The 111,856-nt window shown below is 59.8% G+C and overlaps 3 protein-coding genes and 1 pseudogene across 10 annotated transcripts; 2 read left to right on the top strand and 2 right to left on the bottom strand.

Moving 5' to 3' along the window:
* The first annotated feature begins 25,659 nt into the window (after positions 1-25,659).
* LOC101964236 (large ribosomal subunit protein eL30 pseudogene) lies at positions 25,660-26,009 on the top strand (annotated as a pseudogene).
* Positions 26,010-46,916: 20,907 nt separating this feature from the next.
* Lrpap1 (LDL receptor related protein associated protein 1) lies at positions 46,917-63,108 on the top strand. Its single transcript, XM_005318996.5, has 8 exons — positions 46,917-47,179; positions 53,037-53,181; positions 56,168-56,292; positions 57,394-57,514; positions 58,176-58,334; positions 60,044-60,126; positions 61,297-61,473; positions 62,724-63,108. The coding sequence occupies exons 1-8, from the start codon at positions 46,964-46,966 to the stop codon at positions 62,784-62,786; spliced, it is 1,089 nt and encodes a 362-aa protein (XP_005319053.1). The 5' UTR covers positions 46,917-46,963; the 3' UTR covers positions 62,787-63,108.
* On the bottom strand, positions 58,718-98,598 carry Dok7 (docking protein 7). Of its 6 annotated transcripts, XM_078020930.1 has the most exons (11): positions 98,185-98,584; positions 98,068-98,113; positions 90,627-90,857; positions 88,760-88,960; positions 81,363-81,482; positions 79,175-79,303; positions 76,721-77,448; positions 73,470-73,512; positions 70,764-70,916; positions 70,266-70,440; positions 58,718-66,257 (listed from the first exon to the last, which is right to left on the bottom strand). In XM_078020930.1, exons 1-10 carry the CDS (start codon positions 98,236-98,238, stop codon positions 70,304-70,306), a joined length of 1,842 nt encoding a protein of 613 aa, XP_077877056.1. In that variant the 5' UTR covers positions 98,239-98,584; the 3' UTR covers positions 58,718-66,257; positions 70,266-70,303. The 6 variants fall into 6 exon arrangements, with proteins under 6 accessions (XP_077877056.1, XP_077877057.1, XP_077877054.1 ...); XM_078020928.1 differs by lacking the exons at positions 58,718-66,257; positions 70,266-70,440 and having other exon boundaries at positions 70,507-70,916; positions 90,633-90,857; positions 98,185-98,594; XM_078020929.1 differs by lacking the exons at positions 58,718-66,257; positions 70,266-70,440 and having other exon boundaries at positions 70,507-70,916; positions 98,209-98,591.
* A 3,182-nt stretch (positions 98,599-101,780) lies between these two features.
* On the bottom strand, positions 101,781-111,504 carry Hgfac (HGF activator). 3 transcript variants are annotated; one of them, XM_040292741.2, is made up of 14 exons: positions 111,189-111,504; positions 110,460-110,652; positions 110,253-110,349; positions 110,039-110,118; positions 109,276-109,398; positions 108,932-109,063; positions 108,633-108,743; positions 108,336-108,510; positions 108,002-108,087; positions 107,397-107,652; positions 106,132-106,271; positions 105,765-105,905; positions 105,528-105,676; positions 101,781-101,951 (listed from the first exon to the last, which is right to left on the bottom strand). In XM_040292741.2, exons 1-14 carry the CDS (start codon positions 111,378-111,380, stop codon positions 101,856-101,858), a joined length of 1,971 nt encoding a protein of 656 aa, XP_040148675.2. In that variant the 5' UTR covers positions 111,381-111,504; the 3' UTR covers positions 101,781-101,855. The 3 variants fall into 3 exon arrangements, with proteins under 3 accessions (XP_040148675.2, XP_005319055.3, XP_040148674.2); XM_005318998.5 differs by lacking the exon at positions 101,781-101,951 and adding an exon at positions 104,338-104,584 and having other exon boundaries at positions 111,189-111,494; XM_040292740.2 differs by lacking the exon at positions 101,781-101,951 and adding an exon at positions 104,338-104,584 and having other exon boundaries at positions 110,520-110,652; positions 111,189-111,494.
* Positions 111,505-111,856: the final 352 nt, after the last annotated feature.

Raw genomic sequence — 111,856 nt, 5'->3', positions numbered from 1 at the left:
CTCATTCACTCACTCACTCATTCACTCACTCACTCACTCATTCACTCATCTCTACTCACTCATTCACTCACTCACTCATTCACTCACTCACTCACTCATTCACTCACTCACTCATTCACTCACTCATTCACTCACTCATCTCTACTCACTCATTCACTCACTCACTCATTCACTCACTCACTCACTCACTCATTCACTCACTCACTCATTCACTAATTCATTCACTAATTCATTCATTCATTCACTCACTCATCTCTACTCACTCATTCACCCACTCACTCACTCACTCACTCACTCATTCACTCACTCACTCACTCATTCACTCATTCACTCACTCACTCACTCACTCACTCACTCACTCACTCATTCACTCACTCACTCATTCACTCACTCACTCATTCACTCACTCACTCATTCACTCACTCATTCATTCACTCACTCATTCACTCACTAATTAATTTACTAATTCACTCATTCATTCACTCACTCATCTCTACTCATTCATTCACTCACTCACTCATTCACTCACTCACTCACTCACTCATTCACTCATTCATTCATTCACTCACTAATTCATTCACTAATTTATTCACTCCCTCCCTCATTCACTCATTCACTCGCTCGCTCATTCACTCACTCACCCGTTCACTCACTCCCTCACCACTCCCTTGTTCGCTCACTCCCAGCCTTTCAGTACATCCAGCCTAGCTGCCCGCCCTCCTTGGCCTGGCAGAATGGAGGGCATCACTGCTGTGTCCAGCTGGAGAAATCAGACAAGGACAACTGAAAGGGACACCCAGGGACGGTAGAGCTCACAGGAGGCCTCTGCCCTGGGGCGGGGGTCAAAGGGCTTCCTCTTGCAGGTGTGGGAGCACCCCTCACCTTCAGGGCCACATCTCCATTCCTGGGCTCCAGGGGCACTGGAACCTGACCCTGTAGCCCCCCTGCTCCGTGTCCCTGGCTGCAGAGCCAGGTCATGGACACGCCCCCCACAGCCCCGTCTGGTAGCCAGCTAGATGCTCGGTCGACTGCTGAGCCCGAGAGGCCGGCAGACGGGCCCAGGGCAGCGTCCCGCCGAGCCTGGCAGGCCGTGGGCAGATGGACACAAGCAGGGGCTGGTCAGCCAGACCTCAGGCAGGGCCTGGAGCTGGGCCTCAAGACAAATTGGGACAAGGAAGGAGCCACCTGTCCTGGCCTCAGTCCAACAGCGAGAATGAGGCTGCCAAGAGGGGCCGGACCCATGTTCACTGAGAGGCGGGCACCAGGAGCTGGCGTCAAGAGGAGCCCACAGCCATGCAGGACAGCCCAGAGAGGTGCAGAGAGGTGGGGTCCTGTGTGGCCCTCGCTCCCTATGAGTGGGCTGGTGGTGGCACCAGGGAGCTGTTACATGTCACGTCCTCACAGCGCTCCGGTCCTCAGCTCGCTCTCTCTGGCCTCCTGGCAACCTGTTCACATGCCTTGGGAGGCTCGGAGGGCCCAGGATGCCCAAGAGAGGAGCTCTGAGCACTGCACAGCCTGACTAGGCCATTCAAGATGGCTGGGACTGGGACACGGGCGCCACTCACCAGGGACAATGGGCATCCTGGGCCCCAGATCTGGTTGGAAGGCCAGGCTGGGCCCAGAAGCCCTTGGCCCCCAGGCTGGATGTGCCTGGGCCCTGGAGGCCAGCCCAGGAGCTGATGGGGCTCCAGGCCTTCCCTGCCCCATGACCACCTCAGCTCAGGTCTCACCAGACTCAGGCCCTCTGACCACGTAGAGACGCCAGGCCCCGTTCCTACCGCCCACAGCCCAGCCTCTGGCCCCAGGGTCCCAGCAAGCCCTTCATCTCCTCCCTCTAAAGACTTCCCAGGACCGGCCACAGGCGAGGGCCAGCGGAGACCAGTGAGGCTTCCAACCCGCCACACCAGTGGGGACCAGTACGGAGTGACTGGAGCCCTGGCCCGCCGTGGGTGCCCTCAGCCAGCAATGCCAACGCACCCACTTTTCACTCTGTTGCTGGGGTTCCTGGGTGGCAACCGAGAAAGGCCCTTGACTCCAGAGCCTGGTCCTGAGCACGTACCTGCCCGTGTCCCTCGGGTCACCACCAAAGGGCCACTTCAGAGCTTCCTGCATGTGGCCAGGACTGGCCAGGGAGAAGGTCAGATGCAGGCCCAGTCCTGCTCCGTGAGTCCAGATGTCCCCTGGAGCTGAGACACGCGCTGCAGGTAGGCAGGCCATCCTCTGGGGGACAGTGACAGGAGGGCCAGTCGCCAGGGTGCAGCTGCTTCCGCAGACCCCTGCCCACAAAGCAGAGCCACTCCAAAGCCCAGCCTGAAGGTGCTGGACCCCAGGTCAGAGTGAGGGGCCAGGGTGCACCCCAACCCACACGCCCTCAGACTGGGCCAGCGCACTGCTCCCAGGAGCCCTGAGGCTGGTTCTGGCCTCGTTGAAAAACGTGACCCCTGACCCAAGTGCCTCTTCCTTCCTGCTCAGAGCCTCCTGCCAGGCCACCTCTGCCTGGGGTCCCTGATCAAAGAGATCAGAGACAAAAGTGGCAGAGACAAAGCAACAGGGTTGGTGTGCCTGTTCTGCTTCTGTGCACCCTCGAGATGGTGACTCGGCCTGTCTGACAGCCTCCCTGTTTCCTGGGGTTTGAGATCACAGCTCATCTGTGAGCAGGAAGCAGAACCCGCCCAGAGGCTTCCCCGGCCTTGCGAGGTACACTGACTCCCAGCCCAGAGGCTCTGCAGGCCTGCGATCAGCACCACCCCGCGCCGGGGGCCTCAGCCTGCACCTGGCTCCAGCTTCACCCCCCTCCCTGGAGTCGCGGGCCTCCCTGTGCTAAGGACTTGGCCTCAAATGTGCTTTTGTACTGTGTTCTGTCTATGAGGAGTGCACGCCCCAGGGGTGTGCAGGGTCTGAACCCGGGGCTCAGGCTGTGAGCAACGCTCCAGCCCACTGCACGGGTCCCTGGGCACACTGCTGGCTTCTCCACGGCGTCCCCTCTGCTTGAAGTGCCTTTCACACTGCAGCACTGCTGGCCACCTCCCCCAGGAAGACCTCTCTGATCACCCACCCGCCAGGCTGCTTTGCAGGTGTCCCCCGTCCAAGGACAGCCCTGTGGGTTTGTCAGGCACACTCTGTGCAGGGACCCTGTGAGACCCAGGGGCCTCCCCTCCGTCCTTGGCACACCGTGGGCTGGTGCTCTGCCTGCTACCTTGTCCCCGGGAGTCATGAGGAGGTCTCGGGAGCCTTCCGCCAGCATCTTTTCATCAGCTCGTTTCTTGGGCTGGTTTTGCCCTTTTAAAGTAAAAATGGTTTATTTTTAACATATTGATGCTGCTGTTTTCTTTTTAAGAAGGTGCAAAAATAAAAAGCACAGCCGTTTCCTTTCTTGGCCGCGCATGTCTACGATCGCCCTCTCACCAGAGCGACCCCAGCACCCACGGCTGGAGGGGCGCTCAGAGAGGAGGGGCCGGACGGGGTGGGAGAGCCGTGCTGCAGGGGGAAGGAGGCGTGGAATAGTGTCTAGGACCTACCTCGGGTCCCCTCCAGGGACCCCGCGAGGCCTGTTTGGGTGGAACCGTGCCCTTTGGAGCTGCCAAGACACTGCCACCTCACAGCACTCTGGGCAGCTCCTCCCTGCCAACCCAGCTGGGCACCAGAGTCCAGGGCCAGGAAGCCCTGGGGACACTCACAGGGCAGAGGGGTGGCCAAAAGTGTAGGGGACTGGATCCTCCGCCCTCTGCTTCTTTCTCTCTCTAAGGACAACTGCCCAGATGCTCTGTCCCTCCCCGGCCACAGTCTGCACAGGCACATGAGGATCAGTAAGGCCCTAGAAGGTTCTAGCTTCTCCCAGACTAGGAAGGAAAATGGGCACGGAAAGAGACAGGGACAGTCCCTGTGGCTCTCAGTCCTCTGGCACCTCCGTGTCCTCCTTGTCACTTCAACAAGGACCTGGGGGAGGGTAGAAGAACGGCCCTTGCTCACACGGAGAAGGGGCCCCAGGGTCCAGAACACAGAAGAAAGAAGGTGCCGTGCCGCGCACTGCAGCCAGCACACAGGTCCTGCGAGGACGGGTAGCAGAGTCCACCTCAGCCAGGGGCCCAGCCTGCACTCTGAGCCGTGTCCCTGAACATGCAGGGGATGCAGTGACGAGAGGCATGAAGGCACCCGAGAGAGGGGAGCTGGCTCCTTCCCTGGGCCTGCAGGACAGCCTGGGGCCCTCCAGAGGGGCCAGCGGCTCCCAGGTCCAGCCAGACGGTTCTGGAAGCTTCTCTGCTCTGGCTCCTCCAGGCCTAGGGCAGGCACAGAGCAGGGCTTCCCCCACCCCCACTGGCTCCCCTCGCCCTGCCCCCGCTGGGGAACGATTCTTCAGCAGGTGCCACCATTGCCCACTTCCGACTCCATGGTCTCTCCTGCCAGGACTCAAGGGCCCTGGAGCAACTAGAAGGGATAGGAGCCAGAGAGCACAAGTCCTAGCCTCTGCCTCAGAGGTCCCTCAAACAGGGAGGGCACTGGGAGGAGCTCCATGCTGGGCCACACCTGGGGACACCCGAGGGAGACGGCTCCGCACCAGAAGCCCCCAGAGAGCAGGTGTGATTCGGGGACGGTGCGGAGCCAGGCAGGGAGCTGGGCTCCTGGGAACTTGTTTGAAGGAGCAGCAACCTGCCCTAGCGGGGTCCACGCCTCCAACCAAACAGACGCCCTTTAGCTGCGGTCTCCCTCGTGCCCTGCCCGTGCTGACTCTGACTCTGGGCCTCAGGCCCACACTCCCCAGCTGCCCGCAGGGCTGGGTGCACGTCCTCTGAGTCCTCCTGAAGCAGCCGTGCAGGGTGGCATTTATGGACTCCCGACTGCACACCAAGCCCTGAGCTAAAAGAAAGCAGGGGTGACATGTGAAGGGCAGCTGGTGGCCAAGCTGGACCTGAGCGGCCCTGAGCAGGGAGGAGCTATGCCTTGGATCTAGGTCCCGGGAGCTGTCACTGCTGAGTGGCCTCCCGGGCTGGAGGGGAGTCCTTTTCTCAAGACTTCACATCAACTGCCCTCCTGCCTCCAGAACCTGGCCGTGGGAGAAGCCCAGAGTGGCCTGGGATCCTGCGAACACACAGGAGAGACGTCCCCACACGTGCACACCCACATACGCGTGCCTACGCACACATGTGGGCACACACCTGCCCGCTGGGCTCCCTGGCTCACAGGCTGGTGGAGAGTGACAGGAGCCAGTGCATCTCTGGCCGGTTTCCTTGGTCACTTCCTGCTCACATCCTGATGGCTCCAGGAGAGGTGGCACTTTCCACGTCGCAGCCCCTCAAAGGGACATCAAGGTAGACGCGCACATCTTGGGAGGGGTTTCCAGCACAGCACGAGGCCATGACCTCTGCTGTGTGGGTGCTGGCCCCATGAGGGGACCGGCTGCAAACTCCTGCCTGGAACTGTGCGGACAGACCCCAGGACACTGTGGGCCCCAGAGGACGTGGCCTCCCAGACCGCAGCCTCTGGAGGGCCTGGCTGGGCCAGGCTGAGGTCAACCCTGCACAGGTGGTTGTCAGCCTTTCCCATGACTGGGGCTGTGGCTGGGTCCCTGTGGCCAAGATGGGCAAGTTTGGGCTGGGCCAGGGGAATGCACCGCTCCCTGCGTCTCCATGGGCAGAGCACCACGCAGAGGCGGCCCAGGAGACCATCTTGCAACCTCTGCTACTGCTGGGGAAGGGGGACAGAGGTGGCCCTGCCCCATCAGAGTATGTGACCAAGTGACCCTGGGTGCAGCGGAGCCTCAGTGGTGCTGGCCACCCCACACCTCAGGGGCTCATGGCTCTGGGAACAGGCGTCACTCACTCATCCAAGTGTGGTTGGGACCACTGTCCCCTGCCCAGGCCCCTGCCATGGCCCTGAGCCCCTCCCCCACGGAGATCCACAGCCCTAGCTCCCCCCTGAACCCTGCCCTGGCCCGGCCCATCCTGCTACAGAGAAGCCCCCCACCTCCTGCCGCCTGAGCAGAGGCCTGCACTGTGAGCACTTCTGAATGGCCAGAACCTCTGCACAGGGGCTGGCCCTGCGTGGGACCACAGTCCACCTGGCCCTTTGGCCTCCTAGTGTCTCCAGAGGAAGTCCAAGGAGCTCCCAGGCAGGGACCTCAACTCAGGACAGGTGAGGTTGACAAATGTCACAGGAATGGATCTAAGCACGGGTCACTCAGAGGCACAGATTCACTCAGAACAGCAGAGACCCCGTCCAGGGAGCCTGTGGGCCATCTTGAGCGAGAGACACCAGGGTCCTCGGACTCTCCCTCCAGAAGACACTTGGTGGGGGTGGGGGTGGGGGTGGGAAGGTGGGGTGGCCTCAGTCTGGTGATCACGAGGTGACCCCGGGGGTCTGGTGGTCCAGCCCCTTGTCTGGTCAGTAGCTGATGTTGGAAAGGGCTCTAGATCATAGGCTTCCTACAGTGTCCTTCCCTTTGCTCTGTCTATCATGCAGGTGATTAATGGTGGATGGGCCACATGTGTCCGGGGCCAGCATGGGGACCTGTGGGAATAAGGATGTGAGTGGGATCCTGGAGGGGATGGTGCTGCCCCAACACAGGGTTCCCCCAGGTGTTCCAGGTGAGCAGTGGCCCTGGGGGCTCCTGTTGTTAGTGAGCTGGGGTGTGCACCCACCCCGAGCTGGGGTAGGGCTGTTCCAGGAACAGCCCAGGAACGTCCCACTCCCACGTGAAGTCCAGTGCCCATCCCTCCCCACGCACCCAAACTTCCGATGCCCCAGGTGACTGAGTCAGGGTGGCCTGTCATTCGCCGTGGGATGGTGTGCAGCTCAGGAACCGGCCCCACTCGGAGGCCCATGCGGCAGGCACAGAGGAGAGGCTACTGGGGGAAGGGCAGCTGCCCCTTGCTGCTGAGGACGGAGACACAGAAGACAGCTGGAACAGCTACCTGCTGAGGGCAGAGTCCACGCACAGGTCCAGGGGCCTGAGAGGCTCCTAGGGGTCAAGGAGGACCCTCACCCAGACTGGAGGGGAGGCGGAAGCGGGGGAGGGAGGGGAAGCCAGCAGGGGGACTTCGGAGGACCTGAAGGTCAGTCTGTAGACACGGCAGCAGGGCCCTGGCTTCGAGTCCACAAAGAAAGAGCAGGAGCACCTCCATCCTTACAAGGCCGATTCTGGGGACCCCAGAGCATCAGTGAGACACCATGAGAACCAGCAGGAAAAGTCCCGGGAGGAGGCAGGCCAGCAACTCAGGGCCTGGGGCTCCAGAGCCTGGACCAGAGAGAGGAAGTTTGTCTGTCTTCAACCATGCCTGTGCCCTCCAGCCTGGAGATGAGAGATGGGGAGAGAGAGAGAGGGAGGGAGGGGGAGGGGGAGGGAGAGAGAGGGAGGGAGGGAGGGGGAGGGGGGGAGAGAGAGGGAGAGGGAGAGGGAGGGAGGGAAGGGGAGAGAGAGGGGGAGGGAGAGAGAGGGAAGAAGAGAGAGGGGGAGGGAGAGAGAGGGGGAGGGAGAGAGAGGGGGAGGGAGAGGGAGGGAGGGAGGGGGAGAGAGAGGGGGAGGGAGAGAGAGAGGGAGGGAGAGAGAGGGGGAGGGAGAGGGAGGGAGGGAGGGGGAGAGAGAGGGGGAGGGAGAGAGAGAGGGAGGGAGAGAGAGGGGGAGGGAGGGGGAGGGGGTGGGAGAGAGAGGGAGGGAGGGAGAGAGAGGGGGAGGGAGGGGGAGGGGGGTGGGAGAGAGAGGGAGGGAGGGAGAGAGAGGGGGAGGGAGGGGGAGTGGGGTGGGAGAGAGAGGGAGGGAGGGAGAGAGAGGGGGAGGGAGGGGGAGGGGGGTGGGAGAGAGAGGGAGGGAGGGAGAGAGAGGGGGAGGGAGAGAGAGAGGGAGAGAGGGGGAGAGAGAGAGGGAGAGAGAGAGAGGGAGGGAGAGAGAGAGGGAGAGGGGGGAGAGAGAGAGGGAGAGAGAGAGGGAGGGAGAGAGGAAGGGAGGGAGAGAGAGGGACAGAGAGAGAGGGAGAGAGGGGGAGGGAGGGAGACAGGGAGGGAGGGAGAGAGAGAGGGAGAGAGAGGGAGAGGGAGAGAGAGAGGGAGAGAGAGGGAGGGAGAAAGGGAGAGGGAGGGAAGGAGAGAGAGGGAGGGGGAGAGAGGGAGGAAGGGAGAGAGAGGAGAGAGACAGGGAGACAGAGAGAGAGAGAGAGAGGGAGAGAGAGAGACACAGAGAGAGAGGGAGGGAGGGAGGCCTACTTTTCATCACCAGGTATGACTTCAGTTACCCCAACTAGTGTCCTGCCTCAGAGATGTCCCTGTCCTCACCTCTGATGGACATCTTTGCCCCTGGGTGTCCCAGAGCCCCAGGATCCATCACGCCTGCTGTAGGTCCCACAGGAGAACTAATAAAAAGACCCACAGGGGGTCGAGTGCTGGCAGTGGTAAAAGTGACCCATGGTCCCTGTGTCACCCCAGTCGACAAAGGCTATCCGCAGGCTTCTGCCCGACCCTCCCCTCCGCCCCTGGGGAAGCCAGATGAGCCGCCTGGGGTGAAGTGCAGGCCGCTCAGTGGGGAGGCAGAGCAGTGCCCTGGCTGCCGCACAAGGGGCTGAGAAATAAAGGAGGAGACAGGCGAGGGCCAGGAGATCTGGGGGTCCCTGTAAACCACATCCCCCAAGGACCAGCTCGTGGGAGGAGGGTGACAGGGGGCCGTTAGATAGATGGGAAAAGAAAGCCGTGACATGGGTGAGGGAGGGACCTGGCTCTCCAGGCAGGGACTCGGCTGGCCTTTGAAAACAGCAGTGGGCCGGGGATGGTGGGGGAAAGGGTTGCCTGCCATCCCCCATCACCTGGTAACCCGCAAGCTCTGGGTTCACCTGTGGGTGCTGGTTTACTGCAGGCTGGTTTCTTTCTGGGTTGGGACCTCCATGCTGATGACACGTGAGGATGCTCAAGACACTGGACGGCCAGCCCTCTGTGTGTCCCAGATGAGCTCCTAGAGGTCCGTCCGACCCAGGAGCGGGGAGCATTATTTGAGTACTTCCCTGAGGATGCTGCACATCCCAAGTGTCCCCTGACACCTCCACTGAGTTGGGTGGAAGGGAACGGTGCCTCTTACCTCTGGGGTCTTTATGTCAGAGGCTCATTGTCTCCCCAAGCTAGGGAAGGAATCCTGAGTCAGGCAGGAGCAGAGAAAGGAAGAGAGAAGGTGAGCCAGGGCCTGCTCACCTTGGGACTTCAGCCTCCAGCCAGACCCCAGGATGATGCCAGCTGTCGCCCCCGGGAACTGGAATCCTTCACCTAAGGAGCTAGCCTTCTATACCACCCTCCAAGGAGGGCACGGGCCTGGCAGGTGGCTTGAGACTGTGTTCAGCAGACCAGGAGAGAGAAGAGGGCAGGGCGAAGGGGCGGGCAGCTGAGTTGCAGTTTCTTAAGAGTGTGGGAAACAGGCGGTCGCTCCCTCTCCAGGGTGTGCCCCTTTCCTGACCTCCTGGCTGGGTGGGGCTGCCTCAGGGAGAGAGGACGCCTCTACTCAGACCTTCCAGGTTCTGAACATGCCACAGAAAAGAGTTTCAGGACACGGTATGAGACAAGCGAGAGATCTATGACAAAAGGGCAAGCCCCACGGAGAATGGGGGGGGGGGGGCTTGCATTCATGGAGGGCGGTGGCTGGGGGCTAGGAGTGGGTCTGCGCCTGGTGACATAATTTCACGCATGTTCTGATCCTGCCACTTCCTGCAGTCTGTCTCGGTGGCACCCTAGGTCCCCAGTCAGGGGTGCACATCTTAGGATTCTATAATGAGGTCGGGGTCATCTCTCGGCCACCAACGTCTTTAACGTGCACAGTCCCTAAAGGGACAGCTCCCCAGATGCCTGTGGTCACCTTGCAGCTCAGGAGCTCAAGCCATGGGCCAGGCTGCAGGCACAAGGAGGTGGGGCGGGAGTTGTTTGTTCTTCTTTCCCACAGTTCATGGGCATTTCTCCGCTCAGACTCGGCCTTCTTTCTGTACCCTAATTCCTCACTCGGTCATTCAGTTTGATGAGGTGGCTCTTGATAGAAGTGACTCCATGCTGGTTTGGTCTGGTCTCCTGGGGCCTCCTGCAGGGCTCAGCCCAAAACTGTAGCCTCAGATAAACTTTGTTCAACAGAAGAAAGCTTTTAAGAATTTTAAAGATGAAGGAGGAAGTCAGGTGGGTGGAGCACACCTGAACCCCAGCAGCTCAGGAGGCTGAGGCAGGAGGATCGTGAGTTCGAAGCCCTAAGCAACTCAGTGAGATCCTGTCTCAAAAAAAAAAATAGAAAGGGGGCTGGGATGTGGCTCGGTGTTTATGTACCACTGGGGCCAATCCTAATACAAAAAATTTTAAAAAGAGATGAACAGGGGGCTGGGGATGTGGCTCAAGCCGTAGCGCGCTCGCCTGGCATGCGTGTGGCCTGGGTTCGATCCTCAGCACCACATACAAACAAAGATGTTGTGTCCGCCGAGAACTAAAAAATAAATATTAAAATTCTCTCTCTCTCTCTCTCTCTCTCTCTCTCTCTCTCTCTCTCTCTCTCTCTATCTCTATCTCTCTCTCTCTCTCACTATCTCTTAAAAAAAAAAAAAAAGAGAGAGAGAGAGATGAACAGGTGAGCAAGGGAGCTCTGAACAAGTAAAGGAGTGTCTAGTCCTGGCGTGAACAGAGGACAGACTCTCCCAAGTCAGTACGTGCATTTAGCATGATTCAATTAAAATGGAAACAAACACGTGTGCGACCGAGTGGTGTGATAGACTGTGTGCACCACCAGAGACATTGTGCTCCGCGTGTGTAAAGAACCGTCACGCGTTCTGCTGTCAGGTATAACAGGCCAGAATAGAAATACATTAAAAACAAATAAATAAAATAGGAACACCACCTTTTTTCTAGACAAGTGTGCAGCTCGTCTGTAAAGCCAAGGAAGTGGCCAAACACCTGCCGCACAGCACACGGCAGCCGTGCCAGGAGCCGTGCCACAGGGAGACCTGGAGTGGACACCGTGGTGCTGCCCACCTGGTGGGACTTGGAGCAGAGGCTTCCCAAGGCCAGCTGTCCCCAGGGGGCTGCCTCAGGTGGGGTGGGCCCCAGCTCAGGGCCAGCAGGATGGAGAAAACCCCCCACACACACACAGTGTGGTCTGCAGGCTCCTTGCTCTGAGGGTCAGGGGAAGCAGCCTGGGGCAACGGGGTTAGGTGGAGGGTCTGTGTGTGGCCTTGTCCCAAGGGACCAGGGGACCTTGGGGTGGGTTCTAAGTCCCACCAGGGGAGGGTTGGCAGGGAGCAGATTCCAGAACACAAAGGTGGGCTTTCCAGAGGCCCAGGCTCAGGTCAGGTTGTCAGAACCCTCAGATCAACACTCAGAAGAGAAAAGTGGGTCCGAGTCTCAGGGCACGTCCCAGAACAGACTCCAGAAGGATCAGAGATGGAAATGAGAAAGTGAAACTGCGGGTCGCCTGAAGGGGTTCAGGGAGCGTCCTCTGCGGACTTACACAGGAAAACCTCCCAGGAGCGAGGACAGGAAGCAGAGTCCAGGCCCAGCAGGGGGCGGATTCTGCAGTTCATCCCACAAGGCTGTGCCCCCTGCCGCAGGTGGCCTTGGGGTAAAATGGGGGGGAAGAGAGCAACAGGCCACAGAAGAGGACGCAGAAGCGCATACGCCTCAGCATCGGGTGGCGGAGCCCCGTAAATTCAGAGAAATTCTCACTCAGGCCCCTGGGAGGAAGCCCTCCTCCGCCATCAGGCCAGCACTGCCCAGAGGGGCCACTCTCTCCATGCAGAGGAGCCCATTGCAAGGTTGGGGGGTGGGCGTGGAGCACAGAGGCTCCGTGGAGACAGCCGGAAGGTGCCACCAAGTGGCCTTGGGCCCCAACACCTCGGTCTCCCTGGAGGTGTGTCTGCACAAACGTGGGTGCCACACCCTTGGCACCAGCAAGGGCTGCCTGCACTGTCCTTAGCGGGCACCTGGTTGAGTAAACCACAGAGCAGCCACGCGACAGGGCCTGGGCAGCGGAGAGGGGAGGGGGCAGCTCTGTTGGCAGCCGCGCACTAGCAGCGCACCAGGCAGTTGTTCAGTGGGAAGCGTGAGGAAAAGGACGAGGAGTGCAGAGCACCAGGGTGGGGGGCAATGCACACTCAACCCTGGTTCTGCCTCGGCCAGAAAGGGGCCCCGCCCCGGCACACAACCCCGACACCAGGGACGAGATGAAGCTGTCTGTGGACAGCCGGGGACAGACAGCAGGACTGTGCTCCAAGGAAGGAGGCCGCCCAGGGGCCCCGCACCACCCAGACTTCTGCCTGGGCCACCTTCTGGACCACTGGGCAGCAAGTGTGTCCCAGCAGAGTACTGGGTTCCCACTGTGCTCCCCCGGGTTTGGGGAGACTGAGCACTGGAACCCGCGGGACAGAGGGTGGGAGAGGAGGGTGCCACACAGAGTGGCCTCTCAGACTGAGCGCGAGGAGCCGAGGCCTTCCAAACACCCAGTCCCTGCCCTGGAGCAGGGTGTCGTGGACCCGCAGAGAGCAGCGCCCTGGTGGCTCCCCGTGCTGAGGGCCGGACACTGCTGGGCACCTGGGCACCAGCCAGAAGGCCAGGCCCAAGGAGCAGATCTCTGGCCCCAGAGGGTGGCCCCAGAGCCCAGCAGAGCCTAAGAACGTGCCTCAGAAGGACCACGCTGACCACCGGGGAAAGGAGTGCTGGTCAGGGCGCGCCCACCAAGCCCAGGCGCTCCGGCCGCACCCTAGCGTCCAGCTCAGGACAAGAGCAGAGGTGAACAATCTGGGAAATGTGGCCCATGGCACGAAGGGGACCCACAGTCCACGGAAACACACCTGAGACATGGGCAGAGACGCAGCGTCACGGCCACGCTCAAGAACCAGGTACCAACATCGGTTCACAGCACAAAAACGTTTGTCCGAGAACTTAGCAAGGCAGGTGGCCACAATGAGTGGGCCGGAGAGAAGCTGGAGGACAGATGGGAACCCTCCAAGAAGCAGAGCAGGAAGGCTGCCCCCAAAGTCCAGCTGCTGCAGAGGAAACACCCGGGGTGGGCTGCGGAAGAGCCAGAGGCTGCAGGAGAAGGGGCCCGTGACAGAGTGACAGAGACCACCCAACCCGGGAGCCGGGAGGAGGGGTTGGCAGACAGGAGCCTCAGGGAGGTGACGTCACGTGGTCCAAGTGTCATAAAGCATCATGTCCGCCGCCGGGGTCCTGGGAAAGCGGAGAGAGGCTGCGGGGAGCAGCAGGCCTGCACTGCCCAGGGGCACAGGCTCAGGGCCTGCCAGGCCTGGGCCGTCGACTTCTAAAGCCAAAGATCCAAACACAGTACTTTCAAATGTTTTCATTATTTTTCATTTGTTCTATGTAGTCACACATGGCGGTAGAGTGCATTCTGACACATAGTACTTAAATGGAGCATGAAGTCTCATTCTTCTGGTTGTACACGATGTCAGTTACACAGGTCGCACAATCATACCTGCACATAGGGAAATAAAGTCCGGTTCATTCTACTCTATTCCTACCCCATACCCCCTCCCCTCCCTTTACTGCCCTCTGTCTAATCCAAAGTGCCTCTATTCTTCCCAAGCCCACTCCCCCCTTATTGTGCATCCACATACCAGAGAGAACATTCGGCCTTTGGTGTTTTGGAATTGACTTATCTCACTTAGCAAGATTCCATCCGTCACCAGCGAATGCCATGCTTTCATTCTTCTTTAAGGCTGAGTAATATGCATGTCTTTATCCATTCATCTGTTGAGGGGCACCTAGGTTGGTTCCATTGTTTAGCTATTGTGAATTGAGCTGCTGTGAACATTGGTGTGGCTGCATCACTGTAGTACGCTGACTTTAAGTCCTTGGGGTATGAGCCTAGGAGTGGGATCACTGGGTCAGATGGTGGACCCATTCCAATTCTCTGAGGAATCTCTCTATGGCTTTGCAGAGTGGTTGCACCAATTGGCAGTCCCACCAGCAACCTATGAATGTGCTTTTTTCTCCACATCCTCACCAACATTTACAACATTGTTGCTTGTATTCTCTTCTTTTTAAATATTTTTTAGTTATTGATGGACACAATACCTTGATTTTATTTGTTTATTTTTATGTGGTGCTGAGGATCAGACCAGTGCCTCACATATACTAGGCGAGCGCTCTACCACTGAGCCGCAGCCCCAGCCCTGGTGCCTGTATTCTGGATGATGCCATTCTGCCTGGAGTGAGGTGAGATCTTAGAGTGGTTTTGACTTGCATTTCTCTAATTGCTAGAGATGACGGACATTTTTTCATGTATTTGTTGATTGATTGTATATCATCTTCTGAGAAGTGTCTGTTCAGTTCTTTTGCCCATTTACCAACTGTGTTATTTGCTTGTTTTTTGTTTGTTTTTTGTCTTAAGCTTTTTGAGTTCTTTATATATCCTGGAGATTACTGCTCGATCTGAGGCTCATGTGGTAAAGATTTTCTCCCATTCTTTAGGCTCTCCACGTTATTGATTGTTTCCTGCGCTGTAAAGAAGCTTTTTGGTTTGATTCCATCCCATTCATTGATTCTTGACTTCACTTTAGGAGTCTTGTTGAGGAAATCAGTTCCTAAGCCAACATGGTGGAGATTTGGACCTACCTTTTCCTCTATTAGGCTCAGGGTCTCTGTTCTAGTGCCTAAGTCCTTGATCCACTCTGAGTTGATTTTTGTGTGGAGTGAGAGAGAGGGATCTATTTCATTTTGCTACATATGGATTTCCAGTTCTCCCAGCACCATGTTGAAAAGGCTGTCTTTCCTCCAACGGATTTTGATGTTGCCTTTGTCTCGTGTGAGATGACTGTCTTTATGTGGGTTCATCTCTGGGTCCTCTATGGTACCATTGGTCTACAAGTCTATTTTGGTGCCCATAACATGCCATTTTTGTTACTATGGCTCTGTAGTATAATTAAAGATCTGGTACTGTGATGCCTCCTGCTTCACTCTTCTTGCTGAGGACTATGTTGGGCATTTTGGGTCTCTTATTCCTCTAAATGAATTTCATGAGTGCTCTATTTCTATGAAGAACGTCATTGGATTTTAATAGGAATCGCAGTCAATCTGAATACACTTTTGGTAGCGTGGCCGTGTTGATTCTGCCTATCCAGGAACATGGAGATCTTTCCATCTTCTAAGGTCTTCTTCGGTTTCTTTCTTTAGAGTTCTGTAGTTTTTATTGTAGAGGTCTTTCATCTCTTTTCTCAAATTGATTACCAAGTGTTGTTAAGCTATTGTAAATAGGGTAGTTTTCCTAATTTCTCTTTGAGTAGATTCATCAGCAATGAATAGGAACACATCTGATTTATGGGTGTGGATTTTATATCCTGCTACTTTGCTGGATTCACTGATTCATTCGAGAAGTTTTCTGGTGGAATGTTTTGGCTCTTCTAAATATATAATCATGTCATCAGCAAATAGTGAGAGTTGAGTTCTTCTTTTCCTATATGTACCCCTGTAATTTCTTTATTCTAATTGCTCTGGCCAGAGTTGCAAGGATGATGTTGAATAAAAGTGGTCAAAATAAAATCTTAAAAGCAGCCAGAGGAAAATAAAAACTTCGAGCACATGAGGAAGAAAAAAAGAAATGCCCCACCCTTCTCCCAAGAGACGGCTAAGGCGGAAGACAGTGAATGACAGTTTGAAGTTCTGAAGTAGAAGAATCGTCACCCTGGAGTCTGGGGAAAAATGGCTTCAGAATTAGAAGAAAAGTTACAATGTGACTTCCATTTTCACTTGAAGATGCAGAGCAGCTGCCGGAGGTCCCAGGGCAAACACAGGTCAGAACATAGGAAGGACCAGCAAGCCGCCAATGCCCCCGGAGAATCCTGGGAAAGCAGGAAAAGTCCCCAACTTGGGCAGCAGCACCTGCAGGTGGGCTGAGGGGGAGCAGAGGGACAGAGGAGGCCCGACCTCACGGGGCAGGAGCATCCAAGGAGGTGGCGGCCCTGGGAAGAGCGGGGACACAGGTGTCTGGCACACAGGCAGTTGGCAAGCCAGGAGGAGAGAGAGCAGGGCTCGGGAGAAAGGGTGGAAGACGTGACTCAGGGTGACACAGGTAACGCCGGGAAGCCCAGCCACCACCAGGGACAGAGCACCCAGAAAGCCACCCTGGCGTGTTTCCGCACCACCGAGAGCCAGGCTGGAGAAGGAACCAGGAGGAGCTGGGGAGGACAGGTCACCTACGGAGGAGCAGGGAGGGGTTTCCAGGGACCCGCTTCGGGCCCTGGTGGCGAGCGGGCCATAAGGAGAGCGCTTAAAAACCTGGCAGAGAAATGAGGCTGCTCTCCTACTCAACAAGCCTGTCACCAGGCCCGCAGCAAGAGACGCTCGGGGTCCTCCAGGCAGAGGCACACAAGCAGACCCACGGACAGGGCAGGATGGGGCAGGACACGTGGATTTTCCATTTTATCTGCTCTCTCAGGCCACTGGCCGTGGAAAGGGGGCACCACAACATGTCCCAAGGCACGTGCTCCAACAGTGGCTCAGAACGCGGGTCAGCGGGAGCCTGGCACTGCCCACCCACACACCGCCCTTGAGGAGGTACCACACACGGTATTGAAGGTAGCTCCGACTAATCTAAAGAGGCTGAACTGTAGGAAAACCACCAAACACTGTTTAAAGGAGCGTCAATCAACCACACAAGGGATGAAATAGAACAACCAAAAAGGGCCCACTGGGATGGGAATCGTCCAAGAGACGCAGGAGGGGCCACCTACTCCTACACACAGCTGTCACCTACGGGAAACCCACCTTCAAAGGCCTCAGTTCTCAGTCACAAAGAAGAGGAGGACACAGGGACACCTGAGTCTCCCCTGGGAAACAGATGCAGACCTTGGACACCCCCAGGGCAGCCGACCAGCCCCTCAGAATTAACAGCATAGAGCTCCCGGGTGGAGCATGGCAGCCCTCCTGGAGTCCAGGGGGACGGCAGCTCTTCTGGGCAAGAGATGCTGAGAGACAGCCGTGGTGAGTGGAGGACCAGGGTGACACCTGGGTCACACTCACAGGGGCAGGGATGGGAGTGTTCTGGACACTTGGAGTCTGGAGAGGACACTAGGCGGCCCTTGATCATCAGTTTTCCTAGGTGTGAAGCGTGGACATGTCCTGTGTTGAACCCGGGCGTTGGAGCAGGCGTGTGAGCGCAGCAGAGCCTGCGACCTACTGTGGAATGTTCACAAGAGCGCTCAGGGCAGGGGGAGGGGGCTGCCTGGGCCGCAGCCTGCCTGCGGGGCCTGGGGGTGAGCTCCCCTGCTGCTCTCTCACATGCCTCTTCCACAAAGAAAATTTTCATCATAAGAAAAATCCTCCAATTTCCCCAGATCAGATTTCCAGGGGGCTCAGCCATCTGGTGCCGGGCACACGCCCAGAAGTAAGCAAGAAGAACCACGCGCCACCGGCGCGCCCCAGCCTGCCGCCTGCTGCCCGGCCTGGGTGTCTGTTGGTGGATCCTGCCGTCTACAGTCCCCTCCCATCGGCCCTGCTCTTCGCTGGGGATCTGGGTGGTTTGGGAGACTCCAGCCCAATCTGAACATTTCATGCCTCTGACCAGAGACTCCAGGACACTCATGTGTCCCAAACCAGTCTCTTCAGAGTGCAAATGAATGAGGACGCCACAGCCTTGGGAGGTGCGGGCCAACAACTTGGGAACATAAGGGACCTAGGACAAAGTCCAACCTGCAGAAGCACAATGTCCTTGGGGGCACCAAGGAACCCCTGGAGCATGCCTCATCTGAAGCTGTCACTACCACCACGTTGGTCTGTGGCGGAAGCTATCGATCCACTTGCACTGCATTCCCATCATTTGCAACCCAAAGGACATGATGTCTTGCAGGGAGACTCCTCAGACCCTCACACACAGGCTGCAAACTACTCTTCTGAAATCTGCCTCCTGTTTTCCAGAACTCCACAGAGTGCAGACCCGCAGATCTGGAGAGGAAGGACAGCTGCAGGCAGGCTACAACAGTGGGAGCCGACAGCATGTGAGCAGATGGCTCCTCACGGGGAGGAAGCCCAGATGCTCCGCCTCACGTAACCAGGGAAATGAAATTATCACCACAACACGAGTCCTCCTCCCGCCCACCAGGCTGGCACAAGTTCAGAACCAGGACGGGTCAAGTGCTGGCGGACGTCTGACACCTAGAATGCTAACTCGCCGCGGTGCAGGGGCGTGTGCACGGAGTGTGTCTGGAGGCGGTGTGCCTGGACACCAGAAGGTGCAGTGCGGAGGACTGGAGGACTGGGCAAGCCGGGGCCAGGGTTCTGTGCTTGAAGACTCTCAACACAAGCCGGGAGGGAATCTGAAAGAAGGCAAAAAAGGAAAACGCACCAACAAACAGCCCAAGATAAAACAGACCTCGACCCAGGGACAGCCGTGGCACCCAGCAACCCAGTGGGGGCTCCAGCTAAAGCCACCCCTGCTGAGCGAGCCCAGCCACCTGCGGTGTCGGTAAAGGTGGGCTGGAGTCCAGAGGCTCCGACATGGCTGCTGTGGGACCGTCCTCTCCAGAACACGCAAGGCGTTGGTGTGTGGGGGACGGCCAGAGGCCAGGGCTGAGCAGAGCCTGCACCGTGGTCCACGCCATCCCCCTCAAAGCCCTCGGCCCCTCCAGAGCTCCACCCAGGGCCCTGGTCCACCCCAAGTGCAGGGCAGAGCAACACCACATACCCGGGTGGGGGTGCCAGGCGGCCATGCTGCCCGTTGACCTGGGGGAGGAGCCCAGAGTCCTGCTGTTTCTTGGCCTCCTGGCTGCATGTGGAATGGAGGCTCCCGGCAGGTGGCCATGTCCCTTTCTCCCTCCAATGTCAATTCTTCCAGGTCCCTCCTCTGCGTCTGTCACCTCCATGCTGTCACCACCCTCCTCTCCTCCCCGACCCTGAAAAGCCTGAGACAGGGCCCGGGTAAAGGTCACAGCCTGGGTCCCCTCTGCCCGAGTTCACCCGAGGCCCCCTGGGAGAGCAGTGCCCGGCAGTCTCACACGTCTCCCGGGGCCTCGGCTGGGCCCCTTCAGGTCTGCTGCCGAGCTGCCAGCTCTCACCTGCACCCGGGCAGTGCCAGGCCTCGGACGCTGTCTGCTCCGAGAAGCACTGGTCAGGGGTCAGGCTTTCTGCCAGCAGCAAGGGCAACTTCTGCCACTTGGCTGAGGGGCCCTGTGCTTTTGGGGGGACCTCCCTGGGATGCATGCCTTGGTCCTGTCTTGACTTTGGTACCCACCTGGTGTGTGGCCAGGAGGGAGCCACGTGCTGCACCCGGCCCACAGGAGCAAGGCCCCAGGCGTCTCTGAAGACCAGAGTGGCCTGGTCCGACGGACATAACAACTCCTGCCCAAGCTTTATTCCCCTCGTCTCCGTCCTGGTGCGTTCAGGACGTCTGCAGGGCCTGCCCGAGGGCTGGTGGCTCCGTGTTAGGCGCACACTGAGAATGAGAAGAAGGTGCAGGCAGTCCAGGGGCGAGAGCTCTCACGTCCCTGCGCACAGCCTGGCCAGCTGCCTGACCCAACGTCCACGGGTGAACGGGAACTTAGGGGACAATGGAATGATTCTGTTTGTACAGTGGTGACAGAAACACATCTCTATGCCCAGTGATCCCAGCATCTGGGGGCCCAACACCAGACTCCAAGACACTCAAGCCCCTGCACAGAAGGTGCCACCCTCACACAGGGCCACACAGGCCACACGGGGCCACACAGGGCCGCCACGCTGCCTCCGCACACTCCAGCGCCTCTGGCCGGGCGCTGCAGCTGCTCTGTAAACAGCAAACGCAGTGGATTGTTTAATGAGTAAGGACAAGGGCACATCCGTGCTCTCTCCAGAGGACTTCCCGGTGTCTTCGGGTTCTGATTGGTTGAACCTGAGGATGCAGAGCTTGCGGGTGCCGAGGGCTGGCTCCTGTTTGTCAGAACCCGTAGAACTGCGTGCAGCTACATGAATCTGCTTGACTCCACCAGGAGTCAAGGCAACAGAAGGAAAAGGCGCCAATCGCAGAGGCAGACCCTCAAGAACTTCTGATAATGTCCTCATCATACACAGAGGACAAGAAACCAAAGGTCAAAAATGTAAAAATAACCCCCACCAAGAAAACCTCCTAGAATGAAAATCCATAATAACTGAACTAGACTCACCGAGCACATTTCCCTGTAGCCCAGGCACAGCAGGGGGAGAGCCTGGAGGGAGAAGCAGAGGGGAAAGGCCTGCCCCGATTGCTACGGCCCGCAAAGGGGTGAGAGGATCAGCACCTGGCTGTAATGGGGGTCCAGGACATTCCCACAGAGGCCGCAACTGAAGCACTAGGCTTCAGTAGGCGTAACCGGCTCGCTGGGTGCAGAGCAAGCATCCTGCTGCGTACCAGAGGTGACAACCAGGAAGCAGACTGTGTTTGGGTTTTGAGATGATCCTCACTATGTTGCCCAGGCTGGCCTCAGACTCATGAACCCAAGCCTCATGAACTCATGAACTCAGCCTCCCAAGTAGCAGGGGGGCCAGGCACGTGCCACTGCCCTCAACTAGAAAGTGGGATTTTTAAATAGATATTGCCATCCCCCTCTTACCAATAGGGGATGTGTCCCAAGACCCTCCTTGGACCTCTGAAACCACAGGAAGCACCAAACCCTACAAGTACTGTTACAGTCCCCTAGTTTCAGTTATAGGCAACTGTGGTCCAAAAATATTAAACAGAAAATTCCAGAAACAAGCAATTCATAAGTTTCACTTTGTTTACTGTCTGAGCAGCTTGATGAAATCTTGCACATTCTGCTGCATCCCACCACAAAGCGAGTCACCCTTTGTCCAGTGTGTCCATGCTGCGTACTGTACCCGCCTCCAGGCACCGGCAGCATCTGTTATCAGACCAGCGGGCGCAGTGCCTGTGTTCAAGGGATCCTCACTCAACAATGACCCAAAACTCCAGAGCGGAAGGTCGGCCATTCAGATATGCCAAAGAGAAGCCCAAAAGTGCTTCTTCCAGTGAAAAGTCAAAAGTTTCTGACTTACTACAGAAAGAAAAAAGATCCAAAGCTGAGGTTGGGGAGGTCCACAGGAGGTCTGTCTGTGAAACCGCGAAGAAGAAACAGAAGCGTCGGCCAGAGGAAGGGCAGGTAGGTCCAGCGGAGGTTTTAAGAAAGGGCTCTCCGGGCAGCGGTGGCTACAGGATGAAGTCTGACTGCTGTACCCGTCATTGCCGTCAACGCCGACCGGGCCTGTGGACACATTGAGCCATCCCGGTGTGCAGGATGGACATGGACAGAGCCAGAAGGACGAGCCGCGGCTCCCAGGGAAACAAGCCAAGAGGATTGGAGAGGGCAGGCAGGCAGGTGGCCGAGAGGCAGAGGCCGACAGAGGAGGGTACGTGATGGACAACAGATGACTGGTGCGCTGAGGTAGTGGGTGACGGAGGGACAGTAAACACATGATAAATGATAGGTAGGTGATAGATGGATGACAGGCCATTGCTTGAGGAGGGTGGCACTGAAGCCAGATTTAAAGTTAGGTAGTCAGTGTAGTTAGGTAAATCGGGTCTAATACCGAGTGAAATCTAAAATGGAGGCCATGCTGGGAATGACTCAGGGAAAACTCAGGACAACTCATGGAATGTTAGTGAAGTCCCGAAAAGGCCCTATGCCAAAGTCCACCTCAAAGAAGTGTTAATGAACAGCCCCCAACAGATTTGAAGATAGCCCATCCCAGAGAAGTGATAAGCCCATCCCAAAAGTCCTTCCTGCCCTTTTGGCCCACCTGTGTCCCACCGCTCGGGCCTTCCAACCTACATTCCATCACCAAAACTATAAAAAGGGGAAACAACCGCACTTCCACGGATTCCACCTCCTGGGTCCCCTTCTTCCTCCGGGAGAAGTCTTTTCTGCTGTCCTTTAATAAACTTCTAATCTCTACTCTGACCTTGCCTCGGCGTGCTTCTTTGGTGCTATTCTTCAACATCGGGGCAAGAACTCGTCACCAGTCAACAGCGGTAACAGCACTGTGGGGGTCCGACACGCACACGCTGTGCTCGCAGGCGGGGATCCAGGGCACGGCTGTGATGGAGCCCAAAGCCCACGGGCTGGCGGACTTCTCTCTTCCCGTGGAGAGCGGCCACCTTGTTCTCTTCAGCCCTTCAGCGGGTGCCACCCACCCCATGACAGACGACCATGTGCTCCGCTCAGAATTCACTAATTTAAAGTCGCTCTTATTTGAAGCTGCCGCAGCAGCACTCACAGAAACATTGTAACGAAACGTCCAGGCACGGAGGCCAGCCAGGTTGACACATGACGCACCCTCCCAGAGGGCACTTCTTTAGCGAAGGCAGAGGAGCAAGACACTCGGAGAAGGAACGCGAGACGCAGTGGCAGCCGTGAGAGGAGAGGTTTGCCGAGGGAGAGGGCAGGCAGGCACCTGGACCAGCCCCGCGGCCGGAACGCCATGCCCTGGGGTTGGTCGAGCCAGGGCCACGCCGTCACAACGGTGCCCGCACACCTGTGTGTGCACAACCTGGGATTTGACGGTCAGTTCTCAAGTTTCTGTGGAATTACAAAAGAACAGGAATGGCCACGGCCCTCCTGGAGAGGAGTGAGAAGTCCTGCCTGAGATCTCAAGACTCGCTCAGTGCTGCCTCAGGGCTGGGGTGGCCCCTGGGAGGTCCGGCCCAGCCCGCGGGAGGCTCCAGGTTCCTCCCCCAGCATGGCAAGAAATGATTTTTGATTAAAATAAAACTGTCACAAAGCAGAGAGTGTGACCCCTGCATAACCCGCACAAGGTAGAGACGGGCCAAGAGAGGCAAGAATCAGGAACCACACTTAAAATCATCCACAGAGGAGGGGAGTGTTAATCAGACTCTTGCTTTTCACTGTCCCCAAAAATCAACTCCAAGAAAAAAACAATGAATTAAAAGTCAGTTCCAGGTGGATTAAAGACTTAACTTGGGAGACAGATGCACCCCTCTTTCTAGAAAAGCCAGCAGGAGGTCTCACGTGGCCTCAGGGGAGGGAGGCATCACTTAAGCAGGACACAAAGGACCCCAGCCAGGGAGGAAAAGAGGAATTAATGGGACGGCATTAAAATCTGGTGCTTCTTTTTGATCATCTCGGCATCAAAATGAAAAGATGAGCCACAGCTGGATGACGCTGCAGCACAGACAATGGCAAAGGCTCATTTAGGAAATAGATAAAGAACTATGTCTATTCACTATGGAGAACAAAGCGCATTCTTTTAACATGGACAAAATACTTGAGCAGGTGCTTCACAGAGAAGGAAATTCAAATGGCACATCAACATAAGTGGTTTGCAAATCAGAACAGAAGCTGGAGCTCTTCCTCACCTACACGCCCCCTGAGGGGCGGGGGCGGCCGAGAGGGCCTGCCTAGCACAGGAAGAGTCACCACCTGGCAAGGCCCAGCAGTGGTGCAATCGCACCCTTGATAGCTGCCGCTGTTTCTGCCTTTGGCGGGGTGTGGAAATAACAGCCACCGCGGGAAGCCAGCCAGCCGCCTGGGCAGGGTGACACTGCACACACCCAGCTCTGTCCCTGGTGTTCCCAGTAACTGTCTGCATGCAGACACCACGGTGAAGATGCTTCTCTTTCTCTTCCTCACTCTGCTGCTGGGCTGGGCTGGCCTCCCCTGGGCTCCAGTGACCCTCCTGCCTCAGCCCCTGAGTAGCTGGGACCTGGGTGCTGCACGCGGCGGCATCCGGGCAGAAGGCCATTGCCAGATGTTCCCAGGAGCACGGTTTTAAAGGAAGGGCAGGCAGACGATGACGGACACTGCCCATCAACAAGAATGAGCAGGCTACAGCCACCGCATCCAGAGATCAGTCCTGTCCTGCTGACCCGTGAGACCTGAGGGAGCCATGCGGGTGGAGCAGGCTGGGCAGAGGGGCCGGGCAGCTCCTGGCACAGGTTGGATCCTGGCCCAACCAATGACAAGGGACAAGGACAGCGGGCATCCCTAAGACGGCACTGTGCCCTGCAGCCCTCAGGCCGGCCTCACGCTGGGAAGACAGTGTGCACAGTGACGAGTGGAGACTCAGGACATCAGGGCCAGCGCAGCCGGGCCAGACACAGAGAGGATGCTGCTTCCCAAACCCTGCCAGGGACAGTCACCCGTCCTGAGGCCACAGGCTGTCACGGGGACCTCTTAAGGAGACCAAGGGTTGTCCTGCAGTGGGCCTCGGCTGGCTTCTCCTACGAGGCTCTTGAGAGCTCGAAGGCCGATGTTGACACCTCGCCTGCCGGTCCAGGACAGAGGTCTCCTCGCCGGCCCCAGCTCTGCCACCTGCCCTGTCCCCACAGCACCTGGAGCACTGACACCTCCTCCCGGGCAGCCCTTCTCCTCCATTGGCCAGCCATCTCTCCCCCTGCTTTCAGCCCCAGGCTTCTCCTGAGTAGCCCTGGGCCCACTACTGCAGATCCAGAGGGGAGGGAGACCCCTGGCCCCAGCTGCTCCTGTGGCCGTGGAACTGCTCAGTGCACCACCTCCTCCAGGGAGCCTGCCCGGGGCCCTCCATGCTCATGCACCCGACGTTGAACAGACGCACCCCCCCGCGCCCCCGTCAGGGGGACAGTCTGTGCTGCTGCTCCTGGCCTCTCCATGGTGTGTGCCAGGCATGGGCTATGGGCAGGGCTGTCTAGCTGGTCTCTGGAGGCCAGCCTGGGGTGCAGAGCAGGGGGCTGCTTGGAGCCTGTCCTCCTCCAGTGTTGCCGAGACCATCCACCTGGGAGAGCCCCTCCTGGACCTCGCCGGTCAGAGCCGAGTGCTCACCCACCCCTCACCTCATCACCCCAGCCATCGGGCATCTGCTGGGTCCCTTGCCCACCGACCGACCATCCCTCTAAATGCACATGTGTCCAGGACACCAGATTGCGGTCCCAGCAGGGCAACACCCAAGGGCTCTCCACAACGTCACCATGAGCTGGGGCACACGGGGACCTCAGAGCCTCTTTATCTCCACTGACCAGTGTCATCCAGGTGGATGGATGGAGAGAAGGGAGGGTGGGTGGTCAGCACATAGAAGGGAAGATGAAGGGTGGCCGAGCAAGACGACGGATGGGTGGGCAAATGGTGTTCATGTGAAATTTTTCATGCCTCAAAGTTATATTTTTGTACATAGAAAAAATTATTCAGAAATTACTTTGGATTTTTAAAAATTAAATTTTCATTTATTACTGTTACAAAGTCAGAAAACTAGGATTTTTCCCCTTGAGCTATTAAGTTGAGTCTTCAAATCTCCTTGTATCTATAAATTTAATAAATCTCAAAATCATTTCTAAAGGGCTTTTTCATTAACATTAAGTCCCACTTTCAAACTTACTTAATAAAACACTTTCAAAAAATTAATTACATTAGCAGATTTAATGTGTCATATTTTGCCTGACAAAACTTTCCGAATTAGTTCTCAGAAATCTAAAAATGTAACTTGCTAGTACGATGGAACTAGATTCTCTTAAGTGGTCCAGCGCCCTTCAGATACCTGATCAATTTCAACTTAAGGGCTGGGGCTGGGGCTCAGGGTCAGAGCGCTCGCCTAGCACGCGTGAGGCACTGGGCTCAACCTTCAGCACCCATAAAAGTAAAATAAAGATAGTGTGTCCACCTAAAACTAAAAAATAAATTAAAAAAAAAAAAAAAAGATTTCAACTTCCTTTCTTGCAAGCTCTCCAGCCATCCTGACGGCTGCTGTAGGTTGGGGGCCGTCCCGCTTCGAAGGCAGGAAGATGGTGGCCGCAAAAAAGATGAAAAAGTCTCTGGAGTCGATCAACTCTCGGCTCCAGCTTGCTATGTAAAGTGGGAAGAATGTACTGGGGTACAAGCAAATTCTCAAGATGATCAGACAGGGCAAAGCGAAATTGGTCATCCTTGCCAACAATGTCCAGCTTTGAGGAAATCTGAAATAGTGTACTATGCCATGTTGGCCAAAGCTGGTGTGCATCACTCCAGTAGCAATAATATTGAACTGGGCACAGCGTGTGGAACATACTACAGAGTGTGCACACTGTCTATCATGGATCCACTGATTCTGATACCATTAGAAGCATGCCAGAACAGACTGGTAAAAAGTAAAACATGTAAGGTTTTTCTTTAATAAAACTTGGTAGAGCGTGTTTAAAAAAAAAAATAGACTTTAACTTAAAATTAAGTCTAGGGACTGGGCTTATAGCTCAGTGGTAGAGCACTTGCCTAGCATGTGTGAGGCACTGGGTTCAATTCTAAGCACCACCTATAAATAAATAAAAGAAAGGTCCATCAACAACTTAAAGATTTGAGTCTTCAAGTCTTCTTGTTTGTATAAATTTAATGAATCTCAAAATTATTTCTAAAGGACTTTTTCATTAAGTCCCACTTTCAAACTTAATAAAACACTTTTGAAAAATTAATTACATTAACAGATTTAATTAATTAAGCCTAATCAGGAATGGTGGCACATGTCTGATCCCAGCAGCTCAGGAGTCTGAGGCAGAAGGATCGAAAGTTCAAGGCCAGCCTCATCAACTTGGCAAGACCATAAGCAACTTAGTGAGACCCTGTCTCAAAATAAAACTAATAAGGGCTGGGGCTGGGGCTCAGTGGTAGAGTGCCCTGGGTTCCATCCTCAGTGTTAGGGGGAAATCATGAGTCTAAGTCAAGTAGATTGACCTGTCTCTCTAACAGCCCTGTTCCCTTCAGCATCCCAGCTGTTTATAACACGAGATGTCCCCTCCCATAAAACTAGCAGTACCACGGAGGTGAAGCATTTCTGTACTGATTGCAAATAGCCTTTCAGGTTAAACCTCCTTCTTCACTAAACAGCCAAGACACCAGGGGCACAGCAGTATTCTCTGAGGTTGCAGAATGCCAGCAGGTGGGGCCCACACAGCTGACGTCTCCACCCACCGTGCCCGGGGCTCGCAGACGCTGGTGATGCCTCATCACAGGGGCTTCAGGTCTTGGAGTCGGGTCTGGAGGCCTTGACCCCATGCAGAACACCATCCTGTTCCTCACACCCACCTGCCAACCACACCCAGGGGCTCAAGTGGACTTCACATTCAGCAAATTCGTCCATGACTGTGATGATCTTCCTGGTAAGGTCACATGCTAGAGGTGTTAAAACCACACTTCTAAGATCCTGCAAATCTGAAAGCGGAGTTGGAATATGTGAACAAAGCATCTCTAAGACAGGCTGCAGACGTGTGGCCTTTAGACGGATGGGTGGGTGGACCATGATCTGTAGGTAGATGAGCTGATGGGCAAATGTGAGGACAGGCATGCATATGGATGGAGGGGAGTCTTGTGGGGGTGTGAGGGGGCAGTGGGGGCTGAGTGGTGAAGGGTAGGTGGACAGACATCACGGAAAATTATGCATGAGAGGGAAAAGACACGGAGAGGGGTGTATGGTCACGTGAATGGAGGAAGTGTGGATAGGCAGGCAGGTGGATAGATGGTGGGGTGAGGGAAGGACCCCTGCGGAGTCGAGGGGTAGGTGGACAGGTGGAGATGGGTGATGGGAAGGACGATGGGCATGTGAGCTGGGCAGATAAATGAGGGGACGAACGAGAAAGTGCATGCAGGGCCAGAAGCCAGGTGGATGATGGGGCAGTGGATGGGTGGACGGACGGACGGACAGTCAGACAGACGGTCAGGCGGATGATGAGGGGTGGCTGGCTGGCGCAGAAATGAATCCATTTCCAGTGTAGAAGACTAGCATCCCCTGAGAGCTCCCAGAGGCCCTAGCTCACACCAGCTTGCTCTCTGACTTGCTGCTCTCTGGGATGTTTTCCCACTTGCTCCATGAATATGCAGGACTGGGCCAGCCGAGACTGCTCCCCTCCCCAGCCACAACCTGGTGCCTGGAGTCACACTTGGGGACACTTGACACCATTGGAGGCCAGGGTCAGCATCCCCTGGCCAGCCCAGTCCTCTGGGACAAACTCGGGCAGGGAGGAGCTCCTAGCCTGCTGCTGGTTGCTATGGAAACCCTTCGTGGCTTGTGCCTCTCTTGGCTGGCGAAGAAAGGAGACGTAAAATGACGAAGCGTCACGGGGCCTCGCCATGGGCCAGCTCTGACTTATCCCCCAACACTTCCCAGGAGCCAGCTGACCTTTCCTGCCACAAATAGCTTGTTGTGAGTCCCTCAAGGCGGTCTAGCCTGGATGCCTGGACAGGGTCCTGCCTCAGGGGAGTGGGACCCAAGGGAGCCAGATGACAATAATCAAGCGAGAGAACAAACTGTCCTCTGGGGCAGAGCGCGGGCTCCTCAGCAGTGTGGCTGGCCGCCTCCCCCCTGTGCGTGGTGAGCGCCCATCCCTGGACATGGGAGGCACAGCACATGAAATAATGGGTCTGCAGTTCCCACCCAACTCCATGTCCGTTACCCTGACATTCCTACGGAGTTCTGAGGTTCAGGGCACCCACCGTGGGGAAGTGGGGGAGAGGCAGCGGAACTGCCGGCTGCCTGGCCATGGCACGGCTCCACAAGTCAGGGAGCAGGACCAGGCATCTGGAGGGCCCAGTGGGCCTGTGCAGCCCAGGACAGCGGCAGGGCACCAAGCCCACCTCCCTCCTGGGGCTCGGGTGCTCCATCAGGAGGAAGGGAGGGAGGGAGGGAGGGAGGGAGGGAAGGAAGGAGGAAGTGAGGGAGGGAGGAAGTGAGGGAGAGAAGGAGGGTGGGAAGGAAGAAGTGAGGGAAGGAGGAAGTGAGGGAGGGAGGAAAGGAGGAAGGGAGGAAGAGAGGGAGGGAGGGAGAGAGGGAGGGAGGGAGAGAGGGAAAGAGGAAGTGAGGGAAGGAGGGAGTGAGCGAGGGAGGAAGTGAGGGAGAGAAGGAGGGTGGGAAGGAGGAAGGGAGGAAGGGAGGGAGGGAAGGAGGAAGTGAGGGAGGGAGGAAGGGAGGGAGGGAAGGAGGAAAGGAGGGAGGGAGGGAAGGAGGAAGTGAGGGAGGGAGGAAGGGAGGGAGGGAAGGAGGAAAGGAGGGAGGGAGGGAAGGAGGAAGTGAGGGAGGGAGGGAAGAAGTGAGGGAGGGAAGGAGGAAGTGAGGGAGGGAGGGAGGGAAGAAGTGAGGGAGAGAGGGAGGGAGGAAGTGAGGGAGGGAGGGAAGAAGTGAGGGAGGGAGGGAGGAAGTGAGGGAGGGAGAGAGGGAAGAAAGGAGGGAGGGAGGGAAGAAGTGAGGGAGGGAGGAAGTGAGGGAGGGAGGAAGTGAGGGAGGGAGGGAAGAAGTGAGGAAGGGAGGGAGGAAGTGAGGGAGGGAGGGAGGGAGGAAGTGAGGGAGGGAGAGAGGGAAGAAAGGAGGGAGGGAGGGAAGAAGTGAGGGAGGGAGGAAGGGAGGGAGAGAGGGAAGAAAGGAGGGAGGGAGGGAAGAAGTGAGGGAGGGAGGGAAGAAGTGAGGAAGGGAGGGAGGAAGTGAGGGAGGGAGAGAGGGAAGAAAGGAGGGAGGGAGGGAAGAAGTGAGGGAGGGAGGGAGGGAGGAAGTGAAGGAGAGAGGGAAGAAGTGAGGGAAGGAGGGAGGAAGTGAGGGAGGGAGGGAGGGAAGAAAGGAGGGAGGGAGGGAAGAAGTGAGGGAGGGAGGGAGGGAGAGAGGGAAGAAAGGAGGGAGGGAGGGAAGAAGTGAGGGAGGGAGGGAAGAAGTGAGGAAGGGAGGGAGGAAGTGAGGGAGGGAGAGAGGGAAGAAAGGAGGGAGGGAGGGAAGAAGTGAGGGAGGGAGGGAGGGAGGGAGGGAGGAAGTGAAGGAGGGAGGGAAGAAGTGAGGGAGGGAGGGAGGAAGTGAGGGAGGGAGAGAGGGAAGAAAGGAGGGAGGGAGGGAAGAAAGGAGGGAGGGAGGGAAGAAGTGAGGGAGGGAGGGAAGAAGTGAGGAAGGGAGGGAGGAAGTGAGGGAGGGAGGGAGGAAGTGAGGGAGGGAGGGAGGAAGTGAGGGAGGGAGGGAGGAAGTGAGGGAGGGAGGGAGGGAAGAAAGGAGGGAGGAAAGGAGGAAAGGAGGGAGGGAGGGAAGAAGTGAGGGAGGGAGGGAGAGAAGAAAGGAGGGAGGAAAGGAGGAAAGGAGGGAGGGAGGGAAGAAGTGAGGGAGGGAGGGAGGGAGGAAGTGAGAGAAGGAGGGAAGGAGGAAGGGAGGAAAAGGGAAAGGAGCAAGGAAGAGCAGGCCCACAGTCTCTCCCCTGCATGGAAGCTCGGCTGTGTGGCCCACCACGGCCAGTTGGGTGCTGGCAAATGTGCCACCTGCAAAGCTTGGAAAGTGCCCTGGGGCAGCTGCCCTGCTCTGGAGCCTGCGACCCCTCCCTGGGAGGGAAGATGCCGTGGCTGGCCCCCAGGGGGAGACACAGGCCACACTCTCCCCCTCTCACCAGCTGACCTCAAGCCCAATACAGAGAGGTCATCTAAACAAGCATCTCCAGCTGAGCCACCAGCTGACTGCAGACCATCAGACCAGAGAAGCCTCCCACTGATCCAATCACCAGCTGAACAAGTCAGGCGGCATGTCCAGCCCTCGACTGCCCCAAGCTCGGGGAAGCTCTGTGCAGCCAGAGCTGGCCAGCACATTGCCCCGGGCTCCGCCCGCACCCAGGCTTGAATCTGAACCCGGAGCCTGCCCGCAGGGAGCAGTGGCCGCTGCACTCCCAGGAGGGATGAATCCAGCTGTCAGGTTTACTTGTCATTGGGAATTTCAAGTGGCAGTAACACACCGCCATCTGACACCAGCCCTGCCTTCCAATCTGAGAGACAGATGGTGTGGAGGATTTCATTTCCTTGCTTTTCAATGAAACCACTGAGGAGGAAGGTCACGGGAACAGCAGGCGGAGAGGGGATGGCACCCCACAGCCATGCTGGTGGGTGACACAGTGTGATCAGAAGAGAGGCAAGAGCAGTCTGGCCAGGGCAGGCTCAGGCTGGCCAAGCCCGGCGACAGACCAAGCCTGGCCGCTCTTCTTTCTCGACACAGGCTGCCGACCTGCCTGCTGCCTGCCTGGCTGTGGCAGGGTGGGTAGAGTGTGTGGAAGCCCACCCAGATGGAGCCTGCAGCTCAGCCCCCGGACCACACAGCTCAGGTGCCCCCCGGCCCCATGTGCATCCCTGGGACCCCTCCTCACAGCTGTCCTGTCCCCAAGTCTCCAGACTCAGGCCACCGACTCACCCTGTGCCCACCCCAGCTGAGGCCAGACCAGACGAAGGACAAGGAGGGTCCCAGAGGAGAGTGCAATGCACACGCACCCAGCACCCCCAAGGTCAGCACCAGTCCCTGGGGGCCTGGAGCCTGTGGAAGGGCCCCCAAAGCTTACTTCCTAAGTTGAACACTACAACCCACAGAAAAGCTGCAAGAATAGCACAATGACTTCCTGTCCCCTTTGCTCTGCCCTCCACCCACTGCATAGACACCTGCAGCTGGCCCTCCAGAACCCCAGGACCCTTTTCTGGGGATTCAACTGACCTTAGTGCAAAAACATCTTAAAAACTAATTTTGCACCCAGACTCTAGGGCCGTAGGGAGGCGATTTCCCTCCAGGTGGGGCTGCAGGGGTTCCCTGCACTCGGTTCCTCACAACCTCCTCCTACCTCTGCTCCTTCTTCGCCCACATCTCCTCTGACTGTGCCGGTCCTGCCATTTCACAAGGTCCCTGCGATGACACGGGCCACCTGGGTAAACTGGGATCACCCCACTGTTTCAAGGTTCTCTGCAGATTACATCTGTCACGGAGGTGCCCTGTGGACACGGGTACTGGGGTCAGGATGGGGGCATGTTGGGGGCCGCTGTTGGCACCCCCTGCGGGTCCTAACCGACTGCCAGGTGCCAGGCGGAGCTGCAGACGGGGGTTTGTCCACCACGCTGCCCCACCGCTGGCCCTGGCCCTCCATACGGAAGGCCTCCTTCTGCCCTGAGTCCTGTGGCTCTGGAATGTTCCTCTCTCAAATGTGGCCATTGTGAGCCCCTTGGCTGGGCCTGACGTCCTCCTGACAGCCCCCGGCAGCCCTGTGGCCTCCAGTACCCTCTGGCCAACACAGTGCCCACTCACCCTGTGCTCTCCTTGGCCAGGTCTGGAGGCGGCCCTGCCCTGAGGACAGGTACTGTGTGGCCATGTTTCTATGTTACGTGAGGCTTGTGCGTAGCTCACACGGAGGTTGTATGTGGCCGTGCGTGCAGTGTGCATGTGTGCAGTTTGTGTGGAGCTTCCCTATGTGACATATGTGGTTTTCATGTATCATTTGTGTCTGTGGTTCGTATCGTATTGTTTTGGGGTCTATTACTTGTATGGGTATAATTTGTGGGGGTGAGTTGTGTGTTTGTGTTTAGTGTGTGTATGGTTTGTGTGTGTGGTAATGTGTGTATTTTGGGTGTGTGGATAGCTTATGTGCATGTAGTTTATGTGTTCAGTGTTTGTGTGCTGGTTGGTGTGTTTGGTTTGTCTGCGTGTGATTTGCGTATCATTTGTGTGCACATGTTTGTGTGTACAGTTCATATATGTAGTGTATATGTGGTTTGAGATGCGGGTCGTGTGTGTACTCTGTGGATGTGTACAGTCTGTGTGTGTGGTTTCTGTGCATGGTGTGTGTGTGTGTATGGTTTGAGTGTTGTTTGTATGTGTATGAGTGTGGTACGTGTGCAGTGTGCAGTGCTGTGTGGTGTGTGCAGTGGTGTAGTTTGGTGTGGTGTGTGTGTGTAGGGTGTAGTATGTGGCTGTGCGTGTGCACACAGACACCCAGAGGGAACAAGAGGTTAGGGGGGAGTTCTGTAAACTGGGCCCACTGTGTCGACCCCCACATGCTCTTTTCCAAGAAGCAGTCTACCTGCAGCCCTGCCTGCCTCGGGGCAGAACACATCACATTCCTCAGCAAACTACCTGTTATCTGCAGGAGAAATGCAGGCCTGAAATCACAAGGGACCCAAGTTACCCTGAAGGGAAGACCAGATCCCGAAACTCCAGGAGATAAGGATAATTCCCCTAACCATAAAATCTGTAATCTCTAACAGGCCCCAGTTAGAACACGGGCAAGGTGACCTAGAGAGGTCAAGGCAGCAGGGACTTAAAAGGCTCATGTCATCCTGCAGTCAGTCAAGTCAAAAAGGTGGACCTGGGAGGGACTCTGGAAACTTCCCTGGGACCCCAATAAATCTGGAAGGCAGGAGGGGTGTGCTGTCCCTCTCCTCTCTGAGAGGACCCCCTCTCTCCCTTGAGAGTGTCCCTTTTCCCTTCCCCATCCCCCCGAGAAGCTCATGCCTGTTACTCTGAGTGAGGTTTCTGGATTCTTTCCAACTTGATTGCAGGAATCCGAGCCTGAAGCGGGGCCTTTGCACTGCCTGTTTCCCAGAAGTGCCCGCCTATACCACTTCTTCCTGCAGAAGGTGGCACCTCAGATGCTCCTGCCCCTGCCCCCTGCCTTGAGGTTCCCCACTGGAGCCTCAGCCCCTCAGCTCCCAGGGTCTGGCCCTCTGGGTGCCCAGGGTGGGCCTCACATCACAGCTGTGACATACAAGGCTGCGCGGCCTCCACCGCCTGGCTTCCATCTACAGAGAGGCCGCTGGGGAGCTCTTGCAAGTGGAGGCCTCTGGTTAAAGGGTCAACGCCTATGTGACCAGAAGACGTCTGGGCCTTCGTCCCTCGCAGCTGGACAGCCCCCTGCTCTCGCTGTGGGAAAATGATGCTGTCACACTCCTGGCTGGTGGCCAATGCCGAGTGACGACTTCCATCTCCATACTTTTTATTTGCTCTCTTTATTATGAACGTCTGTCCACGTACTTAAGAGCAATTTGTCTGTGTCTGTCCCCAAGTGGTCATTTTTCTATGGAGTGTCTGGGGCTTGTCCAGGAGGTTTTAAAGGTTCGTGCACACAGGGAACAGGAGGCAGAGGGGCATCAGAAATGACCAGAGGTGACATCCTCTGCAGAAAGGCTGGGGACCCATTTGTCTCTTTGGCTCCTGAAGCAGAGCAGAGGGAAGGAAAAATGTCACTGGTCACTGGGGATCCAAGCCCAGGCCAGGTCAGGGGCGGGGCCAGCCACACCCACTGCGAGACCAACCCCAGGCCAGAAACCCGCGTGAAGCAGCCTGGGCACCACAGGTTTCTGGGAAGCCAAAGCAAACCCTCTCCAGAGAAGGCATTTTAACCCCAGGCCTCAAAGCAATCCCACAGACACACCCAAGGAGCCAGGGCCTTCAAACTTCATAACCTTCCAACTTCATAACTTTTTCAAGTGCTCAGGAAAATGGAAGGAATCCCTATGAGCTGCTCTCTCCTTTCTCCACTCTAAGCCTTCCCTTGGCTCCTCTTGCTCCCCGCCCAGCTTCTACAGCTCTAGACTCCTCCACAGGCCCTCCTTCTAGACAAACTAGGGACCCAGAGCTCTCCTACACTGTGAAGCCCTGGGCAGCATCTCCCTGGCCAAGGATTCAAGACCAGAGTCAAAGACCCAGCCGTGCCCCAGCCTCTGTCCCAGGACGTCCCACCCCTCTCCAAAACTGGACTTTCTAGAGTTAGCATCACCCGGCCCTCCCGGCCATCACCTTGACCCCCACACCCCTAACAAGGGTCCAGATGCCACCCCTCCCCAGCAGGAAGAAGCTACAGAAGATTGATCCACGTCCCTGACCCTGAAGGGGCCCAATAACAAACAAAAAAGGGGGGAATGTGAGGTCCTAGCTTAGCATCTGGTTAAGTGGCAGCTGCCATCTTCCTGCCCAAGGGCCTTTCTGAGAAAGGCCCACCACTCCCTCCTACCAGTCCATTAGGACCCCCGGGGCTCTGTTCCTGAGCCTCCTCATAAAAGTCCCAGAACTGAGCCCCGCGTGGCCTCTCTCCTATGGAGAAGTGGCCTTTGTGTGACAGTCCCTCGTGTGGACCCTGCCTGGTCTCCTCCTTCGCTTCTCGCTCGCCCGTCTCCCGGCTCCTAGCTTTCCTTCCCATTCGCTGTGAGGAAGGCGTAGAAACAGGATGGCCTCCCCACACCAGTGCTGACAGACTGGACTCAGGAGCGGCTCTCAGCATAGCGCACACACTCACGGTCCCTGCACCCTGAACAATAGGAGCTCTGACTCTGTTTCAAGCACCTCATTTTAAAAGGAAGCAGCGCCTGGTGCACTTTTCTGACAGCCTGCGTGTACCATGGCAGAAGCCATTTCCGTTCCTACTGGGTGCTGATGGGGGCTGCAGCCTCTGCTCTCGGCCGTGCGCCTCTGAGGGCCGCTGGGTCCCCAGGAGCTCCAGGCTCTGTGCATTCCACGTCGGGCTTCCTGTCCTTCCCCTTGTCTTACTGCTGCGGGGGCCGGCAGCTTTAGCCTGCACTCTCGGGGCACGAGGCTGCAGAGACCATCTGTGCCTGGTGGCCATCTGCACAGGTGCCTGACAGGTCGATGCTATGGAAAGGAGAGCTGAGTGCTCCTCCAGCTCCCCTGAGACGGAGGCTCGGCCTGCCCCACGCTCCAGGGGAGGCACACGGATGAGGGGAAGCGCTGGCCAGAGCCTTTCTTGGGGCTCCTGCGGGAAAGGCAAGGCAGGTGGGAGAAACAGGTCAGGATTGGCAGTTGGGGTCATTCTGGGAGACTCTAGGGCTGTTCCCAGTTGTCCGGCGCCTGGACCTGGGCTGCTCTAGGGTGAGGTGAAGTGGGGCCAGAGTCAAAGCCTGCTCTGTGTGGTTCTGGGCCTGGGCTCCGGGTGTTGGAAAGATGAGAGCAACTCTGGCCACTAGTTTGGCTTTGTGCTTAGTGGATATAAAGCAGAGAAATCCCAACTGTAAGAAAACAGGGAGGAGGAAGAGCCAGAGAGGCTGCAGGACAGGAGGGTGAACTTGGATTTCTTCTCCTCCTTCCCTGAGTAAATCAATCCTCAGCCAAAGCCAGGAACACTCTCCTGCACTCAGGTCCAGTGGGCATCCCAGACACAGGTGAGCACCTGATGAAACCCCATTTCTCTTCTTAAGAAAGTCTCAGCCACCCGAGAAGAGAAGGGCACATTGCTCATCTGATAAAGCCCCAGAGCGGTCATCCCAGTTAATGAGGAGACGCTGAAAGCTCGCCCTGCCATGTTGGCGAGGAGACAGATGCTCTCCAGCACCACTGCTGTCCAAGGTCAGCCTGGGCACAGCAGAAGCACGGTGAGTGCATTAGTGGAGTCAAAGTCAGAAACAAAACTCCCTGTCTGCACAGGTGACATGACTGCTAGTGCCAAAGTGTCAAAGAATCCACAGAGAAACTGGGAGAATTTACAAGGAGTTTAGTAAAGTTACTGGATTCAAAATCTGTATGTACGATTTAGTTTATTTTCATGCATTCTCAATAATGTTGGAAAAATAAGATTTTACAAAAAGCCCCTTTTAGTAGCATAAAAATATCAAAAATCTAGGAATAATGCATGTTAGCTTTCCTTTGCTGTGACAAAGTACCTGAAATAATCAACTTATAAGGAGGAAATGTGTATTTAGGCTCATGGTTTCCGAGGTTGTGATCCATGGTCACTTGGCCCTGTTGCTTTGGGCCTGTGGTGACATTCATGGTGGCTGGAGTGCATGGCAGAGGAGTTGTTCACCTCAGGAAGCAGGGAGAGAGGGGAAGGGGCTGAGGTCCAGTGTCCCTTTGAGGGTGCACCCTCAGTGACCCCAGTACTCCCACTCTGCCCCACCTCCCATCCCAACCCAGTGGCTCCACAGGCAAGCCTTCAATACATGGCCTTGAGGGGATATGTAAGACCCAAACCATAACATCCACAAAATCACTCTAAGGAAAATTATACGATGTTATTAAATAGAAGCTTTAAATGAATGGAGATACCATGTTCATGGATTAGAAGACTCAACATAGATATCCCCCAAACTAGTTCTATCCAAGTTGATTTATAGAACCAAAGAAATTTCTACCTAAACCCCATGTTTGTGTGTGTGTGTGTGTGTGTGTGTGGAGTTTAAAATTAGTATGGAAGTGTGAATCCAATCAAGTGAACGTCGTTTGCACACCAGGTACAGTGTCCCGGGACTGTCCGACATTGGGTGCCTGAGAGAACACTGCAACAGTCCTCTGCCTGGCAGAGCCACATGCTCACAAGCCAGACACACAGTGAACAATAAGAGATAAATAAGCAATTCTGCAGTGTGGGAGACGGACTCAAGAAGCTGGCAGGGCGGGCTGGATTGCAGAATGAGCAAGGAGGCCGGAGTCGGCATCACTGAAGTGGGCATTTTCAAAACACAAGATCAGCAAGGCAGGCTCGAAGAGAGAAGAGGTAGGGACACGTCCGGTCAGATATAGGACAGCATGGGGTCCGCACGCAGAAGACGAGGGAGGAGAGGGACTTTGCCACAGTGGCTGTGGGCCGACAGGCTGTGGCCAGGAGGGAGAGTGAGACGAAATCCTACATAGAACTGTCCTCCAGGATCAGTGTCAAGTGCAATGGAGGCTACATGGGAAACGCTGGGAGAGCACAGTCCCAAGATGACCTGGGAATGCATGTCTGCCCTGGAGCCTGGGGATTTCTTAAGAAAGACACAGAAGCACAAAGAGGAAAATTCTGAGGATCGCAAGCATGTGACCATGTCTGTTCTTCAGAGGGGACGGTGGTAAGAGTGGCACCTTGGAAGAAGACGGTTGTGACTGAAACCCCCAAGCCCTGGTGTCCAGGTGTGTGGAGAACTTCAGGAAGCCCCAAAAGAGAACCCCCCAAGGAACTGGACTGGGACTTCACCGGGGGGCAAATTTGAGCCAGTGACACAAATGATACAGGACTCCAGTGCACTGGTCATTGACTTGGAAACTAGCAACTGCAAATTCACCTACAGTGGGATGCTGTTCTGGCCCACCAGTGGGCAGCAGGCTGGGCGGGGGGACAGCGCTACACTGCCTATGGCAATAGCTTTGGGAAATAACGCTCAACTAGCTGTCAAAGCTGAGGAAATGCAAACCATATGATCCAGCAATTCCATTTCTAGGTAAATAAATACCCTCAAAGAAATTTAAGCTCATGCACATCTGTTCTTAGCAGCATCGGAGACAATGCCAAAACTCAGAAACAAAGCACCCCTGCAACCCCAGTGACCTGTTTCAATATGGTATTCTCCACCGTGTGGATATGTTCTGTGCTATGATAGCACTTTTTGTGGGGCCACAGCTGAGCATCTCTGTGGTTCTCACGTGGTCACCATGGACTGGACAGGACTGGCTGGAACCCAGAGGGTCCACCACCACCCCTTGCTTCTTGTTGAGGGAGTAAATGACTCAAGATTTTTTTCAAGTTAAATTGAGGGGTGAGCCTGGAGCAGGCCCTAGGAAGATCCTCTGGGGCCTGCTGGTCTTCCCGGGGCCCAAGCCCCATGCCAGGGCTCCAGGTGAGAAGCCAGCCCTCACCTGGCCACCTCTGCCTGACAGAAGGCCCTGCCAGACTCTCCCAGTCCTCACTATGCTGACTGATGCCCAGAGGTGGAGAGAGCTCTGAGGGTAGGATGAGCTCCCAGGTCCTGCCCACAGCACCCCATGAGGGCTGCAGACGCCGACAGGTTCCCTTGGATGGGGGATCTCGGCAGCTACTTCAGACTCTCAAGGCTCGGACGCACTGGCAAGGCAGCTGCTCGGGACCCCTGCTCAGGACCCCAGCCAGATGTCCCACCTCCTTTCTGTCTGGGGACTCTTGCTAGACATAAGAGGCTCGGGGGCCAGGCCACACAGGTGAAGGGAACCTCAGCACTTATACTTATTTTTTATTTTTAATATTAAAGGAGATTTTAGCCCAAGAGCAACTCCGACTTTACAGTCACTGCAGTATTGTGATCAATTCCTGGACCTGGCCTGCAGCTCATAGATTCACATAAGCATGTGAAGTTCTTTAAATTCTTGCCCCAAACTGTGAACCAACCTTTGGAACATATTCTACTAATGTTATCTTCTGTCTTATCATCTACCCTCAGGCCTCTGTGGAGTTCTACCTGCATTAGAAAGGAGAGCTCCACCTGTCCACTGACGGCTCCTGCCTGCTGGGCACAGAGGCTCTATAGGTGACCTTGGGCGCTCTGGGAGGGAGGCCTCTCCTGGAGAAAGGAGAGGTGGGACCCTTCCAACCTGGGCAGACCCTGCACAGGGGAAGCAAGCCACCCCCCTTGGTGGCGTCTTTCATCTACCTGGGCCTTGGTGTGTGAGCCCTGGGGCAGGGCCTTCCTGGGTGTTCTGCCTGACACTCAGCAACTGGCCAGTAATGTGACCTAAGGTCAAATCCCTGAGCGTGGAAACAGGCTTAGAAACAGGGATCTGAACAGGAGGGGCAGACAACAGGAAGGAGGAGCCACCAACCCAGCCCCAGCCGGAGTTCACAGCCTTCTGACCTGGAGGAGTGGCCTCACTTCACCCCCTAAACCTCAGCCTCCCCTGTGAGGGGTGCAGCCCTGCCCTCACCAGATGCTCCCTGCAGAGTGCTCGCCCTACCAAAGCTGGGGGTACCTGGGGCACCTGTTGCTACTCCCACCCTGGGAACAGAAGGCCTGCTGCCACTGCCTCTCAGTAGGGCTGCTGAGCCCAGGGAAGCCCTGTGACCTTCCCAAGGCCACACAATGCCACTCTCCTCATCTGAAAAGGGGCCACTCCTGTTGGAAGTGAGGAAAGGTCTTTCCCTTGTTGACTTGGGCACTGCCCCTTAGCAAAGCTTGGGGGCTGTGGGCAGCACCAGCTGCTCCCAGGACAGTTCCTGATGCAGCAGTCTGAGCCCCCGCCTCACCCTGGGCCAGCGCTCATTAACTGCAGCTCCCAAAGTCATATTCACAGAGGAAGGACCCACACACCTGTCTCTGTGGGGGAGGCCAGGGAGTGGAGGAGGATGAACTCTTACAAAGACAGCAACTTTTTTAAAAATATGTTTTCAGTAATTGCTGTTCCGTGTCAAGTTTCAGCCTGGTGGGAGTTTCATGTCGGAATTACTAAGTAGGAGTTCTTAACAGACAAGTTAATCACCTGTGTAGGGGCGAGGTACAGAGCCATAGTCCTGTGCCAGGGGAGGGGCTTCCTGGGGTCTGCCAGCCCAGGGATTCTGGGCAGGGTGGAGAGCCGCCGCGGGGGTGGGGAGTAGGGGCAGGAGGCAGGGGTTGGGGGGACCACAACCCTCCACAGCTGCACACCTTGCAGGGAGGCTTCAGGCCCACCCTGTGCCTTAGGACCTCCATGCCCAGATCTGCAGAAACATGAGGGAGAACATCCTTTGACCTGAGAGGCCTGGAGCCTGGGACAGGCAGCCTAGAGCCACCCGCTCTCTCCCGACCTCAACTCCCACCCTCTTTAGCAGCAGTAGATGCCACCTGGGTGTCTCCTGGTGCTGTTCTGGATCTGAGGCAGGTAAGAGATACTCACCACCTATTCCTCCACCACATTGTCACCAGGGGCTTTGTGGCAGATTTGGCATACACTATGACAGGACTGGGAAAAATTCATCATGCATCCCTCTACCTATCCACCCACCCACCCATCCATCTGTCCATCCATCCGCCCATCCATCTACCCAACCATCCACCCATTCACCCATTCCACATTCATCGAGACCAACCCTGAGTCAACCCTGGGCTAGGCAAAGGAGACCAAGGTGCAGGAAACACAGTCCTTATGCTCAGAGAACACTTAGGCCAGCAGGCAGGGGCCGTGGACAGAAGCACCAGAGGAAGATGCCAAGGCCAGTATGTGGCCCCCTCCTGTGGGGACAACTGAGGGCCAGGGATGTTTGTCTGATGGAGAAAAGGCTTGTGGGAATTTGCAGTTGCCACTGAGAATGTTTGGTGTCTACCATAACAGCTGGGAGGGGAAGGAAGGCCTAAGGGATCGTCACAGCGGGGATCTGGTAGAGCAGAGCAGCAAGGCTCAGTCCCAGCTGCAGGACTGTGAGGTGTGGCACTCAGGAGGCACTCAGGACATCAGCTGGAGAGAGGAGGTGGTAACTGCTGAGGGGGTGCATGGAGCTGTGTTCCTGGCAGACTTTATAGCTCTAGGCCACAAAGTCTAGGGCGTGGTCACAGAGCGGGTGGCTGAGTAGCTCTGAGGTGGAGATCATCAAAGCAGAGCACCCAGGGTTTTAGAGGCTCACTCCCCTGAGACCTGAGACCACCAAAGGTGATAAGAGAAGAGTGCAAGCTGTCACCTGTGCACCATGGATCGGAATGCATGCTGCTGTCACACACAACTAAGTAGAACAAGTAAATTAAAAAAAAAGTTGTTCAGAAAGAGAAAAATTACAAAAATGAAGATTTGAACTGTCAGTATTTTTAAAATGTGAATGTTTACAGGATTTTTTTTCTCATTTACTTAATTGCTAATAATGTCGGACATTTTTTCACATATTTCTTGCCTATTTGTACTTTATCTTTTGAGAGGTGTCTGTTTTGTCCATTTATTAAATGGGTTATTTGGTGCTTAAAAAAGAGAGAGCGAGGAGTGCTAGAGCATGGTGCTGAAGAAGGCCAAGGTACAGCCAAAGGTCTGGGATATGGGGAGGAGGCCACTGATGGTCACGAGCTCAGGAGGGCACGGGGGAAGGTTCTGGCACAGTGGGATTCACCCAGCCACAGCTGAACGGACTTCTGGGTGGTGATTGTGGGCAGGTGGAGCCTGACTGGAGGAAGTATGGCCTTTAACTATATTAGTCCTAGTCCCTTCCCTCCCTTATCTGTGTCCCATCTTCCCCCAACCCCATGTTTCTCAGCCATGACCTTCTTCCACCATGTTCTGCCTCACCTCAGGCCAAAGCAAGGCAGTGACCATAGACTGACACCTCTGAAACCATAAGCCAAAATAACCTTTTTATCCTCTAAGTGGTCCTGGTCAGGCATTTTGATCATAGCAATGACAAGCTAACACAGGAGAGGTGGGGAAGGGATCAGAGAGGGGATACATGGAGCTGCATGGTCAGGGGTCACCTGGGGGGTCTGAGCTGGACATTCAGAGAAAGAAGCCTAATGAGATTACCCTAGGGTCTGGAGTGGCAAGGAGTGGTGGGAAGCAGTGAGGCTCTTGGGTTTTGCGGGGGGGGGGGCAGCTGAGGGTAGTCTTACTTCAAGGACCCACTTGGGGTGCTGGCGGAGGCCTGGAAGCTGGGCCCTACATGTCTCCAGGCAGTGGTGGCTAGCAGAGGATGCTGGTGATCTCACTGCCCACCCAGATGCCCTGCAGCAGCTGGATCATCCACCCCCAGCTGCCCGCTGCTCACAGCTGTCCCTGTGGGGAATTGCCTCAGCCAGAGGGAAACTGCCTGACCCAGGAGGTCAGTCTCCAGCATGACCCAGTGGCCTACTGACAGGAAGGGGACACACAGTGGCCCTGGCCCCAAACAGGGTGACTGGGAGATGTGATTCCTACCTCTGGGGCACCCCTTGGATGAAGCTGAAGAACCCCCACACCCTTGAAGCAAACAAGTTCCCTTCACCCGGTCCACTCCACCCTCCACAAATCACCCCACCAACCCCTTCCCAGACCCTGCTTCCTACACAGAGCCCACCTGCTCATAAGCAGAGGCCATGCCTGACCTGGGCTTTGCTCTCCCTCGGGGCCAGCCCCTGCGGTGGTGCTGTGCTCTCTCCCTGGCCTCCCTCACCTGATCTGCAGCAGGACTCCTCCTGGTGCCCCTCCACCTGGCTGCTGTGAGCTGCCCTGGGAGCTCCACCTCCCTGCCCTCCCTTTGAGAGCTGCCTACCCCATCTCAGGGCATCCACTGCTCCGTGTCAGCTCCCTCTCCTCTCTCCTGACCCCTCTTCTGAGAGCTGGATCTACTTGGCTAAATGCCCTGGAGAGCTCCACACACATCCAAGGGACCCTCCCTGCTTAAAATGTCAAACTGGCCTCTCTCTTCCTCCAAACACGCTCTTCCCCACTGTTCCCTTGTCCTGGGAACGTCCCACCTGCTGCCTGGCATCAGTCCAGACTTTAGTCACTGATTTCAGTCCCTTCTACCCTCGTATGGCTGCTCCACCTTCACCACCTTGGGGCATCTTTCTCATCCGGTCACCATCACCTGCCACCTGGCCTCTGTGCCTTCTACATGAATCTGACCTGGCCACCCCTTGCTCAGGACACTTCCAGGGCTCCCCATTTCCTCTGGACAAAGTCTTCTCTCCAGCAACACCCTCAATTCCTCCAGGCCGGCCTCTGCCTGAGCACTGCCCTGCCTCCTGGCACTGTATTCCCACCACAGGACCTGCCTCTCGGCCACCTGGCGCTCACCTGTCCATGGTGCCTCCCCGCCATTGCCTGGTGAGAACGGCATTTACATTCCAAACTCAAGGACAAAACAAATTGCTCTTTGGCTGTAGTAGGATGAAATCCAGAACCAGTTCTCACCCACCTGACCACTCAGCAACAATACTGGGGGCTCCTGAGAGCTGCAGATGCAGGTGCCCACTGGACCAAGTGCCCTTCGACAGCTGGAGTCAGCCAGCCCCGGACACCTGCTTCTGAAGATCAGACAGTCCTGGGCAGCGAGGTGCGTTCTGCCCGGAGACAGGCCGCCAGCCCTGCTCCCTCCTCTCCTGGAGCAAGAAATCAGCTGGCCTGTGGCCCTTCACAACTGGACAGCCTCACTCTCTGTCCTCACGGGGCTCTCCTGCTGGAGCTTCCTCAGGGCCATGCTTGTCCACTTTCCACATCTTCCCCTACCACTTACAGAGCCAGGTTCTACGCAGAGTCCTCAGCACCAGCAGGGGCTGGGCATGGTGGAGGCTAGGGCCTCCAGACAGTTGAGCTGAATTGAGAAAGTGAAAAAAATGCTCAGCCCTGTAGGATGAGCCCAGGAAGAGGGTCGGCCCTCACCTAGACCCCTGCTGTGTGTCAGGCCTCTGTACTCTTGCATTAACTAAGGCGATTTTGTAAGATTTTTAAAAAATATATAATGTATACAAATTAATCTTTCAATGTGAACACCCAATTTGAAGAATGACAGAATGCACACGCGTACCCACCACCCAGGTCAAGAAATTATACATGGACAGCACTTTAGAAGCCTCTCTGCACATTCACCTCCTGCTATCCTCCTTCCTCCCCCGGGCCAGGGAACCACTATTCCAACTTGAATCATCACCTGCCTTATTCACAGTCTCATCAACTGGGTCTGCTTCTCCTACACAATGGTGCTTAGTTCTGGAAAGCTGAGCAGGGCACCCAAAGGTGGCTGTACAAGAAAAGGAGTCCCAGGACCCTACACCACCAGAAGACCAGGGGAAAGCCAGGAGAATGAGGCTTTCATTCCAGTCTGTCCTCCATTTCTCTGTGGGTTCTAAGAGGTCTTTCTGAGGATATCAGGAGCAAAGGACAAAGGGGACTTGTCAGAACCAAGACATTTGAAGGCTCTGGTGTGGTCCAGGTACCAATGGTCAACAGGAATATGCACAAGAAGGGGCCAGTCTGGAGCCTCTTCTTCTGTAGCTCTCAGGACTATGGTCAAGAAAAACATTATGTCAGGGCTGGGGATGTGGCTCAAGCGGTAGCGCGCTCGCCTGGCATGCGTGCGACCCGGGTTCGATCCTCAGCACCACATACCAACAAAGATGTTGTGTCCGCCGAGAACTAAAAAATAAATATTAAAAAATTTCTCTTTCTCTCTCTCCTCTCTCACTTTCTTAAAAAAAAAAAAAAAAAAAAACATTATGTCAGGAGAAATGGGTGGCCTCTGTGGTTCCAAGCATCAGCAACTGGGGAACACGTTCACGTGAGAATTTGAGCCAGGCCCACGTGAGCATTCTGTCTTTAGGCTTAAAAATGTGAAATAATGGTAAAGACAGCATTTGACCTGTCTATCCCTTGAGTAATCTCTGCCACAGGTCACCCTCCATGACTATCCTTGGGGGATTCTTTTCTTCCCTCTCTCATACAGGATCTTGTACTTGTATCCACGTCTTCCTCTTTCTTGTTTTCTCACTTTGGTGGAGCACTTGTGTGTGTAAAATGTCTTTTATTGAAAGACTCTCATTAAGTACTCTCATATTTTCTTGATAGTTTGCTTGGCTGGGTGTAGAATTCTAGACTGGAAGTCATTTTCCTTCGAAATTTTCAAGTTACTGCTCTGCTGCTTTCTTACTTCAAGTGTTGTTGTTGAGAAGCCTAAAGACATTTCTGCCTTTTCCATGTAGTTATTTTTCTCCTTTAGAGCTTATAAAAATCTTTTTGCTACAATGTTCACAAAAATGTGTTTGGGTGTTAGAGGTCTATTTTCACTCATTGTGAGCAGTTTGGTGGGTCCCTTCAACCTCCCAACAGTTCATCCCCTGTAGGTCTGGAAACTTGTCTTAAATCATTTCTTTGATAGTTTATTTCTCCCTATTTTATCTGTACTTTCTTTGTGAAACTTTGTTAATCAAATAATACTTCTCCTGAATTGGAAATCTAATTTTTTCCTTTTTTATTCTTTCTTATTAATCATCTCTTCCTGATTTCAATCCACTTAATCAGCATTTTCTTCAAAATCTTCCTATCATTCTATTTGGCTTTTGGTTTCCAAAACTCACTGTTCTCTGACCTACATATATTATTATTATATATTATACATAACATTATACATTTTATACATATATTTTCTGTGTGTGTGTTCCGTGGGTCTCTGTGAGGATAATAGTGATGGTCATTTTTCCCAATTTCTTTTTCCTGTGTGTGTTTTTCCCTTTGTTTGGTCTTGGTTTTGTTGTTTGTGGTGCTGGGGGTCCATCTCAGGACCCGTAAGGCAAACCCTTTACCACCAAGCTACACCCCCAGGCCCTACCTACATGGTTTGTTTTCGCCCAGTTGCTTTTTTGCTGTTATCTGTTTCCATTTCTCTTTCTCTTTCACATGAGGAGCTTCCCTTAAGAGTTTAAGAACCCTTAGCTGACTGCTCAAGACACAGAGTGAGGGGTTTAAAAAGCTGATGGGAAGCTACCTGCATGGTACCCACATCTTCAGACAGGCAGTCTAAACAAACAAAACCAGCCAGTGTCCACACACCCATATGGCTCCCACTTGGGAGAACAGCTAGACAACACTGCCAGACCCTGCTGCATCAGGTGCCGCCCTCTGAGCAGACAGAGCTGGCCTATTTTCCACCTCCCCTGGGGTTCCTCAGTGGCCAGCAGGAGCCTGGGATGCTGTGTCCAAGTTGGGATCCTGGACACTGTGTCGAAGACGGAGCCCTGGACGCCGTGTTGAAGACGGGGCTGGGGGGGTTGGGGGGTGCCTGGCTCCCAGAAGCACCCACCAGAGCCCAGCTGCAGCTGGTGAGGAGCGCCTGTCCTTCAGACCTGAACCAGGGTCAAAGTGAACATCCGTTCTCACAGGGTCTACGCTGATACCGTGGTCAGTCTGACCTAACCCTAAAGTGGGTATTAACAGCGGAACAGCGGGCTAGCTGCTGGCTCCCGGAGAGGAAGGCTGAGCCTCCTCCTTCCTGGGACAAACAAACAGCTGGACAAAACGACACGATGGCTCTCAAGACAGGGCAGCCCTTCCTGGAAAAGTATAGGACGCAGCTTTCCCCTGCAGACGCCCACCCTCGCTTTGTCCTCAGTGCCCCTTGGCCCTGAGACCTCACCGTGGGCTCTCTCGGCCCCCAGGCTCTACTAGACCCTCAGCCCCCTGGCCTCCGCATCTGTGGCTCCCTCCTTCCCTCTGGCTCCCACTTTGCCCCAGGGCACCGCCAATCCCCGACGTTCAGTCGGTGGATCTACTGAAATGTGGCAGGTGGGGACAGCGGCCAGGTCACGCACACCTGGCAGGGGGACTAGGCTGAGGGAGGCAGCGCTGCGGCAGGTGCCACCCTCCCCCCGCCCCACCCCGGGGCCTGGCTGCCACGCGCCCTTCCGCTCGGCTAGGAGCGACCCCTGGAGTCCCAGGGCGAGAGAGCTACGCCCAGGCCCTGCGGGGACCAGCACGCGGGCAGAAACTGCCGCACCGCAGGGGCCGCGGACTCTCCCGCGCTCGGGCGGGCAGCGGCAGAGGACCCCCAGCCCTTCAGGCTCCGCCCCCGCCCGCGGCAGGTTGCTAGGAAACGCCCGCGCGTCGCCCAATCAGCTCACTCCCAAGAGGCCGCGCGGGAGGTGGGCGGGGCCTGGGAGTCCTGACGGGCGGGCGCGAGGTGGGGATAGCGCCGCAGAGGAAGATGGCGCCGCGGAGGCAGAGGGTCTCTGGGCCGTGCGGGCTCCCGCTGTCCCTGCCGCTGCTGCTGGCGCTGCTGCTGCTCGGGCCCTGGCCTGCGGCGACTCACGGCGGCAAGTACTCGCGGGAGAAGAATGAGCCCGAGTCGCCCGCGAAGAGCGAACCCGGGGAGGAGTTCCGCATGGAGAAGTTGAAGCAGCTGTGGGAGAAGGCCCGGAGGGTGAGCGGGGGCCGGGGACGGTGGGCTGGGGCGGCCGTGCCAGTCAGCCCTGGCCAGGTTCCTGCGGCCCGGAAGCTCTGCCTCCCCGAGGTCAGGTGGGCACCTCCACCTCACCTGCCGTAGGAAGGAGACCCTGAGGCAGCGGGACTTGCAGAAGTCCTGGGAGACCTTGGGTGGAGCTGCGCCGCCTTTAGAGCAGCTGGAGGCCCGCCCCCAAGGGTACCCACCAGCTTGGTCCACGCGCGCCGGCCTCCTCTGCCCAGCGAGCTAGTTATCCCGAATGAGGCAGAGCTAGCCTTTGGCCTTTTGCAGGCCTTTGCCATTTGTCCCACCCTACCTCTCCCTTTATGGAGAAAGAATTAAAACAGGTGAGATTGGACACGGACGTTTCCAAGAACAGCAGAAGTCCCAGGAGCAGCCTGGTGCTGGTTAATTTGGGTGAGGGATACAGAGAGGTGGAGGGTAGGTCAGCTTAGAATTCTTGAAACAAAAGGCCCAGGGAATGCTAAACTGGAAGTTAACAGGTATCTGATCTAATCTCTTCATTTTGGAGATAAAGGTACCAAAACCTAGAGGAGAAAAGGCATCCCAAGGTCAGCCAGCTTCCTAACTGGAATGACCCTTGGCCAGCCACATTGTACATTAACATAAAAACTATTTCATTTTTTAGGCATGGGCTCAAGTGTATGAAAATAGTTATTTACAAACTAAGACCCACTCCTCTGGGTCTCAGTCTCTTCATCTTTAAGTAGAAGGAGGTCAGATTAGCTCTTCCTTTAAGTAGTCCAGTTTTAGCATTCTTGAGTAAATAATTTGCAAGATAAGAATAAATTCTGGAAGAGAGCAGACTCTCTGGCCGTGGAGGAAGAGTAGTGAGGGAGGATTGGGAGGCTGGCTGCAGGAGACTCTGCAGGAAGGGGAGTTGTGTCCAGTGTGTATAGCCCTTCACAAGATGCTCCTGTCCCAGCTTCATTTCCAGCCAGTGTCCTGAGGTTCTGCTGGAGAGGACCTTGGTGTATATTGTTTGGCCTACAGAGATAGAGATGGAGACAGCACTGTAGGCTAAAGAAGCATAGTGGTTTCCTGGAGGAATGGGCCAAGGACACAGTGGGGTTGGATGTGGCAGGATCATCTGAGCAGCAGGGACCAGGAAAGTCTAGAGCTCAGGATGTGTTTTCACTGGCCCCCACTGCCCACTGTGATGGGTGTGCTGAGCCAGCCACTATTGGCTGGGTGGAGTTTCCTCCACAGGGTGAGGTTAGAGAACCAAGAAGACACTAGTCTGAGTTGGAGACAGTGTTGGGAAAATGTACTTGGGTGCCTATGAACCCAAAGGCTCCCCTTGCTTTGGGAGCTGGCCTAGGCCTTCCACTTGCCCATCTAAACATGCCCCAGGCCAGCCTCTGCATCTGTCAGCCTGGGTGCCTTTCTTAGACCTCTGGCAGGTCACCATCTCTGGGTTCTCCTGTGCTCCTCCCACACCTGATTTGCTTTGGTATCAGGCCAGTCTATTCTCCACTGTCTTCTGTGGTCACTGCTGGGTGCCAGCTCCCCTTGGCCTTGTGCAGGCCTTGGACTACATGACCTTTCTGGTCCCTCTAGCCCTGAAATTCTGCAGTCATGTGTGCAAACCTTTTCCACTGAACCGAATGGGAAGTTCTTCCAGGGTGGACTTCTGTGTTAGGGCATATTGTGTGTCTTCCCACTTCTATAGAGCCTAGTAGTTGAGGACACACTGACTCTTGCTGGTTTTCCTTCTAGACATGGAAGGGTGGTGGTAGGAGCTGTGGCCAGGTACTGAGTCACCTCAGGGCAGCCAGAAGGAGTGTTCTGCTCAGGCCCCTGCAGCCTTGGGTCCAAGGTGGGCTTAATGCTTCTACTCCTACTACTAAGAGCACTGGATCCTGGGGTGGACAAGGCAGGTGAGTCTGTGGTCAGCTTGAAGAGGGTGTTAATGTGAGCGTAGCTCACATCACTTCTCACCCACCACCTACCCGCTGCTTTAGGTGGGAGTGAGGGGTGCTGCAAGGCCCTTTTTGAGTTGGGGTCTCTTTGTATTCTGTAGCAGAATCAGATGGAGCATGGGGGATCAGCGTTCTCAGCCTCGTGACCTTCCTTCACTGGCCAGAAAGATTTTGTCCTTATTTGCTTGACAAAAGCATTATGCATTTTTTGGCTTTCTAAATATATGATTGTATCATAGCAGACAACACTATATAGCTTGTCATGGTATCTGAGGGTCAGGTAATAAGTGTGACAAAGCCATGTGCCTCACCCTCATTCTGACCCTCTTCTTGAGGAGGTCAGACCCACCCTGAGACTCCTGTGGGGGCGGAGGTGAGAAGATACAGAGAGTGTTTCCATCCTGGGAGACAGTCCATTCTAGCTTCGTACCCTGACTGAAATCACTCTGTCCCCACTTCCCAAATGTCCCTAAGCAAGCTGAGTCCTGTGGTGTTGTGACACACCCAGTGTGTTGCAAGATGCCAAACTCCCAGCCTAGGGCTGTCCTTAGCTGTGGGGGAGGGGTGCTTCTGTGGCAGCTGCCATGTGCCCACAGACACTTCTCTTTCTCAGGAGCAGGCTTCCTAGGTCTGAGTAGCACCCCTGCAGTAAAGGTGCACTGTCACCCTCAGCCTGGGAAATGGGTCTTTAAGCTCAGAGCTCCTATTTCTGACACAGATGAACATCTTTCACCTCTGACACAACCAAAGTAGGTGTTGTCCTTAAAGGTCAGGTGTGCAGAGCAAAGGACCCAAGAAGCCATCCCTGTTGCCAGATGTTTCCATTTCCTCCTTCTTCGTGCCCTTGGAAGGGCCCTGTGTCACACTTCTCCAGGGACTCTGAGGAAAGGGTGGTCACAGGACTGGCCATGGCCTTCCTGCCTCCACCTGCCAGCAAGCCCTTTGTCAAGGGACTGAGCAGCATGAGAGGGTGCTGCATGCCAGCTGTCTGCAGCGGCTTGCTGCTTGGCCAGTGACTGCCTAGCCAGCAGCAGCGAGGTTGCCTCGTGGTCAAGCCAGCACGTGGGCAGCACCTGCTGCTCTTTGGGAGTTGAGTGGTCATCTTGGCAGCATGGGTACTGGGCACACCACCTGCCCTGCCTGAGCTGTGCTCTGCACACCTCTGCTTGGCAGAACACACAGCCCTGGCCCCAGGGGCCAAGGTTTGAATGGACTCTAGAGACTACACATTCTGGGCCTGGGTTTCTAGGGACAGGGGATTGAGAAAGCAGAAGGGTCTGGAAAGTTCCAGAGCCCCACTGGCTCCTAGGCACACAGAGGATTCCTGAGTGGCGCTGGGGCTTCCAGGGAGAGTGACAGGCAGCTGGGCAGCTCCCTAGGGTTTGTGCTCACCCTCGGGGCCATTGGAGGTGGTTTCTGAAGGGCAAGTTCTGTCTTTCCATGCTCTGGGCCGCCCCCATCTCTGTCTCCTGGTCGTCAGTTATTTACTCCAGGACTTAATATTTGACAGAGTCTGCTTTTGTTGTGTTTGTTTATTTTTGCAGTGCTAGGCATTGAACCCAGGACCTCATGCATGGTAGGCACGTGTTCTGCCCCAGCCCTGATGGATTGTTTTTTGCATTTACTTCTCTTTAACTAGTACTTCAAACTTGATGTGTTAACGTCTAACTTTAAAGAGAGAAAGGAATCCTGAAGTGAGAGCCAGGTGTTTACGCGTGACCTGCTTGTCTCCCTCCCAAGTAGAGCTGACAGCTGCTGATTTTGTGGCTCTGGGCATTGTACCTTCAGCCCTGAGCTTGTAGGCAGCTATATGTCAGAGGACAGCAGGCATGTCATGACTTTTGAGAGATTTGGGTGGTAGGTTTAGACACCGGGGTTTGGGCCTGAGAATGGGTGACTCTGGGGCAGATGGTGGCCCCCCCCTCCCGTGCAGTTCCGCTTTTGCATCTCACAGTGTACCCTCCCACGTTCACCCACTGACTCTCCCAGAGCCCTGGGAAGGTGGGCAGGGGGTGCGAAGCCCACCACAGTTTGCAGGTGAGAGTGCTCGTGCTTGAGCCTTGGAGGAAGGCTGTGGCCCAGGTCCTCAGCTCTGCCCTCCAGCGAGGTACCAGGCAGCATTGGTGAATACCTGGACCCTCCCCAACAGCCCCAGAGAGGGCAGGTCTAGCGTGAGGGCACTACCAGCCCTCCCTGCAGAGCAAAACCAGAGCCTTGGGCTGGGTTGTGGCTCAGCAGTAGAGGGCTCACCTAGCATGTTCGAGGGGCTGGGTTCGATCCTAAAAATAAACAAATAAAATAAAGGTATTGTGCCCAACTATAACTAAAAAAGTATTTATTTAAAAAAAAAAAAACAGAGCCTCAGCCGTCTCCTCCCTGCAGCGTCTCCTCCCTGCAGCGTCTCCTCCCTGCAGCGCCTCCTCCCTGCAGCGCTGCCCTGCTGCCATGTGCCCAGCAGGGGAGATGATGCAGTGTGTGGGGAATTAGAGATGGAAACAGACCTGTCTGTTATTGCTCCAGAGTTTTGTGTCACAAATAAAAAATAAGTAAATGTGGGCTTCGGATCAGAAACAAGGCAAGGGGGCTGTGCTGTATGGTGGCTGGGCCTGTCAGTACAGGAGAGTCTGGCTTCCTCTCCTGTCTGTCCCCACTCCATCCTGCCTCCATGGCCTGTGTCGCTGCTTCTCTGGGAGCCCACAGATGAGATGCAGCCAAGTCATTCCAGGGTCTCAAGGGCATGCTGCAGATGGGCATCCAGCCTTCTGCAGGGGCACCCGATAGAGTTCAGAGGAGAAATTATTGGACAGGCAGGGCCAGCTCAGAGGGTGTTGGAGACACCAGAGAAAGGGGTTCAGGGTCAGCAGAGAAGTCATTCCTTGGAGAGTGGGTCTTGGATGAGAGGAGGGAAGCACCAGCTGTGGAGGGGCGGGAGATCCCCCAGACCCTGCCCCTTTCCCTGCTGCAACCTGCCAGGCAAGACAGGTGGGTTATACCTGCACGGTTGGCTTGCCAGCAGGTGAATGAGAGGGTTATTATTAATGTTATTTCCACTCCAGATATCTGAGTTCCCTTTCAGAAGTGTCCTGGGCTCACGGGAAAGCCTGATACATGTAAGAGATGGGGATTAAGGGCCTCGGGAAATGAAGTGGGAGAATCAGAGGTTGCAGTTGTTTTGGAGGACTTGCAGGGGTCTCTGCTGACCGTCCCCCTCCCATTGCCCAGGACAGGCTAAGCATCTGTAGGGAGTCCAGTTCATACCCACTGCAGGTGCTCAGGATCTGTATTCCACGTGGCCTGGCTCTGTCTCAGACGTGGCCAGTGTCCTGTGACAGTTGTAGTTCTGCTTGATTCTGGTTTTTTAGATTTTGTTTGGAGGACTGGGGGCGTGGCTCAGTGGTAGAGCACTCACCTAGCCTGTGGAGGCCCTGGGTTCAATCTCCAGTACTACCCTTAAAAAATATGTTATTTGGATTTTATTTTCTGTAAATTATAAATATTTTATTTTCTGTAAATTCAGTCCTCTCTGTGGCACTTTCAGTTGTTTTTTCATAGTCGTGCAGCATGAGCAAAAGGTAATGCATTTCTTTACCAGGCCCAGCCCCTCATTGGTACCCTGTTTCCCTGGTGAAACTCACCATGTACCAGCAGGGAGGGAGGGAGGGTGACTGTCACAGCAGCCCTAGCCTCTAGGCAGCCGCCATCAGGGGCGACCTCTCCATGGACTGGGGTTTTAGAGCTCGGGCCTGGGTGGAAGGCCAGCTGTCTTTAGAACCTCTTGCCCATGGCCCCAACTCTGTCCCCTCTTGTCTGGGGTCCTAGTTGCTACCCTTCTCCCAGGTCAGCCTCGGGCTGTGTCTGCCGTGGTCACACATTGCTCTGTTCTTGTTGGGCAGCTGCATCTCTCTCCTGTGAAGCTGGCGGAGCTCCATGCCGATCTGAAGATTCAAGAGAGAGATGAGCTCAACTGGAAGAAACTGAAGATTGAGGGCCTGGACGAGGACGGGGAGAAAGAAGCAAAGCTGATTCGCAATCTTAATGGTGCTTGTTTTTCTTCTTACAATCGGGGAGGCAGCTGCCCAGCCTCAGTGTGCAGGCTCGCCCCCAGGGGCACCTTGGCCATAGTCTCAGGCCTGTCTGTCCCCTGAGTGCTGTTGGCACGCTGGAGGAGGACCAGGATCAGAGTTCCAGACACACAGATGTCCCGGAGGCTGACGGCCCCGAGCTGCATGGCCTGGAAACAGGTTGGGGACACGGTTCACCCAGGCAGTCCGAGGGGGATGCAGGTCCCCTCCTCAGTCCAACAGGAGACTGTTCCTCCTCAGGCCTCACTGAGGTGCTGACTCCAGTCCCCCCTTAACAGACTCAGGGATGGATATCCTGTGTGGGGTTTTTTGCCTCCAGAGCCAGTGCTGTCCCCAGCCGTCCCTGTCCCTGCTCAGGCCTTCAGAGCTTCACCACAGTACGACGTCTGGGTGCACCATGGTCCAGCCTCATTTCTCCCATTTTACAGGCCAAGTTTCAGATTGTGTACCAGGAACACAAAATCCACATGCAGCGGCAGAGGGCCGCCAGGCTAGAGGAGACACACCTGAGATGAGTCGGGACAGCTGCACTTCGTGCAGCATGTTGGGGAGGCCATCCTCTTGGGCAGGGCAGGAGCCTGCTATGGAGTTTCCTGCCCCAATTCCACCCCATCAGAAGGAACTGGGCATGTGTAGGATGGAGGGCCCTGGAGCTGCCAGAGCCCTTCCCTTCCAGAGGAACCATCCCTGCCCTTGTGCACAGGAGTCCAGGCCCAAGAGATAGAGGAGCCCAGGGCTCCAGGGAGGTGGGTTAGTGACCATCTCCCTCCCTGCTGGCTGGTGTCCTCATTGGGAGTGGCTTCTTCCAGCCTATTAAAGTCCAGGCCCATGACCCATTTAGGGCAGAGTTTTCTGCTTGGATGACACTGGTCTCTGGTGCCTGGCAACAGCCTTAGTGGAATTCTGGAAGTTGATCCTCCTGAGCACTCCTGGAGAGGTCTTGTCTAGGAAGTGGGTGCTTGCTGATGCTGGCCACTCTCATGGCCACACAGGCCCACTGTCTTCCAGGTGTGGTCTGTGGACCTGCTCCCCATTCCCTGTGCCATGGTCATATAGCACACCCAGGGGGACTGTGTCATGCAGTGTCCAGACAGGAGACTGGGATGAGAAATGGGCACAACTGGTAGGAGCACTGGGGAACCCCATCTCCACCAGCTCTGCCCTGGGCACCCTAAGGACGTACCTCACTGAACTGCCTCATCTAGACTGACAGTGGCTCTTTTGGCAAAGCCCACATGGGCTCTGTCCTGAGAGGGATGGGTCCTGCCTGCACAGCCCTGTCTGCACCTATTGTTCACCCCACACACAGCCCACGGCCACCTCAGGAGAGGCCGGGCTCCGTGCTCTGTGAGGCCTCCTCCAGCCTCAGCATTCTGGGATTCCACCTGAGGCATAGCCCAGCATTCAGAACCCTCCTCAGTCCTGGTTGCTGAGCATAGCCCTGGCCAGTTACCTGTGGTCAGGAGTCTGGTGGTTCTTGTGCCCTCAGCCCTGAGCCACACCCCACCCTCTTCTCTGGCTTGGGCTGCCAGAGCTGTCCAGGGGAGTCGGGAGTGTGAGGCCTGGGGCGGCTGGGCTCTTCCTGGAGCTGGGAGCAGTGGTGGCCTGGGCCAGTCAGCTGGACCTTGGAGACAGGGTAGGCACTGGCTTTCTGAGGCTGGGGTGGCTGAGCAACCTTTACTTAATCAAGATTTTTGTTTTATTTTTAAAGGCAGGGTCTCCTACCTGTGTTGCTCAGGCTGCCCTGAACTCCAGGCTCAGATGTTCCTCCCACCGCAGCCTGTCAAGTAGTTTGGGCCTGGCTTAAGTAATTTTTAAAGTCGTTCTTAGAGATAAAAGTTGCATGTGATGGAATCCAAATCTTACCACAGGGTTTGACAAGTTTTGCTGAGTGTGTGCCCCAGTGGGACCCCCCCCCCCACGCCCAGGCAGCTCCTGACCACTGTCTGCAGTGGAGTGAGACGTCTGTAGGCTGCCTGACACTGAGAGGACCAGGGCTCCTGGACTGTAATGCCAGAGTGCTCCTGCTATGCATGCTGGAGGCCCCCAGCGGCCAAGCTTCCAGATACATCGAGACCTATGGTCTCCTGTCTGGTCTTTGAAAACTCCCTTCCCCTCTTCTGGGCCCAGAAGAGGGGAAGGGAGTTTCCAAAGACCATACATGGGCTGGGCCAACCGGATAGACTGTGGATTCCAGGGGGGCCTGGCTGGTGGGGGCTTGCCCACAGAGCTGTAGTGGCTGAGTGCTGGCATGTAGGCTAAGAGGTCAGAGCCCTGGCTCTAGAGAGCTGCTTCCTGGGACAAGAGACCAGGCCCCAGGCCCTATTTGCTCATGTCCAGAGCACCAAGCCTGTCCACAGTAGGGTGAGCTGTTTGGCCTTCCCTACAGTGTGCTAGTGACCAGAGGTACGTGTCCTCATGGGGCAGAAAGACTGATGTACGAGGCCAGTACGTCCCTTGGGCTGGGTAGCAGCAGACATGCTGGCTGGCCTCCCCTCCCAGCTGCCTCAGAATCTGCCAGGAGTTCTGGCTCTGCCTTTCCCCTGTAGGTGAGCACATTATCAGGGTTCTCAGGCTCCCTGGCCATTGCCTGACCCCTCAGTGGACTGTCTGTCCTCACTGGGGTTGGTCAGAAACTGGGACAGTACTACCTGTCCTTGAGACCCTGTTGCCAGTGGCCCATCCAGGCCACACCTGGTTTTCCCACAAGCCACTTTTGCGTTCAGGAGTACGTTAGCAGGGTATGTCCACGGGAGGAACCAGGCCTGTCCTCCTGATGTTCGTAAGCACTGGGGGCTGGTGTGCGTGCTGGTCCACTGCGTCTTGCATGGCCACCCAGCGGCCAGGGTGAAGAGAAAGCAGGCCAGCACCGCCCCGGGGGTTTCTGAGACGGGTGGACTGTTGGTCAAAGAACCGTGTGGAGTAAAACCGCTTCTCTCTAGTTATTTTGGCCAAGTATGGTCTGGACGGGAGGAAGGAGGCCCAGATGGTGCACAGCAACTCACTCAGTGACAGCGCCCAGGACGACGGGCTGGGGGACCCCAGGCTGGAAAAGCTGTGGCACAAGGTACCCATCCATTTTTCCATGACTGCTCAGACCTGCCCTGATGTTAGGGTTAGGGCATGGGGGGTAGGTCTCAAGTTGTCGCCCTGCAAGGCCCCCGTCCCTTGCACGGTGCTCACTGTGTGGGGCCTCTCAGGAGAACACAGCTTTCTTGGGACAGTGCTGCTCTTTGTGATGGTTCTCTCCTCCCTGCAGCTCAGCCTCTGCTTCCTCTTTGGAACATGCCTGTGCTCTCTACAAAGCGATTCTTTTGGCTTATAGCTCTTAGGCTGAAATGTTAAGAACGTGCTTAGCAGCGTTATTAAATTGCACGGGTTAAACACACGGCGTGACTGCATTCTTTTCATTTATCTATTCATGGTGGTGCTGGGACTCAAACCCAGAGCTTCTCACGCTAGTCAAGTGCTCTACCACCAAGCTACCACCACCCCATGGCTGTGACCTCTGCCTTAATTGGCCCGCAGAGCTGCTGCTGTGGGAATGCACCTCAGCCTGGTGTGTGTCCATGGCCACACGGGAGTGGGCTGTCTGTGCTGTCTAGGAAGGCGGGTCTGCTGGGCTTGGCCTGGCATGCTGTTTGGGCTGCAGACCTCAGAGTGGGGTGCTGGGTGGGGCCAGGTGTTGGGGTGTGATGGTCTGGCGGACCTATATCAGGATGCTCCCTTGCTTTGGCTCCCCTTCCACCCTGGTTCAGAACAGCTTGTCTGGATCATGCTGATTTGGTTCAGGGATTGGAACTCTGCACCAGCCTGTTGTCCTGGGTTGTAGGGAAGGGGGCAAGAGGCAGATGGAATGGCAAGGTGACCAGCCCTGGGCCCCCCAGGGAGATGACCTTGCTGTGTTCACCAGCCACAGCCAGGAGAGGGAGTAGGTATGGGGGACCCTCCTCAGGGTCCTCCTCTCCTCACCTGGCCAGCATGGTCACCATGCCCCACCAAGTCTGGGCACACCAAGGAGAAGGGACCTTGCCCAGCAACAGCTGTTCTCCCTGGTTTGGGTTTTATTTTCCTGGTGTACACACTTGCAAAGAGTCTGGGGGCTTATGGAGGACAGAGGGATGGCACGCCCCACCAGGGGTCTTCCTGCTGGTCCCCTTCCCTCTAGGCGAAGACCTCAGGGAAATTCTCCAGTGAAGAGCTGGACAAGCTGTGGAAGGAGTTTCTGCACCACAAAGAGAAGGTGGCTGAGTACAACGTCCTGCTGGAGACGCTGAGCAGGACTGAAGGTACCTCGCCCGCCTGCCCCACCTGCACTGCCACACTGCTCCATGCAGTGACCTGCTGGGGGCCACCCAGTACCCTTGTCTTAGGTTTCCACCCAGTTTTGTGAATGGAAACAGGTTTGTTGTTGTTTTTGTTTAATATTTTATTAGTTGTTGATGGACCTTATTTTTATTTATATGTGGTGCTGACGATTGAACCCAGGGCCTCACATGTGCCAGGCAAGCGCTCCACCCCTGAGCCACAGCCCAGCACTAATGCTCCGCTCAGATGAAGCTTTGGCAGCAGCTCTGTGGCCACCCTGGCTTCCTCTCCCAGCAAGCAGGCAGCTGCTGCCTCCTGACTGGACAAGCCTTTCGCCCTCAGAACTCCCCCAAGTAGGGACCCTGAGAAAGAGCACATTGGAGGGCTGGTGGGGCTGTGCTGTCTTGGGTGGCCTCCAGGGCTCTGGGTACACTGACGTCACCTGCAGTCACCATGGACCCAGGTGTTGCTGTTTGAAAGGGCCCATCAACTGACATCACTGTCCCCAGAGACAGCTGAGGAGCAGATGCTTCCAAGAGAGAACCTTTGAACTCTCCCAGGGGTGTGGTTTTCGGCAACACAGTGGTCCCAGCACCAGGCCCTCGGGAGGCCCTGACCAGGCATTGTGTTCTGATTCCACAGAGGTTTATGACAATGTCATCAGTCCTTCCGATCGGAGCCAGGTCAAGGACGACATCCTTCACAGCAAGCACGGTGAGCTGAAGGACAAGCTGCGCAGCATCAACCAGGGCCTGGATCGCCTGAGGAAGGTCAGCCACCAGGGCTACGGCCCCACGGCCGGTAAGCTCCGCACGCGACCAGCACCTGTCCACGGCTGCTGGCTGTAGCAGTGGAGGGTGCATCTGGCAGGTTGTGTTCTCAGTGCTTGGGGAACTGGCCCAGGGACCTGGGGCCCTTGTCACATGCGCTCCTTGACTATTAGAGAGGGGCCGGCCCAGGGTCCGCTTTCCCAAGCTGTTCATAAGCATGGGTGCCTCTGCGCTGCCAGCCCCTTCCCTGAAGGTGGAGTGGCCCCAAGGCACAGCCCCTCCCAACAGGCCTGGTGGCTGGCTTGTGGCAGCTCTTAGTGGGGGCTGGCAGCTCTCCACCAGTCTCTTTGTTCTGGGTTCTTGTCTCACGAACCCAAAGAATGGAACCCACAGACAAGGAAGAGTGAATGCTAATACAAAGATGTGGGATTTATTGGAGTGGGAAGAAAAGAGGCAGCTCTCCCACAGGGCGAGGGACAAGTGGGCTGGCCCTTGGGTGTGCTCATCTAGGGCTCTACGGAGCATTGGGTCAGTGCTGTTGGTCCAAGTTCTGCTGACCAGGTCTTGGAAAGGATCGGTGCTATTGGTTGACCATCAGTCTGAGCTTTCCTGAGTCAGGGTCTCCCCCCACCTGCATGCTCTTGGTGCATATTGGGCCAGGGGGCAGTGGGTCAGCCACCCTGGTTCACCTTGACCCTGCCTCACTGAGCCTCAGGCCCATGCCAGTGTGGCAGGCTCTACAAGGCACAGCCTGTGCTCCCTCCATGCCCACCGCGTCTGCCACCCCAGGACAGGGGCTTGGTTTCACTGGGACACCACCTGCAAGGCCTCTCAAGACGAGAGGCGGCACCCAGCACAGGGCGCATGTGTCCTGCAGGCCAGGCCCAGCTCCCCTTGGTTTTGTTCTACTTCTGCCACCTGCGTGCCCTTGGGCAAGAGTGTCACCATCTCTTCCCCACCTGGACACAGCCTCCTGTGGAAGTGATAATACCACCTGGCAGATTTGCCATTCCTGGGTTATTAGGAGCCAGAGGGCTTGGCCACAGTGGGCATGGTGGGTGGTGATGCTGACCCCTGCCCCACACCCCCCTCAAATGTCTCCTCATGCAGCTGCGTCCGGGCAGCTCCTTGGTTTCTCCTGCCCTTGCACTTTGTCCTCCAGCCCTCTCCCCACAAGCCAGGGCTCCCTCGGGTCCTGGGCAGGAAGGTCAGCCAGGAGGAGGAGTAGCAGGCACCATGTGGCTCACAGGCAGGCCAGGTGAGCAGAGGCTGGTGACCCATGCTGGGCAGCTTCACTGTATCCCCACGTGGGCCCAGCAAGGTCAAGGAGCCACCTGGTCTGCTTAGGAGCAAAAAGGTGAACAACCCAACCCCTACTCTGGACCTGTCTCTGATGGACAGCCCTGACCAATGCCAAGTAACTTCTGCACAGCCCCCAACCCACACTGCCTCTGAGAGGCATCCAGGTGGTTCCAGTCATGGACAGGGCAGCCCAGGTTCTAAGCCCAGGAGAAGTACCCTTCACCAGGGACCACATCACAGCCAGTCCTTTGAGTGACAGACTAGGTGCCCAGTGCGCCTCAGGAATGCTCTGAGCGTACCCAGGCTTACGTGTGGTTGTGTCCAAGCCTCAGCTGTGCGCTGACAACAGGCAGTCACATACACGTGTCCTGGGGCTGAGCAGGCTCTGTAGGCCCAGCCACACTGCCCCTAAGACACATGGCTCCTGCTCTCCTGCAGAGTTTGAGGAGCCCCGGGTGATTGATCTGTGGGACCTGGCCCAGTCTGCCAACTTCACGGAAAAAGAGCTGGAGTCATTCCGGGTAAGGAGGCCCTGCTGTCTGCCCCGCTGTGTGTCCACCTGAGTTCCTGTCCAGCTCTGGTGTAGGGCGGGGCCTGCATACTTGTATGTCTGTCCCCACCTGCTCCCTCTGGCCCTCGTCCCCTGCTGACTTCTGCAGCCCTGAGTCCTGGTTGGTGGCCAGGTGGGGCTGTGTGCACATGAACGTGCCTCTCAAGCCAGCTCAGCCCCATGGCCAAGGATGAGCCATGTCTGTGCCTGGCTGGCCATGCTGTGAGGAGAGGACCACTGGGGCACTGAGAGGGGAGGTGGCCGGTGTATTCAGTGGGACAGGGGCTGTGGGAGGTGGATGGGGCGAGGTGTCCAGAGAGGAGACAGTAAGAGGCTGCTCACCAAGGAAGGGGCTCTGGTTCCTTTGAGCCATGGGAAGCTAAGCAACTCCTCACTGCAGGCTGGCAGGTCACCCGAGGTGGGGGACAGGCCTTTGGGAGGGCTGCTGGTGCTGAACCAGGGGGCTTTGGGGGATTGTGGGGGCCCACGGGACTCTGTGTCGTCTGAGTGTTCAGGACGTGTTCCGTGTGTGCACCTGGGGTGGGGTGGCTAGGCCCAAAGGGGGATGACTGCCAGCAGGGAGAGCGGTCATGCACACCCGCCCTCGCGGCCCGGGGAAGAGCCCTTAGCCTCCGTGGGAGGGTCGGGTCGGTCACCCGTGGGGAGTGGGCCAGTGGGCCCTACAGAACTGGAGAGGGCCTTGGCCAGTTGAAGATGGGTAGGGTGACCAGGATCTGGGAAGATGGTGCAGGAGGGGTCGGGGGCTGCAGGGAGGGAGGGAAAGGCATACGCAGAGGCGACCGTGGAAGAGCTCAAGCACCAGGTGTCAGTCTGCAAATGGGACCTGGGGTCAGTGCAGTGAAGAAAGTGCAGATGGGGACCAGAGTCCCAGGGTGACACCGAGGTCCTCGAGGCCATCAGGCTCTGGTGGGGCATCCCTCTCCTTTGGAGACCCTTAGCTGTGGCACCGTGGCCACTCCCGCCCACGCTGCCCTCAAGCATGCTGCTTCATGACTGCCGGCCACAGCAGCCTGAGCCACTTCCTGCTGACCCGGCTCCCAGTGAGACCGTCCTTGCCCAGAGACAGGCCCTCAGGTGCCCAGGGTTACATTGGAGAAAAGTGAGTGTCAAAACCTTCCAGGAGGAGCTCAAGCACTTTGAGGCCAAAATCGAAAAGCACAGCCACTACCAGAAGCAGCTGGAGGTCTCACACCAGAAGCTGAAGCACGTGGAGAGCTTCGGCGACAGCGAGCACATCAGCCGCAGCAGGGAGAGGCACGCGCTGCTGCAGGGCAAGACCCAGGAGCTGGGCTACAAGGTGGGTGCCGCCTGGCCTGTGCCTGTCAGCCCACACAGGGCCGCCCCTACCCACATGGCCACCCCCTACAGGGCTGCAGGGCAGCTGCCCTGAGAGGCCTCAGGAACCCACGTGCATGGAGCCTGGCCTCCTGGCCCACAGAGTGCAGGCCCTTGCTGGTGCAACCCAAATCCACCACTGCTGTGTCCTGTCCAAATCTCGCCGCACTGGGGCGAGACTGGGATGGTGCTGGAGGACCATTGGTGGACCCACAGAGCAGGCACCTTCCTCCCCCAGGAGCCATTCCCACGGGACACCCTGGGCGAGCTCAGTGAGCAGGGACGCAAAGTGGTATGGGCACTGAGGATCCAGCACCAGGCCCCGCGAAACTGGGAGAGACTTTGCACAGGGAGTGGGGCTCAGGCTGGGAGGGGACCTTTTACTGCCTGCAGGGTCTGAACCACAGGGCTGTGCTTCCTCCTCAAAATCGGCAAAGCCTGAGAAGTTAAGTCATGCAGAAGTGCCAGGAGGAGGGGCCTAAGTGGGGAGGAGCCAGGCGCCCAGTCGCCGGTGCCCGTTGCTGCCATCTGAGTGCAGGCGTTGGTGGAGGGCTCGCCTGCCAGGTGCAGTCCTGGCTTCCCTTCCTTCCACAGAGGGCAGTGCGGCCTTGGCTAGGAAAGCCTGTCACCAGCCAGGCCTGGCAGCGCACACCTGTGTCAGAGGCTGAGGCAGGAGGATCCCAAGTTCAGGGCCAGCCTGGGCAATTCAGGGAGCCCCTGGCTCTAAGTGGGTTGTGGATGTAACTCAGCAATAAGCACTTGCCTGGTGTGTGCAAGGCCCTGGCTTCAATGCCAGCACACAGCCGTCAGTTGTGCTGGGGACGCCAAGAGGAGACCTTCAGCCAGGACTGATGCTGAGCCGTGGCAGGGGACAGCCAGCAGGCGGGGATCTGTGCGAAGTGCAGAGCCCTGGGCCTGGAGGCGGGGGACGGTCCTGAGAGCCCTATAGCAGTGGGTCCAGGGTGAGCTCACCCTCCGTGCAGACGCAGCCCACCACAGCGTCTCCCACTCAAGCTTTTAAGAACAAGGTGGACGCTGGGAAGTCCTGTTCTGCTTGTCAGGAAGGTCTGCTTCCTGGGGGCATGAACTGAACAGTGTGTGATGAGGAGGGCAGGGCGCGGGCGTCTCTTCAGTGTGCTCCTGGGGTGCGCAGTCGCCCTGGGTGTGGCACTCCTGCCCTTCTAGTCCAGCTGATCATGTCCCTGTTTGTAGGTAAAGAAGCATCTGCAGGACCTGTCCAGCAGGATCTCGAGGGCACGGCACAACGAGCTCTGAGAGCAGAAGCCCCCTGAAGGTGCCAGGGGCTGCGGTGGCATCACCTGCATGGACAGACTGGCCGTGATGATGGCAGGCTGATCCCAGGTGCCGTGGCAGGGAGGATGTTTCACAGGCCCAGCGGAACCAGCGTTCTCCCTCCCACATCTGGCCTGGCCTCTGGGTGGTAGCCTCCTGTGTCTCAAGCAGAGGTGGCCATCATCACCCTGGAGAGGACTGGAGTCCGGCGGCCAGTTGGACAAAGGTCTCGAGTACTGCTCGGTGTGGTCTGCATCAAGACCCTGTGAATCTTCCCCTGGAAACATGTACAGAGTCCTGAGAATCAGAGTGTGGTGTGTCCGTCGTCCCATCGTCGCCTGGTCTCAAGGTTTGTGGCCACACACTGGCCAGAGCCAGCGTTGCTCCACTACTTCAGCACTTCCCTAGGGCCCTGGTCTCCTCCTCCTCTGGCCCAGGTGGCCTCTGGTCCCCAGGTCTCTGCAGTCACTCTCTCCCCATGCCTGGAATGGTTTCGCCTTTAGAGTGGAGGTTCCAAGGCAGACGGCAGAGGAGGAGCCCAGGATCCAGGAGGAGGGCCTGAGCCTGTGGCCATGGTGGCTCCTTCTTCCTCTCACCTCTGCAGCCCTGGGGACTTGGGAGACCCTAACAGGTCCCCACACCCAGCTTCAGGGGGCGTGGTCCCCGTATTTGCGCCTGGAAGAGGCTGGCTGGGTCTGGCAGTGGCTAGGTCTCAAGAGTTGAGATCTGTCCCTCTGGAGGGTCATTTAGTCACAGTTGTAAGAAACAGAAGAGGGCGAGCCCGCAGGCCAGAGCACACAGGTAGCAGGGCAGAGCGAGCACAGCCCCTGGGCTCTGGGCAGTGCATAGTCTGCTCACCCACAGGCCCAGGCCAGCTGGGTGTGTCCCCTCAGGAAGTGCTGGGTAACAGGCTGCCCAGAGACCTTGGCAGCATCTGAGCCAGGAGGTGATTGTCTGCAGGGTCTCCATATCTGCCTGTCACACTCAGAGCCAGCCACATACTCAGGTACCCAGCCAGTGCCCCGTGTGCAGAGACTGGCCCTCGTGGGGTTCGCAGTCCAGGGTGTCGGGGTGCATGGCCTGACAGGGCTGGGCCTGGGACGTGGAGGAGCCAGAGGACACCGGGGTCAGTCTGCCCTCTACAGAGCCAGCAGCAGAGGGCTCACGTGCCTTTGAAGTGTGCAGGAAAAACAGAAGCTGCTTCTCCACGGCTGCTGTCCTACAGCCCCACCACGAGGGTCAGCACTGTGGCCATGTCCTTTTTTAGATTCTGAAAGAAGGAAAACACACCAGTGTGCACGCACACCTGGGCAGTCTCCCGAAGGGTGTGTAGAGCCTCCTCAGCATGAGGCTGCCCAGGTGTTCGCTCTCTTTTTCTGTCATTTTGACAAGATTTGCCAAGGAGCTTCGTCTTGGGTCTCCAAGTGGTTGGCATAAAATGCCCCTGTGTCCGTAGTGAAGTGCTGACCGTCGCCTGTTGGTGGGGCCCATGGACTTCTGCTCCTGTTACGCATTAAGACCCCTTTTCCTTGCCTGGGGCTGGCTCTGCTCTCCTTGCCTATGGGTCTCCGATGGAAGCGTGGCCCCTCGGTCAGGATGTGGAGGCCGATGCCCCAGGGACACACCCAGCAGAGGAGCGTCCACCTGTGCACATGGAGCTCTGAGCACTGGCCACGCCCCTGCCGGTGACCTTCAAAGTAAGCACACCTGCTACAGAGGTGAGCCGCATAGGTCACACCCTTGGGCCACTGTGCAGTTCAGGAAATCTGAAGCCAAATGACGGACCCTTTAGAAACTGAAAAGGCCACATGGGTCAAAAGATCACCTTTGAAATTGAGAATCTCCTCCAGGGGCTGTGGTGCGCACCGAGGAGGGAGGACCCGGGGTCGACACTGGGAGGCCACCAGCCTCAGAGGCTGGGCGGGTCGCGGGGACCGACTCCCACTGGAGAAGCCATTAGCTACAGCAGACGATTCACATCTGGGGCAGTGGGGACTGTTGGAGGCAGCCCAGCAGGAGCTCCCTGTACCAGGACTGGGTCCTTGCTCTGAAGGTGCTCTCTGTCCAAGCATACACGGGCTCTGGTCTTGCAGGCCATCAGGTCCCAACCGGCCTCAAGCGAGAGTCCAGGGGGAGGCCTGACCATAGGAGGCCAGGATCTTCTGGGGGTCAATACCAGACCCCTCCCCCACCCCGGGTGTCGGAGGGAGAAGGGAGTTTTAACAGGATCTGACCAAGGGCCCGCCCCAGCTGCCCCTGGATAAGCGCTACTCACTTGTGTAGGAGCCTTGACACAAGCCCAGTGGAGTGCTCCTGGCCGCCCTGCTCTGCCATCCTGCAAAAATAACCCTGAACAACCCTCAAAGAGTGACCTGGGTCCCGCTTCCCAGCCAAGCCCCATGGATCCTGGGCGGCTCCTGGTTGGAAATAACAGAGAGCAGCCGGCCCTGCAGTGAGGACTGGCAGGAAAGGCCAAGCTGCCGCTGACCTCTGCAGTGTCCACGGTGGCCCGTGATCTTGCTGGCGATCATAGATGGGACGTCCTGGAGGGTCTGTAGCCCTGGTGGCACCTCTGGACTGCAGAAGAGAGAGGAAGCTCTGGACTGAGGCCGAACATCCCGGGGAATGCAACTGGGCGTGTCTTGGGGGAAATTTAACTTTGACCGTCCACAGAAACCACGCAAGAAGGGTCCTGATCTAGTGAGATGCGCATTCACAGGAACTTGGGCGAGAGCCCTGGGCAGGGTCTTCAACAGGCCGCACAGAGAAGCCCAGGAGGAAACCCACGCCCAGGGAAAACTAAAACTGGGTCTCATCAGAATTTAAAATCTCTGCTTATCACGAGATGTTGAGAAAGTGGTGAACTAGAAACTATGGACATGTCCACTGCCTGAATCTGAGGGGACTCTGCCTACATAAAGGCCTTTGCAGCTTAATCTTCCAGATGGACAGGGAAGCATGCAGGCCCTTTTCCATGTCCACGTGGCCAGCACTGCGTGAAGAGGCGCTGGGTGTCAGCAGTTTCTGGGGGGAGGCAGTCCTCCGGTCACCACAGCCCTGGGCTGGACGTGCCTGGACGCAGCTCTCTGGTGCCATGTGCATAGTAGCAGGAGTCTGGAGACTGTAGGCCACTTGAAAATGAAATGCCGCCCTCTCTGTGACCTGCAGTCCACTGTGGCACCCAGCAGCCTGCTCGTGGTGGCCAGAGCTAGGTGGGTGGCCTGCAAACACGACAGCCTGGACGGAAGTCAGCATTTTCTGAGCTGGAAGAAGGCACCGCGTCTCCAGCAGTAGGTGCCAACGCAGTGGTCCCCCCTGCATGGGTATTGGCCAGGATGGTGCATAGGGACTGGCAGGTGGTAAGTCCCAACTGAGGAGTTCTCAGATCAGTGCACCCGTGAAACTAGGAGGTCACAAGAAGTGTCACAGAATCAGCTCTGAATGTTCAAATGCCTGGAAGAGAAAATAAGGTGCTCCGAGGTTAGAGGGTAGGGGGACGGTGTCACACCGGAAGAGCCAAGGACAGGCGAGTGAGGCTCCAGAGGGCAGCCAGGGACCCCGGGGCCTGCACAGTGGATTCCAGAGGGTGGAAGTCGGACTGACAGGCCACCATGGAAACAAGTCTCCAGAATGCAAGGTCCCGGGTAGCATGAACTCGCAGCTGAGGGTTTGAGAGCCGTGGAGGCGAAGACCGTTCCCAAATAACAGGAGGGGAGAGCTCCAGGCCAGCTGTCAGGACGGCACTCGTCCTCACAGTGGTCCCAGGGGTTCAAGGACAAACTGCAGCCCAGAATGGTGCCCCGGCCAGCAGTTAAGGGTGGAAGGAGTCAGATTGTATTTCCAAGCAATCTCAGACTGACCTACGTACCATGTCTTGGTTCGCTGCTCGGGAAGTGCTCCCTGAAAGACAAGTATTGGGGACCCACTAAAAGGAAGTCCACCCAGGAGAGGGGTCATGGGCCTCCAGGGCCTAGAGCAGCAGTGCAGATGGCGCCCAGGAGACTGGACAGAAGAGTCGCAGAGCAGGTTGTGCAGACCACCTTGGGGGGCCACACCATGAGAGGGCAGCGAGCGTCAGCGTGAGTGTGTGGGAACCGCTCTCAGGGGAACATGCTGAGCAGCAGAGGGGCACAGCGCCTGCCTGAGTCACAGCGAGCACACAGCAGGGCGCCACCACAGGGAGGCCCACAGCACTAGGCCAGGGCTCCCGCTGGCCGTAGCTTGGACATGTTTTTATAGTGACAGATGCAAATGCCAGGGAATTGTGAAGCCGCTGGACGTGGGAGCGGGGACTGCTGACTCTTCGGTTCATGAGAAAAATACCCAATTACAAGACACGAGCAGGCGTGGTGGCCATGCCTGTGGCCCGGAAAAGGAACGGTGCTGGGAAGGTGTCTCGGTGGTAAGGCACCGGGGTGAGTCCGGGGCCAAAGCGCGCGGTAACAAATCACCATCAGTGGGGTTTTGTTTGGTTGGCTTTTAATTTTGTTTTGGGGCCTGGGGATTGAAACCCAGGGTGCTCTACCACTGGACTACACCTATTTTTTGAATCAGGGTCTCAAAGCTGCCCAGGTTGGCCTCAAACTTGAGATCCTCCTGTCTCTGCTTCTCGAGCTGCTGGATCACAGCATGGCCACGGGCCAGCTCAGGTTGTCCCTTGGTCCACAGCCTGTGCAAGAGGGCACGAGGCAAGGGAGAGGACATCCCGGCCAGGGAGTGCTCCTTCAGCTCCAGCCTCTGCAAATGTGCCCCGCCTCTCTGGCGCTGGCCATGAGGACGTGGAGGTCACCTTGGCCCTGATGGCAGAGCTTACGTGGACCTAGTCTTTGGGAATCTCCCATGCTCTGGTGCTGTCCACCTTTATAGTCAGCTAGGAGAACAAAATCTGGCAAAAATCTAGGAAAGTCAAAGATGTCAATCTTCCCAGCCTGGCAGATCCCTCGCGCGCCCACCTGGCCCTGCGGGGTGAGCTGCCTGCCCACATGGGGCAGCCGCAAGGAGGTTCCACTCAGCTGCCTTGTCTGCAACACAGAGCACCTGAGTGTCTAGGCCACGGTTGCACCTGAGCCCGCATAGAGGACAGGCCACAGGCCTGCTCTTAGACACCCTCATCGTGGGTCTTCAATCCACGTGAGACAGTGGTTACCCAGAGCGGCATGGGAATGAGCTGCCCTGCAGCTGGCATGGGTGTAGCTGGCGGTCACCACTGACGGGGCTAGGACACAGCCCCTCCCACTCCCACCAGTTCGTGGGGCTCTGAGCATGTTCTTTAGACCCGACTCTATTGCTCACGTTTGTCAGGTGAACCTCCTTCCCACCCCCCACCCCCAGCAGCCTGCTCCCCAAATAGCTGTGGCCCCGTCCCCTGCCAGGGTCCTTCATCCCTGCTCCGGCAGGCCCTCCTGGCCTCTCCTGTAGGCAACGCATGCCAGCTCAGGCCCACCTGGGTCCACAGCCCTATGGCCTTGGCTGGCCAGAGCCTCAGATGCCTCCTTATAAAGTGGCAGGATGCCAATTTCTGTGCTGCCCAAGGGGTCATGGGTATGAGCGGCTCTACCCAGGCCTGGGTGTCTGTGATGTGGCTGTCTCCCCTCTGCCTGGGAGTGTGATGTGCAGCTGGGCGGCCAGCAGGGGGCCAGAGGGCAGGTTCAGCTAGGCCTGGCCTGACCAAGGTGCCACGGGGAGGGGCTAGGCACACATGGGTCTGCAGGAGGGCTCCTGTGAGGCCGAGCTCTGTGAGGGAGGGTGACCTCTAGCTCAGGCAGCCTTAGGGAGTGCTGGGGACCCTGCCAGCCAGGATGGCCATTGGCGGCCAGAGCCACATGGCCAAATGCCTGACCTTCCTCTAGAGCTGGGTGGGGTCTGGAGCCTGACCTCAGGGTCCTCTCTGCAGAGCTCTTGCAGCCAGGAGGTGGCGCCAGGGCTCTCAGGTGACCATGGAGATCCTAGGACCCTGGCCTTTGTCTTGAGCCTGGGAAGGGGTCCTTGATGGAATTCCCAGCAGCAACTCTAAAAGGCCGTGGATGGAGGTGATGGTGCTGTGGACCAGGAGGCGGCCCTGCACACGGTAGTGGGAGGCCCCAGACAGGCAGAGGGTCCGCACTGGGCCCCCAGTGGACAAGATGGCCACGCTCATCTTGTAAGAAGATCTGGGCAGGGGCAAAGGGGATCTTCTAGGCCGGGCGCCTGTCCCCACCAGGGCCCCCCTCCAGCTGACCACAGTTGAGCTGCTTCCCCGACCTTGGCTTCTATAGCCCCACCTGCTCAGCCCTCGTCTGCTCGGGACGTGTGGGGCTGGCAGAGCAGGGAGGGAGGAGAGGAGGAGCACCAGCTGCTTTTGATCCCCATAGGACCACTGGGGCCTCCTGGGTGGGGAAGGGAGGGTCAGAAGAAGAAATGGGACCAAGACTGGCTGTGGCTGTCCTAGGGGAGCCCCTCACCCACAGCACCAGCACTGTGGGCTGGGGGCTCACAAGTCCACACGTGGAAACTTGCTGCCAGTGTCTGAATCACGGAATTGCCAGACTCCCCCAAGGCCATGGGCGCATCTGGAAGAAGTTCCCACGAGGAGACCCCAACTCAGCTCCACTAAGGGGAGACAGTTCCCTCCACCCCTACCCCAGAACCCCCAGCCCAAAGGCAGAAGGCACACATGAACCCACCTTCAGGGAATTACACATGTTAAAAATAGAACAGGACCCGGCGTAGGGAGCACATAATCCCAGCAGCTCGGAAGCCTGAGGCAGGAGGATCGAGAGAGACCCTGTCTCTAAATAAAATGCAAAATAGGGCTGGGGATGTGGTTCCGTGGTTGAGTGCCCCTGGGTTCAATCCCTGGTACCAGAAATAAAGAAACAACAGGAGAGTGTGGAACTTCATATGACACCGAGGAGCCCTGAGGTCGGTCAGTCCTACACAGGTAGGAGTCCCACTGGCACTGACCAGTGGGACAGCCCTCCTGTTCTTGCTGTGCCTCCATCCCAGGGCACAGGGCATATGGCCCAGCAGGTGGGACCCCTGGGGTGGCTCAAAGACCACACTACAGGGAGCCTGGGTTAGCAGCCTCAGGAGCTGTCTGCCCTGTCTAGGGACATGCCTTTTCCTGGGACGCGGCTGTCACCTGTCATCCCAGGCTGTGGAAGCTACTCTCAAACTCCCCTGGCAACTCCAGCCCCAGGTGCTAGAGGTGCTGTCAGGGGCCTGAGCAGCCTCAGCAGCCTGTGGTCCAGAGGGACGCGTCAGGCTAAGAGAAGGGTCAGCCCTGGACGCCAGTGAGGAGGGAGACCTGGCCAGAGGGAGGATTGGAATGAACCAGCGCGGGCCCAGGTCTTCCAGCTGGGTCTGGGCACGAGACCAGTCGTGCCCTCCCCTGCAGCTGGGAGGCCAGGAGTCGGCCTCAACCCAGCCCACAGAGGCCTGGGCCCCTCACAACGAGGGCTTCCCACAGAGCGCACGGCCCACCTGGCTGGGCCAGACGTTCAGCTGTCCAGGTCTGGGCATCACTGCTGGGCCCCCTTCCTCCGCTGCTCCAGCTCAGACAGCCGCTCCTCCCGGGCCTGCGCGTGCTGGGCCCCCACCCGGTGCGCCGTCTCTGTGGCTGCAATGTCGATCTGGGCGTAGTGGGCGGGGCCGGCCCCTGTGAGCAGCCCGCCAGCCGTTAGCAGAGAGCAGGCCAGGGCTGGCACCCGCCCAGCTGCCCAGCCCAGCCCGCAAGTGCTCATCCCCTCGGTGACAGGGGCTGGACGGGTGCCCTGTTGCCACTTCCTTCCATCCCACACCAGTCCTTCAGCCAGACAGGACCTGGGCCTGTGCCCACAGCCTCAGAGGGGCTCAGTCGGACATTGCTGAGGGTCAGGGCTGCCTTGGAAATGTCACTTGGGCACAAATAGGCCAGGGCTGATGTGCTGGGGTCAAGCCCTGAGACTGGCCCAGCTCTGTGGGTCTCCTGTGGGGACCCACCTCGGACGCCCAGGCCGGCCTCCTGCAGCTCCAGGCCCAGGTAGTGCAGCCGCTGTCTGGAGGAGGGGCTGACGGGGAGGTTCACGTAGGTGGGTGTGCTGCTGCGCCGCCTCTCCAGCCCCGGGCTCTCGGCAGCCGCAGGCCCTGGGGGTCCTAGAGAGGAGGGACGGGGAGTCCTCCAAGGACTGTGCCGACCCCAGGACTGTCCAGCAAACAACTGCCCCTCCTCCAACCCCCCACCTCTCCTGGGTCTTGGACCTAGCCTGACTCCCCCATTTCCTGGACCGTCCACCTCTGGCTGGCCCCCCATCCTGAGACCACCTGGCCTCCACGGATCCCCCGACACCAGCTCTCTGTGGGTCCCTCCACCCTCACTCTGTCCTTCCAGGCCTCTAAACCCCCCAGCACAGGCCAGGACCACGCCCCCGTCCTGTCCTCACCCGACCTCTGTGATGTCCCTCTAGGACCTCCTGCCTGCCACAGGCTCTCAGGACCCCTCTGGATAGGTGAGTCCCCGGGGGACTTTTCCTGAGTACAGCTGGGACAGAGGGACTCTCCATGCCAGGCAGGGAGGGCTTGTGGTTGGGTCCCGAGTTAACAGGCTGCTGGGATGCACCCTGGCCCCTTCTCCACAGGCCAGCGCCCCACAGGAAGGACCCTTGGCCACAGAAGACCTGTCCCCAGGGCCCCTGTGGGGCAAAGACAGCCACATGGGATGGGTGGACAAAGCGCCACTGAAGGGGGTGGGCAGGTGAAGCCGTTCCCTCGCTCCATTCCTGGAGGGCCAGTGACCTAGAGGCACAGCCAGGCCCAGGACTCAGACCAAGGCAGGCCCTGCCCCAGAGCACAGCACCCCAGTCCCCGGATTTAGCTGGGGACTGCAAACACCGCAGTGGGCCTGCTTCTGAACCCTCTGCCCAGGAAAGGGGCCCGGCTCTGCCAGTCTCTGGCTGGGCTGCCTGACCATGTCCTTGATACAGGCCCTCTGGCTCCTGCTGTCCATGAAGTGCCACCTGGAAGTCCACACGTGGGCCTTGCCCTCCTCCCGATACTGCCCCCAGTGAGACTGGGGTGGATGTGCTGCCTGCTTGCTCCCGGGGGAGGCTGAGGCAGAAACCCCAAATTCCCAAGCCACACAGCCAATGGCCAGGACAGGACGGGGCCCAGGTGGGGCAGGTTGACCACCTGTTTCCACCTGAGCAGCCAGGAGTCCTCGCCCACCCTGCTCTGCCCAGGATCCCTGGGGACCTCTGCTGCAGCGGGACCCTCTCAGGACAAGACTCCTTTAGGAGGGCGTGCAAGCTCTGCCCGCCCCCGGCCCTTCCTCTTCCTGAGGCAGCCCACACCTGGAAACCTGCGTTCCTGGAGGGGTGCAGCTCCTGGAGGGGTGCAGCTCGGGGAAGGGCGCTTGCTCCACGCTGGAGAGCGAGCTCCCAGGAGCAGCCCCAAGCTGTCTGTGTCAGACGCAGCCTGCACTGAGCGGGGGCGGGAACATGGCCTCCAGCGGGGACTGGACTCCCCCCACCCTGATGCAGCCCTGGGCCAGACAGCAAGGAAGAGACCCCCACTCACGCCCACCAAGGCTCCAGAGCAGAGAGCAGGAGGGCAGAGCCCGGGGCAGACTGCCACGCTGTGTGCAGGGGCACCAGGGGCCTGAGCAGAGCCGGGCCTCAGCAAGAAAGGGTGGCTTCTGCTCGTCATGGTGACCACCTCATGGGAGTCCTGGCCCAGCAGACTGGTCCCCTGCTGGAGATCTGCTTCCCAGGGGCAGGGAAAGTGCTCACAGGACCTGAGACAGGAAGCTGGCTGGCTTGGCGGGGGCAGCTCAGTGTCCTTCGTCCTTGTCAAGCAAGGCCGGGCTGAGTGTTTCCATTCTCAGAAAACCTGACCCAAGGTGAGGGGTTTCTGTAAACCCTCTACATTTGTGGAGCGGGGAACTCCATCTTGGGCACAAAAGTCTCCTCCTGGGACACCAGCAGCCACGCAGGGAGAGCCAGGGTCAGCTCGCTGCCTGCCTAGCCGAAGCCCTGCTTGCCCCCCCACCCCCAGCTTCGAGGACAGGCTGGGCCACACAGCCCCACAGCTGCCGCAAACCATCCCCACACCAGGGGCTGGACCCAGCCTTCCTTGGAAGAAGGGCAGGTGGTCTGGAGAGGGCGGCTGAGCTAAGGGGTGCAGGCTAAGAAGGGGTGCATAGCAGGAGGGCAAGGGGCCTGTGGGCAGGTCTATTAGAGGCCAAGCCTGGTCTCAGAGCCTTTGAGGGCCCCAGAGCTGCCCTGCCCCTCACTAAGTCCCCAGGATACATGGCCTCCCCGGCAGGTCTCCTTTCCCCTGGCAGCTGGTGACCCCTCGGGTCACTGCTTCCCATCTGTTCTCTGTCTGCTTAGGGCTTAGGAGCCAACTGCCCCAAGGCTGTGAGTCCCGAATCTCAGACCACGGTCCCGCTGCCCATGGGCTGCCCCAGCAGTTGCTGCTGAGAGATGCCCCCGCCATGCCCAGGGGCCACCTACCTGGGCTCCCCCACTGCCCCCTCCTGTGCAAGGACTCCCCCACTACCCACTTGCACCCGCCGTCCAGGGCCGGCCAGCCACATACTGCCCTGCCCACCAGGCCTGACTTTCCAGCTGGCCTGTCAGCTGCCCGTCTAAGGCCTGTTTCCCTCTCACAGGGGCTGTGAGGAGCTGGACTCCAAAGCCAGGTGCCTACCTGGATGGGTCATCGTGGGTCCAGGGGTTGAGGCAGCCGCTCCCTAGACCAAAAAGAACACTGGTCAGTGTGTGCATCTGACTCCCTTCATCCTACCCCTGGGCCCCCAAAACCAGGACAGAAACCCCAAGAGGGACAGGTCAGGGGTACTGGGCTGCCTACAGGGTAAACTAGCCTGGGGGCAACTCCTTCTCTTCCAGGCCCTGGGATCCAACTGCCCACTAGCCCTGACTGCCCTGCTGGGTGGCTCTGAGTGATAGCCAGCAAGGAGGCCTCAGGCACTTGGGGACAGAGGCACTCTGAGCCGACTGGCCAGTATAGGACCCCCGGGGCAAATCCAGTCCCCACTGTGGCTGACGATTTAACTGGGACACATCAGCCATCTGGGGCGAGCAGAGCTGAACAGCTGCGGCACAGACGCGGGGTCTACAGCGGCCACACTGCACTCTGGCCTCAGCCTGCGGCCCTGCTCTCAAGAGCTCCTGGTCTAGAGAGCCACCTGGAGCCCCCAGTGACGTGAGCAGCCCCTGGATGGGCAGTGCATGGCCAGGGTGCAGGCAGACCTGGGAGGAGCTGCGGCAGGTGGACAGGTGAGGCAGGAAAGTCACCACACCAGACCCCACTTCCAGCTGCAGACACCCTGAGCCCTCAGGGAAAGGGCCCTCTGGGTCCAGGACCCCAGCCTAGGTGACCAGAAAGATCCCACATCCCTAACCCTCTGAGTGGGCAGCCTGACAGGAGGGGAAGCTGGAAAGCAGGCCAAGGCACCCAGCGCTGGCCCAGGCCCATGAAGTGGGTGGTCTCAGACCCAGGCTAGAGCCATGCCCCTGAGTGAGCTGACTGGCCAACTGCACCAGCTGCTGTGGGCTGGGGCCTCAGGACGAGAGGAGCACAACGGGGACAAGCACAGGCAGGTCACCTGCTCCCCACACCTGCAGCCAGGGCAAGTGCATCTGCCCGTTGGATGTCCCAGCCCTGAGAAGCCCCAGCCCACCCGTCACCCTCCCATGGGTGACGAGCCAAGTGGTGGCTGGCTGCTGCTCAGCAGCGGGCAGAACCTTGGGCAGCTGAAGACCGGCCAGCCAGTCTCCCAGGGACAGGGAGTGAATGAAGGCAAGGTCCCTGCTTCGTCCTGAGACCCCAGCCCTGCCCTGCAGGTCCCCTAGTCCTGGGAAGACTGAGGGACAGTTGAAGGGGCACCTGGGTTCCACAGGGCCTCGAGGGTCAGTGGACCCTCCCTCCTGTGAGTGCCCTCCAGCCCAGCCCCCACCTGCCCAGGACCTCAAGACAGCTCAGGTCTCCTCAGACTAAGGGTGGACACGAGAGGCCCTGGCCAGACTCCAAACTTCCACTCCCTCCCCACGGCTGGCCGTGGGAGACGGGGCTCAGGGGCCACAGCAGCCAGGACCAGGGCTGTGGCAGAGAGGGCCCCAGCTCCCCAGCTCCCCAGCCTGGGAGACCCATTTTTTTCTGCAGGAAGACCACCCTGGTGCCTCCGGGCAACTCCTGTGACCTCCAGTGGACCCTCAGTGCAGCCCAGTGAGGCAGGCCCTGTCACCCCATCAGAGGAAGAGGAAACTGAGGCTCAGAGAGGTGCCGTGACTCGCGGGGCCACCAGCCAGCAGATGGCGTGTGTGGTCCGAGCTCAACCCCCACGCTGTCCTTCCCAGGGGCCGCGGGGGTGAGCCCACTCCCCACGGCAGAGCAGGCTCGACAGAACGGGCAGCGGAGGCAGAGCCCCGAGGAGCCCCCACGCCAGACTCATGGGCCCCGGAGGTCAGCAGCCTTCCTCACCTGGGTGCTGGGAGCCCCGTCCTGAGGCCCAGGGGCTGCGAGGACCCCACTGTGGTTCCCAGTGAACCTGCAGGAACGCGCCACACGGCACACAGCCGCACACCTTGCACACCCTCCACACACCCAGGCCCAGGCTGCCGGAAGCCCCCCTCCCCGCACGCTGCACATCCTCGGGCCTCAGCTGCACTCTGAGGCTTGGGTTCCCTAGCGGGGAGGCGGGGAGGCTGGCCACACAGAACAGACGAGGCAGTAAGAAAAGAAAGTTTTATTTCCAGTCGGAGAACGTATACAAACAGTGTCAGGTTTAAAAAGCAGAAGAGCAACAACAGGTCAGCCGAAGAGGAGGTGAGAGCCAGGCTTCCAGGCAAGCTGCCCGAGGGTCCGGCCCGCTGTGGACGTGCAGGACACAGCCTCCAGGGTGTCCAGAACAGCGGGCACGGGCAGCCTGGCGCTGGAGAGCAGGGCCGGGACGAGCAGCCACAGCACTGAGCCCAGACGGCCTGGGGCACCTCCAGCGGGCCCTGACCACCAGCTTCCTGGTCCCAGCAAGAGGGCACGGGGGCTTTTGTCCACGTTCTGAATTTATTTTAAAGTTTATTTGTTGAATGATCCACTCGTTTGCTTACTTGTTTTGCGGTGCCCAGGGCCCTGCAGGTCGGGCAGGTGCTCTACCTCTGAGCCACACCCCACTTCCCCTGGGGACTTTCAAAGGGACCCTCTGGAAGCTGACCTCAAGAGCCTGCGCCGCCTGGAGGACTAGGGCTCCACTAGCCTCTGCCCTGCCGCCTTTGCCCAGAGCCTGCCAGAGCTCAGGAGAGAGCAGAGGGGGGCCCAGACTCACACCCCAGAAGCCAAGGAGCCTCCTGAGCATCAGTTTCCTCCCCGGGGAGGGACGCGTGCCCCCCTGTGGGTGCTGCCAGGTAAATATGAGAAGTGACCGAACACCAACGGTGCCCAGAGAAGTTCCCCTGCAGAGACGGGCTCCCGGGACTGGTGTCCCCAATGCCGGGGGGCGGTTTACAAGCAGGGTCTGTGCACTGCAGAGATGACCCGGAGTAGGAGGGAGCAGTGGTCATCCAGGAGTGAGCAGGGGGCCGGATGAGGTCAGTCCTCAGCAGCAGCCCTGGCCACTGGGCGCCAGCACCACCTAAAGCCCCAGTGCCCGATCCTCACTCGAAGCTGGGCCTGGGGGCTCTGCCGACCCCGCCCCGCCCCACCAGAGCCTCGCTTTCTAGGACACACGGTCCAAGTTGGCCCCTCCACGGGCAGCCAAAGCACCTCCTGGGGGAGGACAGCGGGACGCTGCCCACCCCACCCTCTCCACAGGTCCAGGGGCTTCTCAAAACGCGTCGGAGCGCTGCCTCTGCAGAGAGGCCCACTCCGCCTCCTCCTGTCCAGGGGCAAAGTCCAGCCCCTCACAGCCGCGGGCCGCCCTGCGGTCAGGGAGGGGGGTTTACCTTGAGTCCTCCACAGACTGGACATGCCGAAAAGAAAGCTGGAGGTGGCCCGGGGTGGGGCCCGCCTGCTTCCCAGGGCTCGCCGGGGGCTGGGCTGGGCAGTGTGGCCTCACTGCCTGGGGCCTCTGTCGCCTGTCCCCGCCGTCTTGTGACCAGCCAGCCAGAAGGACACCCGGCCAACTCCTGACTGCCTGAGTCCGTGGTCGCGCCGTGGTCAGGGCCACCCTGGGAGGCTGCGCTCGGGTCCCGGGGGGCCTGGCGCAGACTGCGGGGCGTGTCATAGTGGTGCCGCAGAGAGCTGGGCACCTGGTACTCCGCCACCCCGGGCGGGCAGGCACACAGGCTGGGCTCAGGAGCCCCTGCGGCTGGCGGCAGGCTGAGCAGCGAGCCGCACTCCTCGCCGCCCGCCCGCCACACGTCCAGGCTGCTGTCCGCGTAGGACGAGAAGCTGCCCGAGTAGGAGGAGTGGCTGCCCGTGGCGATGCCGCTGTCCGAGGAGCTCTGGCGGCCAACTTCCTGCAGCTGCCGCGGCCGCAACGGTTTCGGGGGCAGCCTTGAGGCACCCAGTGTGGCCTCCCCGGGGGCCTGGGCAGCCGCCAGCCCCGGCCCCTCCTGTGCGGAGCCTGCCAAGGACGAGGACTGCTCCGGCCACGGGGTGAGCCTGCTGCTGGCGCTGGTGTCTGAGTGGCTGGCCTCGGAGGAGGAGCTGGACAGGCTGTGGTCGTCCCCTAAGACAGAGCAGGGCTCTGAGGTGCTGAAGGGCACTGGACAGTAGAAAGCAGCACCCAGCCTCCCTCCCCACCCCTTCCCTAGAGCCCATGCCTCTGCCTGCCCCTGCTGGACCAGAAGTCCCCTGAGGACAAGGACGTGCCTGGGACTCCCCCCTGCTGCCCTCCTGCATGGCCAGGCCCCTGCCTCCCCTAGTCTGTGCCCCTGGGCAGCTGAATCCATCTTTGCATCCTCCCATCTCAGCTCAGCCAGGCTGACATCCAGGGCTCCAGAGTGAGAACCCAGGGTGCCCCCAGGGGGGGAGGAAAGCTCATTACAACCCTGGGCTCCTGCTCAGGGGGAGGCCTGGACAGGAGGGGACAGGCCCACTCTCCCTCTGTTCATCCCAGAGGACAGGCAGCAGAGGGTAATGGTAAGGCCACCAGAGCACCCATGCTCTGGCCTGGGAAGACTGGTGTGGCCACCTGCCAAGCTGGCCACCCTCACTGGACTGCCCACCCCTCTGTCCATCTCCTGCCACCGTGGCTCAGGAGGAGCCTTGCTCCTGCAGCAGCTTCCTCTGCCCTGGAGACTTTGTCTGAGCACAGACCTTCAAAGGAACGTGCAGGAGGTCTGCAGCCAGCACATGGTGGGCAGGTCCCCTCAGCACCTGCTGCCAGCACTTAACAAATATCCATGGGGTAGTGAGTGAGCGAGTGGGTGCACAGGAGAGAGAGGGAAGGAGTTAGCAGGAGGGAGAGGCATGGGTAGGTAGATGGGTGGGTGGATGGATGGGTGGGTGGATGGATGGGTGGGTGGATGAATGGGTGGGTGGATGGATGAATGGGTGGGTGGATGGTTGGGTGAATGGATGGATGGGTGGGTGGATGGGTGGGTGGATGGATGAATGGGTGGGTGGATGAATGGGTGGGTGGATGGTTGGGTGAATGGATGGATGGGTGGGTGGATGGGTGGGTAGATGGATGGATGGGTGGATGGATGAATGGGTGGGTGGATGGTTGGGTGAATGGATGGATGGGTGGGTGGATGGGTGGGTGGATGGATGAATGGGTGGATGGATGGATGGGTGGGTGAATGATTGGGTGAATGGGTGGATGGATGGATGGGTGGGTGGATGGATGGGTGAATGGATGGATGGGTGGGTGGATGGGTGGGTGGATGGATGGATGGGTGGATGGATGAACGGGTGGGTGGATGGTTGGGTGAATGGATGGATGGGTGGGTGGATGGATGGATGGGTGGATGGATGAATGGGTGGGTGGATGGTTGGGTGAATGGATGGATGGGTGGGTGGATGGATGGATGGGTGGATGGATGAATGGGTGGGTGGATGGTTGGGTGAATGGATGGATGGGTGGGTGGATGGTTGGGTGAATGGATGGATGGGTGGGTGGATGGGTGGGTGGATGGTTGGGTGAATGGGTGGGTGGATGGATGGGTGGGTGGGTGGATGAATGGGTGGGTGGATGGTTGGGTGAATGGATGGATGGGTGGGTGGATGGATGAATGGGTGGGTGGATGGGTGGGTGAAGGGAGAAGGAAGGAAGGAAGGGGCAGGAGGGAAACCATGTAAATGGGGGGATAATGATTGGCCAGATGGCTGCAGGCTCAGGGCAGAGAAGGAAAAAGTGACAGTGGATACATACAGATGGCTGCCTGACCCCTGACTGGAATGGAAAGCTTGGAGTCCAGTCCCTGTGGCCCAGGCCAGGCCGCTGGCCTTACCTCCGCTGCCCGGCCGGCCGGAGTGCGAGAGCATGCTCAGCCGCTTCTCCAGCTTCTCCAGCTGCAGGGCCTCAAGGGCTTCTTGGGCCGCTCGCTCCTCCAAGGTTGAGGAGCCCCCGGGGCCCGGGTCTGTGGCAGAGAGAAGGGTCAGTCCCAGGCCACATCTGCCAGGATGTCCCTGGGTGCCTTTTGCAGCCACACCCTAATGCAGCACCAGTGCCCACAGCCAGTTGGAATGGCCCCTGGCATTTTGCCAGAAGTAATGGTCGAGAGGCGAGCCATTAAGATGATGCTGGATTGATTCAATTGTATATAGACCCCTGCTGACTGACTCGGCGCCCGCTACTTTGGAGTTCCCCTTGAGTTCTCGTGGGGTTCCGAGAGTGAGTGGGCGCGCAGCCCGGTGGGGGTCTGGGAGAGTTCCGGGGGAGCTCCGGTTGGTGTGTGGTGTGCCTAAGATGGCCGCATGGGTGGCGTTTGCGGGAGTTTGTTCCTGCTTGAGTGGCTCGTGATTTGTGCCCAGCCAGACTGCGGCGGAGGTGGCCAGCTTCAGCCCCAGATCCTCCTGCACTGCAGCCCCAGCTCCGGGCACTACCCACAGAATGCCCCGCCAGGTCCCTGTGGCCCATCCTGGGCCCCTTGGGACAGTCATCCCTCTGCCCACCTTGGGCCCCTGTGCCTATGGACAGCCCTCTGAGCCAGCTGCACTCCCTCACCACCCCACCAAGGTATCAGGCTCTCTCCCAAACAACGGGCCCTCTCTGTCCTGCCGACCCTATTCCACAAGAGATCTGCTCACCTGGTCTGCTGCACCCACTCCCAACAGGGCTCCCCCTCTGTCTCAGTGAGACGCCACTCCAGCCCTGTGGCTGCCCGCTGTGCTGGGGCGCTTGGGCTGAGCCCTGCTTGGCACCCCAGGCTCCTCGCCACCTGCTGACCCTTGGCACTGCAGCTCTGCTCATGGCAGAGGCCCAGGGTTCGACCTCTCTGGCCATCACCTGTGTGTTTTCTGAACCTGGGAGGCAGGGGCCTTTTCCCACCCAGGCGGGGTGTCATCCCTCGCGGGTCCCACGTACCTGCTGCCCACAGCCAGCCCACCGAAGCCCAAGTCCCTCCTGAACCAGAACCCTGGCAGCCACAGAGCCCCACGTCCAGATTTGAGGGCACCTGGCAGACCTGCTGCCTGTGAGCAGGACAGCAGGGCCTCTGGCGGAGATGCACTGTCCACTTCCAGGCCCTGAGCACACACCACTCAGATCGGCCTGCAACCTCAGGGCAGGACGCCAGCAGGTGGCGCTGCTGCACTGTCCAGGCGAGCCCCAGGGAAGCAGGAAGGGCTCTGGCCTGGGCACCCGCCCTCCTCAGCAGCTCCCCACCTGCAGCTGCTCCGGGGTGGGCAGCTCATTGTTGCCACTCCGTCCTCGTGGGAACCTCTGCTCTCCTGCCCACAGGACGGGGCAGCCAACGTGAGCTCTCTGCCCACCATGTGGCTACAGCTAGATCATGGACAAGGGCTGTCCCTGCTGGGGCCAGGGGAGCCAGAGCTCATCCTGCCCGGACCTGCTGGACCCTGAAGGAGCCCAACCCTGCTCTGGGCCCCTCAGTATTTCTGGGTCCCTCAGTACCATGTGGCCACTTGACCCAGCAACATCCCTGATTAGAGTCCTGCTGAAGCAGGACACCCAGCAGCAAGCAGGGAGCGCGGAGGGACAAGAAGCCTGCTTAGTGCAGCCCCGGTGCCCACCCTGACTGCCCACCCTGACTGCCCACCCTGAGACCCACGCCCCAGCCAACCTCCGGGCTGCTCCTGCCTCCTAACCCGGAGCCACCGAGTCAGATCAGCTGGCCACGAGCCAGCGACCTCAGGAAGACTCCTCGGTGCACCGTGGGGGCGGCCTCCACAGCCCTGTGACTGCCCAGCCAGGGGCAGCTGTGGCTAAACTGCCCAACTACTGTCCCAGTGGCTCAGAGCCCATGGGGGAAGGATCTGCAGGTGTGATCCACACCCCAAGACACACTAGCTGACCCCTCAGAACCCCAGGCTGCCCAGCAGCATGGTGGCACAACCCAGGCCAGGAAAGGACAGCCAACTAACTGGATTGAGTCAGGATGGCCACTGGACACCAGTGGCCCCACCCCAAGCATGGCCTCCCCATCTGACCTCACCAGGCCACACTCCCGCACACACCTGGGAGGGCTGGCCGCAGCCCGAAGGGGCCCTTGGTGGGGGAGATGCCTCTGACGATGCAGTCGAACAGGAAGCTGATCTGCTCTCCCTCGGCGGAGGACAAGAAGAAGACCCCTGCCCCTGCAGGAGGAGGACAGCGAGGCGAGGTCAGCCTGGCCCAGCACGGGCCGGGCACACCCTGGCAGAGTGGGCACAGGGTCTGCAGACGGGGTGGGGCTGCACATCCAGTCAGAACCCACAGGACCCGGCTCCCCTGGCCTGTGAAGCCACGTCCCCAGAGCCCTGGACCTGTCCCTCTGCACCAGGAACCCCACGCACACTTCAGACACACGTGCTGTCACGGCGGCCACAGGCTGCAGGCACCAGGCCTGAAGGGCTCCCCACAGGGCCATCCCCCGGGCCCAGGGCTGTGGCTGCATCTGGGCACTGCCTGGGGACACGGCAGGGCAGCTCGGGGGCACCCTCTCCCAGGCCTCGCTGCGCAGATGGTGCACAGTAATCCTGCACCAACGAGGTGTCCTGCCCTGGACGCACAGTCCAAGGATGTGTCCCTCCACCCAGGCCGCCTCAAGCCACCCTCGGCCACAGGCAGTTGGGTGGTCAGCTCCAGCCCTCTGTGCCTCGGTTTCCTCGAATGCACAGAAGACCAGAGGCCCCTCCCAGAGTGGTTCTGAGTGGAGGAGGCGTGTCCAGTCAGGGCTCCCTCGGGTGTCCAGGAGCGGGGCTCACATCCCAGAATGGCCACCACTGACCCCAGTCACACCAGTGGCCCTCACCTCAGCTCCTCACCCACACAGAAGGCATCTGCCCCACAGACGGCCTTCAAGTGGCCAGCGCTGACCTCCCCACAGTGAGCCGCCTCCCTTCTCCCCAGCCTGTCCTAGAGAGATGCACCTGAGGCCATGGCTGTGCCTGGGCTGCCTCCCCTGCTGTCCACTCAGTAGAAGGAAGGACCCGTGCCATCAGCCTGGGGTCACTTGGGCGGAGGACCTGCTCGGGGCCTCCACACCCAGGAGAAGCTTGGGCAGTGAGTCAGCAGGGAGGCCCCAGGCCACGTGCCCCGGCCCGGGCGCCCAGCCGGCCAAGGTTGAATGGAATCCCTCGCTGGCCGCGTGAATGGGAGGCCAGGCTGGCGGCACCCACCTGCTGAGCCCCGGCACGTGGAGTGGACACTCGGCACAGTTGTCACCGGAGAAGCCCTCCCCTGGAGCCTCTGCCCAGGGCCCAGAGAGAGGCCCCCAAAGCTGCGCAGGCCAGCTCTCACGCAGCGCAGGACCAGGAGGGGCAGTCCAGCCCTCTGTGTTCAAAGCTCTGCCTCCCAGTGGCTCCCTGCCTTCACTGAATGTGGCCGTGAGGTCCAGGGACTCGGCCCACCCCCAGGGCTCCCGGGCCTCTGGGTGACCATGCGAGGGTATGCAGGGGAGAGCAGCCCCCACAACTGTGGACGTTTCACCACGTGATACCCCAAATCAGGAGACATAACAGTACCATTCCTGCTTTATATGAGGAGACTGGGGCCCAGAGAGGGCAAGCTACTTATACATGGTCACACAACCCAGGTGGACGCAAGCCCAGGTCAGCGGGCCCACTGAGCAGTACCTGGCACCACAAGCTTCTAGTCCTGCTCTGGGCAAGGGGCTGCTCTTGACCAGCAGAGTGGCATGGGTTGAGATGGTGCCCTCCTCGATACCCTCCGGGGGGACAATGCACTCACTCCGAAACTCTCTGAGGAATAGGACTTGCAAGCTGGGCAGTGGAACAGGAACGTGCCCCAGGAGGGCGGGCCAGCAGGTCACACACAGGCCATCTCACGGGCCCACTCCCTGGCACTCTGCGCCCTCGCCACCCCACCCGCAACATGAGGCTCGGCCAGCCTGGCCCCGCCCTCACAGCGGGCCTGGCCTCTAATCCCAAGCTCCCGACAGCTGGCACGGCAGCAGGACACTCAGTGCCCTGACTATAAAAAGCCACATTACGGAAGGGTGAGCCAGTCCTGTGTCCACTCAGCCTGCAGAGTCCCGCCCCCAGGAGACGTCACTGGGCAGGCCCTGAGCACAGCAGCCGCCAGTCCGGGCCCCAAGTGCCCATGTGGCAGTCCCGCTAGCTACCCCACCGTGGCGGCAGGGCTGACTCCAGGGGCCTGGAGGACATCCATCTCCAAGGGCCAGTCTACCTGCGCCCACAGAGCCAGGCCTCCCAGGACAATTGCCACCAGCCACTGTGAAGCCCCCCTCTCGCCACCCACCCCACAAACACGCCCAGGCTCCTGTCACCCCCACCAGGAGGTGGACTCACTCGGCCCCTTGGCCTCCTGGACCCCCGTTGACTGAGGCTCAGGTCACAGAGCGTCCGATGCCTGTCCCCAGCCCAGGCCCCTCTCGGGAAGCCAGCAGTCCACTCAGGACGCTTGGGGGACCCAGGACTTTTCCCCACAAGGCGCTTCGTCTGTCCATAGTCCCAACCCAAGGCTGACATCTGGCGGACAGGGACCACATCAGAGTGGCCCGCGGCCCCGGTGCCCTCTGAGAACCAGCCGTCCCACCAGTGGCCGCCTACCCTGCTGCAGTCACCCTGGCCCTTGCAGCCCACCGCCCGCCCGATGCTGCGTTCCCAGTGACCGAGTGACCCCAGAGCTGAGGGAGGCCATGGGGCCCACAGGCGCAGGGTGGCTGCTGCCTTGTGAAGGTGGGGAGACAGAGCCGGGGTGGGCAGGGCCTGGACACGAGCAGCAGAGCGCCAGCCGCTCCGGCTCCAGCCACGAGGAGCGGCCGCGGTGCTCCCTGCCGGGGGTCAGGCTGCAGGGTCTCAAGAGCCTGCTGGCCCTGCTCCAACCCTGGCCTGAGAGCAGGTAGGGACGCTCCCCTTCTGCTGACGAAGGCCACAGTCCCCTCCAGATGCTAGGCACAAGCTTGCACTCATGATGACGATGACTCCGACCCATGTGCTTCCTCCCTGAGCACAGCACGGGAGTGCCAGCCCAAGACCCTGCCCGGCTGGGGGCCTCCCTGGACCCTGCTGACCAGGGTGGCCTGCCTGCCACAGGAGCCAAAGGTGGGCCTGGCTTTTACTGTTCCCTGTGTCTCCCAAGGGCCTGCTCCCAGCCCATCCTCCACAGAGGACAAGTGGCCCGCCTTGGGCAGCTGTGGGTGCCGTCCCCTGCAGTGGGACAGGAGCCCGGGGGCTGTCTCAGCCACGTGCAGGAGTGATGCAGGAGCTCAGAGCCCCCTTAGCCAGAGACCACCATCCAGGTACCAGGGGCCACTCCAGACACCTGGGGGGCTGAAAAGTGACCCTGGCGAGGAGCCACCCAGGGGCCGAGGTGACGGAGGGTCTTGTCAGTCCCTCAGGGGCTGGCCTGAGGGTCTGCCACATAATCATCAGGTCAGAACGCAGGCTGGCGCTTTGTGGGCACAGCTCATCCCCCCAGCGTCCATGCTAGGGAAACAGCGAAGCCCCGAGAGGCCAGTGGATGCTCAGACCAGTCGCACAGCAGCTCTGAACCTGAAGCGACTGGGCTCCGTGTCCACACCTGACCCACACTTGAAGACGCGAGCTAGGTGCACGGCCCACACGGCCTTTCCTGAGGGCAGGGGGACACTCGGCCTGCCCCTCAGGCCGCCGTCTGCTGGAGCAGTCAGACTGCAGCCCACCGGCCCCAGGGCCACGGTAGCCAGCAGGTGTCCGCACTCCCGGCAGCTGGTCCTGCTCCCAGCAGGGCCTTTTGTTCCTCGAGAGGGACGGGGAGGGGGGCTGGCCTCCCCTGCCAGCACAGGCTCACCATAGACAGAAGCCACTTTGGGGAAGGGTCAGCCACCACAGTGCTGTCCTGGGGCTCAGGGACACCTCTGGGCAGTCACAGAGACTCGGGGCAGCCATGGCCTGCCCATGTCAAACCGCCCCCTGAACACCCAGGCTGCCCTGGCCACAGTGTCCTTGTCTGCCCAGTGGGATGTCTCTGAAGACCCCCTGGACACTGGGGCCCTCAGCGGGCTGCCACGGAGGGTAGCCGGGCAGCTCTAGGCCTGGTGGACTCTTGAGAGCCCGGCAGAGAAGACAAACGTGGGGACAAAGCAGGGGTCCAGAGCCCAGAGCCCTGAGTCAGCAGGGCTGCCACCCTACACAGAGAGCCTCCTTCTCTAGTGTCATTCCACGGCTCAGGGCAAGGGGCCGGGCAGGGCTTCGTACGGCATGTTGGCACCCACACCTGTCCCCGGCCCAAGGGCAGAGCACCAAATGGGGTGGGGGTTCCACAGGAACAAACTGTCCCCCCCACCCCTGTCCTGGACCAGCACCTCAGCAAGAGCCCGACCCCTCCGCCGGCCCTCTGCCTGCCCGTCACCGCCTGCTCAGCGTGCCCGGAGCCCCAACAGCTGCGCCGGGCGGGGTCAGCCTCACCTGCTGGCGCTGGACCACAACCAGAGCCTTCCTGGCCCCAGCCTCTTCCTCCAGGCCTCTGCACCTGGGACCTCCCACCTGCTGGGACTCCTCCCTGACACCCAGACCGCCCCACGCCAGGCCCCGCCACAGCCAGCTCCCGCCCCTCCCAGCCACCCTCCTCTGGCAGTCCCCAGCCCGTGGCCCCACGGAGACCATGAAAATGTGCTTCGTGTGTCAGAGTCACCTGAGGCCACAGGTCTCAGATCATGACCTTATCATATGCCACCAACCGCCAAGTGACTGTGACCCTAGCAACATGGTGCTCGGCACAGGGTCCCCAGTTAGAAGTGGAAGTAGATCGGTGTCCTCTTAAGGGTGTGCCCGTCCGACCCAAGGGAACTCACCCTGGGGACCCTGTAAGGAGGAGTCAGGTAGCCAGGGCGTCCGGGTGGGATCCCCGAGGGGCAGGCACCGAGGTGCCTCTGACCACAGGCTCGGAGCAGCCTGGGATCTGCCCAGGTGGCTGGATCGTCAGCACCCCGGGGTGATGTTGGCCATGGCTGGCTGGGCCCACCTGGTGCCGAGACCCCGTGCAGCCCTGGCAGGGGTCCTGAGGATCGCAGTCCCCTGTCTCCCAGGGCCCACCCTCCCCAGGGCCCACCTCTCCGCTGCCCCACGGAGCCTGGCTGGGGGTGTGGCCAGGAGCCTCCCTCCCCCAGGGTAGGCAGGTAAACAGGGGAGAAAAGGAGCCGCGGGGCCAGCATCCCCTCTGCCCTCTGGATTGCTGTCTGGGGTGGGGGTCCGAAGGCATGGTTCCTGGAGGTCACAGGGCCGGGCTGGGGCCGGGAGAGGGAGAGGATGTTGATTCTGTACCCCAGGGTCTTCTAGAAGCTTCTGATGACCCCTCCTCCCTCTCCTGCTCTCTGTCTTCCAGGGACACAGACGCTATGTTTCAAATCAGAGACACCGCGTCTGAATGGGGGCCTGTAGAAGATGTGAAAGGGTCCTGCAGATGCCATTAGGGTAGGGATCTCAAGATGAAACCACCTGCACCACCCAGGTGGGCCCTAAACCCGGTGACAGTGTCCTTACGGGAGACAGAGAAGACAAGGACAGAGGCCGTGTGACCTGGCCACAGCTCGGCAGGCTGTGAGAAGGCGGCCAGTTCCCCAGAGCCCTAAGTCAGGTCCTGCTGGCCTTGGATTTGGGACTTCTGACCCCAGACTAGGAAGGTCACCCAGTTTGTGGTCACCTGCTACAGCAGCCCCAAGACATGGACAGAAGCCCCAGGGCCCTCCTAGCCTGCAGGTCCTCTCCAGGATGGCCAGGTCTGCCCACGTGTGGCAGGTGACGACCCTCGGCTACCACCAGCAGCCCTCGCTACACCCACGTCTCCACTGGGCCGAGGGAGTCTGTGGCATCTAAACCCCAGTCCGCCAGCCTGTCCCCCGGAAGGAAGGAGCGAGCAGAGTGGCAGGGCCCTCAGCCGGCCCTCAGAGCCACCACTGGTGACCTGCACACTCCAGGGCTCAGCTCTCAGTGACCCATGGGTTTGAGCAAGGCCAGGCCGCCCGGCACTCAGCCGCGCAGTTGCAGGCAGATTCTTGCAGCGCGGAGCTGACCCAGGGCTGTGTGCAGCACAGACATTCCCCTCAGAGTTCACCTGGTTTTCTGGAAGGCCACACGCCGGGCCTCTGCCCTGGGAGCCACTGGTCCATGCTGGGTGGGTTATGGGGGAAAGGGGCCTACCCACACCAAGAGAGAGGATTCCAAATTCTGAGGTCTAGAGGAAAAACACCCAGGGGGCCCTACTCCGTCCTGTTCAGGACCAACCAGCAGGTCTCCAAGGAAACAGCCTGGCGCTGCCCCGAGGGAGGCGCCTCACCAGCCGATACCTGGGAACTCCATGGAGAAACAAGGACACGGTCTCCCTGTCAGATGCTGGGAGCAGCTCCAGGAACACCCCCCACGTCAAGGGGCTCCCAAGGGAGAAGAGGCTGCCCTAAGTCTGAGCCATTTGGGGCCAAGTGGGCAGCACCCAGCACCACCTGCGTCCACATCTGCATGCGCTTTGCCCAAGATGGAGGTGCTGCTACAGCCGGTGGCCAGTGAGCCCTCAGGGACCCAGCCGCACCGAGCCAGGTAGGTGGTGCCTTACGAGTACCAGTGAGGGCCACGCCCTTCCCACCCACCTCCCATGCCAACCGCACTCCTGACGCGGCCGAGTAGGAGCTGGGTGGCTGTGCACTCCCACGCTCCTCCACCCAGAGGGAGCCCAGCTGGTGGCAGGCCCACACTCACCAGGCCCCACGCCTCCCACAGAGCACGCTGACTGTGGTCACCAGGCCCCACAGGAGGCCAGGCCCCAGGAGGCCACACCGCATGACAGCCAGCACGGACAGCAGCCTCTCTGGAGAGGGGACGAGGGCTCTCTTCCCTCCTGCGGTGCCTGCAGGTCTGTCCCCACAGTGCCCCAGTGGGCACCCCAGGCTCTGAGTGAAGCACCCCGCCTCAGTATCCACCACCCACTCAGCCCCTAGACCTGGTGGCCAGACGCTGGCCCTGCTTCCCTCCTGGCCGGTCACTCAGCATGGATCAGGGCCCGGGTGTCCAGCCGTCACAAAGCTGGGGCCCAGGCCCACCCCTTCCCATGGCCTGGCCATCCCACTGCACAGAGGACAGCTCCAGGTGGCCTAGGGGGCCAGTGGCTGAGGATCCAGGAGGAACCTTGGTCCTCAATGTGTTTTCTGCATGTGGCACCCACGGGTGGCTCACTGGCCCTCGCAAAATGCTTCCATTAATTTTTTTTTTTCCCATTCAATCTGAACAGGAGGCTCTGCCACTCGGTGACCTCACACACAGGCCACGAATGGCTGAGACCCTGGGCCTGGCTCTGAGACCCAGAGGCCCTCTGCTCCCTCCCCCAGGACCACAGGAAGGAGAGCAGCCCCGGGGCCAGGCCTCCTGAGTGGGGCCCGAGGCGGACCCCCGTGCTGGGCCCCATGCAACCGCGTACTTACAGTAGCCACACCTGGTCCCGCCTTCGAAGATGAATCCACTCGGCACAGCCCCGTAGCGCCGGAGGTCAGGCAGCTTCCACTGCCCCACGACGGCCGGAGGGATGTCCCTGGCCAGGACCAGGACGTCATTGCAGAGGTGGAGGGTGGCCGGGCCGCTCTCCAGCTTGGTGCCGGGAGCCACTGTCACATGGAACCTGTGCACTGGGGCGGCAGGGGTGAAGCGCATCACCCAGGGAGGGTGGGCAGGTGGCACCCAGGCCTGGGCAGGGGAGGCCCCGCAGATGCTCTCCTGGCCAGGGGACCACCCAGCTGCGCAGCAGGAGGCAGTGGGCTGCCTGCCACGGCCCACTGACCTCCCCTCCCATCTTTCAGGGGCTGCCTAGGGTGAGCTCTGGGAGGGGCTCACAGTCACGGCCTCCGGGGGCTCCGGGGAGGACAGGGCCCATCAGCACGGGGTCAGGACCTTCCCTGGAACTGCCCGCCCTGGCAGCCGTGGACTGGGAGACTGAGGCTCCGCGTGTGGAAGGTGGGGACCAGCCTGGCCGTGGGTGCTCAGGAGGCCACGAACCTTCCTCTCTGGATGGTGGTCCCCTCTCCTCCCCTGGGAGAAGCGGGGTGCTCCTGGCCTCCCGCCACCCCAGCTGGGCCCTCCCCTGGAAGCTCCTGAGACGAGGAGGACAGCCGGGAGCTCTTCCCGCCTCCCTCTCTCTCCAGGCCACCCCACCTCAGGAAGCAGACCGCGCCCTGAGTGACGGCCCCCTGCCTCGGGTGCCCACCCCTGGCCCCAGCCCAGCCCATCTCCTTCCCCACCGCCGCAGGGTCCCCAGCTCCTCCAGGCTGTGGCCTTGACCATCCCCCGGAGCCCACCCCCCGCCCTCTTCAGGATTCCTCTCAGGGTGTCTCCACAGGTGCCTGGGCAGCCCCCTCCCCAGTGGGGTGGGCACTGCCCCACCCAGATAATGGGCCATGGCAGAGCCACGCCAGAACCCCACTGGGAGCTTCCTGGGAAGGCAGGGTCCTCTAGCCATGCCCCAGGTCTGGCCTCAGGTCGGGCAGGGTGGGCAGCTCACGGTGGGCCTTGAAGTGTGACTGTGGTATGTGAGAACTGAAGTCCTGCAGAGAGCCCAGGAAGGACACCAGGTGTGCAGACGGACAGGCAGAACCTGCCGTGGCCGACAGCCTGGAGTTGGCTCACCCTGGAGGGGCTCACCTGGACGGGTGGCCCCGGTCTTGGTGTTTCAGAGAACAAGGCCTGAGAGGCTGCAGTGCTTGTCACTCGGGCCTTCAGTGCCCAAGGCCCGTGCCTCACGAGGGGCCTGGCTCAGGCCTCCCCTCCACACTGCAGAGCCCCAGGGCCCCAGCTCCAGGTGCCCTTTCCCAGGGTGGCCCAGCTCCGTGAACCACCTCTCAGGCACACGAGCTTACTGCCTGTCCACTGGCCACTCAGCCACCGCCCTCCTCCCTGCCCAGACTGCTCCCACCCTGACACTGGCTCCCGGGGGGCTGGTGGCTCTGCTCTGCACAGCCCAGGCTCATATGGCCCAGGAGGAAGCGAGGACGGGACTTTGGGAGATGATGAGTGGCAGCTTGGAACAATGGAGCCGAGTCAGAGAGCTTACAAACCCTGCAGCCCCATAGAATCCCACCCCAATCCTTGGTCTGATCACCCCCAGGCAGGGTCTGGCTCTCCGGGACCCCTCATCCAGAGCACAGAGCTCAAGGCCCAGCAGGACAACGTTTGAGGTGTCCACTAGCTTCCCTTCATTTGTGTGCATTTCCGGGTCTTGTCTGCCCCTGCAGTCCACGTGGGAGAGGGCCCCAGTACTGTGAGGGAGGCCCTCCCCGGGGCCTCCATCTGGGCACTCACCCTCACCAAGCGCATAGCGGATGCGGGCATCCCAGGCGCACATGGCCTGGCGGCTGTCAAAGCCCAGCATGACAGCCTGGGACAGGCAGACAATGGCCAGCGTGTGGACTAGACCCTCATAGGGAAGGCCAGGCTCCAGGCCACAGATGTCCTCCAGGGTCAGGCTGCTGCGCTCCCGGAGGCCCTTGGCACGGTCGGACTTGTCCTTGTAGGCCAGCATGAGCAGGCAATCTGCAGAGGAGGCAAGAGGCCATGGAGCGTCCACCAAGATGCCACTGCCCACTGCCCCCATCCTCAGCACCCCCTGGGAGGACATGGCACAGCTGGAAAGAGACTGGGGCTTAAGATGTGACCAAGAAAGCCATTCATCCACCCTGCCCCCTCCTGAATGACCAGCAAGCCCCTTTATCACTGTGGCTGGGCCTCGACTCCACCCGGATGACCACTCTGCCCAGGCCTGTGAGCCCACCCTGGCCTTGGGTTGCGGGAGCTGTGGTCCCTGACTCAGGAAGCAGGCACAGTGCCTGCCCAGCTGCATGGGCCTCCTCCCTGCTCTGAGGCCTGGGCTGCACCCTCTGGCCTGACGCACGGACGCCTGCTTCCCCTCCATTCTCTTGGCTCCCAGGCTGTGGCCTGAGCCCAGCCCTGGGGAGGAAGAGGAGTGTCACGGGACCATGGGTCCTACCCGAGCAGCGTGGCAGGCCTCCACCTGTCCGCTGGCTACAGGGACAGGCCTGAGTCTCACCTCCTGGCCCCTCCAGGACACTCGGGTCTCCATCGACATGTCATTGCCAACACTGCCACTGCTCAGCGTGGCCCGTGCCCACCCAGGTCCCCCACAGCTCCAGGACCCCAGGTACCCAGTCTTGGAGGAGGGTGTCGGCCTAGGGACCTAATGCAGACGCCAAACACGTTCACACTGACACGACCCCAGATCCCACATGAAACTCAAGGAGTCAAGGCCCTCGCCCACCTGCAGGAGAGGGGGACGGAAGTGCCCAGGACAGGGTGGAGCTGGCTCAGCCCCTGGAAGCAGACACTCCTCTTTAACCGGCCCAGCAAACCCACCTGAGACCCCAGGCCCCAGATGACGGGGACGCACACACCGCTGCAGCAGAATCCCCCACACAGCCCTGAGCTCCACCTGCCTCCCTCCCAGCCCAGCTTCTCGGACCAGGACCAGAGTCCCAGCCTGGAGCGAGGGACACCACCAGAGGCCTACGGTCAGCAAGCTTTCTCTGTGAGGGCCAGAGGGTGACAGTCTGTGCTTTGCAGGCCACATGGTCTCTGTGTCAACTACTCAAAGCTGTCCTCCTGGTGACAGAAGAGTGTAGGCCAGTGGCCCCTGTGCCCACCTGGAGGGTCACTTTCAAACACAGGCCTGTGGGCAGCGGGGCTTCTGCCGCCTACTGGAGAATCCTTCGCTGGCACCTCAGTGTTGACAACATGGAGAAGGAGGGTCCCCAGGTGAAGAGAACCAGAACCCACAGAGGCCACCTGTCCCTGCGCAGGGCCAGCAGGATGCCTGCAGGCCAGATTCCAGGCAGGACCACAATGCCCGGGCAACGCAATAGTGAGTTCTCATGGGAATGTCCCCGTCCCATCACCAGAGCACCAAGAAAGACACAGGCAGCCCTGCAGCCCCTCACCACCACCCACAGGCAGCCAGGCTGCGTCCCTGTGCTGCTTCCAATAAAGCTTTATTTACAAACAGGCGGTGCTGGGCTTGAGAGGGCACCTGCCCACCCCCAGGGAACCCTGCCTGTGCCCAGGCTGCGGAGCAGGTCTACCCCACCCCCCGGACGTTAAGCCTGCGCAGGACCCCACCCTCGCGGAGCCCCCTGCAGGTCTCGGCCTGTCCTGGTTGGGCTCTGTCTAGCGGGCCAACTTGAGTCTGCCCCTCAACGCACTTCAGCTGAGGCTGGGTGCAGGGTGCTGGGGTCACCCTGGAGGACAGAGCCCAAGGATGAGGCCCAGGGCCCAGCCCTGGCCACCCACGCCCACAGGGGCACACCCACAGTGGGCTGAATGTCTGTGCCCGCTCAGGCACTGATGTATCTGGAGGCGGGGCTTTGGGCAGAGCCTCAGTGGGGGGCTTGTGAGGGAGGACCTGAGGACCCCTTCCCCGGGTGAGGGAGGGGCAGCAAGGAGGTGCCAGCTGGAAACCAGAGCAGCCCCTGCTGGGCAAGAGCCCGTGGTAAGGAGGGATCCTGTCCTTCACTGGCCACCGGGGCTGGGCGACTGTCACAGCCTCGGCAGACAAAGGCGCACACACATGTGTGCCCACTCTCATGCCTTCGAGTACACACACTCCCATGCACACCAGGGCGTACACACAATTGCACACTCTTACACACTCACGAAAATGCTCACTCATGAAGCAGGATGGCACATGTCTGTAATCCCAGTGGCTTGGGAGGCTAAGGCAGAAGGATCCCAAGTTCAAAGCCAGCCTCAGCAACAGGGAGGCACTAAGCAACTCAGTGAGACCCTGTCTCTAAATTTTAAAAATATCAAATAGGGCTGGGCTGTGGCTCTGTGTCGAGTGCCTCTGAGTTCAGTCCCCGGGGTGCAGGTGACCAGGTTTCAGCCCCCACCTGCCTACCCCGTCCTCAGCCTCTGAGCCTCTGTTTTTCCCCTGAAAGTTGGAGAAAGCCCAGCTCCAGGGTCCAGGCACTAGCTGGGAGCTGGGCCTGGCCACTGAGGCCTCTGGGAGTCTCCACACAGGGCGGCCAGCAGCAGCCCCACGGCCAGGCCCTCAGCACAGAAGCCTAAAGGACTCGGGGCTGAAAGGCAAGTGACTGACCCCGGGCCCTCCACCCACAACTTCTGCCCTGGGCAGGTGGGCAAGCTGGGCTGGGAGTGAAGAAAGACAGGAACACTGAGTGGGCTTGGCTGGGTCATTCCCCCACCCGGGCCCCAGGGCCCACCCACGGTTCACAGCCCCCTTGTGCCCTGCCTCGTCCTGGCCTGGGCCTTCCTGCAGCCCTGAGCCGCGAAGCCCAGTTCCCACAGAGCTGTCCCAGGAGCGACACAGACAAGCCAGCACCCAGGACAATCATCAGCAAAGTGCTGTACAAGGAGGGGCAGGGACCACCTGTGCGTGGGCTGGTGGCTGAAGGCCCAGCCCAGCAGCTCCACAGGAAAGAGCGCTGTCTTAGAGGGAATGGCCAGTGCATCCCAGAGGCAGGCAGCATGGCCTCTTCAGGGCCCAAGGGCCGGGCAGCACTGGAAACAGGGAGGCAGAGTGGTCTGCAGTGCAGGCAGCTGGTCAGGGTCCTGGCTCCAGAGAGCTCCAAGGCTCTGGGCCCAGAGGCTGGGCTGGCTGGTCTTTGAGCCTCTGTGTGGCCTGGCGTGACTGCTGCCCCAGAGCTCCTGCCCCCAGGCGAGAGGCCTGCACACACCATGGCGCTGGCCATGTCGCTCTCCCAGCCCTCTGGACAGGAGACCACAGGCCCTCTAGGATGAGAGGAGATGAGGGTGAAGGATTAAGGGGCCTCTGTGGATCTGGGGGGAGGGATGCCTGGGAGGCTGCTGGGGGCCAGGATGGGGGTCTCTCCTGGATGAGAGAGGCTGAGAAACCCACTGGACATGGGGCAGCAGCTGGACAGGCGTCTGGAGATGTAAAAATAACCGGGAGTCATGAGCTCACAGAAGCCTTGCAGCCAGGGCTGGGAGCCCAGGAAGGAAGGGAGAGGCAGGGCAGTGGCCTCCCGTGGAGAGGAACTGCAGGGTCCAGTGGCCAGCAAGGAGGCTGCAGGAAGGCAGAGAGCAGCGGCTGCTGGACCCGTACCCTGGAGGTCAGAGTGACCTTGAGGCAGTGTCCCTGGAGGAGACTGAGGGACCCTGCTGAGCACACAGCAGCCTGGGGCGGCCCAAGAAGCCGGGCAGGGGCCGAGGGACGCTGACCTGGTTGGCTTGCTGGGGCCTCCCAGGACACACAGGGCAGGCCAAGGGCACTCAGGAAAGCATCACCCTACCTGTGTTCACAGTGGTCACCCCCGACACCACAGCTGGCACCACAAGAGAGCATGGAGGTCACTAGGAATGGCTGGGGCTCAGCACGCAGGCCCAAGCCCCGGCTCCCCCCTCTCCGTCCACCCTCCCCAGACCCTGGGCGTAGGCTGGCCGAGCGCTGCTCTGAGCTGCTCAAGAAAGATGCTGGGCAGGGGCGCAGCTCTCCTGGGCAGGTCCACGGGGGCTGCGCCAGATTCTGGGCCCAGGAGATCCTGTTCCTGGGATGGGGCTTGCGGGAAGCTGGGCCCTGGGTGTGGCCCTGTTTTGTGATGGTACCATGGGAAAGGAAGACTGGCCGCCACCCCACCCCTCCTTAGCCAGGGGCTGAGATGTCACCTCATCCCCACAGGGAAGGGGGCGGAATACAAATGACCCAAAGCAAGAGTCACCAACTTCCGAAGGGACCCCAGGGCCCACAGGGCCTGACACCTGGAGGAACTGGTCAGCAGAGTAGCCAGCTGCACGGGCCAGCAGTCCCAGGCAGGGATCAGGCAGCACAGGTGGCCCCAGGGCTCCGGGCACACATCCCGAAGCTACCCGTGCCTGTACCTGGGTTCAAGGTCCTGTATCACCAAGACCATGTAAACGGGGGTCCTCCTGTAGGCAGGGGTCCCCAACCTCTCTGCCCAAGCCCCAACCCCTGCAGACTGCTGGTGGGTGAGGCCAAGCTGGGGACCTAGCCCTCCAGGAGCAGAGAGCAGAGATCACAGGCAGCCAACAACCAGGGCGACCCACTCCCTGCTGCCCACTCCCTGGCTGCCCAGCCACTCCCACAGGCCCACGTCCTGGGCCAGATCCTTCAGGTTTCTCACCCCAAGCCTCCCGGTCCATAATGCCCCAAAGGCACCGCCAGCTCCGGGACTCAGGTCCCTCGTGGGGGCTTCCCAAGCAAGAGGGAGCACCAGGAGCGGCTCACGGGTAGCCTTGGAGTGGTGCCCCTCCCGGTCCCAGTCTCAGTGAGGCCCAGCCAGGACTGGACCCCGATGCCCTCTCCTGGAGGCCCAGAGAGGGGAGTGGACGGCCCTGTGCCGGGAGGCAACCCCAGCCTCGAGGAGCACAGTCCCACGAAGACTCCCTAGGGTGCTGCGGCAAGGGTCCTGCACTGCCCACCTGCTAGCCTTGGCGGCCATGGGGCCTGGCTCTTTCAGACCCGCCGACTAGGCCTCATTAGGAGAGGCCCCCCCCAGGCTGCAGTGGAGAGGCCTGTGCCCACCACCCACCTCCTGCCTGACGCGGCTCGTGGCCCTCAGATGGAAGGTCCGCATTTTAAACCCAAGGACCTGGATGCTATGACAGAGGATGCCGGCCGTCCTCGCCCCAGCACCCAGATCAGGGATCTGGAACCTGGGGAGGGGCTGGGTGGGGTGGGGAGAGCCCTTCTCCAGTGAGGACTGTGGACTGGACAAGATGGAGGGGCCGCAGGCCACCAGTTGGGGGAGGTTGGGGAAAGGGCAGTCGTAGAAACCAGAGCCAGGGTCCAGGACGACAGGACAGTGGCAGGGCAGACATCCACCCCGAGAGGCACCACCACTGCCCACCCTGTCCCCAGCCTGGCTGCACAGTCCCCTGGGGACAACTGACCCGGCCCTGGTTCCCTTTCCTGTCCTGCCTGCCTCGGGCATTCTGCCTCCTGACTGCTGGGCACATGGAGAACCCAGAGGTGCCGACGCACTGTCCCCACTGGGAGACCTGACCCAGGCACCTCCACCCCTGGTGCCCTGCAGGCCAGCCGGCCCTGCCCCCTGTGCTCTGAAGAGGCACCGCTGCACCCCAGAGTGCTCTCCCAGTGGGCACCTGGGACAGGGCTTTCTGGCCTCTTGGGGTACCCAGCGCAGGCTCTGGCCCACCCTGTCCAGAGAAGCACCGTCCCACAGCAGGCCCCAGCTTCTGGCCACAGCTGGCCAAGGCCTTCATGCCTGCCCACTGTGGCCTTTGCCCCCACAGCCCTCCATACCCGGTCTGCAGGCTGGGCCTTTACTCCCCAGATCCCCACTCTCCTGTACCAGGGTCAGGGCAGGGCAGGGGCAGGGCAGGGCAAAGACAGGACAGCACAGGGTCAGGGCAGGCTTAAGGTCAGAGCAGCACAGGGTCAGGACAGCACAGGGTCAGGACAGCTCAGGGTCAGGACAGCTCAGGGTCAGGGCAGGGCAGGGTCAGGACAGCACAGGGTCAGGGCAGGGCAGGGTCAGGACAGCACAGGGTCAGAACAGGGCAGGGTCAGGACAGAGCAGGGTCAGGATAGAGCAAGATCAGGATAGAACAGGGCAGGGTCAGGACAGCACAGGGTCAGGGCAGGGCAGGGGCAGGGCAGGGCAGGGTTAGGGCAGCGCAGATCAGGACAGAGCAGGGTCTGGGCAGCGCAGGGTCAGGACAGCACAGGGTCAGGGCAGAGCAGGGTCAGGGCAGGGCAGGGGCAGGGCAGGGCAGGGTCAGGGCAGCGCAGGGTCAGGACAGAGCAGGGTCTGGGCAGCGCAGGGTCAGGACAGGGCAGGGTCAGGACAGGGCAGGGTTAGGGCAGCGCAGGGTCAGGACAGGGCAGGGTCAGGGCAGCGCAGGGTCAGGACAGAGCAGGGTCAGGGCAGAGCAGGGTCAGGGCAGGGCAGGGTCAGGGCAGGGCAGGGTCAGGGCAGGGCAGGGTCAGGGCTTGAAAGACTAAAGAAACAAGAAGCCCGAGGAGCTGGAGCCCCTTGGAAAGGGGGCTGAGGCCCAGGCAGGAAGTGACCGTCCACAAAACCAGCCAGCCCCCTCCGCAAGCATCCCCTTCCAGGGAGGAGAGATGCCGCGGTGTCCTGGAAGACCCTCTGGCCACACGTGTGGCGGACACATGCCCCCGCCAGCCCCCCACAGACCAGCAGCCTGGGCGGCTCCAGGGCACCTGTCTCCGGGGACAGCTGCAGCCGCGCCCTCGAGTGCGAGCGGGTGCAGAGTGGCCGGCCACGGGGCTCCGCCTGCTCCCCCCACTAGGGGTGCGGGCTGCGGGCAGGACCATCCCCTCTCCCCAGGGGTCCGTGCCCCCCAAACACAGTCAAGCCACTTTCCTGGGACACAGCAGGGCTTTTCCCACCTGGCCTGGCCCCTGGGAAGGAAGGGGACATGAGCCGGGCTCTGCTCTGAGCGCTCCCGCCCGCGTAGTCCCGCGCAGTCCCGGGTGCAGTCCCGGTGCCCTGCGGGGCGTCCTTGCTGCTAAGGGAGGCTACAGGTTTTTTTCCCCTGGCTGCTCTGGGGCTGGGGACGCGGCCTTCCAGGCCACCCGGGGCGCCCAGGCTGCGGGTCCTGGTCGCTCAGCGTCGCGCACCACTCTCCGGTTACCACCAGGCTGGGTTTCAGGGACCGCGACTCGGCTATTTCGGTCTGGCCAGCGGCGCCGGCGGGGATGAGGCCGCAGGGCCCGCTGCCCGCCGCCCGCCGCCCGCCGCCCGCTCACCTGCCACCGGCGACGGCTTGCGCAGTACGAGCCACCTACTCTTCCACTGCGGGGACAAGGACAGCGTGAGCGGCCGCCCATGCGCGCCCCGCCCCGCGCCCCCCGCCGCGCCCCGACCTTCTTGCCGTCCCGCAGCTTGACCTGGCCCTCCACCAGCGCCGCCTCGGTCATCTTCTGTCATGGTTCCGCCGCCCGACGCGCCCTCTCCCCGCGCCTTGGGCGCTGGAGCCCAGGGTCACTTTCAAAATAGCTCGGGAGGGCCTGGGCTGGGCCAGGAGGGCGGGCCTCGGCGCCGCGGGCGGGGCAGCCAGGGACCTGGGGCGGCGGTGTCGCCGGCCCCTGCTGCCAGGTGGAAGGAGCCTGTGGCGGGTGGCCTGGGCAGCTCCCCACCCCGCTGGCCTCTGCCCACGGTTCCTGCCCACCGGCAGTGTGGCCACCTGCAGTCACTTGAGGCAGCCCCAGGCAAGACAGTGTGTGGGACTTCCCTTCCAAACACAGAGCGGGCATCGCACTTGGGAAGCAGGCTCCCAAGTCTGTCTACAGCCACTCTGGTGTCACCACTGTGCCTCCCCTCCCCAGCCCAGGGCATCACCAGACACTCCTGAGGACAGAATGACCACTGGCCCTGCGGCCCAGGACACTCCCCCACCCCTGGGCCTCCCCCGCGCCCAGAGAACCAGACAGAACCCTGTTCCATTCATGCTCTCTGCACAGCAAGCCCAGGGGCTAGGTGCGTGGTGGTTGGGGGTGCAGGGGCTCTCTGGTTACCTGTCCGTCCATCCACTCTAGTCCCATGTGACTCAAGCTTCAGGCAGTGTGTACCTGGTGCAGGTGACTGCCAGGTGGTGGGCGGGACCAGGACCCACCCTGCCACTTCAGTGCCCCCAGCCTCTGTGTCTGGTCTCCCCTAGTCCCTGTCCAAGAACTGGACCCACCAAAGGCTGCCCCTCACCCACCCCCAGCACAGAAGGACATAGAGAAGCACACTGCCCCGTAAAGACCCTTCCTGCAGCCCCCCCGGCCCCCCGCTGGCCACCTGGCCTCTCTGCTCCCGGGTTTCCTGTCCCCCAGGCCAGCAGCTCTAGAGGGCTGGCCAGGTTCTGCTAGAGCCCATGTGCTTTGGGGACCTGGCGGGTCGGTGCCAGGGGACTCCACATATGTGAGCCAGCCCCAAGGCCAAGGACTCCAGGACACCAGGTATTAGGGAACAGCCCGCGGGGGGGGGGGGCTCCCAGAGAAGCAGAGAGGCCGGGTCCATATGCAGGCCGAGGCCTGTCCTCCAGAGGCAGTGGTAGGAAGGAGGTGATGGTGACAGTGGCCTACCAAGGGCATGTGAGTCTTGGTGTCGCCCGTCCAGACCCCGCAGGCTGGGAAACGGGTTCACGGCCAGGACTGACCCACTTCTGCCCCCCCAGAGCTGGGCTCAGCCCTGGGTGACCCTCCTTGTCACCCGGGAGATCCGAGAGAGCAGGTCTCAGGTGAGCCTAGGGCTGGTTCTGATGCCACCCAGGGGTCTTGCTGGGGCCTAATGCAGGGAGGGGGTCTCAGACCCAGGAAGCACCCGGCACCCCCATCACCTGTGCACCCCGGTCACCAGCACCCCATGGAGCGGTTGCTGACCACAGAGTTCCATTCATGCTCTCTGCACAGCAGGCCCAGGGGCTAGCCCAGGACAGCCCTAGCCCTGCAGGGCCAGCTGCCGGATGGGGGCTGTAGCCACGGACACATCCGCTGCCGGGTGCCTGGCACTTGCTCTTCCCTGCAGGGAGGGGCGGCGGCTGCTGCATTCCCAAGTGCTGGCCCTGGCCCAGGCCCCAGCCATGCCTGGCAGCTGCACCTGCTGTGCCCTGGCCCCGGAAATGCAGGCACCGTGGGTCAGAGCCCACTCGCCCCCTCCCCCACTCCGTGTGGCCCAGAGGACAGTGCTGTGGTGCCAGGGCTCTGCCAAGCAGGGAAGCAACCTGCTAGGTGGAGGAAGAGGGCTGGCCCCTTTCCCTGGGGCCAAGGTCTCCTCGACCCTGACTTGGCTCCTGCCCAGCTGGCCCGGCTGTCGGAGCAAGGCATCGTGCCCGTGGTGGAGCCCTCCTGCCCCAGGAGCTGGCTGGCAGGTGTCGGGCCTCTGGAACCACAGAGGGCAAGCCGGAGAGATGCCGCTTCAGGAAGGGGACAGCAAAAACGCAGGTCACACCCTGAGACAGGATGACCGCCCAGCCCTGCACACTGCACAGAGGCTCATGGCGGTGATCACCCTGCTTCCTGAGCCCACAGCCACGGCGCCACTGCCAGGCGCTACAGATAAGGACATTGCCACAGAGACCACGGCTGCGGGGCGCTGCGGCCCTCTATTGGCTCTGCATCTGTGGAACTCCCCGGACCCTGGACCTCCAGCCTCACCTGGCGACGGCCCCCTCCCCTGGGCTGACGTGGCCACCATGAGCCCAGGGACAGCGCATATTGAGAGTCTTCCAGAGTCACCATGGTTTCACACACAGGAGGAGGATTGGGAGGACCGGGCCAGGCTGCTGTGCGAGCATCTCCAGCTGACCAGGGCAGGCACTGTGCCCCTGTCTACCCACTTGCTTGCCCTTCCTTGGGCAGGGCCATGTGAACAGCTCTGGCCAGTGGAGAGTGGGCAAAAATGATGACCACCACTTCCACACCTGGCCGTGAGACACCCCGTGCCATTGTCCACTCTCCCCTGGTCACCTGGTGAGATGAAGAATGACCAGTGGCCCCCCACCAAAAAAACTAAACCCCATCTGTCAGTGCTCTGGCCTCAGCCTGAGTGCAAGGGTGCCGTAGGCCTGAGTGGACGCCGGCCCACAGCCTGGCACCTGCTGGGACAACAAGGACCCCTGAGCCCCTCCCTCCTGCACCTGCTGGACGGCTGCAGAAGGACACAGCAGGGAGCAGCCTGCGGCAGCTTGCTGCACCCACAGTCACCAGCACCCCAGTGGCCTCCAGCCCCCGACAAACCCTGCTCTTTTCTGCTATGACAACCACTACGGCTGGGCGGATGGTCCTGCTGCCCAGCCTGGGCACTGCTGGGTGTGGTGCACCTTTTTAATTTAGTATTTTATTGGTGCATATTGATTATGCAGAGCAACGTGTGGGCGTCACTGTGGTCACTTCGCACACATGGAGCACAATCCACCCAGGTTCGCTGCCCATCCCCTGCCCGGGCCTGGCTTCTGCTCCAGGAGCCCCCCTTTGCCCTCCAGCTCCACACAGCCCTGGGACCTTTAGGTGCAGATCTCAGGGTCACTGGGACGCAGCCCCTGCCTCCCCTTTTGTGTCCCAGCCAGGAGGCGAGTGGCTCTCCCACACTGGCACCACCACAGGCCCCAGGCCAACAGACCCAATCAGCGTCCACTGGAAACCAAGCCCGAGCTGTGTTCCCGAGCGTCAGAGCCACAGCTAGGCAGCCTGGCGGGGCCGCGGCCCCCGTGGGGTCCATGTGTGGAGCCAGCCTCAGACCTCGGGTGGCCGTGATGGGGAGGTAGGAGGGGAGGGGAGGCCGTGAGCACAGGCCGCGTAGCCTTAGTGGCTTCATAAGGAGAGGAAGAAGAGACCCTGCGGCAGTTGCCCGTCTCGCTGGGGGAGGCCCTGCCTCACCAGCTGCTGAGCTGCTGCCAGGACATTGAGCTAAATAGACCTCTCTTATTCAAAAACTACTGGGTCTCGGGAATCAGTGATAGCGACAGAAAACAGCCTAAGACAACATAAACAACTTTATGGTAATACATGTGAAAAATGAGACAGATTCATAAAAATATGACTTCCTTTAACTAGCTCAAGAAGAAATGAAATCCCCAGCCGTCACTGTTTCCATAGGGCCATGGCCCAGAACTCCTTCCAGCTCTGAATGAGTAGCTTCCGACATCCTGTAAAGAGAACGGCAGGCAGGAAACTGCATGGTGCCTTCCATGTCCAGAGGACCCTCAGCCTCACACAGAATCGCCGAGGATTTGATTAAGAAAGGGAAACTCTCAGTCTTATTCCATGAGCCTGGTGACAGTAACTCCAAGAACGTAAGAGTGTAGGTCACTCTCACTCCTAAACGCAAATGCAAACCCCCAAGCTTAGCACAGGCAGATTTAAGAATTGAGAAAAAACGATGCCTCCTGTGTCTTCCAGGGCCCCAGTAGGCTGGCGCATGGAGGGACTGTCAAAGAGGCTTTTTAACAAAGGCCTGGTGAGGTGGGCCACAGGGACAGCTTAGTGACCTTGGGCAGTCATGAAGAGAAGCAGGCACCTCTGCCCGACCTGAAGACTGGCCGTACCAGGATGCTGGGGGAGGCCACTAGTCTGGAGAACAGCAGTGTCCTTCAGTGAGGGACACGGCCAGACTGGGCACTCGTCTGCTGGGGCTGCTGCAGGGACGTGTGGGTGGAGGGTTCCCAGATCTAGAGGCTGGGCTCCGGGTGTCCAGGCCATGGCATACGCAGCTCCGGGTCTGGGCCTACACAGGGCCACTCCTTCCTACATCCTCCCAGGACTCCTCCAAGTGTCTGTGTCCCCATCCCCTCTCCTTAGGAGGTCACAGTGGGACTGGATGAGGACGCACCCTGGTGACATCATTTGTGTAAAGACCACCTCCAAACATAGGCCCGGTCAGCAGCCTTGGGACCAGGTGATGGCACATGATCCCAGGGCCCAGTCCAGCTTCAGCACTGAGGGCACATGAAACACTTCTGACCTCCTGCTGGCTCCCAGGGCCCCCCAGGCACAGAGACTATAGCCCCTGTCACTGGTGCTGGTCAGTCCCAAGGCCCAGTCGCAGGGAGGCATCAAGTGGATGCTGATTGGGTCCCTGGTGTTGGGCCTGTGGTGGCATCAGGGTGGGAGAGCCACTCACCACTGGGAAGTCACCTGCCTCAGCCCACTCAGCTGACTGGAGGACAGCGGTCACATCAGGAGACCACCCTGTGGGCAGGAGCGCCCACTGTGCAGCTCTGGGAACACCGTGCTCACCCTCATCACTCTGGCTGCCGCCAGGACTGTGGCCAACCTGTGGTGGCGGGGTCGCCCGCAGCCCATGTTCATCAGCCCAGGAGGCCCAGGCCCCAAGACTGGCCCAGCTGCTGCCCTCCCAGGGCCAGCGCTCTCCCTCGCTCAGACTCTGACCTCCTAGGGCAGTGAACGTCCAGCCCACTGAGGCCTCAGCAGAGGGCTGACCGGTCTTGCTCCTGCCTCACTCCCTCTGTAGCTAGCTGTGGCCCTGTGAGCCCTCCAGGCAAGTAGCAGCCCAGTGCGGAGCCCCCTGAGGACCCCGCCCGGTGGCCTGAGTGAGGGGTGCAGTCTGACCAGCACAGAGGGGGACGGACCCCGGGCGGCAGCACAGAAGGGGCAGGTGTGCAGACCCCACAGGTGTAGGCCGGGCACCGTGGTGGCCAGGAGAGAGGCCCTGCCTGTCACAGGAGGCTGGCAAGGGCAAGGAAGGGTTAGGGAGGGAGGTCACCAGCGGGCACTGGGAGAAACTGCCCGTGGCAAACCTGGTCCAGGCAGTGCCCTGAGCACAGCCATCTGCTGCCCTTCCCAAGGCCACAGGTAGGGGGCAGGAAACTGGCCTTCCCCTGGCTTCTGGCTCCATTCCCAGGGGTCCGTTGGCCTCAGCCTGGCCTTGGCCCACGTGGACCCCACCCTGACTTGCTCCACGGAACCTCACTGTCCTGCCCCTCACGCACAGGGGGGGTTAATGCCAAGGACTTTGGGAGCCCGGGTGGACCCAGCTCCCCACAGCCCCTGGGGCCTCCCCTCACCCAGCACCCTCTCTGGCTTCCGGCCCACCTCCCCCTTCCTTTCAGATGAGCCTCGGCGTCCTGCCTGGCTGGAGTCAGGGCCGGCTCCTGTGAACTCTGTGCTGGCAGCAAGCCCTGCCCACGGTCCCTTTCTCCCCTCTCCCTCCCAGCCAGGCTGCCATCTTGAAGCTGAAAGGCGTCCAGCAGCTGTGCCCTGTCTGCCTGGGGGTTTAGCATTCCCCCACTGCCTGGCTCAGGCCCCTGTCCACAGCCTGAGGCCTGGACTTGCTTCCCATGTGCTGCCCTGCGACCACCCAGGGTGCCTGGACCTGACCACATAGCTGTCTGCAGCTGGCCCTGCGGTGGGTGTGGCCTGGATGCTGCCCGGGCCCTAATCCCCTGCCTGAGTTGCTGGGCCACGGGGCCAGGCCCTCCTGGGGGCTGCAGGCTCCCATCTCTACTGAGGACCCATCTGCAGCCACTGGCCCAAGCTGTGGCCCAAGAGAGCCGGGGAGGCAGGAGTCGCAGAGGAGGTGCCAGGAGAGGTCTTTATTGTCAGTGAGGCAGGCAGTGGGAAAGGACGGCTGTCCTGAGCTTCAGGAGGGCGCCGCAGGCCGCTTGGAAGGCCGTATCCGGTCACTGATCCAGTCCACATAGTTGGCCACGCGGGTGTACACGCCTGGCTTGCCGCGCCCACAGCCATCGCCCCAGCTGATGATGCCATACAGGTAGGCCACCCCGTTCTTCTCACAGGCCAGGGGCCCACCCGAGTCACCCTGGGCAGAGACGTGGCTGGGAGCTGGCTCAGGGACACGGAGCAGCAGCTCCACACCCCCACCCAATTCAGGAAGTGTCTTCTGCTGGTGACAGAACTGCCCCAGAAGGCTGTCTGGCAGCATGGGGACAGAGAGCAAGGGCATTTCTGAGGAAGAGACCTCACATACAGGTCACCTCATTCCCTGGCCCCGGAGGGCCAGCTCTGCCAGTCCAGGGGAGCCCCCTCGCCACCGCCTCCTGCAGCCTGCGGCTGCCCCTCACCTCCACCAGCAGCACACTCTCAACCTGGCCGCCCTCTCCTGCCCAGAAGCACTCCCCATGTGGGCACCTGCCTCTCCCACCACCTGAAATGCTCCCTGCTGCCCTCAAGGCCTGTGCGGTTCTCAGGACAAGGGCACTCACCCCACACACCAGGAAGCCCTCCCTGACAGCTCGGCACCATGTGTCCCTGCCCAGCCCCAGCCCCCTCCACACTAAGCCCTGCAAACTCAGAAGAGATCTGGCCTGGGCTGCTTCCCCACCTAGGACCTGGCCTGCGGAGCAGTCCTCCCAAGATGGCCCTGTTGAGCATGAACGGGATCAGGCCGCGGAGGGGACAGACCTTAGCTACTGGTTAATGGCCTGAGCAATGAGCACGTCTGAGAGACATCTGGGCAAAGGGCCATGGGTGGCCTTGGGCAACTGACATCCTGTGGTGCCCCTAGCCACTGGGCGAACCTGAGCTTTACTGGTGTGGCCTGAGGCCTCTTGTCATATGTTTGAGGACAGGGCTCTGAAGACACCTGCCCTCTCTAGAGGGGCCAGGCAGCCAGCCATCCTGGGGTGCTGGCCACCAGCCCGGTGGGTGTAAGTTCTGTCCCGGACCCCTCCAGCTCGGAGCTCCAAGGGGCAAGCAGGTCGACCAACCCCACGTGTCCAGTCCCACTGGGCAGCACGGCTCACCTGGCAAGCGTCGGCCTTGCAGTCGAAGTAGCCGGCGCAGAGCATGTTGGGGCTGATGTCGGCACCATGGACCTCAGGGCTGTGGCACTTGTGGTCAGGGACCAGGGGCACCAGTGCCTCCCGTAGAGAGCTGGAGTAGCTGCTTGCATCTGCAGGGCACGGCGCTTTCAGCGTGGGCCAGCTCACTATGGCTGGCCGCTGCTCCCCCGGGCTGGCTCGGGGCAGTCCCCCACTCACTCTCGTCCACATGGCCCCAGCCTGCGATCTGGCACTTTTGTCCAGGGGGGAAGGAGACAACAGGCTCGGGCAGGCAGATGGGCTGGACAAACTGGGAGCGGACAGCACAGCGCTCGCCCTTCTTCTTCAGCCGGATCAGGACTGAGCAGGAGAGAGGTCAGAGGTCAGCCTAGGAGGGGTCCAGGATGGACTGAGTCACAGGCCAGGCTCCCTCCAGCCATGGAGGCCACAACAGGCACCCTGGCTGCCCTGCCCAGACCCCTCCTCCTCTAGCCCCCAGTGTCTGCCCGGCCAGTGGCCCCTGCCCTGTCCTTGCTCTGGCTTGGGTACACAGAGAACACCCACCCTGCTGCGCCACGGAGCTCACCAAGGTCATGGTCACTGGGGTTGAACACCGAGTACAGGGAGTAGGGGATGTACTTCTCGATGCCAAACGTCTGGGTCACGTCTGTGGTGCGATTGAAGAAGTGCTGGCCCAGCACCACCGAGACGCTCTCCCTGGGGGGACTGTGTGGGGTCGGAGGTCCTGGTGGCACACAGACCTGGACCTCTCCTCAGGCCACTTGGTCAGCACCCCCACCTGGAACTGGGCCTCGCTGGCCATGGCTGCTCAGCCATGGCTGAGGTGCGGCCCACAGCCCCAGGGAGAGGCCTGCAGTGGCCCTCGCTAGTCCACTGGACAGTGAGTTGGAGAGAGGAGTGGTGGGGTTGCAGCCACCCCAGGCCTGGGCCCAGGAGCCACAGTGTGCTGTGCTATCTCCAACAGCCCAGTGACACCCACGGGCACCCAGGCCGATGTGCTGAGACTGCCCAGGTCGGTGGAGACCTGTCCTACTGAAGGCCCTGTCCCAGCTGGACCTGGCCTGTGGGGTCCCAGATACGCCCCTCGCCACTGGAGGACACAGAGCCCAGGCCCCGTGTCAGCCCCCGACTGTCTGGGCCTCAGTTTTCCTCTTCAGGACAGGACCTGCACAGTCCCCCTGGACCCTGTTGGCAGGGGCACAAGGTGAGAAGGGGCCTGTCTGCTCCCTTCTGCCCTCCAGGCTGGACAGTGGGACCCGGGCTTTCCTTCCCTGGGTGGAAGGCAGGAGGGCTGCTGGGAGCCCAGAGTGGGCCAGAGCTTCTCCTGTCCGGCGGGATTCCCGGAGGCTCCAAAGAGTCTTGTCACTGCCCTGTCCCTACCAGCTGGGCGCCCCTCAAGCACCTTGGTGATAGGAGGAGGCAGTCGTTCCCTCTCTCCTCCCAACCCTGCCTGGAGCTGGGCTCGGGGGTCTACCCAGAGGCCCGCACGTATCTGTTGGTGCCTCTGCAGGAGCCCTCCACCCTGTCCCAGGGCCTCCCAAATAACGCCGGGGTCTCTGGAGCCTCAGCGCTCAGCACGAGGCCAAGCGCCAAGTCCCAGTGAGGCGGCAGGGACAGGTGGAAAGGCCCACGGAGGCCCAGGACCGGTGGCGTGGTGACGGCAGTTGGAGTGTGCAGGGTAGGGCCGGAATGGGATGGAGGCCAGCGTGGCGGTCCTGTGGCGGGCAGTGGGTGCAAGAGCAGCGAATGGCAGAGTGGGATGTGGGTGGGGGTGGGGGATGGCTGGGATCCGTGGCCCTGTGGGCTGGGCTCGGGGCCAGGGCCACTCACCTACTGGAGAAGCAGTGGGCAGCAGACACAACCCAGCAGGTGTGAATGAGGCTCCCAGCACAGAAGCTGCCCCCTATGTAGATGGCAGCCAGCCAGGGGTGGGAGCCAGGCAGGGAGGAGGAGCCGCCCACTATCCGTGGCCGCAGGAATGTCCTCTTCTTGTGCCTCTTGCCACAGGTTGGGCGTCCAGCTGGGGCTGGCTCTGGCAGGGTCACCAGGACCTCAGGGGGCGGGGGCTGGACTCTGACCAAGGATTCTGGAGCAGAGGTTACCAGGTCACCTCCACAGGGTTCCCCAGGGCAGGGAGGGCCTCCTCAGCCCACCCCTGCTCTGGGCATGGGCCCCCTCTGAGCCTCAGTCTCCTCCCCTAGGGTGGGAGGAGAACACCGCCCACAGGATCTGCCACAGAGTGGCCAGCACCCTCGGGTGCTCCTGTCTCCCCTGCAGCCTGGGACACCACCACCGACCCCAGGAGAGCCAGAGACCCCAGAGGGCAGTCCTGGGGCATGGGGCCACTGGGAGCCACCCCAGGGTCAACCTGTCCCCTGGCCTCCTGTCTCAGGGCCTCAGGCAGCACCACCCCACTGTGCCCTGCACCCTCGCACCACAGGAGGCCAGGCGGCAATACTCCCAGGAGAGCGCATTGTCCTTCACCACGTAGCACCACGGCCTCTCATCCTTGTCCGGGTTCCTGCAGGGGACAGGAGTCACACTGCCACTCAGAGAGGGCTGGGATAGGGGAACCCTTGGGAACCCAGGCCCGGGGCTCCTCACACCCAGAGCAACGGTGCTCGCTCCGCAGACCCCAGCCAGAGCGTCTCTGCCCAGCCTCCTGGGCAGAGGCTATCAGGCCATCTGGGCAGTGCTGGTCCCAGCTGGGTCCTGGGAGCCACCCACCCACTCAGAGCAAGGTGCCTGTGGTGGCCACCGGGTGCTGACCGGCAGTAGGCGTGGGGGCCCAGGCCTAGCAGGGCGGCAGCGCCCACCGAGTCCACGTGCAGCTCCTGGTACAGCAAGTCGGAGTTCCAGGCCAGGCAGCCCAGGCCCGAGGCCGCAGTGCTGGCCACGCCACGGTACTCAGTGCCATTCCCCAGGAAGCAGCGCTCTGTGGGCACTGAGAGCACAGCAGGTGTGGATGAGGCTCCCACACAAGACAGGTGTGAAGCCACCCACAGCGGGGCCTCCCTGACCCCACCCCCAGGCTTGCTCCCAGGGCAAGGGGCCAGACCCACTCACCAATGTTGCAGAGCCTCCCAGCATAGCCTGGCGGGCAGGCGCAGACGCTGGTCCCGGTGCCCAGAATCAGGTGGCAGGTACCCCCGTTCAGGCATGGGCTGCTCAGGCAAGCTGCAGAAGGGCCCAGAAGCTAGGCCCAGCCTCGAGCTCCTGCAGGGGCCAGGGCCCTTCCTGTGCCCTTGCTGCTGGGTGGCCTCGGGTAAGTCCCTTCTGCTTGGGTGGGGAAGGAAGGCCTGTCGGGGTACATGACTGACCCTCACCGTGGGGCCCAGGCTGGCCCGGGGCTGGCCACGGTGTACCTGTGTGGTGGGCATCTTCACACCGGGCCTGGCCGTCCACGCAGTCACACTGCTCCACGAGGCCCTGGTGCACGCGGGCCCAGCGGTCACCCACCTCCAGGTACTCGTAGCGGGTCTCGTCGAAGCACTTCCCTGGGGGCCACACAGTGAGCCCCTACTCCCTGCACCACAGCCCAGGCAGGACCCCACCTTGGGCCCCCCAACCACTCTCCACCCTCCCTGGTTGGCTCCAGGCCCATGGCCTCCAGGGCGCCCCCGACCCCTGACCCCCATGGCCCCCATGACCCCTATGGCCCCCATGGCCCCCTGGCCCCCTGGCCCCCGGGCCCCCAGGGCCTACTCACCGATGTTGCAGTTCTTGCCAGTGAAGGCCAGGGGGCAGGTGCAATGATAGGACACGGGGTCTTGGGTGCTGGAGCACGTGCCCCCATTGAGGCAAGGCCGGGAGGCACAGGGGTCAAGGGCAGCTATGGTCAGGAGAGGTTGTGATGAGGCCAAGAGTCCTCGGGGTCCCTCTATGACTCCGCTGCTTGCCAAGGGCCTCCGTGGGCCTCCACTTCCAGCTGCTCCCTCTGGGTCCTGAGGGTGCAGGTCCCCAGGGGGGGACACAGGCCTCCCTTTTCTCTCCAGCCCTCTACCTGGCACCTGGGCAAGGTGCCCCATGGTTCTGCACGTGGCATCCTAGAAGCTGGCACCAACACTGTCAGGCAGCACGGTCCCCTGCCATGTCCCCAGAGATTCACGAGCCCCAGACCTCCAGCCTCATGCCCTGGGCCACCTGGCCCCACCCTGCGACTGTCCAGGGCTTGTCTGTGGCCAGAGGCTGGCCTTTGCCACGAGGGGGCGCCCCAGCCACAGAGAAGGCGAAGCCCTACCTGAAAAGGTGCCCACGCTGGACCCAGGGCGGCTGGCTCCTTGGCTGGCAGCCATCTCCAGGGTCAAATTACAGCCGCTCCTCCACACTAGGCAGGACCCCTGCCCAGCTCAGCTGTCTCCCTTGGTCCTACCCCCACTCAGCACTGGGACCCTGGCACCCCCCGCTCACACACCCCACCTCAGCCCCTCTTAGCTGGGGTCAGGCTGTCGCACCCCACACCCTGCACCCACCTGGGTCCTCCAGAGACAGGACAACCTCCACACAGTAGCCCCAGGCCCTGTCCCGGTCATAGTTGTGAGTGGTCGCACACCTGGGAAGCAATGCTGGGGGTCAGTGGGTCCAGGCCATAGGCCCACCCCTCCTGGCCCTGCCTGGAGCTCCAGCCACTCTTCTCCAGCGAGCCAGACCCGGGGGGCATCAGCCTCCGCCCCACCTGGGACCCACCACTTCCTGCGGGCGCTTCCCTCCAGGGTGCAGGAGTGCAGCATCCGGCCTCCGTAGCGGAAGGGGAACCTGCAGGGCTGCCCGGCCTCGGTGAGCGCTGCAGGGGTGGCAGGCCAGGGCTCCAGTCCTTGCCGCAGGGCTCCCCACCCCAGCCCACCCATGTCCACAACCACCAGGTGCCGTGGGAAGCCTCCTCTCCCGACCCACCTTGGCTCCCTGGGCCACTGCGGGAGGGAGCCACCCTGGTTGGGGACTGGCGCTCCCCACCTTGGGGTCCCTCTGCCTCCACCTCTGCCTCTGGAGCACTTGTTGCTGGGGTCTTGGGGGTCACAGAGGTCACAGGGATCGTGGGGCCCCCAAGGGGGGCTGTGGCATTAGGTTCTGGGGGTTCTGTGCCATCCTAGGAGGAACCAGAAACCAGGAGGGTGTAGGGGAATCCCAGTCCTGAGACGGCTTTGTGCTGGGAAGTGAAGTGGAGCAGTGTCTGGGGCCCGGGGACACTGAAGTCTCTTCTAGGCCTGTGCCCTCCCCATCCTGGACTCAAGCTACAGCCCAGCCCAGGTATACCACCTCTCAGGGATGAACCCTGGTCAGTTCTAGGGAGGACAGGAGCAGCCGGAGCCCCTCAGAGGCCCCTCGCTCCCCACCTCAAACACTGGGACCTACCGAGGCTGGGGGAGGGGCCGAGACCCACTGGGGCCCAGGCCAGGCCACATAGGGACCCCCAGCTCCAGGAACAGCACAGCAAGCTCAGGGACCCAGTGCCCCAGGCTATTCCAGCTCCACCTCAGCCCTGAAGGCCGACTCTCACCCCCCAGTCACCTGGGCCCCAGCCCATTCCCCCTGCCCGGGGAGCCGTCCCTCTGGCTGAAGCCCAGGAGCCTGCGGTGCACACAGGGAGCCCTTGGCCACACTGCCTGGAGCAGCGGCGCTCACCCCTCTGGCCTGGGGCTGGGTCGCCCGAGGCAGCAGCAGCAGCAGCAGCAGCAGCAGGAAGAAGGCACACAGCCCAGGCGGGGGGCAGGGGCTGGGGACCCAGGCCCAGCGCCCCATGGCTCCTCCTGAGTTGGCGAGAGGGGCAGCGGGAGGCGGGAGCGAATCGGTCAGCCCAGGTGGGGTCAAGGCCATGTGGGAATGATTAACCCTGGCTACCTCCCATGTGCCGGCACTGGAGAGGGAGCTCTGTCCCCACCTCCACCCTGCCACCAACTCCCCTGCCTTTGCCTAGGGGCTGGCTGCCCCACCAGCCTCAGCCTGTACTGGTCCTGGGCCCTACACTGTCCAGGGACCTTGGCTTAAGGTCCCTTCAAGAAGCATTCCCCAGACAGGCAGGTGGCGCTGTAGGACTCCCTGGCCAGCGCTGGGCCAAAACTGTGGGGGGCTGGCCTCTCCTGTTGGTGAACTCTTCATGAGCTTTGAGGGTCCAGGGCCGTGGCCAGCCACACAGCCCAAGGGACCTGCACCCTCTCCCCACACCACAAAAGAGGTACGGAGGGTGGGCCATACACCCTGCTGAGTATTGCAAACAGTGCCCCCAGAACAGGTCTCTCCTGCCCCCTCCTGGACAGGGTGGGCACTTCCTCCAGCCCCTGGGCTGCTTGCAT

Source organism: Ictidomys tridecemlineatus, chromosome 9, assembly GCF_052094955.1.
Source record: "Ictidomys tridecemlineatus isolate mIctTri1 chromosome 9, mIctTri1.hap1, whole genome shotgun sequence".
Taxonomy (NCBI): domain Eukaryota; kingdom Metazoa; phylum Chordata; class Mammalia; order Rodentia; family Sciuridae; genus Ictidomys; species Ictidomys tridecemlineatus.
Note: the sequence above shows the minus strand (reverse complement) of the source record. Positions and strands in the feature narration are given on the sequence as shown.

Bases quoted from the DNA above. Each gene is read 5' to 3' on its own strand.
- Lrpap1 (XM_005318996.5), top strand. From the start codon at position 46,964: ATGGCGCCGCGGAGGCAGAGGGTCTCTGGGCCGTGCGGGCTCCCGCTG. The intron at 53,182-56,167 runs GTGCTTGTTTTT...GCTTCTCTCTAG, and splicing joins GCTGATTCGCAATCTTAATG to TTATTTTGGCCAAGTATGGT. The intron at 56,293-57,393 runs GTACCCATCCAT...CCTTCCCTCTAG, and splicing joins TGGAAAAGCTGTGGCACAAG to GCGAAGACCTCAGGGAAATT.
- Dok7 (XM_078020927.1), bottom strand. From the start codon at position 98,238: ATGACCGAGGCGGCGCTGGTGGAGGGCCAGGTCAAGCTGCGGGACGGC. The intron at 90,858-98,067 runs GTGAGCGGGCGG...CCTCCTCTGCAG, and splicing joins CAAGCCGTCGCCGGTGGCAG to ATTGCCTGCTCATGCTGGCC. The intron at 81,483-88,759 runs GTAAGTACGCGG...CTCCTCCTGCAG, and splicing joins CGGGACCAGGTGTGGCTACT to GGGCAGGGGTCTTCTTCTTG.
- Hgfac (XM_005318998.5), bottom strand. From the start codon at position 111,380: ATGGCCTTGACCCCACCTGGGCTGACCGATTCGCTCCCGCCTCCCGCT. The intron at 109,064-109,275 runs GTGAGTAGGCCC...TGTGGCCCCCAG, and splicing joins TGGCAAGAACTGCAACATCG to GGAAGTGCTTCGACGAGACC. The intron at 106,272-107,396 runs GTGAGTGGCCCT...GACCCCACACAG, and splicing joins GCCCACTGCTTCTCCAGTAG to TCCCCCCAGGGAGAGCGTCT.